Genomic DNA, 144,179 nt, shown 5'->3' on the forward strand with positions numbered 1-144,179 from the left:
TTCTACCCTTCATTACATATCACAGACATTGCACAGGTGTTAAGTGACTGCAGAATTTTACCCTGTATGGCTGGCAATGGATCCCAGAGCTAATTCTGCAGCTATACTAAAGTATTATGTTAAGTATCAGGAGGTAGCCGTGTTAGTCTGTATCCACAAAAACAACAAGGAGTCCGGTGACACCTTAAAGACTAACAGATTTATTTGGGCATAAGCTTTCGCGGGTAAAAAACCTCACTTCTTCAGATGCCCAAATAAATCTGTTAGTCTTTAAGGTGCCACCGGACTCCTTGTTGTTTTAAAGGATTCTGTTGTAGCTCCAACGTACCACAAGGTGACAGTGTTTGAGAATAATACTTCTGCCCTCAGAAGGCTGCATGTGTATGGTTATGCTGTCAGAGCTTTGGTCATAAGGGATTTATGGGGAGTTTAATGGTGCTACAACGGCGGTGCACAGAGAGTGAAGATGTGATGAAAGGTTAGTTGTTCAAATAAGTGTGGGTGGAATCAAGAATTTAACTCCTCTATAGCTTTTGGGATTGTCGCTAGCCTTGGAATGCATGTATCAGGACCTGAGAAGGCTACAATTTCATTTAGCCTCACTTCCCAACATGAAAGCACCTTGAACTCAGCAAAATTCCAGCACTGTCTGTCCCGTCCCTGTCTCCCCCTCCCCACACACACTATATAGCAGCTTCATATAAGCCTATAGGTAACACCGCTGAGTCCATAAAAGTTCACTTTTCTTGCTAAACTGCAGTCAACCTTTTCTGATTGTAAAATGAGGAGGGAAACTGGTCTGCTAGATGACAGTACTGTCAGTGTCACACGTGACTCCAGTTTTTAGCAAGGCTGAAAGGCTACCAGTGAAAAATGCTCAAGTCCTTTAAAACAGTATTTTAGTGTTTGTGCCAATTGACAGCCCAGGAAACTCAAGTCCTCTATCCACAGACCAGGTACTGCCTGGACAGAGACAATGAGAGCTTCCCCAGAAAGCCCTGGAGAGGTAAGGTAGTTCGTTTTCCATTGCTATTCAGGCCTTGGCCTCTGCTGAGAATGCCAACAAAGGGAACACTTATGATGGTGGTTTTCGTGTAAACGCTCTTCCACTTGCACAAGAATGAGACCCTTAATTCATTTCAGATAAGCTACCAAACAGCATTGCATGGTACACTTTTCAATCACTTCCAGCCAGATGCTTAAAGGTGAAGCTCTCCATAACCCATTACCCAACCCCCTGAGCCATCGGGTAACCCTGAAGGCACTAATTTTTCTGTACAGCTTTATTTTAAAATATAAATTGTGTTTAATAAATGTGAGGAAGCTTTAGTGTCATGTAAAAGTTTATGTAGATTCCTTAGAAAATAAGAGACAAACAGATAAACTACTTCAGCCAGGTTTCACTCCAACTTTTGCTGCTGCTACTGCTGCAGTTATGTATGAGCATATTTAGAACAGTCACCTTAACAATTATGGGAAAATCGTCACTATGCTGAAAAAATGCTTTTCTTTGCCTCTTGCTGGAATGGTCACTATTGAATTGATATATACATCACCTCTAACTGCTGTTTCTTACTCTATTTAAAATATTTCCAAGGCATTGTCTGTGTAATTGGAATACACCAATTTTAAAATGTGGAAGGAAAGGGATGCAGTTTTCTTCTGGATTTAACAGTTTGGGGGAGTGCAGAGTGGCTGTTGAAGATGCATCTGCTCTATTTTTCATGTAGTATATTTCATATTTGGGCTTGCATTCCTCCATTTTCTTTTATTTTTTGCTGAATCACGCACTTCTATTTTCTCTTTGTTTGTTTTAACCCTTGAAACTGCCTTTCATTTATCACCGGGTCATAAGTTTCTCACAAAGCAGACACCAGACTTCATTGGCTTTCCCGAGCTCTAACTCTCAAATGCTGTCACGTAGATGTGTTTTGTTTTCCCTAGCCAACCACTGCATTTGACCATGGGGCAGACTCAGGTCTGGTGCGTGTAGGAGCAACTATGCTGAATTCTCTATTGGCCAGGTTTTCAAAAAATGCTCAGCACCAGGTTTCTGAATGGGAGCTTCTGGGCCCTGTTTTGTTTTTTTTTTACTGAACTTGCCTAAATAGGAGAAGTGCTCCTCTGAAGATCTAGGTCCATAGCAGGGGTGGGCAAACTATGGCCCGTGGGCTGGATCCAGCCTGCAAGCTGTTTTAAGCCAGCCTGCGAGCCACACCACATGGCTTGGCCCCACTCCGTTGCTCCAGCTAGGGCTCTGGGGCGGGGACGCACCAGACGGCACGGCCCAGCTCCAGTGCTCTAGAAAGAGCCTTCTCAAACCTTCTTGAGGGAGAATCTCTTCTGCATTTTTATTGTTTAGACAGTATCTTCGTGTTTTCTAGGTTTGTGCCCCTCTTCTGTACACCTCTTAATGAACTCTCATGCTGGCCATTTCCATTTTCAGTCTCCTTTAGACTGTCACATTAATCTAACTGCTTTCTCTCAAATTCTCCATTTTCCCACCATTGACAGTAGGCTTTTTGGAGAGACTCTCTGTGAGCTTTTCTTGACTTTACGCTTCACAATTGTTCTTCTTCAATCCAACATATTCATTTTTGCTATGCAGCCAGTACTGCCTCACGCTGCATTTTCAAGGATTTCCCTCTCTCTGCTTTCTAACAGTCTCACATGTGTAGTGCTACCCAATTCCCATGGGGGCTGCTTAGAGCATTTCATTTTGTGGGGCTAAGAGAGTGCATGCAACACTGGGAGTATTTTTAATGTATTATTATTAACTATAATTCTCTGTGAGCTTGAAATAAGCCTTGAGATCATTGTCTGCTTCTATTTGAATTGCTGTAAAGCAGGATGTCCTTTTTTTCCAGCATCACAGTGGTCATCATTATTGATTCTCTGGTCTGTCTATGCTACTCTTCCTTAGCTCTGTTCTAAGCTGTGTGCCCCTGCCTATGGCCATTCCATCAGCCAGGGATCACTAAAGAAAGCAGTTTGAACGGCCCACTGGGGCTGTGTGAGCAGCCAGGCACAACTTAGAGCAGCCCCAAAGGGGTCCAGCTCGACCTGAAATAATATGGGTTGTCCAGTACCTCTGTGTGGAAACTGTTGAGAAACGATGGACTTTGTATTGGTGACTGCAGTTTACGTGGAATTCTCCTTTGGGACAGTTGAGAGCTTGAAAATGTTAATTTAGCAAGATATGATTTGGGACTCATGAAACATACTCTAGTACATTCCAATTTTTTCTTCTGCTGCATTTGCTTAGCCCCAACTAAATTGAATAGGTGGGAACAAAAATATAATATAAAAGAAACTGGGATAAAGAAGTGTGAGTGAATATGTGAAAATGCAATATGCAGAATTACAATGATGATTAGTCATTGGCCAGAACCATGTCTCTTGAAAAAAAGTTCTCCCCCCTCTCATCGAAGTTGCAGCTACATCAACCTTTCAAGCAATGTTCATGCTACTTTATATTGAAGTTTTCATAATAAAAAAATTATCACAATAGTAATGATACTGCATTTATTATCAATACAGTGACTGTACTGTGAATTGAGAATACATTCAACATTCTAGTAATACATGTACAGTGATGGCTAACATATATGGTACTACCTTTTTGGTCGTGTACTTAAGAGAAGCATTGATATAAACAAAAGGTAAATAACTATTTACATCTTATTTCTCTGGAAAAACCTTTCCAGTGATTCCACTCACATATGCCCCATTCTATGCATTAACTATTCTGATAAGTATATACATAATGATCTTTCTTACCCCAATTTTTTTTATTCTTCTTCTCAGTTGCCATATTTTATTTTTGTATTTTGAATATGTGAGTCAGCAGTATATATTTTTCAGGAATCTGGAGCATTTCCTGAAGTTTTTATTTTTTTTAAGGCTAAATATTATCCACCCTACTAATTGGGGTGGGGGGGGAAGGAGTGTCATATCAACAGTATTATTTCTACTTGTTTGACATTTTAAAATGATCATGGAATACAAATATTGCTCTATCTAAGATAAAGAAAATATATTTTTCATAAGAAAGCAACATCAAGACAGACATATATTTAATAAAATAAAATCTAAACAGTTATGTATATTTCTAGTCCTCATCGCACTAGCTTTATACTCCTTTCTGCAAATAATCTATAACCTAAACACAATTGGCATGTTTTAGAGAATTATATTTAATAAAATCTTTTCACTATCTTTGCTCCATTCAACACTTTATTTTGCATGGTTAGGAGAATTTTATCAGACTTTGTTAAAAGTATGAATGCCTCCTTTTCATCAGCAGTTGTGTGTTTCTTCGTGGGTACATCTCATGGAAACAAAAGTTACATTAGGACCTACAGTATGTTCATGTGCTTGCAAATGCCAGTGTAGTGAAGAATGATCCATAGACTGTTTTCATAAATGTCAGTTTTAAGTTCTGTTCCACTTTCATTTCTTCTGGAAAACTCTTTGGGAAGACAGCATTTTTCTGCATGTGTTTTTCTCTTAGTTTGTTCTACATTCAGATTTTCCATATACATTTAGATCAGAAAAAAAATACTCATTTGGTGGTCTTTTCAAGAATACTTTGCTGACTAGCTTTTTCCCTCTCCAACAAGATTAATTCAGTTCTTGCTGATGATGTAACTATAGCACCAGAAACTTGGACATTAGATGAGGTCCCTGTAGTTTCATTTTCTTCACCCTTAATTGTTTCTTCTTTAGGCGATAAGCTTTCTTCTGCATCAAAAAATGTTTCAGGTTTCTCTGATGGACTTTCATCATCTGAAGTTTTCATTTCTTTTAGATTTGTCTCTTCTTCTTTGTCAATGTTCTTAGCCTTTTTTGATGGGGATGAGAAGCCTAATTTGGGAAATCTAAACCATCCAGTTTTTTCAGTTTGTTTAGAAGAGTCAGTATCTGATGCAGAAGAATCAACAGGTTGGATTTCTTCTGGAATTGATTTTTGGACTTCAGGTTTGGAATCTGAGCCTGTGTCATCAACAGAGGAAGAAAATCCAATACTTGGAAGCCAAAATTTGAATCTGCCAGAAGATCTTTTACTGTCAGTTTTTTCTTTTTCATCCTTCATATCTTTTTCCTCATCTTCTGGTATTTTAGCTATTTTATCATCTTTAGAGAGAGGAGATACAGCTATTTCTTCTGGTTGCTTATCAGATTGAGTGTCTCCAAGTTTACCGGAAGGCTGTACTTCAACTGTAAATGTTTTCAATTTTGGCAAGCTAACACTGGAAGAAATGACATCATTAGATTCATCAGTTTCATTTTGTTGTTTGCCAGATAATTTAGACTCAGCAGAGTCAGTCTTCTGTATTGCTACCCCTAAAGTTGCATCAGAAAGTTTAGGTTGGTGAACTTCACTCTTGGACACCTTATGTTTATATTCTGTATAAGACTGCGGTTTGACTGGCATGTCTAGTTTAACATGTGACTCAGGTATCTTCACTTTGAGAAGTGAAAATCCAAAACTAGCAGTTTTAATTTCTGATGAAGGAATCTCAGATTCTTTCACTATCTGAGAGGAGTAAGTCTCACGCGTTTCGATATCACCATGTCCAGATTCAACTTCACTTTGTGTCTTTATATCTTTACCCTCTGCAAGTGGTCCCTGAATCTGTAGTGCTGCTTTTGAAACCGAAAAGTCTGTGGATGGGAGTTTAACGTATACCTGTGAGGTTTTAATGTCACATTCAGCCAATGTTGGAATTTTGACGGATGGCGTTTGGATATTACCACCCGCAAACTCTGGTCTTTCTTTAGGGATCCTAGTGCTTACTTCCAGTTTTGGTGTTTCAATGTCAGTACCAGCACCTTTCAAGTCTGTTGCCACTTTTGATGTTGAAATGTCAGTTTCAACTGTGGGTGCATTGTAAGTGAACGCTGGTATTTTTAACTTGGGAATTTTAATATTTATCTCTACACTTTCACTTTGCTTGTCTGGCTTGTCCTTTGAAATCCTGGTTGATGGTTCCATAAGGTCTGAACTTGGACTTTGCAGGTCAATGGAGCCATCTGCTTTTTTAAACTGGATTTCTACTATGCCTAGTTCAGTTTTAGGCAGTGAAACTTCAGCCTCTAACTTTGGGAGAAAGACATCAACTTCAGAACCCTTTGCTTTTGAATGTAACGCTCCAAACTTTGGCATCTTAAATTTAGATGTTTTCATTTTGCTTGCTTCATCTCCACCTTCCACTTTCACCCTGACTCCTGCAGATATATCTTTTTCAACACTTTCAGCTGGAAACTGTATTTCATGGTCTACAACACTTATTTCAGTATCCATTTTAATTCCTGGAGCACCAATCTTGGTCTCTTCAAGGTTCGTTTTAACATCAGCAACATCTCCTGTTCCCTTTGTGGCAGGCCATCCAAATGAGGGTACACTGAATTTTGGCATTTTTGATTTACTTTCTCTTCCTTGAACATCCTTTTCTGTAGATTTTATCACGCCCTCTAGCTTTTCAGTTTTAATTCCTGCACCTGCATGTAGAATATCCAGCTCTACTTTTGGGAGGACATCTAATTTCTTCTGGGTTCCATCCAAAGCAATTTCAACAGATGGTGCTTTGGCTCCTATTTCTGGACTCTTCAGTTCAATGGAATGTTCTGCTGCTGGAACCCCTGCACGCTCTGATTTGGCTTTTTGTTCTTGAAGGGTCAGATCACATTTAGGGAGTGTAATGTCAGCTTTTGGTAAGCTGATGTCCACCCTAGTTTTTGAAGCACTAATTTCTGATGTAGAGAGTTCTACCTTAGGTTTCATGACTTTTGGAGTATATGTTTTCAATTGTTGTCCTTCAGTACCACGTTTAACTACATCAGCATAAGTTTCTGTTTCAGGAATGCTCACTTTAATAACTACTTTTTCTGGAGGTAGTGAAACTTCTGCTTCAAACTTTGATGAGGTAACATCATAACTTTTACCTTTGTGGAGAGAAAATCCCACTTTTGGAATCTCTGCTTTAGCAGATTTGATTTTACCTTCCAAAACATCCTTTCCAGCAGCAGATTCAGTGTCCACATATGGCAATGATGTTGCATATTTAGGAGCTTCTATTTCAGTTTGCATTTCAGCAGAAGGAACACTTACTTGAGGCTTTTCCAGGCTCCCTTCACTATCAATGTCACCTCTTTTTTCCTTAGAAGATGACCGACCAAATGATAGCATTCTGAATTTTGGCATTTTAAACCAGCCCTGATGTTCTTCAGTCTGAATTTCTCCAGACTTCATTTCATGTTCGATTTGCACTTTCATATCCTCCACCTTAGGGCTTTGAATGGCCACCTCTGTGGTTGAAACAGAAACTGATGGGAGACTAACATCCATCTTTGGAGCTTTACTGTCAGTGATAGAAACTTGAGGCATTTTCATTTTCCCAGCTGAAACCTCTATTTCTGCATGAGAGACATCAGATTTAATTTCTAGTATTGGAGCTTCCACAGCAATGTCAGCAATATCTGTTGTCATTGTAAGCTGGGGAACTCCAGATTCCATTTTGGGTAAGCTGATCTCACTTTCTGGTCTTTTGCCTTTTGGAAGTGAAATTCCAAACTTTGGCTTTTGGAATTTAGGCATTTTCATCTTCCCTTCAAGACTTTCAGCTTTCACTTCTGCTCCATCCACTGCCAATGGTCCTTCAATTCCTGTTTCTGGACTTTTCAGCTCAATGGAAGCTTCTGCTGTGGGAAATTTAATACCTGAGGATAAGCTGACATCATCACCAGCAGACCTTAATTTGAGGTCAGCCTGTTGAAGACTCACATCATATGTAGAAAAGGTGGCATCAGCCTTAGGTAGGCTAATGTCCATGTCTGATTTGGGAACTTTGATTTCTGGTTTGGAAAAATCCAGAGTATGAATCTGAACTTTTGGCATTTTTATATTTATTTGTGCTCCCTCTTCTATGCTTTTGGTATGACTGCTTTCTATATCAGGTATCTGCACTAAGTCTTCTCCATCTCTTTCTGGTTTAGGAACAGTAACATCACCTTCCACTTTTGGCAGATTCACCTGAGATTTAGGAGCCTTAATTTTGGAGAATGAAATTTTAGGCATGATAAATTGAGGCTTTTTAATTTGGCTTTTTTGTTCTTCTTTTCCTGTAGATATTTCAATATCAAGATCCATGCTTGGACCCTGATCCTTAGTTACAATTTCTGCTAGTTTTGTGTCTGTTTTGCCTGATGATACAGTAATTTTAGGCTCTTCCAGAAGTGCTTCAGAATCAGCTTTAATGCTTGCTTCTTTTTTTGGTGACCAACTAAATGATGGCAATTTGAATTTTGGCAACTTGAAATGTCCTTCTTTCCCTTCCATATCTGTATCTCCAGGTTTTATTTCTTCCTCAACCATTGTTGCTTTAGATGCCATATTTGAATCTTGAATGCTAATCTCTGTCATTGGAACAGAAATGTTGGATTGGAGGTTAATGTCAACTTTGGGTGTCTTAATATCAGCTTGAGATATTTTCGGCATTTTGATTTTCCAGCCTAAAGATTCTGTTTCTGCATTAGGGATGGCAGATTCAACTTCTATTGTTGGTGCTTCCACAGCAATGTCAACAATATCTGTCATTGCTTTTAGCTGGGGAACATCAGCTTCCATTTTGGATAAGCTGATCTCACTCTCTGGCACTTTCCCTTTAGGATATGAAATTGCAAACTTTGGATTTTGGAATTTGGGCATTTTAATCTTCCCTTCAAGACCTTCAACTTTCATCTCTGCTCCATCCACAGCAATTCCAGCTGATATTCCTTCAACTCCTATTTCTGGACTTTGCAACTCTGTGGATCCTTCTGATGTTGGAATCTTAATATCTGGGGATGACAGGCCGACATCAGCACCAGCAGACCTCAATTTCAAGTCAGCTTGTTGAATAGTCGCATCATATGTAGGAAGCGTGAGATCAACCGTAGGTAAGCTAACATCCATATCCATTTTTGGAGCTTTGGTTTCTGATTTTGAAAATTCTGAAGTAGATATCTTAACCTTTGGCATTTTTATGGTTATTCCTTCTCTATCTCCACTGCTTCCTTTCTCTGATATCTGCACTGAAACATCTCCTTCATTTTCTGGCTTAGGACCACTAACATCACTTTCCAATTTTGGCAGAGAGACCTGTCCTTTGTGACCCTTCATTTTAGGAAGTGATATCTTTGGCATGCTGAACTGAGGCTTTTTAATTTTGCCCTTCTCACCATCTTTTCCTATAGGCATATCACTTTCGAGATCCACACTTGGGCACTGAACCTCAGCTACAGTTAATGTTAGTTCAGCTTCTGTTTCTTCTAATGAAGAGGCCAAAGTAGGCTCCTCAAGGGTTGTTTCAGTATCACATATAACAACTGCTTCTATCTTTGGTGACCAGCTAAATGATGGGACTTTGAATTTTGGCATTTTGAACTTGCTATGTTTTCCTTCAGCATCTCTATCTGTGACTTTTATTCCACCTTCCATCTCCACCGCTTTAGCTGTTGCTTCTGGGCCCTTAATGTCCACCTCGGCCTTTGGAAAAGAAACATCTACTGATGGGAGGGTGATGTCCACCTTTGGTGCTTCAATGTCTGCTTTCGGCATTTTGAGTGATGGCATTTGTATTTTCCAACCGGAAGCTTCACTCTCTATGTTGGGAACATCGGCTTCCACTGCTAGCGTCGGGGATTCCACGCTGATTGCACCCACTTGGCCTCTGACTTTTGACTTGGGAATGTCAGCTTCCTTTTTGGGTAAGTTGATCTCATCTTCTAGCACTTTGCTTTTTGGAAGAGAAACTTCAAACTTCGGCTTTTCAAATTTAGGCATTTGAATTTTCCCTTCTAAACTGGCAGCTTTCCCCTCTGGTCCCTCCACTGTAATTTCAGCTGATGGCTGTTTCCCTTCAGTCCCTGGACCCTTCAGCTGAACGGAACCTTCTATTTTGGGCATCTTCACTCCAGGTGCTGAGATTTTGACATCTGCGGGAACAGAGGCTACTTTCAGGTCAGCTTCTTGAAGATTGACATCACACGTTGAAAGTGTGACATCTATTTTGGGTAAAGTAACATCCATGTCTCCTTTGGGAGCTTTGACTCCTGGTTTAGAAAATCCTATAGAAGGCATCTTGACTTTTGGCATGTGTATTTTTATCCCTGTTGCCTCAGCTTTCCCTGTCTCAACTTCAATATGGCTTTCCATGTCAGGAATTTTCACTTCAAATCTCCCCTCTTTAATTTCTGCTTGTGATTTGGGAAGGGAAATATCTGCCTCCGCCTTTGGAAGACTGACCTGTACCTGAGGAGTCTTAATTTTGGGAAGCTTCACACTTGGCAGTTTAACATCAGACATTTTAATTTTTCCCTTCTCGCCATCTTTTCCTGCAGAAGTCCCAATTTCCAGTTCAATACTTGGAGCCTGAATTGCAGGTCCTGACACTATATTACATCCTGCTGCCCTGGCTGATGGCATTGTCACCTGGGGCTCTTTGAGGCTTGCTTCAACATCTGCTACTCCCCCACTGGTCTCTTTTGAGGTGGACCAGCCAAATGAAGGCATACTGAATTTTGGCATTTTGAATTTACTTTCTTTTCCTTTGGCATCTTTATCTGAGGCTTTTATTTCACCTTCTATCTCCACCGCTTTAGCTGTTGTTTCTGGGCCCTTAATTTCCACCTCGGCCTTTGGAAGAGAAACATCTACTGATGGGAGGGTGATGTCCACCTTTGGTGCTTGAATGTCTGCTTTCGGCATTTTGGGCATTTTGAGTGATGGCATTTTTATTTTCAAGCTGGGAGTGTCAGTCTCTACGTCAGGAACACTAGCTTCCACTGCTAGCGTCGGCGTTTCCACGCCAATTGCACCCACTTGGCCTCTGACTTTTGGCTTGGGAATGTCAGCTTCCTTTTTGGGTAAGCTGATCTCACCTTCCAGCACTTTGCCTTTTGGACGTGAAACGCCAAACTTTGGCATTTCAAATTTAGGCATTTGAATTTTCCCTTCCAAACTGGCAGCTTTTATCTCTGCTCCGTCCACCGCAATTTCAGCTGATGGCTGTTTCACTTCAATCCCTGGACCCTTCAGCTGAATGGAACCTTCTATTTTGGGCATCTTGACTCCAGGTGTTGAGATTTTGACATCTGCGGGAACAAAGGCTGCTTTCAGGTCAGCTTCTTGAAGACTGACATCACACGTTGGAAGTGTGACATCGACTTTGGATATAGTAACATCCACATCTCCTTTGGGAGCTTTGATTTCTGGTTTAGAAAATCCCAAAGAAGGCATCTTGACTTTTGGCATGTGTATTTTCATCCCTGTTGCCTCAGTTTTCCCTGTCTCAACTTCAATACGGCTTTCCATGTCGGGAACTTTCACTTCAAATCCCCCCTCTTTAATTTTGGCTTGTGATTTGAGAAGGGAAATATCTGCCTCCACCTTTGGCAGACTGACCTGTACCTGGGGAGCCTTGACCTCGGGAAGCTTCACACTCGGCAGCTTAACATCAGGCATTTTAATTTTTCCCTTCTCACCATCTGTTCCTGCAGAAGTCCCGATTTCCAGTTCAACACTTGGAGCCTGGATTGCCGGTCCTGACACTGTTATCTCTCCTTCTTCCCTGGCTGATGGCAATGTCACCTGGGGTTCTTTGAGGCTTGGTTCAACATCTGCTACTCCCCCACTGGTCTCTTTTGAGGTGGACCAGCCAAATGAAGGCATGTCAAATGTTGGCATTTTGAATATACTTTCTTTTCCTTTAGCATCTTTATCAGTGGCTTTCATTTCCCCTTCTATTTCCACTGCTTTAGCTGTTGCTTCTGGGCTCTTAATGTCCACCTTGGCTGTTAGAAGAGGAACATCTACTGATGGGAGGGTGATGTCTACCTTTGGTACTTCAATATCTGCTTTCGGCATTTTGGGCATTTTGAGTGATGGCATTTGCATTTTCCAGCTGGAAGCTTCAGTTTCTACATCGGGAATATCAGCTTCCACTGTTAGCGTCGGTCTTTCCATGCCAATTGCACCCACTTGGCCTATGACTTTTGGCTTGGGAATGTCAGCTTCCTTTTTGGGTAAGCTGATCTCGCCTTCTGGAACTTTGCCTTTTGGACGTGAAACGCCAAACTTTGGCTTTTCAAATTTAGGCATTTGAATTTTCCCTTCCAAACTGGCAGCTTTCCCCTCTGGTCCCTCCTCTGTAATTTCAGCTGATGGCTGTTTCTCTTCAATCCCTGGACCCTTCACCTGAACGGAACCTTCCATTTTGGGCATCTTGACTCCAGGTGCTGAGATTTTGACATCTGCGGGAACAGAGGCTGCTTTCAGGTCAGCTTCTTGAAGACTGACATCACACGTTGGAAGTGTGACATCGACTTTGGGTAAAGTAACATCCACATCTCCTTTGGGAGCTTTGATTTCTGGTTTAGAAAATCCCATGGAAGGCATCTTGACTTTTGGCATGTGTATTTTCATCCCTGTTGCCTCAGTTTTCCCTGTCTCAACTTCAATACGATTTTCCATGTCGGGAACTTTCACTTCAAATCCCCCCTCTTTAATTTTGGCTTGTGATTTGGGAAGGGAAATATCTGCCTCCACCTTTGGCAGACTGACCTGTACCTGGGGAGCCTTGACCTCGGGAAGCTTCACACTCGGCAGCTTAACATCAGGCATTTTAATTTTTCCCTTCTCACCATCTTTTCCTGCAGAAATCCCGATTTCCAGTTCAACACTTGGAGCCTGGATTGCCCTTCCTGACACTGTTATCTCTCCTTCTTCCCTGGCTGATGGCACTGTCACCTGGGGCTCTTTGAGGCTTGGTTCAACATCTGCTACTCCACCACTGGTCTTTTTTGAGGTGGACCAGCCAAATGAAGGCATGCCAAATGTTGGCATTTTGAATATACTTTCTTTTCCTTTAGCATCTTTATCAGTGGCTTTTATTTCCCCTTCTATTTCCACTGCTTTAGCTGTTGCTTCTGGGCCCTTAATGTCCACCGTGGCTGTTGGAAGAGGAACATCTACTGATGGGAGGGTAATGTCTACCTTTGGTACTTCAATATCTGCTTTCGGCATTTTGGGCATTTTGAGTGATGGCATTTGCATTTTCCAGCTGGAAGCCTCAGTTTCTACGTCGGGAACATCAGCTTCCACTGTTAGCGTCGGGATTTCCATGCCAATTGCACCTACTTGGCCTTTGACTTTTGGCTTGGGAATGTCAGCTTCCTTTTTGGGTAAGCTGATCTCGCCTTCTGGAACTTTGCCTTTTGGATGTGAAACTCCAAACTTTGGCTTTTCAAATTTAGGCATTTGAATTTTCCCTTCCAAAATGGCAGCTTTCCCCTCTGGTCCCTCCTCTGTAATTTCAGCTGATGGCTGTTTCTCTTCAATCCCTGGACCCTTCAGCTGAACGGAACCTTCTATTTTGGGCATCTTGACTCCAGGTGCTGAGATTTTGACATCTGCGGGAACAGAGGCTGCTTTCAGGTCAGCTTCTTGACGACTGACATCGCACGTTGGAAGTGTGACATCGACTTTGGGTAAAGTGACATCCACTTCTATTTTGGGAGCTTCAGTTTTTGGTTTAGAAAATCCCATGGAAGGCATCTTGACTTTTGGCATGTGAATTTTCATCCCTGCTGCCTCAGTTTTCCCTGTCTCAACTTCAATACGACTTTCCATGTCGGGAGCTATCACTTCAAATCCCCCCTCTTTAAGTTCAGTTTGTGATTTGGGAAGAGAAATATCTGCCTCCATCTTAGGTAGACTGACCTGTACCTGAGGAGCCTTAACTTTGGGAAGCTTCACACTCGGAAGCTTAACATCAGGCATTTTAATTTTTCCCTTCTCACCATCTGTTCCTGCAGAAGTCCCGATTTCCCGTTCAACACTTGGAGCCTGGACTGCAGGTTCTGACACTGTTATCTCTCCTTCTGCCCTGGCTGATGGCATTGTCACCTGGGGCTCTTTTAGGCTTACTTCAATATCTGCTACTCCACCACTGGTTTCTTTTGTGTTGGACCAGCCAAATGAAGGCATACCAAATGTTGGCATTTTGAATTTACTTTCTTTTCCTTTAGCATCTTTATCAGTGACTTTTATTTCACCTTCTGTCTCCACCTCTTTAGCTGTTGCTTCTGGGCCCTTAATCTCCACTTCTGCTTTTGGAATAGAAACATCTACTGATGGGAGGGTGATGTCCACCTTTGGTGCTTCAATGTCTGCTTTCGGAATTTTGGGCATTTTGAGTGATGGCATTTGCATTTTCCAGCCGGAAGCTTCAGTCTCTACGTCGGGAACATCAGCTTCCACTGTTAGCGTCGGGCTTTCCATGCTAATTGAACCCACTTGGTCTTTGAATTTTGGCTTGGGAATGTCAACTTCCATTTTGGGTAAGCTGATCTCGCCTTCTGGCACTTTGCCTTTTGGATGTGAAACTCCAAACTTTGGCTTTTCAAATTTAGGCATTTGAATTTTCCCTTCTAAACTGGTAGCTTTCCCTTCTGGTCCCTCCACTCTAATTTCAGCTGATGGCTGTTTCACTTCAATCCCTGGACCCTTCAGCTGAACGGAACCTTCTATTTTGGGCATCTTGACTCCAGGTGCTGAGATTTTGACATCTGCGGGAACAGAGGCTGCTTTCAGGTCCGCTTCTTGAAGACTGACATCACACGTTGGAAGTCTGACATCGGCTTTGGGTAAAGAAATATCCACGTCTCCTTTGGGAGCTTTGATTTCTGGTTTAGAAAATCCTATAGAAGGCATCTTGACTTTTGGCAAGTGTATTTTCATCCCTGTTGCCTCAGCTTTCCCTGTCTCAACTTCAATACGGCTTTCCGTGTCGGGAACTTTCACTTCAAATCCCCCCTCTTTAATTTCAGCTTGTGATTTGGGAAGGGAAATATCTGCCTCCACCTTTGGCAGACTGACCTGTACCTGGGGAGCCTTGACCTCGGGAAGCTTCACACACGGCAGCTTAACATCAGGCATTTTAATTTTTCCCTTCTCACCATCTGTTCCTGCAGAAGTCCCGACTTCCAGTTCAACACTTGGAGCCTGGATTGCAGGTCCTGACACTGTTATATCTCCTTCTACCCTGGCTGATGGCATTGTCACCTGGGGCTCTTTCAGGCTTGCTTCAATATCTGCTACTCCACCACTGGTCTCTTTTGTGGTGGACCAGCCAAATGAAGGCATACTGAATTTTGGCATTTTGAATTTACTTTCTTTTCCTTTAGCATCTTTATCAGTGGCTTTTATTTCACCTTCTATTTCCACCTCTTTAGCTGTTGCTTCTGGGCCCTTAATCTCCACTTTTGCCTTTGGAATAGAAACATCTACTGATGGGAGAGTGATGTCCACATTTGGTGCTTCAATGTCTGCTCTCGGTATTTTGGGCATTTTGAATGATGGCATTTGTATTTTCCAGCCGGAAGCTTCACTCTCTATGTCAGGAACGTCAGCTTCCACTGCTAGCGTCGAGGTTTCCTCACCAATTGCACCCACTTGGCCTTTGACTTTTGGCTTGGGAATGTCAGCTTCCTTTTTGGATAAGCTGATCTCGCATTCTGGCACTTTGCCTTCTGGACGTGAAATGCCAAACTTTGGCTTTTCAAATTTAGGCATTTGAATTTTCCCTTCCAAACTGGCAGCTTTTATCTCTGCTCCCTCCACCGCAATATCAGCTGATGGCTGTTTAACTTCAATCCCTGGATCCTTCAGCTGAACGGAACCTTCTATTTTGGGCATCTTGACTCCAGGTGTTGAGATTTTGACATCTGCGGGAACAGAGGCTGCTTTCAGGTCAGCTTCTTGAAGACTGACATCACACGTTGGAAGTGTGACATCGACTTTGGATATAGTAACATCCACATCTCCTTTGGGAGCTTTGATTTCTGGTTTAGAAAATCCCAAAGAAGGCATCTTGACTTTTGGCATGTGTATTTTCATCCCTGTTGCCTCAGTTTTCCCTGTCTCAACTTCAATAAGGCTTTCCATGTCGGGAACTTTCACTTCAAATCCCCCCTCTTTAATTTGGGCTTGTGATTTGGGAAGGGAAATATCTGCCTCCACCTTTGGCAGACTGACCTGTACCTGGGGAGCCTTGACCTCAGGAAGCTTCACACTCGGCAGCTTAACATCAGGCATTTTAATTTTTCCCTTCTCACCATCTTTTCCTGCAGAAATCCCGATTTCCAGTTCAACACTTGGAGCCTGGATTGCCGGTCCTGACACTGTTATCTCTCCTTCTTCCCTGGCTGATGGCAATGTCACCTGGGGCTCTTTGAGGCTTGGTTCAACATCTGCTACTCCACCACTGGTCTCTTTTGAGGTGGACCAGCCAAATGAAGGCATGGCAAATGTTGGCATTTTGAATATACTTTCTTTTCCTTTAGCATCTTTATCAGTGGCTTTTATTTCCCCTTCTATTTCCACTGCTTTAGCTGTTGCTTCTGGGCCCTTAATGTCCACCGTGGCTGTTGGAAGAGGAACATCTACTGATGGGAGGGTAATGTCTACCTTTGGTACTTCAATATCTGCTTTCGGCATTTTGGGCATTTTGAGTGATGGCATTTGCATTTTCCAGCTGGAAGCCTCAGTTTCTACGTCGGGAACATCAGCTTCCACTGTTAGCGTCGGGATTTCCATGCCAATTGCACCTACTTGGCCTTTGACTTTTGGCTTGGGAATGTCAGCTTCCTTTTTGGGTAAGCTGATCTCGCCTTCTGGAACTTTGCCTTTTGGACGTGAAACTCCAAACTTTGGCTTTTCAAATTTAGGCATTTGAATTTTCCCTTCCAAAATGGCAGCTTTCCCCTCTGGTCCCTCCTCTGTAATTTCAGCTGATGGCTGTTTCTCTTCAATCCCTGGACCCTTCAGCTGAACGGAACCTTCTATTTTGGGCATCTTGACTCCAGGTGCTGAGATTTTGACATCTGCGGGAACAGAGGCTGCTTTCAGGTCAGCTTCTTGAAGACTGACATCGCACGTTGGAAGTGTGACATCGACTTTGGGTAAAGTGACATCCACTTCTATTTTGGGAGCTTTAGTTTTTGGTTTAGAAAATCCCATGGAAGGCATCTTGACTTTTGGCATGTGAATTTTCATCCCTGCTGCCTCAGTTTTCCCTGTCTCAACTTCAATACGACTTTCCATGTCGGGAGCTATCACTTCAAATCCCCCCTCTTTAAGTTCAGTTTGTGATTTGGGAAGAGAAATATCTGCCTCCATCTTAGGTAGACTGACCTGTACCTGAGGAGCCTTAACTTTGGGAAGCTTCACACTCGGAAGCTTAACATCAGGCATTTTAATTTTTCCCTTCTCACCATCTGTTCCTGCAGAAGTCCCGATTTCCCGTTCAACACTTGGAGCCTGGACTGCAGGTTCTGACACTGTTATCTCTCCTTCTGCCCTGGCTGATGGCATTGTCACCTGGGGCTCTTTTAGGCTTACTTCAATATCTGCTACTCCACCACTGGTTTCTTTTGTGTTGGACCAGCCAAATGAAGGCATACCAAATGTTGGCATTTTGAATTTACTTTCTTTTCCTTTAGCATCTTTATCAGTGACTTTTATTTCACCTTCTGTCTCCACCTCTTTAGCTGTTGCTTCTGGGCCCTTAATCTCCACTTCTGCTTTTGGAATAGAAACATCTACTGATGGGAGGGTGATGTCCACCTTTGGTGCTTCAATGTCTGCTTTCGGAATTTTGGGCATTTTGAGTGATGGCATTTGCATTTTCCAGCCGGAAGCTTCAGTCTCTACGTCGGGAACATCAGCTTCCACTGTTAGCGTCGGGCTTTCCATGCCAATTGAACCCACTTGGTCTTTGAATTTTGGCTTGGGAATGTCAACTTCCATTTTGGGTAAGCTGATCTCGCCTTCTGGCACTTTGCCTTTTGGATGTGAAACTCCAAACTTTGGCTTTTCAAATTTAGGCATTTGAATTTTCCCTTCTAAACTGGCAGCTTTCCCCTCTGGTCCCTCCACTCTAATTTCAGCTGATGGCTGTTTCACTTCAATCCCTGGACCCTTCAGCTGAACGGAACCTTCTATTTTGGGCATCTTGACTCCAGGTGCTGAGATTTTGACATCTGCGGGAACAGAGGCTGCTTTCAGGTCCGCTTCTTGAAGACTGACATCACACGTTGGAAGTCTGACATCGGCTTTGGGTAAAGAAATATCCACGTCTCCTTTGGGAGCTTTGATTTCTGGTTTAGAAAATCCTATAGAAGGCATCTTGACTTTTGGCAAGTGTATTTTCATCCCTGTTGCCTCAGCTTTCCCTGTCTCAACTTCAATACGGCTTTCCGTGTCGGGATCTTTCACTTCAAATCCCCCCTCTTTAATTTCAGCTTGTGATTTGGGAAGGGAAATATCTGCCTCCACCTTTGGCAGACTGACCTGTACCTGGGGAGCCTTGACCTCGGGAAGTTTCACACACGGCAGCTTAACATCAGGCATTTTAATTTTTCCCTTCTCACCATCTGTTCCTGCAGAAGTCCCGACTTCCAGTTCAACACTTGGAGCCTGGATTGCAGGTCCTGACACTGTTATATCTCCTTCTACCCTGGCTGATGGCATTGTCACCTGGGGCTCTTTCAGGCTTGCTTCAATATCTGCTACTCCACCACTGGTCTCTTTTGTGGTGGACCAGCCAAATGAAGGCATACTGAATTTTGGCATTTTGAATTTACTTTCTTTTCTTTTAGCATCTTTATCAGTGGCTTTTATTTCACCTTCTATCTCCATCTTGTTAGCTGTTGCTTCTGGGCCTTTAATCTCCACTTCTGCCTTTGGAATAGGAACATCTACTGATGGGAGGGTGATGTCCACCTTTGGTGCTTGAATGTCTGCTCTCGGCATTTTGAGTATTTTGAGTGATGGCATTTGTATTTTCCAGCCGGAAGCTTCACTCTCTACATCAGGAACATCAGCTTCCACTGCTAGCGTCGAGGTCTCCACGCCGATTACACCCACTTGGCCTTTGACTTTTGGCTTGGGAATGTCAGCTTCCTTTTTGGGTAAGCTGATCTCGCCTTCTGGAACTTTGCCTTCTGGACGTGAAACGCCAAACTTTGGCTTTTCAAATTTAGGCATTTGAATTTTCCCTTCCAAACTGGCAGCTTTCCCCTCTGGGCCCTCTACTGTAATTTCAGCTGATGGTTGTTTCACTTCAATCCCTGGACCCTTCAGCTGAATGGAACCTTCTATTTTGGGAATCTTGACTCCAGGTGCTGAGATTTTGACATCTGCGGGAACAGAGGCTGCTTTCAGGTCAGCTTCTTGAAGACTTACATCACACGTTGGAAGTGTGACATCGACTTTGAGTAAAGTAACATCCATGTCTATTTTGGGAGCTTTAGTTTTTGGTTTAGAAAATCCCATGGAAGGCATCTTGACTTTTGGCATGTGTATTTTCATCCCTGCTGCCTCAGTTTTCTCTGTCTCAACTTCAATACGACTTTCCATGTCGGGAGCTTTCACTTCAAATCCCCCCTCTTTAATTTCAGCTTGTGATTTGGGAAGAGAAATATCTGCCTCCATCTTAGGTAGACTGACCTGTACCTGAGGAGCCTTAACTTTGGGAAGTTTCACACTCGGAAGCTTTACATCAGGCATTTTAATTTTTCCCTTCTCACCATCTGTTCCTGCAGAAGTCCCAATTTCCAGTTCAACACTTGGAGCCTGGATTGCAGGTTCTGACACTGTTATCTCTCCTTCTGCCCTGGCTGATGGCGTTGTCACCTGGGGCTCTTTGAGGCTTGCTTCAATATCTGCTACTCCACCACTGGTCTCTTTTGTGGTGGACCAGCCAAATGAAGGCATACTGAATTTTGGCATTTTGAATTTACTTTCTTTTCCTTTAGCATCTTTATCAGTGGCTTTTATTTCACCTTCTATTTCCACCTCTTTAGCTGTTGCTTCTGGGCCCTTAATCTCCACTTTTGCCTTTGGAATAGAAACATCTACTGATGGGAGAGTGATGTCCACATTTGGTGCTTCAATGTCTGCTCTCGGTATTTTGGGCATTTTGAATGATGGCATTTGTATTTTCCAGCCGGAAGCTTCACTCTCTATGTCAGGAACGTCAGCTTCCACTGCTAGCGTCGAGGTTTCCTCACCAATTGCACCCACTTGGCCTTTGACTTTTGGCTTGGGAATGTCAGCTTCCTTTTTGGATAAGCTGATCTCGCATTCTGGCACTTTGCCTTCTGGACGTGAAATGCCAAACTTTGGCTTTTCAAATTTAGGCATTTGAATTTTCCCTTCCAAACTGGCAGCTTTTATCTCTGCTCCCTCCACCGCAATATCAGCTGATGGCTGTTTAACTTCAATCCCTGGATCCTTCAGCTGAACGGAACCTTCTATTTTGGGCATCTTGACTCCAGGTGTTGAGATTTTGACATCTGCGGGAACAGAGGCTGCTTTCAGGTCAGCTTCTTGAAGACTGACATCACACGTTGGAAGTGTGACATCGACTTTGGATATAGTAACATCCACATCTCCTTTGGGAGCTTTGATTTCTGGTTTAGAAAATCCCAAAGAAGGCATCTTGACTTTTGGCATGTGTATTTTCATCCCTGTTGCCTCAGTTTTCCCTGTCTCAACTTCAATAAGGCTTTCCATGTCGGGAACTTTCACTTCAAATCCCCCCTCTTTAATTTGGGCTTGTGATTTGGGAAGGGAAATATCTGCCTCCACCTTTGGCAGACTGACCTGTACCTGGGGAGCCTTGACCTCAGGAAGCTTCACACTCGGCAGCTTAACATCAGGCATTTTAATTTTTCCCTTCTCACCATCTTTTCCTGCAGAAATCCCGATTTCCAGTTCAACACTTGGAGCCTGGATTGCCGGTCCTGACACTGTTATCTCTCCTTCTTCCCTGGCTGATGGCAATGTCACCTGGGGCTCTTTGAGGCTTGGTTCAACATCTGCTACTCCACCACTGGTCTCTTTTGAGGTGGACCAGCCAAATGAAGGCATGGCAAATGTTGGCATTTTGAATATACTTTCTTTTCCTTTAGCATCTTTATCAGTGGCTTTTATTTCCCCTTCTATTTCCACTGCTTTAGCTGTTGCTTCTGGGCCCTTAATGTCCACCGTGGCTGTTGGAAGAGGAACATCTACTGATGGGAGGGTAATGTCTACCTTTGGTACTTCAATATCTGCTTTCGGCATTTTGGGCATTTTGAGTGATGGCATTTGCATTTTCCAGCTGGAAGCCTCAGTTTCTACGTCGGGAACATCAGCTTCCACTGTTAGCGTCGGGATTTCCATGCCAATTGCACCTACTTGGCCTTTGACTTTTGGCTTGGGAATGTCAGCTTCCTTTTTGGGTAAGCTGATCTCGCCTTCTGGAACTTTGCCTTTTGGACGTGAAACTCCAAACTTTGGCTTTTCAAATTTAGGCATTTGAATTTTCCCTTCCAAAATGGCAGCTTTCCCCTCTGGTCCCTCCTCTGTAATTTCAGCTGATGGCTGTTTCTCTTCAATCCCTGGACCCTTCAGCTGAACGGAACCTTCTATTTTGGGCATCTTGACTCCAGGTGCTGAGATTTTGACATCTGCGGGAACAGAGGCTGCTTTCAGGTCAGCTTCTTGAAGACTGACATCGCACGTTGGAAGTGTGACATCGACTTTGGGTAAAGTGACATCCACTTCTATTTTGGGAGCTTTAGTTTTTGGTTTAGAAAATCCCATGGAAGGCATCTTGACTTTTGGCATGTGAATTTTCATCCCTGCTGCCTCAGTTTTCCCTGTCTCAACTTCAATACGACTTTCCATGTCGGGAGCTATCACTTCAAATCCCCCCTCTTTAAGTTCAGTTTGTGATTTGGGAAGAGAAATATCTGCCTCCATCTTAGGTAGACTGACCTGTACCTGAGGAGCCTTAACTTTGGGAAGCTTCACACTCGGAAGCTTAACATCAGGCATTTTAATTTTTCCCTTCTCACCATCTGTTCCTGCAGAAGTCCCGATTTCCCGTTCAACACTTGGAGCCTGGACTGCAGGTTCTGACACTGTTATCTCTCCTTCTGCCCTGGCTGATGGCATTGTCACCTGGGGCTCTTTTAGGCTTACTTCAATATCTGCTACTCCACCACTGGTTTCTTTTGTGTTGGACCAGCCAAATGAAGGCATACCAAATGTTGGCATTTTGAATTTACTTTCTTTTCCTTTAGCATCTTTATCAGTGACTTTTATTTCACCTTCTGTCTCCACCTCTTTAGCTGTTGCTTCTGGGCCCTTAATCTCCACTTCTGCTTTTGGAATAGAAACATCTACTGATGGGAGGGTGATGTCCACCTTTGGTGCTTCAATGTCTGCTTTCGGAATTTTGGGCATTTTGAGTGATGGCATTTGCATTTTCCAGCCGGAAGCTTCAGTCTCTACGTCGGGAACATCAGCTTCCACTGTTAGCGTCGGGCTTTCCATGCCAATTGAACCCACTTGGTCTTTGAATTTTGGCTTGGGAATGTCAACTTCCATTTTGGGTAAGCTGATCTCGCCTTCTGGCACTTTGCCTTTTGGATGTGAAACTCCAAACTTTGGCTTTTCAAATTTAGGCATTTGAATTTTCCCTTCTAAACTGGCAGCTTTCCCCTCTGGTCCCTCCACTCTAATTTCAGCTGATGGCTGTTTCACTTCAATCCCTGGACCCTTCAGCTGAACGGAACCTTCTATTTTGGGCATCTTGACTCCAGGTGCTGAGATTTTGACATCTGCGGGAACAGAGGCTGCTTTCAGGTCCGCTTCTTGAAGACTGACATCACACGTTGGAAGTCTGACATCGGCTTTGGGTAAAGAAATATCCACGTCTCCTTTGGGAGCTTTGATTTCTGGTTTAGAAAATCCTATAGAAGGCATCTTGACTTTTGGCAAGTGTATTTTCATCCCTGTTGCCTCAGCTTTCCCTGTCTCAACTTCAATACGGCTTTCCGTGTCGGGATCTTTCACTTCAAATCCCCCCTCTTTAATTTCAGCTTGTGATTTGGGAAGGGAAATATCTGCCTCCACCTTTGGCAGACTGACCTGTACCTGGGGAGCCTTGACCTCGGGAAGTTTCACACACGGCAGCTTAACATCAGGCATTTTAATTTTTCCCTTCTCACCATCTGTTCCTGCAGAAGTCCCGACTTCCAGTTCAACACTTGGAGCCTGGATTGCAGGTCCTGACACTGTTATATCTCCTTCTACCCTGGCTGATGGCATTGTCACCTGGGGCTCTTTCAGGCTTGCTTCAATATCTGCTACTCCACCACTGGTCTCTTTTGTGGTGGACCAGCCAAATGAAGGCATACTGAATTTTGGCATTTTGAATTTACTTTCTTTTCTTTTAGCATCTTTATCAGTGGCTTTTATTTCACCTTCTATCTCCATCTTGTTAGCTGTTGCTTCTGGGCCTTTAATCTCCACTTCTGCCTTTGGAATAGGAACATCTACTGATGGGAGGGTGATGTCCACCTTTGGTGCTTGAATGTCTGCTCTCGGCATTTTGAGTATTTTGAGTGATGGCATTTGTATTTTCCAGCCGGAAGCTTCACTCTCTACATCAGGAACATCAGCTTCCACTGCTAGCGTCGAGGTCTCCACGCCGATTACACCCACTTGGCCTTTGACTTTTGGCTTGGGAATGTCAGCTTCCTTTTTGGGTAAGCTGATCTCGCCTTCTGGAACTTTGCCTTCTGGACGTGAAACGCCAAACTTTGGCTTTTCAAATTTAGGCATTTGAATTTTCCCTTCCAAACTGGCAGCTTTCCCCTCTGGGCCCTCTACTGTAATTTCAGCTGATGGTTGTTTCACTTCAATCCCTGGACCCTTCAGCTGAATGGAACCTTCTATTTTGGGAATCTTGACTCCAGGTGCTGAGATTTTGACATCTGCGGGAACAGAGGCTGCTTTCAGGTCAGCTTCTTGAAGACTTACATCACACGTTGGAAGTGTGACATCGACTTTGAGTAAAGTAACATCCATGTCTATTTTGGGAGCTTTAGTTTTTGGTTTAGAAAATCCCATGGAAGGCATCTTGACTTTTGGCATGTGTATTTTCATCCCTGCTGCCTCAGTTTTCTCTGTCTCAACTTCAATACGACTTTCCATGTCGGGAGCTTTCACTTCAAATCCCCCCTCTTTAATTTCAGCTTGTGATTTGGGAAGAGAAATATCTGCCTCCATCTTAGGTAGACTGACCTGTACCTGAGGAGCCTTAACTTTGGGAAGTTTCACACTCGGAAGCTTTACATCAGGCATTTTAATTTTTCCCTTCTCACCATCTGTTCCTGCAGAAGTCCCAATTTCCAGTTCAACACTTGGAGCCTGGATTGCAGGTTCTGACACTGTTATCTCTCCTTCTGCCCTGGCTGATGGCGTTGTCACCTGGGGCTCTTTGAGGCTTGCTTCAATATCTGCTACTCCACCACTGGTCTCTTTTGTGGTGGACCAGCCAAATGAAGGCATACTGAATTTTGGCATTTTGAATTTACTTTCTTTTCCTTTAGCATCTTTATCAGTGGCTTTTATTTCACCTTCTATTTCCACCTCTTTAGCTGTTGCTTCTGGGCCCTTAATCTCCACTTTTGCCTTTGGAATAGAAACATCTACTGATGGGAGAGTGATGTCCACATTTGGTGCTTCAATGTCTGCTCTCGGTATTTTGGGCATTTTGAATGATGGCATTTGTATTTTCCAGCCGGAAGCTTCACTCTCTATGTCAGGAACGTCAGCTTCCACTGCTAGCGTCGAGGTTTCCTCACCAATTGCACCCACTTGGCCTTTGACTTTTGGCTTGGGAATGTCAGCTTCCTTTTTGGATAAGCTGATCTCGCATTCTGGCACTTTGCCTTCTGGACGTGAAATGCCAAACTTTGGCTTTTCAAATTTAGGCATTTGAATTTTCCCTTCCAAACTGGCAGCTTTTATCTCTGCTCCCTCCACCGCAATATCAGCTGATGGCTGTTTAACTTCAATCCCTGGATCCTTCAGCTGAACGGAACCTTCTATTTTGGGCATCTTGACTCCAGGTGTTGAGATTTTGACATCTGCGGGAACAGAGGCTGCTTTCAGGTCAGCTTCTTGAAGACTGACATCACACGTTGGAAGTGTGACATCGACTTTGGATATAGTAACATCCACATCTCCTTTGGGAGCTTTGATTTCTGGTTTAGAAAATCCCAAAGAAGGCATCTTGACTTTTGGCATGTGTATTTTCATCCCTGTTGCCTCAGTTTTCCCTGTCTCAACTTCAATAAGGCTTTCCATGTCGGGAACTTTCACTTCAAATCCCCCCTCTTTAATTTGGGCTTGTGATTTGGGAAGGGAAATATCTGCCTCCACCTTTGGCAGACTGACCTGTACCTGGGGAGCCTTGACCTCAGGAAGCTTCACACTCGGCAGCTTAACATCAGGCATTTTAATTTTTCCCTTCTCACCATCTTTTCCTGCAGAAATCCCGATTTCCAGTTCAACACTTGGAGCCTGGATTGCCGGTCCTGACACTGTTATCTCTCCTTCTTCCCTGGCTGATGGCAATGTCACCTGGGGCTCTTTGAGGCTTGGTTCAACATCTGCTACTCCACCACTGGTCTCTTTTGAGGTGGACCAGCCAAATGAAGGCATGGCAAATGTTGGCATTTTGAATATACTTTCTTTTCCTTTAGCATCTTTATCAGTGGCTTTTATTTCCCCTTCTATTTCCACTGCTTTAGCTGTTGCTTCTGGGCCCTTAATGTCCACCGTGGCTGTTGGAAGAGGAACATCTACTGATGGGAGGGTAATGTCTACCTTTGGTACTTCAATATCTGCTTTCGGCATTTTGGGCATTTTGAGTGATGGCATTTGCATTTTCCAGCTGGAAGCCTCAGTTTCTACGTCGGGAACATCAGCTTCCACTGTTAGCGTCGGGATTTCCATGCCAATTGCACCTACTTGGCCTTTGACTTTTGGCTTGGGAATGTCAGCTTCCTTTTTGGGTAAGCTGATCTCGCCTTCTGGAACTTTGCCTTTTGGACGTGAAACTCCAAACTTTGGCTTTTCAAATTTAGGCATTTGAATTTTCCCTTCCAAAATGGCAGCTTTCCCCTCTGGTCCCTCCTCTGTAATTTCAGCTGATGGCTGTTTCTCTTCAATCCCTGGACCCTTCAGCTGAACGGAACCTTCTATTTTGGGCATCTTGACTCCAGGTGCTGAGATTTTGACATCTGCGGGAACAGAGGCTGCTTTCAGGTCAGCTTCTTGAAGACTGACATCGCACGTTGGAAGTGTGACATCGACTTTGGGTAAAGTGACATCCACTTCTATTTTGGGAGCTTTAGTTTTTGGTTTAGAAAATCCCATGGAAGGCATCTTGACTTTTGGCATGTGAATTTTCATCCCTGCTGCCTCAGTTTTCCCTGTCTCAACTTCAATACGACTTTCCATGTCGGGAGCTATCACTTCAAATCCCCCCTCTTTAAGTTCAGTTTGTGATTTGGGAAGAGAAATATCTGCCTCCATCTTAGGTAGACTGACCTGTACCTGAGGAGCCTTAACTTTGGGAAGCTTCACACTCGGAAGCTTAACATCAGGCATTTTAATTTTTCCCTTCTCACCATCTGTTCCTGCAGAAGTCCCGATTTCCCGTTCAACACTTGGAGCCTGGACTGCAGGTTCTGACACTGTTATCTCTCCTTCTGCCCTGGCTGATGGCATTGTCACCTGGGGCTCTTTTAGGCTTACTTCAATATCTGCTACTCCACCACTGGTTTCTTTTGTGTTGGACCAGCCAAATGAAGGCATACCAAATGTTGGCATTTTGAATTTACTTTCTTTTCCTTTAGCATCTTTATCAGTGACTTTTATTTCACCTTCTGTCTCCACCTCTTTAGCTGTTGCTTCTGGGCCCTTAATCTCCACTTCTGCTTTTGGAATAGAAACATCTACTGATGGGAGGGTGATGTCCACCTTTGGTGCTTCAATGTCTGCTTTCGGAATTTTGGGCATTTTGAGTGATGGCATTTGCATTTTCCAGCCGGAAGCTTCAGTCTCTACGTCGGGAACATCAGCTTCCACTGTTAGCGTCGGGCTTTCCATGCCAATTGAACCCACTTGGTCTTTGAATTTTGGCTTGGGAATGTCAACTTCCATTTTGGGTAAGCTGATCTCGCCTTCTGGCACTTTGCCTTTTGGATGTGAAACTCCAAACTTTGGCTTTTCAAATTTAGGCATTTGAATTTTCCCTTCTAAACTGGCAGCTTTCCCCTCTGGTCCCTCCACTCTAATTTCAGCTGATGGCTGTTTCACTTCAATCCCTGGACCCTTCAGCTGAACGGAACCTTCTATTTTGGGCATCTTGACTCCAGGTGCTGAGATTTTGACATCTGCGGGAACAGAGGCTGCTTTCAGGTCCGCTTCTTGAAGACTGACATCACACGTTGGAAGTCTGACATCGGCTTTGGGTAAAGAAATATCCACGTCTCCTTTGGGAGCTTTGATTTCTGGTTTAGAAAATCCTATAGAAGGCATCTTGACTTTTGGCAAGTGTATTTTCATCCCTGTTGCCTCAGCTTTCCCTGTCTCAACTTCAATACGGCTTTCCGTGTCGGGATCTTTCACTTCAAATCCCCCCTCTTTAATTTCAGCTTGTGATTTGGGAAGGGAAATATCTGCCTCCACCTTTGGCAGACTGACCTGTACCTGGGGAGCCTTGACCTCGGGAAGTTTCACACACGGCAGCTTAACATCAGGCATTTTAATTTTTCCCTTCTCACCATCTGTTCCTGCAGAAGTCCCGACTTCCAGTTCAACACTTGGAGCCTGGATTGCAGGTCCTGACACTGTTATATCTCCTTCTACCCTGGCTGATGGCATTGTCACCTGGGGCTCTTTCAGGCTTGCTTCAATATCTGCTACTCCACCACTGGTCTCTTTTGTGGTGGACCAGCCAAATGAAGGCATACTGAATTTTGGCATTTTGAATTTACTTTCTTTTCTTTTAGCATCTTTATCAGTGGCTTTTATTTCACCTTCTATCTCCATCTTGTTAGCTGTTGCTTCTGGGCCTTTAATCTCCACTTCTGCCTTTGGAATAGGAACATCTACTGATGGGAGGGTGATGTCCACCTTTGGTGCTTGAATGTCTGCTCTCGGCATTTTGAGTATTTTGAGTGATGGCATTTGTATTTTCCAGCCGGAAGCTTCACTCTCTACATCAGGAACATCAGCTTCCACTGCTAGCGTCGAGGTCTCCACGCCGATTACACCCACTTGGCCTTTGACTTTTGGCTTGGGAATGTCAGCTTCCTTTTTGGGTAAGCTGATCTCGCCTTCTGGAACTTTGCCTTCTGGACGTGAAACGCCAAACTTTGGCTTTTCAAATTTAGGCATTTGAATTTTCCCTTCCAAACTGGCAGCTTTCCCCTCTGGGCCCTCTACTGTAATTTCAGCTGATGGTTGTTTCACTTCAATCCCTGGACCCTTCAGCTGAATGGAACCTTCTATTTTGGGAATCTTGACTCCAGGTGCTGAGATTTTGACATCTGCGGGAACAGAGGCTGCTTTCAGGTCAGCTTCTTGAAGACTTACATCACACGTTGGAAGTGTGACATCGACTTTGAGTAAAGTAACATCCATGTCTATTTTGGGAGCTTTAGTTTTTGGTTTAGAAAATCCCATGGAAGGCATCTTGACTTTTGGCATGTGTATTTTCATCCCTGCTGCCTCAGTTTTCTCTGTCTCAACTTCAATACGACTTTCCATGTCGGGAGCTTTCACTTCAAATCCCCCCTCTTTAATTTCAGCTTGTGATTTGGGAAGAGAAATATCTGCCTCCATCTTAGGTAGACTGACCTGTACCTGAGGAGCCTTAACTTTGGGAAGTTTCACACTCGGAAGCTTTACATCAGGCATTTTAATTTTTCCCTTCTCACCATCTGTTCCTGCAGAAGTCCCAATTTCCAGTTCAACACTTGGAGCCTGGATTGCAGGTTCTGACACTGTTATCTCTCCTTCTGCCCTGGCTGATGGCGTTGTCACCTGGGGCTCTTTGAGGCTTGCTTCAATATCTGCTACTCCACCACTGGTCTCTTTTGTGGTGGACCAGCCAAATGAAGGCATACTGAATTTTGGCATTTTGAATTTACTTTCTTTTCCTTTAGCATCTTTATCAGTGGCTTTTATTTCACCTTCTATTTCCACCTCTTTAGCTGTTGCTTCTGGGCCCTTAATCTCCACTTCTGCCTTTGGAATAGAAACATCTACTGATGGGAGGGTGATGTCCACCTGTGGTGCTTGAATGTCTGCTCTCGGCATTTTGGGCATTTTGAGTGATGGCATTTGTATTTTACAGCCGGAAGCTTCACTCCCTACGTCAGGAACATCAGCTTCCACTGCTAGTGTCGGGGTTTCCACGCCAATTGCACTCACTTGGCCTTTGACTTTTGGCTTGGGAATATCAGCTTCCTTTTTGGGTAAGCTGATCTCGCCTTCTGGTACTTTGCCTTTTGGATGTGAAACTCCAAACTTTGGCTTTTGAAATTTAGGCATTTGAATTTTCCCTTCCAAACTGGCAGCTTTCCCCTCTGCTCCCTCCTCTGTAATTTCAGCTGATGGCTGTTTCTCTTCAATCCCTGGACCCTTCAGCTGAACGGAACCTTCTATTTTGGGCATCTTGACTCCAGGTGCTGAGATTTTGACATTTGCGGGAACAGAGGCTGCTTTCAGGTCAGCTTCTTGAAGACTGACATCACACGTTGGAAGTGTGACATCGGCTTTGGGTAAAGAAATATCCACGTCTCCTTTGGGAGTTTTGATTTCTGGTTTTGAAAATCCTATAGAAGGCATCTTGACTTTTGGCATGTGTATTTTCTTCCCTGTTGCCTCAGCTTTCCCTGGCTCAACTTCAGTACGGCTTTCCGTGTCGGGAACTTTCACTTCAAATCCCGCCTCTTGAATTTCAGCTTGTGATTTGGGAAAGGAAATATCTGCCTCCACCTTTGGCAGACTGACCTGTACCTGGGGAGCCTTGACCTCGGGAAGCTTCACACTTGGAAGCTTAACATCAGGCATTTTAATTTTTCCCTTCTCACCATCTGTTCCTGCAGAAGTCCCGATTTCCAGTTCAACACCTGGAGCCTGGATTGCAGGTCCTGACACTGTTATCTCTCCTTCTTCCCTGGCTGATGGCAATGTCACTTGGGGTTCTTTGAGGCTTGCTTCAACATCTGCTACTCCCCCACTGGTCTCTTTTGAGGTGGACCAGCCAAATGAAGGCATGCCAAATGTTGGCATTTTGAATTTTCTTTCTTTTCCTTTAGCATCTTTATCAGTGAATTTTATTTCACCTTCTATCTCCACCGCTTTAGCTGTTGTTTCTGGGCCCTTAATGTCCACCTTGGCCTTTGGAAGAGAAACATCTACTGATGGGAGGGTGATGTCCACCTTTGGTGCTTCAATGACTGCCTTCGGCATTTTGGGCATTTTGAGCGATGGCATTTGTATTTTCCAGCCAGAAACTTCAGTCTCTACATCGGGAACATCAGCTTCCACTGCTAGTGTCGGGGTTTCCACACCGATTGCACCCACTTGGCCTTTGACTTTTGGCTTGGGAATGTCCGCTTCCATGTTGGGTAAGCTGATCTCGCCTTCTGGCACTTTGCCTTTTGGAAGTGAAACTCCATACTTGGGCTTTTCAAATTTAGGCATTTGAATTTTCCCTTCTAAACTGGCAGCTTTCTTGGGTGGTCCCTCCACCGCAAATTCAACCGATGGCTCTTTCGCTTCCATCCCAGGACCCGTCAATTGAACGGAACCTTCTATTTTGGGCATCTTGACTCCAGGTGCTGAGATTTTGACATCTGCGGGAATAGAGGCTGCTTTCAGTTCAGCTTCTTGAAGACTGACATCACACGTTGGAAGTGTGACATCGACTTTGGGTAAAGAAACATCCACGTCTATTTTGGGAGCTTTAGTTTTTGATTTAGAAAATCCCATGGAAGGCATCTTGACTTTTGGCATGTGTATTTTCATCCCTGCTGCCTCAGTTTTCCCTGTCTCAACTTCAATACGGCTTTCCATGTCTGGAACTTTCACTTCAAATCTCGCTTGTTTAATTTCGGCTTGTGATTTGGGAAGGGAAATATCTGCCTCCGCCTTTGGCAGACTGACCTGTACCTGAGGAACTTTGACCTCGGGAAGCTTCACAGACGGCAGCTTAACATCAGGCATTTTAATTTTTCCCTTCTCACCATCTGTTCCTGCAGAAGTCCCGATTTCCAGTTCAACACTTGGAGCCTGGATTGCAGGTCCTGACACTGTTATCTCTCTTTCTGCCCTGGCTGACAGCATTGTCACCTGGGGCTCTTTGAGGCTTGCTTCAAGATCTGCTACTCCACCACTGGTCTCTTTTGTGGTGGACCAGCCAAATGAAGGCATACTGAATTTTGGCATTTTGAACTTACTTTCTTTTCCTTTGGCATCTTTATCAGTGACTTTTATTTCACCTTCTATCTGCACCACTTTAGCTGTTGCTTCTGGGCCTTGAATGTCCACCTCGGCCTTTGGAAGAGAAACATCTACTGATGGGAGGGTGATGTCTACCTTTGGTGCTTCAATGTCTACTTTCGGCATTTTGAGTGATGGCATTTGTATTTTCCAGCCATAAACTTCAGTCTCTACGTCCGGAACATCAGCTTCCACTGCTAGTGTCGGGGTTTCCATGCCATTTGTACCCACTTGGCCTTTGACTTTTGGCTTGGGAATGTCAGCTTCCGTTTTGGGTAAGCTGATCTCACCTTCTAGCACTTTGCCTTTTGGAAGTGAAACTTCAAACTTTGGCTTTTCAAATTTAGGCATTTGAATTTTCCCTTCCAAACTGGCAGCTTTCCCCTCCGGTCCCTCCACCGCAATTTCAGTTGATGGCTGTTTCACTTCAATCCCTGGACCCTTCAGCTGAAGGGAACCTTCTATTTTGGGCATCTTGACTCCAGGTGCTGAGATTTTGACATCTGCGGGAACAAAGGCTGCTTTCAGGTCAGCTTCTTGAAGACTGACATCACACGTTGGAAGTGTGACATCGACTTTGGGTAAAGAAACATCCACGTCTATTTTGGGAGCTTTAGTTTTTGATTTAGAAAATCCCATGGAAGGCATCTTGACTTTTGGCATGTGTATTTTCATCCCTGCTGCCTCAGTTTTCCCTGTCTCAACTTCAATACGGCTTTCCATGTCTGGAACTTTCACTTCAAATCTCGCTTGTTTAATTTCGGCTTGTGATTTGGGAAGGGAAATATCTGCCTCCGCCTTTGGCAGACTGACCTGTACCTGAGGAACTTTGACCTCGGGAAGCTTCACAGACGGCAGCTTAACATCAGGCATTTTAATTTTTCCCTTCTCACCATCTGTTCCTGCAGAAGTCCCGATTTCCAGTTCAACACTTGGAGCCTGGATTGCAGGTCCTGACACTGTTATCTCTCTTTCTGCCCTGGCTGACAGCATTGTCACCTGGGGCTCTTTGAGGCTTGCTTCAAGATCTGCTACTCCACCACTGGTCTCTTTTGTGGTGGACCAGCCAAATGAAGGCATACTGAATTTTGGCATTTTGAACTTACTTTCTTTTCCTTTGGCATCTTTATCAGTGACTTTTATTTCACCTTCTATCTGCACCACTTTAGCTGTTGCTTCTGGGCCTTGAATGTCCACCTCGGCCTTTGGAAGAGAAACATCTACTGATGGGAGGGTGATGTCTACCTTTGGTGCTTCAATGTCTACTTTCGGCATTTTGAGTGATGGCATTTGTATTTTCCAGCCATAAACTTCAGTCTCTACGTCCGGAACATCAGCTTCCACTGCTAGTGTCGGGGTTTCCATGCCATTTGTACCCACTTGGCCTTTGACTTTTGGCTTGGGAATGTCAGCTTCCGTTTTGGGTAAGCTGATCTCACCTTCTAGCACTTTGCCTTTTGGAAGTGAAACTTCAAACTTTGGCTTTTCAAATTTAGGCATTTGAATTTTCCCTTCCAAACTGGCAGCTTTCCCCTCCGGTCCCTCCACCGCAATTTCAGTTGATGGCTGTTTCACTTCAATCCCTGGACCCTTCAGCTGAAGGGAACCTTCTATTTTGGGCATCTTGACTCCAGGTGCTGAGATTTTGACATCTGCGGGAACAAAGGCTGCTTTCAGGTCAGCTTCTTGAAGACTGACATCACACGTTGGAAGTGTGACATCGACTTTGGGTAAAGTAACATCCATGTCTACTTTGGGAGCTTTGATTTCTGGTTTAGAAAATCCCAAAGAAGGCATCTTGACTTTTGGCATGTGTATTTTCATCCCTGTTGCCTCAGCTTTCCCTGTCTCAACTTCAATATGGCTTTCCATGTCAGGAACTTTCACTTCAAATCTCCCCTCTTTAATTTCGGCTTGTGATTTGGGAAGGGAAATATCTGTCTCCACCTTTGGCAGACTGACCTGTACCCGGGGAGCCTTGACTTTGGGAAGCTTCACACTCGGCAGCTTAACATCAGGCATTTTAATTTTCCCCTTCTCACCATCTTTTCCTGCAGATGTCCCGATATCGAGTTCAACATTTGGAGCCTGGATTGCAGGTCCTGACACTGTTATTTCTCCTTCTTCCCTGGCTAATGGCATTGTCACCTGGGGCTCTTTCAGGCTTGCTTCAACATCTGCTACTCCACCACTGGTCTCTTTTGAGGTGGACCAGCCAAATGAAGGCATACTGAATTTTGGCATTTTGAACTTACTTTCTTTTCCTTTGGCATCTTTATCTGTGGCTTTTATTTCACCTTCTATCTGCACCGCTTTAGCTGTTTCTTCTTGGCCCTTAATCTCCACCTCCGCTTTTGGAGGAGAAACATCTTCTGATGGGAGGGTGATGTGCACCTTTGGTGCTTGAATGTCTGCTTTCAGCACTTTTGGCATTTTGAGTGATAGCAGTTGCATTTTCCAGCCTGAGCCCTCTGTCACAGGATCGATTTGCACTGGTGCTTTTGGGACGTTCATATCAATTTCAGTTGCTTCTATTTTTACTGTTTTCTTGTGTATGTCAGTTTCCAGTTTGTGTAATGTGATTTCACTTTCTGGCTTCTTTCCCTTATTGGTGTAAATGCCAAAGTTTTCTTTTTGTATATCTGATATTTGCATCTGATCGTGCTCACATTCTTCATTCATCTCGTTTTCTTGTTTTGTTTTTCCGGTTTCTTTTTTTGTTGTTTTTATTTCTAGGCCCTTTATTTGAACAGAAGTGTGTTCTAGGTGATCCCTCATTTCTTTATTTGTTATCCCTTCTTCAGGAGGTTGCAGAGAAATTTTGATGGATTTTTCTTCTGATGAACCTTTTTGTTTCTTTTTTCTCGTCCTTGGTAAAGCTTGTGGTATTTGTTTGCTTTGTATGTCTTTGAGACCAGGTGTTTGTATTTCTGATGTAGGTTTAGAAATTTCTGTTGTTATTGGTGGTATTTGTGATGTTGCAGTAGTAGGTTTAGATGTTGCTATCTGGTCTTTTTGTTTTGTAATGTTAATTTCAACTTCAGAGTACTTCTCTGTATAAATTGGTAAGCCATTTTCCATGTCTTTTAAGTCTTTTTTGACATTGTCTTGTATTTCACTTACTTTTGTTTCATATGCGGAAGATGCGCTATATTGTACAGTTAGTATTTCTGGAGTTTCCATGCTGACATCTTCTTTTCGTATTTTATCCTTTTTTGTTGGTGTCATGGTTTTTATTTCTAATCTCTGCTTCTCTTCTGTTTCTGCTTTTGTTCTATGCATTTTGAATCCAATATTAGGGAACTTCAGTTTCTTTTGGCTTCCTTTTTTCTCTTTAGAACAGAATTCTTCTTGTTGTAATTGTGACTCAGTGTCAGTGCTTGTTGGGGAAATATCTTGTGTCGCATGCTCATGTGCATCTGATGTACTATGAGATCTTCTGTGCCCCAAAATCTTTTTATTTTTCATTGACTGGAATTTGGGCCAGGACAATCTCTCTTTTCTGGGTCGTTTTGTTCTTCCCACCCTTTGTTTTACAATTCCCTTTTCCTTGTCTTCTTCTGAAATAATCTTTTCTGAAATTTCCAGTGTTGTTCCAGGAATTTTTTCATTAAGCTCTTTTTCCTGAAGAAGAGTTTGTTTTTTGTAAATATTAATATAAAATGTGTATAATGTTCATCTTGTTTTGTTTAAAATGAACTACTTTTTGGACATATAAACACACTAAAAATTGAAGGTGCAATACAATCAAAAGTTACATGAAATGAACTTATTGTACTAAGTTCATAGATGTATATAGCTACCGATGTCTAGATTGTATATAAAACATGCTGGCTTGTAGTCAACAGCAACTCCTCAATATATTTTATTCAGAGATTATTCAATTTGCAGTGTGAGAAATAAGATGCATTTTAATCAGATGGAGACCCATGATTAGATTCTGTTGCGACAGATGTCAGTGGCTAAACCAATATTGACTAGAAGTGCTCAAAAGAACAGCCATTTTTCATTGACATTTTGTATGTTGAAAAATTCTAACCATGGCTAATACTGACTTCATTTGGAGCAGGCTCAGATCCCTAGGATACCTAATTGAACTCTAAAACATTGTGACTAAAAGTATGTATTAAAAATTTGTCCTTGTTGTTTGATGATTTTATATTTTCTCTATCACTAGTTTATAGTCGAAGAACCATATCCCTTTTTCACTCTGGACCTGCTCCTGTTTCCATTCAATGTAATGGAAGCTGGGTCAGGCTCTGAGTCCTCCCTTCAAGAAAACTAAACTACTAACATATTCAATGCAAGTTTAGCTTGATTAAGGACTTACGTGAAATACTCCCTTGTACACAGGGCTTAATTTGGACTAAAGAGGTCCACAGTTTTTGTGCTGGCTTTCTGCATAGGAGCAGATTTCACCCTGAGTGAGAACTGCAGGTTTTGTCCAAAAGTATCATAAAGGTAGTAAAGTGAAGCACGTGGACTCATCAAGCCCTCAGATCACTACCCCTTCCTGCTTCTCCACGTGGGCACCAATGATACTGCCAAGAATGACCTTGAGCGGATCACTGTAGACTACGTGGCTCTGGGAAGAAGGATAAAGGAGTTTGAGGCACAAGTGGTGTTCTCGTCCATCCTCCCTGTGCAGGGAAAAGGTCTGGGTAGAGACCGTCGAATTGTGGAAGTGAACGAATGTGGTGTTGGAGAGAAGGCTTTGGATTCTTCGACCATGGGATGTTGTTCCAAGAAGGAGGAGTGCTAGGCAGAAACAGGCTCCACCTAACGAAGACAGGGAAGAACATCTTTGCAAGCAGGCTGGTTAACCTAGTGAGGAGGACTTTAAACTAGGTTCACCAGGGGAAGGGGACCAAAGCCCTGAGGTAAGTGGGGAAATGGGATACCGGGAGGAAGCACGAGCAGGAGAGTGCAAGAGGGGAGGACTCCTGTCTTAGACCGAGAAAGTGGGACAATCAGCGAGTTATCTTAAGTGCCTATACACAAATGCAAGAAGCATGGCAAACAAGCAGGGAGAACTGGAAGTCCTGGCACAGTCAAGGAACTATGATGTGATTGGAATAACAGAGACTTGGTGGGATAACTCACATGACTGGAGTACTATCATGGATGGATATAAACTGTTCAGGAAGGACAGGCAGGGCAGAAAAGGTGTGGGAGTTGCATTGTATGTAAGAGAGCAGTATGACTGCTCAGAGCTCCGGTATGAAAGTGCAGAAAAACCTGAGAGTCTCTGGATTAAGTTTAGAAGTGTGAGCAACAAGGGTGATGTTGTGGTGGGAGTCTGCTATAGACCACCAGACCAGGGGGATGAGGTGGACGAGGCTTTCTTCTGGCAACTAGCAGAAGTTACTAGATCGCAGGCCCTGGTTCTCATGGGAGACTTTAATCACCCTGATATCTGCTGGGAGAGCAATACAGCGGTGCACAGACAATCCAGGAAGTTTTTGGAAAGTGTAGGGGACAATTTCCTGGTGCAAGTGCTGGAGGAACCAACTAGGGGCGGAGCTCTTCTTGACCTGCTGCTCACAAACAGAGAAGAGTTAGTAGGGGAAGCAAAAGTCGATGGGAACCTGGGAGGCAGTGACCATGAGATGGTTGAGTTCAGGATCCTGACACAAGGAGAGCAGCAGAATACAGACCCTGGACTTCAGAAAAGCAGACTTTGACTCCCTCAGGGAGCTGATGGGCAGGATCCCCTGGGAAAATAACATGACGGGGAAAGGAGTCCAAGAGAGCTGGCTGTATTTTAAAGAATCCTTATTGAAGTTGCAGGAAAAAAACATCCCAATGTGTAGAAAGAATAGTAAATATAGCAGGCAACCAGCTTGGCTTAACAGTGAAATCCTTGCTGATCTTAAAAGCAAAAAAGAAGCTTACAAGAAGTGGAAGATTGGACAAATGACCAGGGAGGAGTATAAAAATATTGCTCAGGCATGCAGGAGTGAAATCAGGAAGGCCAAATCACACTTGGAGTTGCAGCTAGCAAGAGATGTTAAGAGTAACAAGAAGGGTTTCTTCAGGTATGTTAGCAACAAGAAGAAAGTCAAGGAAAGTGTGGGCCCCTTACTGAACGAGGGAGGCAACCTAGTGACAGAGAATGTGGAAAAAGCTAATGTAAATGATCTTTTTGCCTCTGTCTTCACAAACAAGGTCAGCTCCCAGACTGCTGCACTGGGCAGCACAGTATGGGGAGAAGGTGACTAGCCCTCTGTGGAGAAAGAAGTGGTTCAGGACTATTTAGAAAAACTGGATGAGCACAAGTCCATGGGGCAGGATGCACTGCATCCAAAGGTGCTAAAGGAGTTGGCGGATGTGATTGCAGAGCCATTGGCCATTATCTTTGAAAACTCATGGCGAATGGGGGAGGTCCCGGATGACTGGAAAAAGGCTACTGTACTGCCCATCTTTAAAAAAGGGAAGAAGGAGGATTCGGAGTACTGCAGGTCAGTCAGCCTCACCTCAGTCCCTGGAAAAATCACGGAGCAAGTCCTCAAGGAATCAATTCTGAAGCACTTATTGGAGAGGAAAGTGATCAGGAACAGTCAGCATGGATTCACCAAGAACAAGTCATGCCTGACTAACCTACTTGCCTTCTAAGAGGAGATAACTGGGTCTGTGGATGAGGGGAAAGCAGTGGATGTGTTATTCCTTGACTTTACCAAAGCTTTTGATATAGTCTCCCACAGTATTCTTGCCAGCAAGTTAAAGAAGTATGGGCTGTATGATTGGACTATAAGGTGGATAGAAAGCTGGCGAGATCGTCGGGCTCAACGGGTAGTGATCAATGGCTCCATGTCTAGTTGGCAGCCGGTTTCAAGTGGAGTGCCCAAGGGTCGATCCTGTGGCCAGTTTTGTTCAATATCTTCATTAATGATCTGGAGGATGGCGTGGACTGCACTCTCAGCAAGTTTGCAGATGACACTAAACTGGGAGGAGTGGTAGATACGCTGGAGGGTAAGGATAGGATACAGAGGGACCTAGATAAATTAGAGGACTGGTCCAAAAGAAACTTGATGAGGTTCAACAAGGACAAGTGCAGAGTCCTGCACTTAGGACAGAAGAATCCCATTCACTCTTACAGACTAGGGACCGAATGGCTAGGAAGCAGTTCTGCAGAAAAGGACCTGCGGTTACAGTGGACGAGAACCTGGATATGAGTCAACAGTGTGCCCTTGTTGCCAAGAAGGCTAACAGCATTTTGGGCTGTGTAAGTAGGGGCATTGCCAGCAGATCAAGGGATGTGATCATTCCCCTCTATTCGACACTGGTGAGGCCTCATCTGGAGTACTGTGCCCAGTTTTGGGCCCAACACTACAAGAAGGATGTGGAAAAATTGGAAAGAGTCCAGTGGAGGGCAACAAAAATGATTAGGGAGCTGGGCACGTGACTTATGAGGAGAGGCTGAGGGAACTGGGATTGTTTAGTCTGCAGAAGAGAAGAATGAGCGGGGATTTGATAGCTGCTTTCAACTACCTGAAAGGGGGTTCCAAAGAGGATGGATCTAGACTGTTCTCAGTGGTAGCAGATGACAGAACAAGGAGTAATGGTCTCAAGTTGCAGTGGGGGAGGTTTAGGTTGGATATTAGGAAAAACTTTTTCACTCAGAGAGTGGTGAAGCACTGGAATGGGTTACCTAGGGAGGTGGTGGAATCTCCTTCCTCAGTGGTTTTTAAGGTCAGGCTTGACAAAGCCCTGGCTGGGATGATTTAGCTGGGAAATGGTCCTGCTTTGAGCAGGGGGTTGGACTAGATGACCTCCTGAGGTCCCTTCCAACCGTGATATTTTATGATTCTATGTGTGTTTGCAGGACAAGGGCCTGTATTTTCCCATCTCCAATGTTACTATATAATGTACTTTTGTAGTATTTTCCTATTCTTTCTAACATGATACAGAAATAATTTTACCTGACTTATTTTTTCCTTCTTGTGTTGTGCTGTAGAATGAATTTTTTCTAGCTCTTCTTTCCCAGCAAGTTTTCTCTTGAGACTGAATTGTACTTTGTATGGCTCGGAATATTGTAGAATCTTGAGTGCATCTTCATATTTGATATTATCAAAAAATATTGTGGCACTTAATAGCTGATCACCTGCAAATGGTACCAGACATTTTATTTTAAGATATCAGTTTGCTATATCATGTGGTTTTTCAAATCACGTTGTTCTTGATGATTATATAAACACGAAGGGTCGTAAACATATGATGATTATATAAAGCATATCATGATTTGTTTTAATATGTATGCTTTGGAGTTTTATTTGTTTAAATAGTATTATTTATTATATTATTGTGTAGTCATACACATAATAGTTCATAAAAGGCTAACTGCATTTTGGGCCACATTCTTCATAGATGTAAGTTACTTTTATCTTTGAAATGTAATTAATTGTATTATATTTCTTTTTTTAAAAAAAATTACTGACTAGTTCTAGTGAAGAGTAGTGTATTCCATGATTTATAGGAAATCCATATTTCATTATTATTTCAGGTACTGATCCTGCAAACTGCTGATGGGAGTAAAGTTAAACATGTGCACTGGTGTTTGCAGGACGGAGACCTATTTTCTAGTATCTGAAAATATGAGTGTGTGTGTGTGTACGTATACACAAATTTTGTGATTTTATTTTTTTATCAAATTTCTAGATAATAGTGTTTTTAAAAAATTCAGAATATCAGACTGTACCTTCTCTCAAACTGAATATTTTCGAAGCAGGGGATCCCTTGAGCACCTGTTTTACAAATATTCCTTCATTTCCTCCACCAGTCACACTAAAACCGCTAGCACCAGATTCCACTTCTGTTTTCAGGGTCACCTCCATAGACTCCTAGATGCCCAGAAAGATGTCATGTTAAAATTCATTGTTAATTCATACTGACCACTTGAGACTATACTGAAATCTTCCTCTCACACACAAAATGAGCATCTTCAGAAATACTTACCATATCTCCTCAAGAAAGATTGCTTAAAAATGGGAACTTATATGTACAATATGGGAAAAGTGCTGAACACCTTGACTCCATTCCAATGGAACTGTGCAAATATTTAAAGTTAAGCACATACTTAAGTGTTGTGTTGGATAGGGGCCAGATTGCTCAGCTCAAGTCCTGCTGGGGGAGCAGAAAGACAGAGCCTCAGGGAGGAAGGGCTGGGTCTTCTCTTTAAAGTTCATTTCATTTGCCCCAGTCCCAAGCTGCACAGGTGCTGAATTTCCAATGTGCTGGGGGTGCTGGACCCCTGACTCTGCCAGGACTCTGCCTCTTGCCCCCACTCATCCCTTCCCCCAAGGTCCCACCTCTGCCCCTCCTCTTTCTGCCCTTGTTCCACCCCCACTCCGCCTCTTCCTGCCCCGTTCCACCCCATCTCACAAGTGTGCCATGCCCTCGCTCCTTCCCCGCCCCAAGCCTCCTGCACACCGTGAAACAGCTGATTGTGGCACGTGAGAGGCATGGGGAGTGGGGGAGGTGTTGATCAGCAGGGCCCGCCAATGGGCAGAAGGCGCTGGGTGGGTGGGGAGAGCTGATAGGGGGGCTCCCGGTGGGTGCTCAGAACCCACCATTTTTCCCCATGGGTGCTCCAGCCCCGGAGCACCCACGGAGTTGGTGCCTATGCCAAGCCTGGCCCAGCCCCTGAGGGTCTGTCTTCCTGCTCTCCCACCACCCCTTGACAGGAGTTTGGCCTTCTCCACAGGTCTTTGCTGTTGGTGTCTTTGGGGCAGGGAATTTTTTTTGTTCTGTATTTGTACATCATCTAGCATAGTGCATCCTGTTTCATGACTAGAACTCCTAGATACTACAATAAGACAAATAGTAAATAATAATGCACTTTCAGGAATGTGCCAGACATAAGATTGTGTTGGCTCCTCTATATGATTGGTCAGAAGTGAGCAATAGATAAAAATTATATTAATTCATAAACTAATCTTTCTTTTATTGTCATTCAGATCTTCCAGTGTCAGTTTTTGGCCCTGTATTTCTTTGAATGGGCCAGATCCTTGACTTACCCTACCTTTGCGGTAAGTCAGCATTTATATCAGCTGATGATCTACCCAAGCATGAGTTTTGAGTGTGTAAAAATGTAGACTCTTACCTTAAAAAGGCTGTATGTTAAACTTCCCCCAAATAGATAAAATAATGGTAGGATCTGACAACAACCATACCAAGAAAATTGGCTTTTATGTGTCTCTGTATGGCAGCAACCTATAAGAAATGTGGGAGACCACTCACTCTTCTTAGAATACTGCAATCCTAAGATCAGTGGAGCAAATAAAAGAGAGATGGGTATCGCGGAAGAGTGTGCACCTGTATTCCCAGCAAGGTATTATAGGGCACATCTGAAAGCAAGTGTGGTAGTCTTATTTTCTTTTCTTTATTCTCTGTGTTCATTCACCTCACAAACCCACAGTGACAGAATGTATCCTTGTATTCGCACCCTACACACTACAGGTACAAAGTATGCCTTGTAAGGTACCATTTGAAAACTCATAATTTTCTGGTCAGTATTGTCCTGATAAAATATTGTGTGGCAACATTGTACGTGAAGTTTATAAGATTTCCCTGTATGGTGCACGTGTTCCAATCCCCACAGCCTTGCCCAAGCAGACGTTAGCAAACAGGTCTGTCCTAAATAAAGGAATATGTGCTCTGCTTAATTTGCATGTAAGCTGTAAACAGAGTCTTCAAGCAGGAAGGGAAGACAAAGGAAGTTCAAACAGGTGGAAAAAACAGCAGGGAACATCCTTCCATGTAGACTCTTTGTCGCCTAGTGCCAGCTGAAAATGTTTTTCAGGAGAGGGACTGAAACTGTAAAGAGGAGGGACAAATACCCCAGTACACCCCTCTCTCTCGCTGCCCATCACATTCTCTGCACCTGCAGCGACAAGGCTGGACTCTGGGAGAGGGGTCCTGATCTACAGGTTTTGGTCAGTTAGACTGCTGAAAGCATGTGGTGAGAAATTTTGCTTGACTTTGATGTAGTTTAAGTTAGGCATTAGTAAACATCTTATCTTTATTTTTCTTGTAACCATTTCTGACTTTTATGCTTCATTAGGTGCACTTACTTTAAATCTATCCCTTTGTACTTAATACACTTGTTTTGCTGTTTTATGCAATCCAGTGTGTTTAAATTGAAGTGTCTGGAGATAACTCCAGTTGGTTCACGTTGTGTGCATATTAGTCTCATATAGGAATAATGGACTTAATAAAACTTGTATTGTCCAGGAGAGTGCTGGGCAGTACAGGATATACATTTCTGGGGAAAATCTAAAACAGGGGGTCGGGGGCGTGTTTGGGTTACCCTGAAGTATAGTCAAGGCTGGTGAGAACCAGAATGTAACCCACATGTAGCTGGCAGGCTGCAGTTATACATACTCAGGGTGTGGCTTGCAGGCTGGAAGACCGTGAGCAGCCAGGTGGCAGCTACTTTAGCAAGGCATTGTAAGGCACCCAAAGCTGCAGGGCAGGAGTGACACAGCTGTTCATTAGTCTGGATTGTACCCTGGTGTGTCACACACACCTGTGAAGCGTTTATACTGTAGAAAACAATGAGCCTAACTGTAAAAAATTGCTCTTGGGTTTTTACAGAGGTGTGGCATGCAAGACCATATTCTCTCTATACCCTATCCCATTAAGGCAGGAGCTTTACATTATGACAACGTTCTTTCCGTTGGGAAGGGGAAAATATCGGTGGTGCATATATTCCCATGATGCAGTAATTTCTTGTGATTAACACAGTATACAATATACAATATGAATCTTATTTATTAAGCAGGCTTCCAAAACTCATGTGAATCCATTGTTCTTTCTCCTCTATTCACTCTTGCCATATTTGCACTGTCTAATGAAATTTGCTTTCTGTGTAACCTTTTAAACTCACCTGTGAATGACTCATTTTTTGTTTGTCTGTGGAATATTTTTCATTCTCTGTATCTTCTTGTAGCTGAAAAAACAATTGTAATTAGTTAGTGTTCAGCTAAGATGGTATTGTAAAGTTCACATAGAGATTATATGGCCTCTGCCTTGCTCAAAACAGGGCTCCTAGCCTATATTTTGGTGAGAGCTAAAATTCATAATTCACACTGAAGTCTATTACTGTTTTAAAAACCAATAGCGGATGTTTCCATTAGAGTCTATAATGTTAATTTTCAGCTCAGTGTGTGTGGATTTAACCACATGATAAGAGTTGTGCAGATTGTTTGCTGGCACTTAAAAAAAATAGTTTGGTGACTTAAAAAGCCAAAAAAAAAAAGCCTAAAAAAAATCATTTCAGCTCAGTCAAAGCACACACTTCATTTTGAGCATTTTTAACATTTTTAAATATTGTAAATAAAATTAAAAGCCATTTCAAAATGAGAAATCATTTTACAGAATTTTTTTACAACCAAAACATTTAGGTGAAACTGACAATAGTTCCCAAATATTTTGGTTTCCCATTTTTTTGAAGGAACAAACTGTATGTCAGTCATGCTGTGGATTCATCATGCTTGTTTAAACATGCATGTCTGAGGTACAAAAAAATGGGATATCTGAACCATTTTGTCTGGGACAGCTACCTCAAAAAAGGGACAATCCTGGGAAACCCTAGGCATAACCCTACTGGTTGTGTGTATAACCCCACAATGAGCATGAAGGATTTAATGAGAGCCTGTGAGGTCAATCAGCTCCACCTCACTACACCAGTAGCAGCTGTCAAACTTAGGCTACGTCTACACTACAGCATAAAATCGAAATTACTAAAATCGGTTTTATAAAACCGATATTATAAAATTGATTTTATGCGTCCACATTAGGGCACATTAATTCGGTGGTGTGCGTCCATGGTCCTAGGCTACCATCGATTTCCAGAGCGGTGCACTCTGGGTAGCTACATTAAAGGAATGAGACCAATAACTTCGATTTCCGTCCACACTAACCCAAAATCGATATAGCATTATCGATTTTAGGGTTACTCCTCTCGTTGGGGAGGAGTACATAAATCGATTTTAAGAGCCCTTAAAATCGATTTAAAGTGCCTTGTAGTGTGGACGGGTACAGAGTTTAATCGATTTAACGCTGTTTAAATCGATTTAACTGTGTAGTGTGGACCAGGCCTTAGAGGGAGGAGCTAAAAGCTCAGTGGGGTACTGACCAGGAAGGAGAGCAGATATCTGGCTCTGATTCAGGGGCAGAAGACTGGCTGCATCCAGGTATCTGTGTTGGCCTGCTGGCAGATAGAGCCTCCCTGAAGGAAGGCAGGCCAGCCTGCAACTGGGAATACAAGGCAGTTGTGAAGGCAAGGTGGAGGAAGTGAGTTTCCCAGGATTCTGCATGCTGGTGGAAGGACAGGAAAACTCCCACAGGGTAAGGGACTGCTCTGCTAGGGGAGTAGAGAAACTCTTCTGTAGCAAAGCCACACGAGTGGCAGAAAGTGCTAAAGCTCTGCAGTGAGCTTGTGAAAGGGCTCTAGAGAGGGAGAGAGAGGCTGATAGACAATGAGGCATGGGAAAGGCTCAAGACAAGTGGAGGAAGGAAGTGGTCCAAGGAGGCAGCAGGAGGTCTGTGTAGACACACCTTGGCTGCTTATTAAAGGGTCCCTGGACTGGAACCCAGAGGTGAGGGAAGGTTGAGGAAGGTGTGTGGAAATCCCCCTTGTCCCAGGGTTCAGGCTAATGAGTCTAGAGTTAGGCTGAAAACCCAACATGAGCTGGTGAACTGTTGTTTGTTGGACTCTTGGGTTACTCCAAAGAGGGTTGGACTATCAATGCTCCAGCCAGAGGCCTGAGTCACAGGAAGAGATGGAGCACCTAAACAGCCATTTGTCAGAGCCCTCGTCCAGACTAACCCGCGGCATCGGCGGGTTAAAATCGATTGCTCGGGGATCGATATATCGCGTCTAGTCTGGACGCGGTGTATCGATCCCCGAGCGCGCTTACATCGATTCCGGAACTCCATCAATCCGAACGGAGTTCCGGAATCGACGCGGAGAGCCGCGGACATCGATGCCGCCCCGTCCAGACTGGTGAGTACCTCGATTTTAGAAATTCGACTTCAGCTACGTTATTCTCGTAGCTGAAGTTGCGTATCTAAAATCGATTTTATTTCCTAGTCTGGACGTGGCCAGAGGGAGGCTCCTGTAGTATCCCGAGTGGCCATGAGGGGTTGCTTCAGTGGTGAGTCACACTCTTACGCATCATACTAATTAAATCTTTATCCTTTAATTAACCAAGAAATACAGATAATTCCAAAGGCTCAATCTTAGACCTTTTTTTTTTTTACAGGTTATATTTTTCAGAAAGTTGTTTCCTGATACTCTCCACCCCACCTCCAATCAGGAAAGAATTAGGGGGGAAAAATCCTTTAATGCTTTACATTTTCATATAGAAAACCAAATATTTTCTTAATTGGGAGGGATAGCCCAGTGGTTTGAGCATTGGCCTACTAAGCCCAGGGTTATGAGTTCAATCTTTGAGGGGGCCATTTAGGGAACTGGGGTGAAAATCCATCTGGGGATTGGTCCTGCTTTGAGCAGGGGGTTGGACTAGGTGACCTCCTGAGGTCCCTATGATTCTATGTATATATTACTGATCATGCTTTTTCTTCACAATGAAAAGTCAGCTGAATCCTGAAACTCTCCTGCCCATAAATACAAGTAATTATGCACTGTTTGGTAAACTAAAAGGGCTATGAAAGGATTGAGAAGGTGAGGGTGTGGATTTCAAAGTACTTTTTATACATGTCCAAATTCTAATCCTACAGAAGTCAATGGGATTTTTGCTAATAAGCCCCAAAAGATGAGAATTTGGTCAAAAATGAATTGAGTGTAACATGAAAACCTTATGTATGTCTTGCCTTTTTGTTAAAATATTCTTCTTCTATGGAATACTCATAAACTGGAGAGGATCCTTGTGGCCTTGGCCGTATGTTTTCTATTGTCACTTCATTGACCTACAGGAAAGAAATGAGGGGAAATAACGGTCATCATTTAGCAACAGTAATCCCTATTGGTCAGGAGGCAATTAATATAATATAAAATTCCTCTCTGTGCAAGCCTGATACCAGTAACAGTGGCTGCAGAATGGCCATTCGTTATTTCCTTTTGGTGCAAACATAATTCCCATTTAAGAATCTGATATAAACAACAGAGGATATAGTCCTTGGAAACTGAAATGATGCTTTCACAATGTCTTTCTTAACTAAGGATACATTTGAAATACAGACAGATTAGATGGAAATAATGATCATAAGAGGTTATGACGACTTTCCCCCCTTGCTTTAGGGCTAAATTATGCCCCCCGTAACCTCAGATGTGCAGTGGAGCCTCATAGCAGTTGGAATTCCTAGGAGGAATTCTGACTGACTCAGCAAAATTCCTTCTGGGGTCTCTCAGGAAACTCATGCCAGTGGACAAGTTAGGCCATCCTTGAAACAAAAATTCAACCACTGTGAAAACAAGAATTTGCTATACCATGGAATATAACTTTTACTGGCACGTACAAATCTCTGAGGGGGAAAGCCCTCCCTTTAATGCAAAGAGCCCCAGTTTAATGCATGTTACGTTGCCCCAAATTCTGTCCTTTAGAATTCTGTATATCTGAACATCAGTTTATCAGAAGGCCGATCAAGCTGCCAGGATATCTCCTTAACAGAAATAATAATAGACACATCTTTGTGAAAAAAAATATAAATAAAATATTAATTATCAAGCTTTCAGAAGTAAACAGTAACATTACTCACAGAATCGTCTTCTTCTGCATCAGCATCAACCTCAGGCTCCCCTGGTCTCAGCTGTATGTCAGAACCTGGAAACAACATATGAGCCATCAGTTTAGGTGCTGCTCTGTCAACTCAGTGCACAAGGCAGTGAGTTTTACAAATACCAAGTTTAGAGAGCAGTATGGTTGTGGAAAGTCACAGGATGGGCTGATAGCCTTCAAATCCAATCTTTATGGCAGGATTTCTCAAATTTCATCCTGCTAGTCTTCCCAAAGGTACAAAAAATAGTCACACCTCCACTGATGCAAACTTTGTAAAGAGAAAAGAGGAAAGAAGTCCCGAACCTGGAAAAATACATTACAAACTGGCAGGAATCTTTTAAATTAATGGAAAGGATTGTGGCCTAATGGCTCAAAACAGGTACTAAGCATCTGAATTCTATTTCAAGCTCTTTAATTGACTTACACACTCAAAGAGACAGGAAAGCATACAGCAGCCAGGTAGCCTGAAATAATAGTTCCTGAAATGTGGGCATTGCCTCATATCGTGGCTGTTAATGCTGAAGCTTAATTATGGCATTTTAAATATCAACATTAACTATTTTACATCAATCATTTTAGCTGAAGCATCTAGCTGATGTGCTTATCCATAATTGTTTGGTGCATTGAAGGATATTGGGACTGGGAGATAGGAGGTGGGGTTGGTTGCTGGGGTAAGAAACTTGGAGTTCTACTTTCCAAGGTGTTCAAGTCACCTCTGCCCTTGTCCTCTCACGGTGAGTGAAAGAGGAAGTCCAGAACTTCCTTACTGCCAACAGATTCAGCTGCCTCGTGGATATGAAATCTGAAACTGCTGCCTACAGCTTCTCAAGGGTTAAAACTCTTTCCACCAAAGCCACCGCCATTCTAATGCAGTTATGCACTGGCAATGCAAAACTCTGCAGTGAATGAAAAATTTGGGGGCAGGATAAAATCAGGTGAATTAGCACATGGAATATTATGCTGGCTGCAAAATTTGTTTTTCAAATATGATTCAATAAAAGCATCAGAGTTTGAATTTACTTGAAGCTGCCAGAGAATTTCCAAAGGGCTGTAAATTCAGCACTGGGATAGATCGGAAGTACAGGGCCTTGCTGTGGAATGTAGGTCTATCTTTGTGCAGAGTGCTTAGGGCCACGATAACCAAAAAGACTCAGCTGATATTGGTCAGTATCAGATAGCCATGGCAGGGATAGCTGAACTTATTTAGACAAAATAAAAAGCAAACTAAACCTTTGTCTCACGCAATCAAATTTCCTAAAGTTTGAAGGCCTTCCATCTCTTATCCCAGGACACCAGATGGTCAGAAGTGACCAGGGATTTTGAATCCCTCAGTTTTGGGTGCCCAAACGGTAACATCTCTAAAAAGCTTAATTTTCAGAGGCTGGGTTGTCATCACTTCCTGAAAACCAGACCCCCTTTAGGTGCCTTGAGTTGGACACCCAAAAATTGAGATACCCAAAAGCACTAATCACTTTTGAAAATGTAGGCCTAATCAATGATAGTGTGATAGAATTGCACATTCTCTAATGTGCATATTGTTCCACTAATACTCCCTCATAAGCAAATATTCCTTTTCTTCTTGTCCTTTCTAGTCACTCCTCTTACCCCTCCCCCATCAAACTTCTTGCTCTATTTTCTTTTTACTTTATGTTTTTTATGCCACATTTAGGGCCCATCTTGCAATTGTCAGTCATGTGAGTAGTTCTCATTCACAGATGAGCCTATTAATGTCAAAGAAATTTATGAGCAGTTCAGACAGTGGCAAAGAGACCCACAAGCAGAATGGTCCAACTTACTGACCACTGTGAGTGAAGAATCTCCAGGTCAGATCTCCCATGTACAGTCTGATGAATGATAACTGGGATGTGTGAACAGACAGGTCCTACTTGTGTATGTTTAACCCGCTATATTGTTAATCTTTTCCTAAGATTTTTCCAAGTCACTTTTTCTAAGATGACTTTGTTGTTGTTTGTTGCTAGCTCATCTTCATAGGGCTCTGCACTCCGTTCTTTAGTTTTTTCTAATCTGGTTTTTCTTTGCATGTGAAATTATTTAGATAATTTTATTGGTATTAAATAATAATACTCAGAAACAGCAAAACAATCTGATCGAGGATTAAAAGCTTCACTTAAATGAAGAGAACAGAGTTGTTTAAATATATATCTCCAAAACAATACTGGGCTAAAGTTTTCAAAGAAGGCGGGTATGCAGGTTGGGCTCCTAAGACCCTACGTCATTTATATGGGCCTGATTTTTCAAAGGTGCTGAGGCAATATAAATCTCACTAAAGTTAATGGGCATTGCAAAGGTTCGGCGTCTTTGAAAATCAATACAGTTCTGTTTAGAAGTCTAAATGTGTGTTTAGGAGCCTAAATTTGGACACTGCCGTTTGAAAATTTTGGCCTGGGAGGGGTGTGGGGGTATGTGTGTGGGGGAGCTCTTACCCACATGTAATTCAATGAGAATTTTATGTGTGTCATGGCTGTAGGCCTGAGCCCAGAGTGTTTAGTTTTGTTGGTTTTTCTAAAGATGCAGCTGCAGATGCCTAGTTTTATGGCTGTTACCATAAGCCCAAGTCTTTACTATTTTCTTGGACATTTTGTATTATTGTGTTTTCACTGGAAAACAAAAACGCACCCACAAGCACAGGTGGCCAGCAAAGTGACTTAACAAAATATAATTTCAGTCTGTTAGCTCACTTGCTCCTCAGACACATCAAATGCAGCACTTGAAGTCCTGCCATTGCTAGGTTAATTTTAGTGTTCAGTGTGGGCAGTAGGCAATAATGTTGTCATTTGCTACTGGAAGACAGAAAGGAAAAAATTCTCCGTACAGTTTGTAGGGCTGGTTCACCCTGCTTTTCCTCCTGTTTTACCCCGGTATGACATCAGTGATTTCAGTGAAATTACCCCATTATCAAACAGGAGCAATGCAGCAGGGAATCAAGCCCTCCGTTTTCAAAACCAGAATGGCCCTATAAACTGTACCTTATTGGCTTGTTTAGCTGTGCAGAAGGCCACACCTTTTTTTGTCCTGTGCAGTGACTGCGTGCATTTACACTAGAAGTTCTGATTAAGGTACAATAAAACTATACAAAACGTGTTAAACCACATGCTTTAAACAAAGGAAACCTATAACTACTATATGTCTTTATCACCTGCTGGTCTAGCCTAATCCCTAAAATTGGGATGTTCAAAAGGCCCAGGGGAGTTAAGCACCTCATTCTTACTGAGTTTCAGTGACAGTTGGGCACTTACCTCCCAACCTTGACTGCTATTTTTAATTCTGATTTTAACTGTCTGTGACTGAATTCTCAGTTCATCTCTTCTACAAGGCAAGCACGGGCATGTAGGTGGATTGTAGCAGTGACAGAGCAAAGGGAATTTCCTGTATTTTGCCAGGGATGGGTCAGCAGGGTGGAGGAACCTGATACCCACAAGTATTTTTCAAATACCTGACCAACCTACAAATGGTAGATATCACTCATCATTCTGACTCATTCAGGGGTATTGTACAGCTGACAGGCAAAACCCTTACCTAGCTCTGAACATAGAGGTGTTTAGAGATTCACCAAAACATACACCAAAATGCATCCGTGTATTTTAAGGAGCAAATCCATCCCCAAGAATAAAAAGACCTCTTTCTTCAGTTTTCGTTAGTGAGGGAGGGAGTACCCTGTGCATCTTTTCCTGAAGTACTGCTAAAATTATTTACTCTTACTTCATGAAAAAATTAGGAAACCCAACCCCATCTCATCCATATAGAAATGACTCAGTTGATGGAAAAAGGAGGTCTCCTGCACAAATATCCTACCTCTCAAGAAACTTTGCACGTCCTGCCACTGAGTGAGTATGAATCTGTCCTTGCTGCCCTCTGCCTCCTCATAGGCCAGTTGCCCTCCAGATCAGTTACCCTTGTATTCAGCCTTATTATGCAGCCATCTGGGGCTCATACGCCCCTTCTTGCCACAGTAAAACTAGCCCCAAGTTTTGGCCCAAATTTTTCATATTTCACAAGACACTAAAAGCAAACTTATAAAAATTAGAACTACACTGATTAATTCTGTCTTTAGCAAAGCTTTTTTTTTCTGTATATAAATAACTGTGCTAAGAAACTGTGATTCATGTGTTTGTCATTTTCACGCTCTAAATAGCAGTTATGCCAATATTTCATAGGTTTTAATTCTTTTCATGAGTCCTTGACAATCAATGCTTTGTCCAAAATGTTTTCATAAACAAAATGGAATTCATGTCTGTAACCACTTCCAATAGTCACTGGACTGATTTCAGAACAGAGGAATTTTTTTGAAAGTAGGGAGTAGGAGTTATATCGAACAGAACAAGTTCATATCATATGACTCAAAACCACATTCACTTTTTAAAATAAGTTTTTCTGATAATTTCTCTCTAGTGTGGCCAACTCAATTTGCCTGTTTGGGAAAACAATGCAAAAATTTAAAACCAGGTAACTATTTCAATGTTCAAATCTACAGATGTAACAATTTCTAAAAAAGCAACATTTAAGTGTCAAAATAAAGTGTGACAGTATCAGCTAATCTAATAGTCATGCTTGAATTTGTCATTTCCATTTAATTAAAATCTAGATTTAATTTGGAGACTGGGAAATTAATTTACAATATGTATATATTTTTAAAGAAAATAAGAAAAAATAAGAAAATTCATATAAAATGTCATTAAAAGTATATTTTAAAAACTTGAATGAATTGTGTGTGTACCAGTCAGTATCCTCTCTGTTTTGCTTGCATGTTGTGTCTCTTCTTCCTACCTTGTTCTGTTGTCTTGTCTTTTGGGGGCCTGATCCTGAAACACTTTATGTATGTGAGTAATTTTGCTCATTTAAGCAGTTCCAATTTTGTCTACTCACAGGGTTCAAGTTACACATGTGCATAAATGTTTGTACAGTCAGCCTCTTGGGCTTTGTCTTCACTGACAAACGGGTGTTTTTACCACAAGATAATGAATCTGTGAGCGTTATCTCACTGTAAAATCCTAATGGAGACAAGGCATCTGTAATTTTTATGATGAGGTAGGTAGGTGACGTCAACACTATACTCCCTGTGTGTGGCTGACTTCACCTAGTTTAACAGTGCCTTGTCACCACTATGTTTTACAGCATTATAGTTAATGCATGGTAATTATCCCATGGTAAATACGTACTTTTGTTGAGCAGTGAAGACGTAGCCTGTGGCTACTCATGGTAAAAACACGCTGTAACAAGAGTTAAAACTTCAAAGCTTTTGTCTTCACTAGGATTTTAATATGGGTTGATTAACACGGGTTAGTTTAACACGGGGTAAAAATTCACCTTTTTCCTAGTGTAGCCTTAGCTCAAATCATGCTAACACTCAAGCCTTGTCTTCACCAGGAAAAAAAGTGTGTTCTTGCCATGTGTTCCGTAGCATGTGGCAACTAACCCAAGTAAAGACAAGCCTGTTGTAGTTTTAATGCATATTAGGAGAAAAATGCTACGCTCCCCCCTCGTGTTTACCTCAACCTGTTAACATGCGTGAAAATGAAAAACTGACGTCTTCACTGTGGTTTTTTTACATGTTAGGTAACACATGCTAAGAAAACTCATTTTTTCATGATGTGGATGCAGTCTTACACATGGGATTAACTTTGAGTTCAGCTGAAGTCCTCATGTGCATTGTGTTTGCAGAATGCAGTCATAAATTGCAATCCCTTTAGGGAAAGGACTGTGTTTTCCTACACTGCATGTTGTACAGGGCCCAACACATTTTGAGCATATAATAACGTAATAATGAAAATAATAGTAGTTAGCAGATTTTTGAGCCTGGGCTGGATTTTCAGAGCAATTTTGCAAATCATGTACAATATAAATAAATGTCAAGTGACGTTACTGGATCTATTCACATGCTTAAATGTATGCATGCAGTGTAGTTGTAGCCATGTTGGTTCCAGGATAGTAAAGAGAAAAGGTGGGTGAGGTAATAGCTTTTATTGGATCAACTTCTGTTACCTCCCCCACCTTTTCTCTCATGTTTAAATATAAGCACTTGTGTAAGCCTTTGCAGGATTGGAGCCATAAGATGTATTTATCCTCAGCTGGTGTAAATCAGCACACATAAATAAATTCACAGTATAAGGAGGATGTGATGGGGTGTCCTTTCCACACAGGACTGGAAGGGGTTAAGGTGGCTAGGTAGGCCCAATTAACTTCCCAGGTTGCACCAGGAGGAAGAGCCAGGGAGCAGGAATTGATTAATCAGATGCAAGGCTCCACTGAACAGGAACAGGAGGGGCCTGTATAAAGGTAGCTGGCAACAGAAAGGTGCTGCAGGGAAGAAGTCTGCAGTCACTCCCTGGGAGAAGGGAAGTGTGTCTGGGGCTAAGGCAAGTAGCCTGGGTTACTCCCTGGGTAGGGAGAGTTTGGACTGGCAAATCCAGAGAAGGGGGAACTCCAGAGAGGTAGGCAGGGCTTAGGGGAAAGAGCAGCAAGATATGAGGTGGGTCAAACCGTGGCTGCTAATGAGAGAGCCCCTGAGCCAGGCCCCTGAGTAGAGGGTGGGCCCAGGTCCCCTTATCAGCAGCTGATGAAGAGGAACCAACAGGGCAGTGAGCAGAAAGACTGCCTGAGCCCATTTGCCAAGAAGGACTCTGATGCCCAAGAAGTGGGGAACACATGCTGACCCAGCTGAAGAGCTGAACCATGAAGAGGAGGCTGCAGTTCCTGGAGTGAGAGAGGTCTGCAGGGAGAGAGGATGGTGGGAGAGACACCACTAGGGTGCACTGCCTGCCCAGAGCTAATCCCCAGATGGCCAGCAGGAGGCGCCACTAGCAGTGAATGGACCCTGTGACAGAGGACCTACGTAAATAGCATCTTGGAAGGTTTTAAACAAGCCCTTATACCAATAAGCCATTCCAAGATGTGCATTAGTAGTGAGCAAGCACCTCACATGCATTTAGCTCCATGCTATTAGTCACTCCAGATGTGTGCCTGTCCATCCGGGTGTGGGACGTTGCAGGCAGCGCCAGGCCGGGCCTGCATGCTGGCAGCCAGCCAGGCCCACGTCAGCGACGTCAACGTCATCAGCTGGAACCGCCACGAGCCCTTCCTCCTCAACGGGGGGGACGATGGGGCCCTGGCATCTGGGACTTGCGCCTCTTCGAGACAGACACGAGCATGGCGACCTACAAGCAGCATGTGGCGCCCGTCACCTCGGTGGAGTGGCACCCCATGGATGGGGGGGTGTTCGCAGCCGCTGGTGCAGATGACTAGGTGACCCAGTGGGACCTGGCAGTGGAGCGGGACCAGGAGGGAGAGGGGGAGAGTGAGGATGACCTGGCCCTGGCCTCCATTTCCCCCCCAGCTGCTGTTTGAGCACCAGGGGGAGACCGACATCAAGGAGCTGCACTCGCACCCGCAGTGCCCAGGGGTCCTGATCACCACCGCCCTGTCCGGCTTCACCATCTTCCGCACCATCAGCGTCTGATGGGGCAGAGCCTGGTGGGGGGAAGAGTCTGGCTTGGGGGGAGTCTCCCCCTTGCAGATGGATCATTCCAGCTGTCTGCTGCTTCCATGGCTCAGAATGGAGAGAAAGCTGGGGGGGGGAGTTGGTCTGCTCCATGTAGTGGCTGCTACCATTGCACAGGCAAGAAGGGGATCCCAAGGTGAGCAGCCTCAACACAAACGTTCCCCCTCCTTGCTCCATGCAGGTGGACCGTTCCAGTTAGTGGCTGCTACCATTGCATGAAATGGGGTGGGGAGACAATGTGCTTCCACATATGGTGTTATCCACACCCTCCTTACAGATGGACTATTCCAACTGCTACCATTGGTCAGAATTTGGGGGTTGGTGTTTGGACCTGGACCCTTTCATTCTGCATTGGGGGGGCATGCCTCCAGAAAATGCACTGTTCTGCAGCTTGTTTTGGGGAGCTACTATCTAATGTGGATATGGGCGGGCTCATTTCAAGCTAATTTCCCCCTCAGTTGTACATGGTTTGGTCTGAATTTGGTTGCTACTACTTGGTATGGGGGGTCACCACCCCCATTCTATTGTGAGAGGTGGATTGCCCTGGAGGCTACCAATTCTGCATGGGTGGGGTGGAAGAGTTGGTTCCCTCCAAATATATTTTGGGTGATGCCACCATGCACTGATGGGGGTGGAGAGCTAGCTCCCAGGGGGCGCACAAATCCCTGGGGTTGGGGGGATGGGAGACAGGCCCCCAAATGCAGAGAGAGGACAGGGAAAAACTTGCATCCATTGCCCTGGGAGGGGGTCACAACTAGGCCCCTCCCACTTTAACCCCAGATTGGGGGAGGGAGTCCACTATCTACCCCCTGCACCCCCCATGGATGCCTCTGGGCAGGGAGGGGGCCCTGCCTGCAAAGGGGGGGAGCGGGTTAGTACATACTATCTATTTTCTGGCAAGTTCAGTTTTAATTTTAAAAAGTTCATAACCTTAAAAAAAAATAAAAAAACTAACACACTTGAGTGGCTGATTGCTGTCAGAGAACAACTCTGTAATTCTATGACTTTTTATTTGAAAACCCTTTTTCAAAATACAGTATTGTGGCAATCAGTGCAATGTAGTCCTTCACTCTTAGGAGTAGTGTCTATTAAAAGCACAAGCAAGAACATTTAAATGTTTCTAACACCTTTTCTCCATTATTTTCAGTATGTGAGCTATTTGTTATTTTTTCTCAACCCGTTTTCTCTTTCTTTAAAGTGTCCTTCCTATGTGAACTCTTCCTTTTTCCTTCTAGCCCTCAGAAGCCCAGCTGTGCTTGCAGCTGCAGTTTGTGGCCCAACAACCACTTTCAATTCACTTTCTCTGACGAATGCTAAATTTAGGATATGAAACAATTCCTAGGTTAGCTCCTAATTCAGGAAAACACTTGAGCCCATGCTGAACTTTAAGCATGTGCTTGAGTTTCATTATTGTCAATGGGATTTAAACACATGCATAAGAGTCGTTCTTGGATAGGCAGGTTGTCTTGAATCTGGGCTTTTGGTTTGTACAATAGCAAGAGAGTTAACAGTAGCTGAAAGAGCCACACCTGGTGGCATTGCATTTTGTGGTGGTGGTGATGATAAGGGCAGTTCAAACTTGCTACTGTTCCTCTTTCGGCCCTTCACCAGCCCCTTAACTGCATCTTTTCACCCATTCCTTAAGCATTGCCATCCACTGCCCTTGTTACCTTTATTCCCCATTAACCTTCCCCGTTAACTTAATGGGCTTGGAGACTGTTTGTGTCTCAGTGGTGAGATCCTCACAGAATTGCCCTTTGGGAAGTTGGTGAATAACGGAGACATCCTCCAAAAGGTTCATGTGGCCAATCACAACAGAGCTTTGGACAGTCAGTCAACCACCAGCCTCTACTAAACTAGTGAATTCTTGGGTTTGGTCTCCCTAAAGTTCTCATAATTGGAAGTTTCCTACATTGGAACTTTTAATTTAATTAAAAAGCATCACAAACAAACCAAACCAATGTTAAAACAATGACGAAACAGACCAACCCCATCATCTCTCCTACTTGCCATTTTCTGAGCAAAAGAATGAATCTGCAGTATTTAAATTACTCTCTGCTCTTTGGCTTCCTTTTCTGCACTTTCCAAAATCTACTGTAATAAAGATGCATGAATCAATAAGCAAAACCACTTTCTTTTTCCTAACTGCATCATGTGGCTGGACTAGTTAGCATTTGCCAGTCCATCTGCTAAATGTGCTGTGCAAATGGTATATGCAGCATAAAAATAGTTATTGTACTCTTTGTAATCAGCTGCCTAAAATATTCCAATATTCCTCCTGATTTTCCCTAGAGCTGCCTTCTTCTTCTTTTTTTTTTGCTCAAGTTACAAATGGAAATGACGACCCATTGCTACACTAACGAGTAAAAAAGCCAACACTTTCATAAGCTTCAAGATCTATTGTTATAAAAGAAACCCCTTGTAGATTCGCTTAATGAAACTGCAGTCTTGAAGGGCTGTGACATGACTGATTAGTGCACCTGATTCAAGTGATGCTAAAACATCTTAGCTGCAATTCAGCTCAGAGGGATTTTTTATTTAAAGGACAATGTTGTTTGAACACAGGAACACGAACAATAAAATCCACAGGGTGACTCAGTTCCTGCTTGTTAGTTTTTCCTCTTCCCTGTGGGATATTTTGCTTGAAAGAGAAACTGGGAAAACTTCCTGCTTACCACGGGCGTCCTTCCCATTTTCATTAGTGGTGCTGGTGGCTATGCACTGCTTTGAGCCTATGACATTCCAGTATGAACTTCCCCAAAGTTCTAGGCTGTTTGGATACACATTGGGGTTGGGGGTGTCTTGGTTGGTCAGTTCCCCCTCCTGAGGCAGTCAGCAATCTCAGCTGTTAGGGAAACATCTTTCTAGTTTCACTTGCTGAAGGTAAAATGTATTTGTGGGGGGAAAAAACAATAAATGGCTTTTCCTGATAAAACTACAATGAGCTCTAAGGGCCATATGCTTGCCTGGCTTTCATGTGGTACATATATGCCTGAAACTGAATGCCCACAGGTTAATCGAATGCTGTAATATGCATCTCTAGGAAAGGTCGGGAAATGTCTGCCAAGAACTGTGAGACTCATTTTTGGCAGAGATTTCCTAAAACATGCCATGTAGTCTATGACTGGAGAATAGTATCTTTTTTTAAAAAGGCGGGGGTAGGAAAAGTGATTATTAACGACCTTCAGAGAAAAGTGGAGACCAGAAGCAGGGTCGGGGGCAGGGCTGGAGCAGAGCAGGGGGCACAGTGGGGCTAGATGGTGCTCCCTTCTCAGCCTCCGTGGGGGCTGGCCCAGGCCCTGCCACGCCCCCGGGCATTCCTCCATGCCGCAGTTTGGGGACTAGTGAATTGGACTGACCCCTGGAGCATCTTTTATTATTATTAATTATTTATTTATTACCAATTCACCTAGGACACCCAGTCAGGACCCCTTTGTGCTAGGTGCTTTTAACAGAGCAAAAAGACAGTTCCTATCCCAAAGAACGTAAAGCTTATAAAACATTTTCTTTGGGCTTAACCAACTATCAGTGAAAGATGAGGGATAGAAACATGGAAGTCAAAGCAGGATGGATATTCACACTGTGCTAAGTACAGGATCTAATGAACCACAGGTGGAAAGGGAGGAAGATGATTTTATTAATGATTGTGTTTTAATTGATATGCCCTCTTCACAGATAAAATCTCCAGAAAACGCATATTGCCATGAAAAGAACCATCATTTGCAATGGGAAGCAGGAATTTAACAAGCTCACTCAGGAACAAGCTGTTTCCTGGCACAGTGGCACATCTATCCTGTACTTTGGAAGATGAACTTAACAGACTTAGAGGACATTTTGGAGCTTGAGAAATAACATTCTCAGGCTGGGCTATACACAGGCTTTCTCAGTGTCATATTTTAAACAAGGACAGTATGCTAGTGGGTTTTTTTCCAACCCCTTTTTTTCTTTATTGTCAAAATGAAGTTTCCCAGGTCCTGGGTTAATGTGTTTCATCAAACTATCTCTAGAACATCCATTCCTCATCACTTGTCTGAGGAACGCTGCAGCATGATTACACTTTCTCTTCTGCTCTCTATAGGAAATGCAGTTTGGTGGGGCTCACAAAAATTCTTGTGTTTGCCAGGATGAAATCTCTGTTATTAATAGAACATTTTCAGGCTAACACCCAAAACTAAAATTGTTTTCCAGAGGTAATGTAGCTTTTGGCAACAAGTCCTTCAGCAAAAGTTTATTAAGGGAATATCTCCACATTTGCAAGACCCTCAGCAGGATATAACCAACGAGTGAGGAGTGATATCCCAAGAGACATAAAAACCACCCAGTAATAGTAAGTCTTTAAATATATCCCTTCTGGTTCTTCCCCTTCGCCATTGGTTTGAATACAGCTGGGAGTGGCAGGAGGGAGAAGTATACTCATAGACTCATAGACTCATAGGTCAGAAGGGACCAATCTGATCATCTAGTCTGACCTCCTGCACAAGGCAGGCCACAGAACCCCACCCATCCAATTTTATAACAACCCCTATCCCAGGACCGAGTTATTGAAATCCTCAAAAATGGTTTGAAGACCTCAAGCTGCAGAGACACCACCAGCAAGCGACCCGTGCCCCACGCTGCAGGGGAAGGCGAAAAACCTCCAGGGCACCTGCCAATCCGCCCTGGAGGAAAATTCCTTCCCGACCCCAAATATGGCGATTAGCTAAACCCTGAGCATGTGGGCAAGAGTCACCAGCTAGCACCCAAGAAGGAATTCTCCGCAGCAACTCAGTACCCATCGCATGCAACATCTCCCCGCAGACCATTGAGCAGACCTGTCTGGTGGTAATTCAAGATCAATTGCCCAAATTAACGATCCTATCATAACATCCCCTCCATATACTTATCAAGCTTTGTCTTAAAGCCAGGAAAGTCTTTTGCCCCTACTACTTCCCTCGGAAGGCTATTCCAGAACTTCACTCCCCTAATGGTCAGAAACCTTCGTCTAATTTCAAGTCTAAACTTCCTAATATCCAGTTTATACCCATTTGTCCTCGTGGCTACATTAGTACTAAACTTAAATAATTCCTCTCCCTCCCTAACGTTAACCCCCTTGATATATTTATATAGGGCGAGCATATCCCCCCTCAGCCTTCTTATGGCAAAGGCCCTGGCCTGAGATTCAAGAAACCTTATCCTGGGTCAATCTGCCCAATGTTTTTTGTGTTTTTAATGGCCATGTCTCATTAATGCTAGGCCTTGTTCTGATTTCTGCTTTGTCCTGAAGGGGTAGGAATAATTTCCCTGGATAAATGGGCTCCCGTGCTCTAGTGTTTTTTTGGTTTGGACATACAGGAATTTTCTATGACATTACTCAGTCTTGTTATGTGATAGGATTAGGGTGACCAGCTGTCCCAATTTTATAGGGACAGTCCTAATATTTGGGGCTTTTTCTTATATAGGTGCCTCTTACCCTCCACAGTCTGTCCTGATTTTGCGTACTTGCTATCTCGCCACCCTAGATAGGATGGGATGTTGATATGTGTCTTCCTTTCTGTATGAATTCACTTGGTGTTTTATAGTATGCCATAGTTATAGTGATGACCATAAAGATGTCAGGATGATCTTCTAATGAGTCAAGTTACCATCAGTTATGGTAATTCTTTTTAAAATTATGACGCTCCCATTCTCACGCCTTCACTGCCAGCATGAAAGCACTTTTATATTTGTTTCAAGTTTCAAATCATATGTCACATCTTATGACTGGTCCAAAATTCATTGCCAAAATTTGTAAGGCCAGAAATGGGTTACAGCCTTGCCTCCCAAACAAGGTATATGGTGAAAATGTTCAGAATCAGTCTCACTGCAGGTGATACTCAAGAGCCAGCTCTTGTGAGGGCAAACCTGGGAGATGGCTCATTTCTTACAGGAAATCAAGCCTGTGTCAACTAGAACAATATAAAATTAACATGTCACACATTAAATGGATTAAATATTGGCTAACTGATGGGTCTCAAAATGTAACTGTAAATGGAGAATTGTCATTGAGCAGGTCTGTTTCCAGTAGAGGTCCTGCAGGAATCGGTTCTTGGTGCTACGCTATTTAAGATCTTTATAAATGACTTAGAAGAAAATATAAAATCATCACTGATAAAGTTTGCAGATGACAAAAAAATTGGGGGAGTGGTAAATAATGAAAAGGACAGGTCTCTGATTAAAAGCAATCTAGACTGCTTAATAAACTAGGTGCAAGCAAACACTATGCATTTTAATACAGCTAAATATAAATGTATACATCTGGGAACAAAGAATGTAGCCCAGGCTTACAGGATGGGGGACTCTATTCTGGGAAACAGTAACTCTGCAAAAGATTTGGAAGTCATAGTGGATAATCAGTTGAACATGAGCTCCCAATGTGGCCAAAAGAGCTAATACAATTTTGGGATCCATAAACATGGGATCTCAAGTAGCACTGAAGAATGTGTTTTACTGCTGGAATTGGCACTGGTGTGCTCGCTGCTGGAATGCTGTGTCCAGTTCTGGTGCCCATAATTCAAGAAGAATGTTGTTAAATTGGAGAGGGTTTAGAGAAGAGCCATGCGAATTATTAAAGGATTAGAAAACCTGCCTTTAGTAAGACACTCAAGGAGCTCAATCTAGTTAGTTTAACAAAGAGACAGTTACGGGGTGACTTGATTACAGTCTGTAAGTACCTACGTGGGGAACAAATATTTGATAAAGGGCTCTTCAATCTTGCAGAGAAAAGGTATAACAAGATCCAGTGGCTGGAAGTTGAAGCTAGACAAATTCAGACTGGAAATAAGGCATAAATTTTAATGGTGAGAGCAATTAATCATTGGAACAATTTATGAAGGGTTGCGGTGGATTCTCCAACACTGACGATTCTTAAATCAAGATGTGGCAGTTTTTCTAAAAAATCTGCTCTAGGAATTATTTTGGGGAAGTTTTATGGCCTGTGCTATACAGGAGGCCAGACTAGATGATCACAACCGTCCTTCTGGCCTTGGAATCTACATCTCTGATGGGGTATCCACCCCCACACAAGGCAGAGTAGGTTAAGTAAGGTTAATTAACTTGATTGGCTGCAACAGAGAGAGAGCCAGGGATTGACAAACTGATAGAAGATGAAGCTCAGCTGAGCAGGTGAAGGCTGGGCTGGTATAAAGCCAGAAGTTGGCAGCAGAAAGGGGTGACAGAGAAGTAGTCTGCAGCCACTCCTTGGAAGAAGGAGATGTGTCCAGGGCTATGGTGTTAGGTAGTCTGCAGTTATTCCCAGACATAGGACTGGAACCCGGGGTGCAGGGCATGCCTGGGATCCCCTACCAGCTGCTGGAGAAGTGGCACCGACTGAGCAGTGGAGCCAAAGACTACCTGGGACAGTTGTCCGATAGGACTTTGATACCCTGGAAGGGAGGATTATAGTGACCTGGCTGGAGGGCTGCATCACAAAGAAGGAGTACACCAAGTCCTAGAGAGAGAGCGAGACCATGGCACGAAGAAAGGGCTATGGCATCCGAGTGGAGTTAATCACCAGGCATGGCCACAAGGAGATGCCCCAGCTGTGAGTGGAAGCCTGTGGCAATGCCCTATTGAGATTTTTGTATTTCAAGCAGGACCTCAGGGGCTTGTGTATGATCTTAGTGTCTCACCAGGCTTGGGAATTTTGGAATTACAAGGGAGTTACAAGTATCAGAGGGGTAGCCGTGTTAGTTTGGATCTGTAAAAGCAGCAAAGAATCCTGTGGCACCTTATAGACTAACAGACATTTTGGAGCATAGGCTTTCGTGGGTGAATGCCCACTTCGTCGGATGCATGGGAGGGAGTTACAACTTGTCACAACAACTGATTGTCTAGTTGTTTTGGTTAATTAAGTTGCAGCCATTTTTCCATAATAAACTGACTCTCATTAAGCTAATCTTTGATCTGTATCACAAACCAGTCTATCCAGGTAAAACTGAGTCTCTGGCTTTCCTTCACAATGTAAAAGCAGCAAAGAGCACCTTATAGACTAACAGACGTTTCGGAGCAGGAGCTTATGTGGGTGAATACCACGAATGCATCCGACGAAGTGGGTATTCACCCATGAAAGCTCATGCTCCAAAACGTCTGTTAGTCTATAAGGTGCCACAGGATTCTTTGCTGCTTTTACTGATCCAGACTAACACGGCTACCCCTCTGATACTTCACAATGTAGTGGAATAATTCCCTAATATACTGCCTTCCAGATCCCCGTGAATTCAGCATTACGCCTCTAGAAAGGCAGGCAGTGAGTATCTAATGTGAAATAAGATCCCTGAAGCTTAAGCATGTTATCTATAGTGCATTGTTTTGCATCTCCAACCCACTGAGCCAAAGAACCAAGCGTTTTCTACAGTAGATTTCCTGTTTCATTGTCAAAGCTCAGCCTGGTTCCAATTTAAATACTGATCAAATAAAAAATGAATGTATTCCTTGAGGCATACTAGACTGGCAGCCCTGGAGGCTTTAGTTCTCTGTCTAACCAGAGAACAGGTACAGCATGAGCATGGCTGTAAGCTTCCACTGTCGTCCTAATGTGATTCAGCACCGACCTGGAGAGGCAACAAGGTAATGCAACTCATTCTTGTCCTCCCTGTGGCCATAAAACCAAACCAAACAAACTCTCCTCCTCCCACTCCCCCAGTTAATACCAGTTCTAATGGTGTTTGCTGTGGTGTGGACATTTGTCCAGTAGGAATAATCCTGACAGCATCAATTCATATTGCATATAAAACCAAATGTAGCACATATGGACTTTACATCACCCCCACCCATAACTCTGGATTTGAACATATTAGTCAGGTGATGTTACTTTGCACATCATTGTGGTATCCAGGACCATTCCCTTTTAAAACAGGAATGCAATCAAAACATAGTAGCTTTTGCACAACCATTTATAAAAACTCAAATATCTGCCCTTGGAAACTGCTTTGCTATTTGAGGAAAGCAACTCGTTTTGATGTTAAACATTACAAAAGAAAAGACTTGTAACTTAAATTACTCCATTTAAGAGCAATAATGAAAGTCCGAGTGTGGGGGAGAATGCAACAGAAATTTTCTATGGGAAAATATTTTATATCACAGACAACGTTATTAGTTTCCTAAATTTAGTTAGATAAAAATCTTTTCTGCCAAGACACCGTGGCTGCAGCAACATAATATTTGGCACAGAACACTTTGCTTTATTTGTATGCACTTCAATAGGGAGGAAAGTCTTTTAAATTCAGAAAGTTTCTGGAAACTGTAAACTCTGGGTTCACAAAAGGGAATCCAGATTTACAGATTAATCTAGATACAGCCAGATTCATCCCTGGTGCTATTCCACTGACTTAAACAAAACTGAAGTTTGGTTGGGTTGACCTGTAGGGGGACAGATTTGCAAGTACTCAGAACCCCCAATTGACACCAGACCTTCAAAAAACCTCAGCTAGTAGTTAGGCACCTAAATAAGAACCAGATTGTCAAAAAAGCAGAGCACTCAAACCACTGAGCTCTTCTGAAAAATCTTGACCGTTTATTTTGGTTCCTAAATGGGAGCTGATCTCTTTTGAAAATCTGGCCTAGTTACACAGGGGTAAATTTGGCCCAGTATGTTTAACCATGCGAGGATGCAGTTTGAAAAACTACTCTTTATGTATTTGTTAAATAATCATAATCTGTTTTCTGAGCTTGCAGTTACATTGTTGGAAATTAGATAATTATCTTCAAGTGATTAGAAAGTACATTTAAGATCATAAGATCATAGCTGTTACAGAGGGACAGACAGTGCTGGAGCCTGAAGATCACAAATTTAAATGATCAGTTTATTTTAGTTTTTTCAAAGTCCATGTGAACCATTGTGCAAGTATTGTAAATAATTTAATGTTCTTCACCCTGCACCTCTCCCTCCTCGCTCCCTGGAAGCAGTGTCAGCGCCATCAATCCAGCACGACTGGGGCACCCAAAAATAACAAACCAATGTTCACACACAACAGAGAAAAATGTAGTTTAGTTAAGGAATCAGATTTCAGTTGTATGTTTCACAAGGGTTATTATAAACAATAGTGAAAATATTTTTATAGCTTTAAAAATTATCTCCTTGATAGTGTCTTGGGTTCCCTTTTGAGTCTCATATAGTAGAGAACATAAATTGCACTGTACTTTCTAGCTCCAGTATGAATGAACTGAGAGGGGTGGAGTTGTTTCAAAAATCTAAAAAACATTGTGTCTTGCCCTGCATTACTAATCCTAACCCTGATGCATAATAGTTCCAGACGTACAAAGCAGTTCTATTAAGTAGAAAATAATGGCTTCTTTATCTAAATGCATAGCTGTCTTTTTACCATGTAGCTTGGCATGGAGAACTATTCACATGTAAAGGTTAAACATATTTTGGGAATTAAAATAAATTCAGAGTGCATTTTTCCTGGAGCTCCATAGTTAACATTTTCTTCACAGAAAAAAGTAGTGCCATGTTTAGAGATAATATATACAAAAGCTGTGAGGATTTGGGGAATCTACATACAATTTATGAATTCTGGTTGATTTTACATTACTGAATGACACCCTCTGCTATTAGGACTGTAGCATGTCTCTCCCAGACCAGGCAGCGGCGGCTCCAGGCACCAGCACTCCAAGCGCGTGCCTGGGGCAGGAAGCCGCGGGGGGCGCCCTGCTAGTCCCTGCAAGGGCGGCAGTCAGGCAGCTTTCAGTGGCCGTCTGTGGGAGGTCCGCCGGTCCCGCGGATTCAGCGGCAATTAGGCGGTGGGTATGCTGAAGCTGCGGGACCGGCGGACCTCTTGCAGGCAAGCCGCCAAAGGCTGCCTGACTGCCGTGCTTGGGGCAGCAAAAAAGCTAGAGCCGCCCCTGAGACCAGGGACAATGGAGAGCCGTTAACTTGAATGGCTCCCATTCAGATGGAAGCACCTTAGGACAACAGGGTGGCTGAAACTAGGAGAACTAGTTTTCTGCAGCTTCTCTGAAGGAGGTTGGGGTTGGGAGCAGAAAAGAGGAAACAAAGAAACCAGGGTTAGTGGTAGGACGTTATAAATCGGACTCTATCAAATTCATGGTCCATTTTTGTAAATTTCATGGTCATAGCATTTTAAAAATCTTGAATTCCATGGTTTCAGATATTTAAATCTTAAATTTCACGGTGTTGTAACAAAACATGAATTTGTATTTAAAAATGGCATAATATAAACATGCAAAGCCCATAAGACTCAGCGTTTCTCAAACTGGGGTCCTGACCCAAAAGGGGGGTTTACAAGGCTATAGTGTGTGGGGGGGATGTCATGTTGCCACCCTTACTTCTGCGCTGCTTTCACAGCTGGGCAGCTGGAGAGCAGCAGCTGCAGGCTGGGTGCCTAGCTCTGAAAGCAGTGCTGCTGCCAGCAGCAGCACAGAAGTAAGGGTGGCAATATCGTGCCCCCCTCACTCCCACAATAACCTTGAGACCCCTCCTTTTGGGTCAGAACCCCCAGTTTAAGAAACGCTAGGTACTTGTGTATACTTTTATCCTATATTATCGGGTATTTTTATAGTATAGGATAAAAGTACATGAAAAACCAGATTTCATGGTCCGTGATGCATTTTTTATGGCCAGGAATTTGGTAGGGTCCTACTTATAAGCACAGAGAGACTCTCAGAATCAAAACATGAAGGTTGGGGCGAGTGGGAGGAACAAAGAGGCATTTTTTTTGTAGCAGAGGGACTTTTCTGACTGAGGGATCGATTCAGCCCAGGGTAAGGCCAAAGGAAGCTGAGCCAGAAAAGAAAGAGAGGGAGACTCCATGATTCAGAGAAGCCATGAGCTGAAGGAGTGGGTATCTGGACACTTTAGAGTAGTGGTTTGCAAACTAGGGCTGCTGCTTGTTCAGGAAAAGCCCCTGGCGGGCCAGGCCGGTTCGTTTACCTGCCGTGTCCACAGGTTTGGCCGACTGTGGCTCACCCTGGCTGTGATTAGCCACTCCAGGCTAATGGGGGCTGCAGAAAGTGGCACAGGCTGAGAGACATGCTGGCTGCCTTTCCTGCAGCCCCCATTGGCCTGGAGCAGCGAACAGTGGCCCGTGGTAGCTGCGTTCGGCCAAACCTGTGGACCTGGCAGGTAAACGAACCAATCCAGCCAGCCAGGGGCTTTTCCTGAACAAGTGGTGGCTCTAGTTTGAGAACCACTGCTGTAGAGAACTCTGCCTTAATCCCAACAAATACTCCAAAGTGGTAAGGAAACTGAGGCAGGGAAATATATGCGGACATTTCTCAGTTTGCCTGAATCTGCATCTTTTTTGTGCTGTCTAATGTAAAGAGTAATTGTTTTAGATTCCCTTTTTTGTAAACCCCTTGGGTTATGTGCTTCGATTATCGCATGTTCCTGATGAGTTAAATGGTAAACTAGCGCATCCACAAGGTTGGTGCTCTGGGAGAGGGTGTGCATGAGCCCCTGTGGTGTCTTCTGGGGCTCAGCACTCGTCCTGGGAGCCTAGGGCAGCTGGACAGCGAGGCCCTATTTCCTTGAAGGGGTAACAGACAGAGAGCCTGTGCCCAGAGAGTGTGCCAGAAAGCTCAAAGAAAGAGATAGTGCTGGAGCCTACCCAGCCTCATGCCTGGTCTACACTAAAAAGTTAGGTCAACCCAGCTATGTTGCTCAGGGTGTGCCCTGAACAATGTAAGTAAGCCGACCTAACCCGTGGTATAGAGAGGAAGAATTTTTCCATTGAGCTAGCTACCACCTCTCAGTGAACCCCTCCTGTTGGCGTTCATAGTGTCTATACTGAAGTGCTACAGCAGCGGAGCTGTGCCACTGTAGTGTTTTAAGTGTAGACAAGCCCTCAGGCAGCTTAAAGCACAAGAGCCCATGGGGTTGGGACCCAAACACAACCTTCTGGGGGGCAGGGGGAGCTCAACCAGGAGTGTAAATTAGACTCCTTGTCCTGACTCTGATCTCATTGTAAATCAGGATTGACTCCACTGAAGTCAATGGAGTCACATCAATGGAAAACCAATGTAAGTGAAAGGAGAATCTGACCCACTTAGACTCCCTTAGACCTATTTAACAGTGTGTGGGCTGGAGCCTCCACTACCTTGCACCAAATGTAGTCATTTACCCCTGTTCAAAACAGATTTACACCCACTGTGCACAGTTGTAATGACTACACTTCACTGCAAGGCAGTGGAAAATCAGGTCCTTTGAGCAGAAGAGTGGGTAACATACACACCAAGGAACTGTAAAGTGTAGGTTACAGCAGAGGGTGGCCTACTTTAACTTATGCCTTGTTCCACTCTGCCTTACTTCCTGGTTTCAAGGAGGCATGATCGGCAAGCATGCGAACATAGCCATGACCCCAGCTTCCTGTTCATTAACTGCAGTAAACGGTTCCTTTCTAGAGCGAGGCACATGCTAGTCCCTCACAAAGGAACAGCAACATGCACTAGAGGTCCTGACTGCCAGCCTGCAGTGATGGCAAGAGGTCTGACACTGCTCCCCAACCCTTGGGGAGCCATTGCAAGTCACAGAAAGATTGCTGCACATATTACCCTGCAGTATTGCACAACAGCACTGATGGAGGGGAACAACAGTCCATCCTGAAGTCAGCCTTGAGCTGCCCCCCTTAAGGAAGTAAAGGAACAGCAGTCTCCAAGTAGGGATGAGAAAGAGAATGGTAGTGAGGTATTTCCAGTGGAGATAGAGAGGTACTGATACCATTTTACAAGGCACTGGTTATAAAACCGCAGCTGGAATACTGGGTAGGATTCTAGTTACTCATTTTCAAGCAAGATGAATTCAGACTGGAACAGGTGCAGAGCCCAGCTACTAGGATGAGCAAAGGGATGGAGGGCCTATCTTCTAAGAGGGGACGAAGAGTTTGGCTTGTTCAGCCTTGCAAAACAATGGCTGAGAGAGGAGCTGATTGCTCTCTATAAACACATCAGGGAATTAAACACCAGAGAGGAAGAAGAGCTCCGGAAGCTAACAGACTATGCTGGCACAAGAACAAATCGATATAAACTGGCCATGAGTAAATTTAGGCTGGAAATTAGGTTTCTTATCAGAGGAGCATGATTCTGGAACAGCCTCCTAATAGGAGTAGTGGGGGCAAGAAACCTAACTGGTTTTAATATGGAGCCTGGTAAGTTTGTGAAAGGTGTTATATGGAAGGGTTGCCTGCCATAGCAGGGGATTGGACTTAGTGACTGAAGAGATCCCTTTCAGTCCTATGTTTCTATTTTCTTAAGTTCTTAGGACTGCAAAAGCAGACTGTACGTAATCCTATAGAAGCTGCTATCCTGCCTTTAGGATGACACAACTGGGGTTCAATCCTAGTGAGCCAAATGTTCCAGGCTTCCTGCCCAGGGTCAGCAGATAAGAATCAATGCGTCTCTTCTCGGTTCCATTTTTTAAAAAACATTGAGTATTAGATATTATGGAAATAATAAAAACAAACAAAGAAACAGGTTAAAAAATGCTTGGTAAAATAAGAAGGCCTGATCCCACAAGCATTTACTGCCAGGCATAGTGCTCCGTACAGTGAAAAGCCTCACTGATTTCCATGGGACTACTTCCAATATTAATCACTAGGTCCAATAACAAGTATTTGCAAGATTAGGCTCCCGGTCAATAAAACAACAACAAAAACCAAAAAAGGATGATTGCACCATGTAACTTGATATTGTCCAATCCGTTTTTCATAATGGGGAAAAATTGTCTGAAATCTGAACCCTTGTTGCATTTTTAGACACAGCAGTTTTAGGATTCCTACTTCAACTGTGATTTTAATAGCATTTTAACATCTGTACCAATAATTAAAATATTTTGTTGTGTATTGTATGCTTTGGGCCAGATTCAAGTGTCACTCCAGATTTATGCCAGTGTCACTGAGAATAAAATTTGGCCCTTCATCTTTAAAGCACATTTGAAACATTACCTAATCATCATCTGACTATGGTATATACCCATTTTACTTATGGGGAAACTGAGACCTGAACTCCCACTGCCTTCAGTGAAAGTGGCAAGTGCTCAGCATGCCTAATATCAAATCAAAAGGGGCAGGTTATGAAAAGGGATCAGGGACAGATTTTCAAGTGCTTTATACACACAATAATTGACTTGCACAAGGAATGAGAACAGAACTGGGACTAGCACTCAGGATTTCCTGATTCTCGTTCCTGAGCTCAGAACATACTGATCTATCAGAGCTGACTTGTGACGTATTCCAACGGAGTCAGTTTGAGAAAAGAGTTAATTACTTCTGAAACTTATTTTTGGCCACGATTATTTGGTAGATTCTCTATTCTGAATGGCTGATCTCTTAGAAGTAGAGTAACCAGATGTCCTGTTTTTAAAGGGACAGTCCCTTATTTAAGCCCTCCTGCAGGCGTCCCAACTTTTTCTTAAAAACAGGCAAATTGTCCCATATTTTCTGTCTCCCTCCATCAGTACTGGCAGGTCCCGCTGCTGACTGGATCCCTGCTTGCCAGCTGCCCTGCCACCCAGTGATTGGGGGGTGGGGGAGGTCCAATGGCCAACGATGGGAGTGGGTTTGCAAAGCTGGTGGCGGAGCAAAGATGCAGCACGCGGGGCTGGACACTCCTCTGCTGGTCATCAGCACAGCACCTTCTGCGTTCCAGCTCTCAGCCAGCAGGGCCTTGCCCCCTAGTCCTGTTTCTGGCTACGCAGTGTGAGCTGCGGTGACTGGTGAGTGCAGGCAGGTGCCAGGCAGCGGCCAGTTCCGTGTCGCCTCTGCTGCCCACCCATCCGCCCTTTACGTGCTCTGCCTCGCACTGTCCTCTCCCTGCTTGCCCCTTCACCTCCCAGCCCTGCTGCTCCTCCAAAGCAACACAGGTAGGGCACGTCCTGCTCCCAGCTCTGTGAGGAGAACCAGTCCCTGGTTGAAGCACTCAGCTCACTAACAGCCTGGCCGGCAGGCTCCTTCCTTCCCCCATTGCCTCTGGTTGGGTTGGCCAGGAGGAACCAAGCCCTGCATGTCTCAAAACCTTGCACAGAGCTGGCATGAGGAAGCCTCTCTAGCCCTCAGATGAGCTTGAGTGGTGGTGGTGGGGGGGAAGGGATTTCCAGGCTGTTCACACCCCGAACCTGCAGGCTACACAGCAGCCCCCTGAGCCCTCTTCACCCCTCTTACCACCCCTCCACCATGGCTCCTGCCCCCCCGGTGGGGTGGGGGCTGCTCTGTCCCCTTGGCACCCACCCTCCCCTGCTGAGCCACTCTCTGTCCGGGTTCGCTGAAGCCCCTGCAGTCAGGTTCCTTGGGCCCTGGTGCACAATGCAGCCTTGGGGCCTAACCCCTTCCTGCCCATGCTGTAGCTGGGAGACAGGAAGCAGTGGGTTATGTCGGTGGCCAGCAGCAGCCTGGAGGTGTTAGCTGCCTTTTGACATTGTGCAAGTGCGCAGGCAGGAAGGGATAAGCTGCTTCCAGCCATGGTGTGGGGGTGGGGGGTGTGTGTGTGTGAGGGTGTGCACACACAGAAGAGATAAGCTCTGCAAAGACATGGGCCAGGTCATCCCTTATCCCCTCATCTTCCCCTGGAGCTGGAAGTAGCTCCTGTCCTTTCCCTCCCGCACAGTGCTGAAAGGCTGCTGCTGGCCATATTCTGGTATGAACCCTGGCAGAAATCTAGGGAGGAGGAGCATGTGACCCTGTGTACTCCCCCACCCCACCCCCCGTCAGGAAGACGTGACCCTAGGTACTGGGAGAGGCGGGTCCATCCCGGAGGCCCAGCCAGGTATGGAGAGCAGAGATTGCTGGGTTGGATGGGCCAGTCACCTCTCCCCACCCCCCTGAGTGAGAGAGGTGTACGTGTGTGTGTCACCTCTCCCTGTGTGTGGGTGGGGGGGAGGTAGGGTGTGTGTGTCACTCCTCCCTGTGTGAACCCTAAATCCTTAAAGATAAGAAGGTAAATAAAAAGAATCCAGCTATGCAGTATTTCTTTTTAACAGAGGCACAGTCAACTTGATGTTGATTTGAATATTTATACTTCATAGTTCTGATTGTTTGCCATTGAACTCACTTTAATATGAGTAATTTTACCAGTTGTCCAGTATTCTGCATAGAGAAATATGGTCACCTTACTTAGAAGTGGGCCTTCCTACAGCCTTCATGTGTGTGTATATGCACACCATGCATTGCACATACACAACACCTACACATGTGCTTGAAAAATGTTGACACCTGTGCACACACTTTGAATAGTCTACTGCAGCTGCAAGTGGGCTCAATGAGTTTTATAAGTGCAAAGTCTAACACAAGGGAACCCATAGCTGTTAAGCTGTTGAAATTCCATGCAGAGATGTTTTCCCCATGTAGATGCATGCACACTTTTGCAAGCACGTGTACGAAGGGAGCAGTCTGAAAATGTGCCCTTCCGGCTTCTAGTTAACACGAGAATCTCCCTGCTGAACAGTTCCAGCCCAAGGATGCTGGAAGATACATTTGACATGCACGTGTTTCTTATTAAGTGAAGCTGTCAGAAAAAGGGAAAGGTTTAGATTCCAGAAGTGGTGGAGCTAAAGAGAAGACAAATGGTTGGGCTGCAGCATTACCAGAGAGACAGTCTCTAGCTAAGTCATGCTGCCCCTGCAGCTCATCGTTCTTCACTTCTCACTGTAAGGCTGCAGATACTCCTTTCCAAGCATGTCTGCAGTGAGATTAAACTACAGATTGCAAAACACTTTCTTTTATACCTAATCCCTGTGCTGCAGGCAAATTAGGGAGGAGAATACAGCAAAGAAGCAGGATTAATTTCACTCGGTATGCCTCTCTTGTTGTTCCATGAACATAGGGCCATATTCTGTTACAATGGTGTAAATTCAGACCAGTTCCACTGACTTTAGTATAACAGAGTTGAATTTACATGGGTATAACAGCAGAATTTGGCCTGTGATCTTTAAATTACAGCATCAATTAAAACCCCTTTAATTTCACTGTAGTATTTTTTTTGCAAATTTTCTTTAAGGTTTTTACTCAAAAAGCATAGACAGCCCCACGAGGGTGCTGTTGTGTGGCAACGGAGTACCACATAAATTAAGCAAACTCTGGGTATTATCTCTAAAAATATGTGTTTATAGCTCCCTGCCAGTTTCTGACTAATGCTTTTGTTTGTTGCTATAGTGAACCACACATGAATCTGATAGCCAAAAGCATTCTTATGACTAACCTTCGCTCTCTGGGGACTGAAAAATGGAATTACAAAACAATCTGAGGAGACTGTGGGAGGAAACACCTTTTTTGGCACAAGATCCACCAACATTAAAAAGAAGACTATCGAGAGTGGAAAACATTAGAAATGGGAACTGTGCGGCTGGGCTGGCTTTAACCTACAGTGATCCAAACAGAGCCTCTGTCTAAAATGAAACATAGAAAGTTGTCTTATTTGTGCAGGGAGCAGTACTGGGAGCTCTCACCAGGTGTTGTGGGATGGATCCAAAGCCTTTGGAAATCAATGGCCTCTTGGGATCAGAACCCAAGGCATTCACAGCCTGCTCACTCAAAATCCTTTTATCTGATTCAATGACACATAAGCCAATGGTTTGAATTTTCTCACTTTCTATTATTGTTTGTATTTTGGTAGCATCGCGAAACCTCTACCAAGATCAAAGTCCATTGTGCTAAGCACTGTACAAACACAAAGTGAAAGAGAGTCTCTGCCCCAAAGAGCTTACAGTCTAAATGGACGAGGCACATGACGGGAGAGGAAACGGAACTGATGTGACTTGCATAACACAGCAGATCAGTGGTAGAGTCAGGGACAGAAATCGCCTCCTCCCCCCACATGTTGCCTCAGGAAGACGCGGCCCCAGGAGAGGCAGGTCCGTCCTGTAGGCTCAGCCAGGTATGGAGGGCAGAGATTGCTGGGCTGGGTGTGTCAGTCACCACCACCATCCCTGGGTGAGGGAGGTGTACGTGCTACTGTCCAGGTCACTGGACCAGGCTACCCAGCTTTTTTTGTTTAAAGAAAGAATTTCCTACCTACAGGAAGAAGTTTTCTATCTAAAGAAAAGTTCAAACCATTTCTAAAATAGAATAACTTAATCTATATTCTGCCAGACCACATTTATGTTATTGTTGCTTCATTATTTATTTTAAACAACCCTTTTCTTCCAGGCTGTGCAAATATCAGGGTAAGGTATTATTGTCTATAGGAAAAATCAACATTTTCTATTGATATTAGATATCTGACCACAGCCTGCATGCTGCCTCTTTGTCCAGAATGTTTCCATTATCAAAACTATTTTCAAAGGGTTTCATCATTTGGTGGAGTCCTCAATGGAAAATTATCTGAGCTCTATGTATAGCTCTGTTGCGAGAGATTCCAACAGAGTCTGATGCCAAACAGCCATTGACTTCCCTGTAGACATTAGGAAGTATCTTTTTTTTGACTAGTGAACACAAGATAAATGACTGGGATACAGGATACTGCTATAATTTGAAATGCACATGTCATGGGACTTATACTGTAGCTGCTGATCATTTAATTACATAGCACCAAATCCCCAACTACCCAGATTTCGTTGTGTCGAGCAAATCTTCACTGGACTCTGTGAAACTGATATTATGACATGTTAAATACTAAGGGGAAGCTACATGATCATTTCCATCCTGTACCCAGTAATAACTATTGAATTTGTTTAAAGCTAGCTTTTGAATCAGTTTAACTTTAAATATTTTCACAAAAGATCAAGTATTTTGTCACTTAACTCTTAATTGAATTCATTTATAGGTAGGGCCCTACCAAATTCACGGTCCATTTTGGTAAATGTCATGGTCACAGCATTTTTAAAAATCTTGAATCTCATGGTTTCAGATATTTAAATCTTAAATTTCACAGTGTTGTAACTGTGGAGGGTCCCAACCCAAAAGAGACTAGGGGGTTGCAAGGCTACCCTTGGGTAGTGTAGGAGGCTTCGCGGTATTGCCACCCTTACTTCAGCACTGCTTTCAGAGCTGGGTGGCCAGAGAGTGGCAGCTGCTGGCCGGGCACTCAGCTCTGAAGGCAGCACTGCCACCAGCAGCAGCACAGAAGTAAGAGTGGCAATACCATACTTGTGCACTACTGCTGGTGGCGGCACTGCCTTCTGGGCTAGGGACCTGGCCAGCAGCCACCACTCTCCAGCTGCCCAGCTCTAAAGGTAGCACAGAGGTGAGGATGGTAATACTATGCCCCCCCCCCACAATAGCCAGATTTCACAGTCTGTGACACGTTTTTCATGGCCAAGAATTTGGTAGGGCCCTATTTATAGGGCAACTAACATGAGGCATCTGAGCCACGTACAAAATAAAGACCAAACACAAATAGCTATAAGGCAGTGGTTTGTCCAATTGTGGACTGTCGCTCACTATAGGACTCTGGAACACTTACTGGTGGTCTGGGGAGAGGTCACAGGAGGTCATAGAATGCTGGCTCCACCTCTCTGCTTTCAGCTGCTTCTACAGATGCCCAGGCTTTTCATTAAATGTCTGAAAAGGTGCCAGCCTAGCTGGCTCCGTGCTGTGGACAAGAATCTGAAAGCACCAGCAGGTACTGAAGACACCAGCGTAACAATTAAAAATAGCTCAATATCCTAACGTTATTTATTTATCCACATCAATAACTGCTATGGATGGTGGAGGGATGCCGTGTGATCTGGGCTAGGAGGGAAGATGGTCTGTGCAATCAAAAATGGGGGCAGAGGTGGTCCGCAAAACAAACTCTTGTTCCATCCTGAAGAGCAAAGCGCAAGCAACTAGCCTAACATCACTATTATGATTATTGTTCCTTAGATCTTATATGGCACTTCTCATCCATCGCTCTCAAAGGGCTTTACAAAGGAAGATAGTGATGTTAGGCTGGCTGCTTGCGCTTTGCTCTCCAGGACGGAACTAGAGTTTGTTTTGCGGACCAAATCTCTGTTTTGCAGTGATGGAAACTGAAGCAGCACAGTGAAGTGACTAGCACAAAGTTTCACAAGAAATCAGTGCAGAGCCAAGGCTAGAACCCAACTGTGTTGGAGCTCAGGGCTAGCTCTACAGGACTACACTACCTCCCTCAGCTAACGGGGGAAAGGAAATGCTTCATATTTACTTTCCCATGTCTTCCCTGCTCTCTCTTTGTCAACAGAAACTGAACCAACCAAGCCTGGAGAATGCAATTGTTTCCAACGCTGGCAAGGAAGTCAGTTTGCATTTTTATTGAATCCAGCCCTAAAAGAGAGCTAGGAAATGATTTCTTTGCCAGCTATAGCAGGAGTCCTTTAATTTTATGTATACATATATATTTACTCAAGGAAAGTGCTATGTAACAGATATTAATTATTGTTTGAATAAATGCTTTGTTTTCAATATAGAATTTCAATATTGAAAACAATGTATTTACTCAAATAATAATCAATATCCGTTACATAGCACTTTTCCTGAGTAGATCACAAAGCACTTTACATAGGAGGGCAGAATCATTATCCGCATTTTAGAGATGGGGAAACTGAGGCACAGGCAAGGGAGTGACTTGACCAAGGTCAGCCAGTAGTAGAGCCAGGCATAGAACCTGGGTAATCTGAGTCCCAATACATTGCTTGGTCCAGCTGACCACACTGCCTCCATTATTTTTAAAACATTCTTGTGGCGATTTGATGTGTTTGTGCAGCGCTTAGTATGCAGGAGACCTGGAATAGTAATAACAATGATAACTGATTGATCTAGCTCCCTTTCTTTCAAATCCTACTGGATCAAGATTTGGTAAGTATGCACTAGAATTTATTATATACAATAATAAAAAATCTTCAATGCATTTGTGTTGTACTGGCAGGGGAGGTGGGCCACAGCAGTGGGGCACTGGCGCTGACCTCAGTGAGGAGTTCTCCTTAAAAACTGGTGGTCCGATCAGTGTTAATTTTACATCCCTTTAAAATACAATATAAGACACAGTATCTGTCTAGGGCGTCACTCTCACAGCCTTCCCAGGAGCTACGGATGTTTATTTCTATTTCTATTGAGATGTGTTGGTATCTACTGCTTCTTCAGCTCCCCTATGTATTCCTGTCTGGGTAAGCCTGGATATCTGGGTGATCATCAGCTAGGATATTCCATTACTTGCCTCCCTTTTTTCATTTCAGGGCAAATACCACTCCATTTTTACTGCCAGTCACTATAAGAATCAAGAAATGCTGGACAGGCAGGTTTTGTGGTGCTGCTGCTGTAACTTCATTGCCTGTAGCTCTGGCAAAAGGATATTTCAGAGGAGCTGATCAGTAATTAAAAGGGCAGATGCAGGTAACAGGCATTTTATCACCCCCCACCTATATGCTGGTGTAAACAAAAACACTTTGACATTGAAAGCTGTAGATAACGTAAAATATTTCCTTTACAAAAATCCTGCACTCATGATTTCTCTTGAACACAGAAGTCAGTGTTGCAAAGGTAGCCCTCTGGTCTGACGTTCTGCGCTTCTCTATGACAGCAGACTGTGAGCCCCACGTGTAGCAGGAATAGGACACTGACACTAACTTCTGCTGTGTGGGTCTGAGAGGAGAAACTTGCACTAAGGGATTTACTGAATAAGGGCAGCTATCGCTTTGCCCCAAGCAGCCTGAGCCTAGGAGGACTAGAAATCACTGAGAGTTCTTGGAAGCCCCACAGACAGTAAAACAAACTCAACACCTCCAGAAAAGGTTTCTTTTTTTCTGCTAAAATGCTATTCTTGTTTTTTTTAATCTCACCCTCCCCTCCCCCACCTTCACCCATTTGTCTGTTTTATCCACCTTTTTGGTACTTGGACAGTAAGTTCTTTCGGGGCAGAAACTGTCTTGTTACATGTCTGTACGGCACCTAACAGCATGAAGGCCTTGATCCTTGTTTGTGGCTCTGAGAGGTGCCATCATAATACAAATAATCAGTAGAAAGATGTAATCGGAGTAAGACTACAAGCAGTCTGACTGTTGCTTTTCTGTAAACAATAACTAGCTTGAGAGACCCCAGATTTGACTCTGCCTTCCTCACAGGGACATTTTCAAACTTAGATTTTTATCCCTTGAAAGAGACTTTGTTAGTCCTTCCTTAAAAAATAGGGCTACAGTCATAGTTCAGTGGACGGAGCACTGGAGTGGGAGTTAGCAGACCTGAATTCTAGTCCTGGCTCTGCCCCTAGCCTGCACAGTAACCTTGGGTAGGTTATGTGCCTGCTCTGTGCCTCAGTTTCCCTATCTGTAAGATACGATACTTACCTAATTTGTAGAGCGCTTTGAGATCAGCTGATGAAAAGCGTTAGGTCAGAGGTAGATGGTAGTATTAGCACAAAGGCAGGCTCTCCTAGTACCAACTCATGATGCCCAGGTTCCCTTCTTTGTGAGCCTGGTGTGCTTGAAACTGACCAGACTCATAGGTGTCTCCAAGCAAGCCAGTGCATCAAAATCTGATCACTGTCAGTCTCCAGCTTCCTCAGAAGAACTGAGTCAGCACACCCTGCTTGTTGTTGGCATGTCAGCCATCCCAGATGCTGGGCTGTTATGGCCATATGTAGCCCAATTTTGGAAGGAATAGTGTTTTTTTCACTATTATACATTTTAAAAGAGAAAAATGTGGGAGAGTCAAGTTTTGATTGAGTTGGTGGCACTTAACACCTGTTTTGCACTCACTTTGCACTGGGTAAATTACCCTGCAAGGTGCAGGGCAGTGGAGAATCAGACTCATTGTGTATATCTCTGGGAGCATGCAGTGGGGCTTCGCAGTTCTGTATCCACCCTATTTCGAGGCTGCGCTTTAAAGCATCAATACAGCTGTCAGTTGGTGTTTTAAAGCACGTGAATTTACTTGCAGTTCCCCACCGCAGGCGTGCTGGTAAGAGATAGAGCTTTGATTCCTTGTCCCAGTTCTATGGCTCGGTCAGCATTACCAAGGGACCATGCACCCGTCATGTGGCAGGGGTCAGTATCTGCAGGCTCCAGTGATAACTGTTACAGCTTCCATTAAAAAAAAAAAATCAACTGTAAACCAACCAAAAAGTCCAAGCACAGCGAACGTGGCCAATTAATCAAACACAAATGGAGATGTCAGGGCAAATGACCTGAACCTCCTGCCCGATGAGAGAATTATGTCGCTTCTTATTGGTCATGTGTCAGTACATATGGTCTATAAACCTCAAAGGCTCTCTGATCACATGGCCACCTCTCAACACAGTTCCTTCTGCAATGGCTTCTGCAATGGCTTGGCTGACTGCTGAGGTGGCTTCATTGCCCATAGACTGCTGCTTGCAGGCTTTTCCAGTGTCACTGACTGGGATGCTGTCGGCATTCTCTCCATCCTCAAGAGAGAATAGAATTATCTTTGGCTGGGTTTAGATGTTTTCTGTTCCCGTAGGAGTGCTCCTCAAAGTAGTTATGACACGTGACCTTGGTGTGCATGAGATAGCTGCTACCTTGGCAGGGTGCCAGATGCTTCTCTGTTTGAAAGCGAACATGCTTGCCAACTTTCAATGGGCGTAACTATTTGGCATTCTGACTGCAAAGCTTCTTCTCTTCTGGTTTCCTGGCATGCTCTTCTGTATCCAGGCTTAGCTGTCTTTGACTCTGGAGTCCTGTGTGCAGAACTTGCTGGATTGGGCCCATAATAAGCTTCTTTTCAGATGTTGCATGAGTTTGAAATCTCCTTTCAAGAGCATTGTGAGAACTGAAAAAATTGAACGTCTTCCCCCCTGCCCCGAAAACACCTTGCCTCAAGTCCCCCCTTGTCTAATTTAATCTATTTCAGAGGCATCTAATCTTATCATCTAATCCTGCTATCTATGAGATTTCTGCATCACACATTTTGCATACATAGTGAATTCCTCCTGTTGGGAAACACAGCTGAAAGTACATCTGCCACCCAGCATCCCTCATTGCTGCTGCTTGATGCTTGGCTGTGAAATTATTTCCCACGCCGTTTGTGGCCCACCCTTTAGCAGGAAGGAGTGTTTTGATTTTTAATTGGTAGCAATGTACTTTGCGGCATTCACGTTTAAACTGCAGAAGTGCCCAGGAGATTTATCTAAGTTGGGGCATCGTTGTGCTAGACTCTGCAGACAAGAGTAAATGACAGTACCTACTTGCTACTGCATCTGTCATCAGCCACACTTGGTAGCAGCTGCTATGGTAAATGTTATAGATTGTAAGGCCAGCAGGAATCATTGTGATCATCATCTAGTGTGACCACCTGCATAACAACGGCAGTAGAACTTCCCCAGAATTAATTCCTGCTTCTAGTCTAACAGCTGTGCTTGAGCTGCAGTATAGCTTTTAGAAAAGCATCCAGTCTTGATTTAAAGATTACTAGTGTTGGAGAATCCACCACAACCCTTATTAAGTTGTTTCAGTGGTTAATTACCCAAAACCAATGTCAGTACTTCTCCTTAGAATTCAGTCTGAGGAACCTACAAATCACTGCTATTCTACAACCATCTGTGCCGCTGTCCTGCCTCCCGTTCCTAGATTTACATTTCACCTTTATTATTTCCATTATATGGTATTTTATATTCTAACATTCCCTGTATAACAGGACCTTCTAATCAGAATACCTTTTGAATGCCCACACTCCCATCCATACTGTGCTCCTCATTGGCGATGGTATGGAAATGTTTCTCTGGTCTTCTGCAGGAGGAGTCCTGTGGACTAAAATGGACTTGTGCAGCTGTGAAGTGGGCAATTCTGCTGACTTGGGATTAGTAGTCCTAGGTGGGGAGGAGAAGAGAAACGAGGCAGAGAGCTCCTTTGCAAACAAAAGGCTTGGCATGCCCAGTGGTACTTGTTGGAAATAACTGGCTACTACAGAGCCACTTTCGGCAGTAACCTCCTCTTACAAGAGTCGCATCGTTAGTAGCTGCATACAGTAGAGTCTCTATTTACTTTCCTAAAAACAAATCAGTATATGCAAGAGATTACACACACCCTGAAACTAATCTGCAAGCACTAGGCTTCCTTTTGTGGCTTTTTGGTTTTCTTTTGGATAAACAGGGTTTACATATTTGGCCAATAAAACATACAATTTACCAATTAATTTGTAACTGGTGTCACAACATTTGAGATGTCTGATTTCCTTGCATCAGCCAATACAATTATACCAATCAGCTTCTCTTAAAACGCTAAAGAGAAACAGTTTTTAAAAGCGAAGGTGGATCACTCCTGAGTTAACTTTACCCAATCCATTTCATTCATAAATTCCTGCCAGACTGACTGAAGCAGTTAAATCCACTATGGATATACAATCCAAATGCGGGTCTAGTTTAACACTGCTTTACTAAGAAATATCACTAAATTTATGCATTCCACGATTGTTTCATGCCATGTTTCCATCCAGTTCTCTGCAAATCACCAAAGTAACTGAAATCTCCCTCTATGAATATTTTGCGTGAAATATTTCTAAAAAACATCTTGTTTTCAACTGCTTACCATATTATAATAGTTAATTAATGGTCATATTATGCCCTGGTGCAATAGTTCGTTAAGAGTTTAATAGTGACATATCACCACTCTTATTTTTTCTAGCGATGAATAGCTGTAAATATGAAACCTGATTATAAAAAGTTAGGCTCACAATTGCACACTGCTACCACAACTGTGTAAATAGCCATGTAATTACTCAGTTTGCCAGTATAATGGGGATGGAGTAACTGCTTACTTTAGTTAGGCACAGAATTGTATGCAGATTTTGCTGCACAATTACATGCCTTATTTCCCTTCCCCCTCCATCAGTCCCATAATGTGCAAGAAGTCAACTTTAACTAGTGATAGGAGACGCAAGTCAGATCAAATAATAATCAGCTCAAACTTTCACCTAAAACATGAACCACACCAAAACCTGACCTTGTCTGAGCTTTGAAAATGTTGGGAAATGTTTAATGACATTTTTGCATGCTTCTCTAATCTGCCTCAGCTGATATTAGAAGCAGACATAGTACAGGAAAGGCTCAGCTAGAACCAGGAAATGTTTGCCATCTCATGAGAAAGCTGGTTCTTTTGAAATTTCTGGACTGATTTTTTTATTCTGACCTTGGACTTTCTAATAAACTCGGGTACATTTCACATAAAAAGATTTTTGGATGCTTATCTGAACTAAATGGACACGTCAAACCTTTTTGAGGTTCACTTTCAACTAGCTTTAACCACATTTGTTGGATAGAAGCAGTACTTAAAAATGATTAACTACTACTTATAATTCACTTTTCATCTTCAGAATGCTGTACAGCTGTTAATTAAATAGTCCTCACAATGCGGGTAAAGGAATATCACAGTCCCCACAGGATTTCAGTTCTTGCACATGTACTTTGAGTATTCGCTTTAGTCTAAGACTCAAATTCTTCACCACAGCCCTCCAAATAATTTTGGTGGGGCTGGATGGGTGGAGCAGCATGAGGTCAAGACATGGCAGGGGTAAGAAAAGACTGGGCTTCTGGGCACTGGTGGAATGGTAAGGAATTTTAGATCAGCATTGGCTTAGGGTAAAAGGTTTGGGAGCAGGGGATTTAGTTGGAGATTGGTCCTGCTTTGAGCAGGGGGTTGGCCTCGATGACCTCCTGAGGTCCCTTCCAACCCTGATATTCTATGATTCTGTGACAGCTGGAAAGCGAGCATGTGAGGGGTCCAAGGAGAGTCTTAAGGAGAAGCTTAGCAGGTAATGCTGATGGCCATGGGAACAGTCATTACTTCATTAAGTTAATTTAGGCAGGGGGAGGTGGCGGATTGCCTGGCTTCTGGTACTGAACAAGGAGAGAAAAATGTTTAGCAGATCCCAAACTTTGGAATCTCCATTAGAACCACAATCAGCAGGCACCTCAGAGGATTCATCTCTCAACAGGAGGGTCCTTAGCTCTCAGCATGTGGAGCAAGAACGAAGGCAGAAGCTAGGTAAAGCTGTACTTTAAAACCAGATAGCTGCAGTGATGACATGGCTGTTACAGTTACCTTGTTTGTATACTAAAGTTACAGCCTAATGCTGTTAAGTTAAGTGGAGGGCGTATTTATTCTGCTGTGTGGACAGCAGACTGGATATTTACTATCCTCTTGGACCATTTTCTAATGGCGAGTGTTTTTCAGCTGGCTTGGCAGTGATATTAATCTGATTACTTTTATTTGCACTTGGGCAAAAAAGTAACTTTCTACAGAGACCGAGGAGTCTTTACTTGGCAGATGAAGCTGATCCCTTTGATGCCCCTACTGTGTCATGCGTTTTTGTTTCTGCTCTCTTAAGTTTGGCTTGCGATCATGCGCTGTCACCGTGGGCCTGAACTTGTTCTGCTAGTTGTCAATAGGAGTTTCAACATTGGGAGCAAGATAAGGCCCTGCACATGTTACATCCTTTATTCAGGGCCGGGGCAAGGAAGTTTCACGCCGTAGGCGAATCTTCCACCTTGCGCCCCCCCCCCCCAGCTGCCCTGTGGCAGCTCCCTGCCCCACCTGCCCTGACGCACATCCCCTGTGGCAGCTCCCCCCACAGCCCTGAGGCATCCCCGCGGCAGCTCCCCACCCTCCTGGCCCGGGGAGTCGTGTGGCACCTCCCCCACACAGCTCACCTCTGCTCCGCATCCTCCCTGAGCATACTGCCCCCATTCTAATTCTCCTCCCAGGCTTGCAGTGCCAAACAACTGTTTGGCACTGCAAGCCTGGGAGATGGGAGAAATGGAGCAGCGACAGCATGCTCAGGGAGGAAGCGCTGTAAAAAAAATGGGGGTCAGTGCTTTTTGGAGCCCCCAAATCTTGGCATCCTAGGCAACCACCTATTTCGCCTTAATGGTAGCATCGGCCCTGCCTTTATTGCTTCTGCGTATTAACCAGTCTGGATTATTTTCAGCAACCATTAAAGCCATTGTTTTCCCTCTTTGCCCCACCGCTGTGGATCAGATTGTGAATGACCCCTCGGTCACTGCTTGTTCTCTGACAATCAAGTGTCGATTCCCTTGACTGCTACAGGAAGGCACTGTCCTTCAGTGACTTTATTTACCCACCTAGAGCCTTCGGGGGGTACAGCTACATTTGAGCTGGGAGGGGTGATCCCCAGCTCACGTAGACATACCCAAGCTAGCACAGAAAAATAGTGCGTCCATAGCAGCTGTGTGGACTAGCTGCTCCCAATCCAATCCCATTTCACCCACAGAGTATCTACTTCGCTGCTGGCCTGAGCAGCCACCTGAGCTGCCACAGACATGGTATTTTTAGGTGTTATCTTGAGCACAGCTAGTTCAGGTACGTCCAGGTGAGCTGGGCCCTGCCCCTCCCGGCTCCAAGGAGACGTACCCTTTTTTGAAATAGGAGGGTCATTAAGAAGGATGTAGCACATGAAGGGCCCCATCCTTTCCCTTGCTTCCACCATTCGAGGCAATAAAGCCCTGCCTTACAATATCTGGAGGATGAAGTGTGCCTGGCTACTGAGTGGTCTTAGGTACTCTCCTCTCTCACACCTTTATTCTTCCCATGCAGGGGCCAGGCGCTGCTGCCGTTCACAGGAAGGATCCTTCTCCTCACTTGTCCCAAAGATGGAGCTGAAGCATCTTCCTGACCTCTTCCAACCTGCTAGACCTCCAGGCTGAGTGCCCTAATCTCCATCTGACCCAGCCTCAGAGCAAGCAGAGGGAGCTAGATCCTAGCTAGTCCCTCAGGAGTAGGGCCTTTTCTGGAGGGAGAGGGAATGCTGCAGGCACTGGGAGCTACAGGGAGTGGGATGGGCCGCTGTTGTTGGACTGCCTGGGTATGGAAGGAGAGGTGGCACTAGGATCCAGAGAGGAAGCGAAGTGTGAGAGCTCCAGTTTTACTGCCTTTGGCAGAGGTTGGTCCTGCCTGAGCTATGGAGCTACCCCTGCTTGTACGGAATGTCAGGTCCCCCACCTTCAGGCAGAGCTATTCATGCTTGTGGCTAGGAGATTTCTTGGTGGAAGGTTGCAGCATTATGGAGCCATTCTTTAAATGACCCAGTAGTGTAAGGCTGAACCTGCAGCCGTAGACCCCACAGCAGCATGCTAGGTTGTTCTTCCTGAGGGTGATAGCCCTTACTTTTCCAAAGCGCGTTTTGCTGGCTATATATCATGGACTGAGTTTATAGCACACAGAAATGGCTATCTATATATGATACACTGTAGGTTACTTTCCCACCTTTAAAACGCCCCCATTTCTTCCCTGACTGGTTATTATTTCAACTCCCTAGTGTTTTTCTGGTTCTACAGTACAACAGAGACCCTTTTTTTCAAAGTCAGTATATTCAAGAACAAGAGCTTTGGTGATTCTTTAAAGACTCAACCAAGAAGCATAAATTCTTATTGCTTTGCGAAGAGCAGAATACTTCTTGGAATAAATCATTAAAGTCCAAGTTCTGCCACCCTTATTTACATTGAGTAATATTGTGCCTTTATAACCAACGGCACCTCTTACAGAGTGAAGCACTGGCAGTGTATTATAGACAGATGGTTGGATTTCATTGCAGTGTTGAGCTCCATGTCCAGCCAAAAGTGAATAAAGGCATGTTGACCTCATTTTGGGGAATTCAGATTCATCTCCCAAGATGATTAATAACCTAAAATATCCACTGTCTCCAAACCCCTGGAGAATTATCACTAACAAACCATACAGACACCCCTTCTGATTGAAAGACCTTGCCATCTTTCATACTAAACACAGCTGTACAGTAGATTGGAATTTAGCCATCTTCACTGAATTACTTTTAAGTGCAGAGTATACAGTCAAACTGACTTTACTTTAAGAAGATTTACACAAACTATGTAGCCTAATAGCTGAGTGTACTTTACGAGAGTGCCACACCAAAAATAGTAAAATGACAAGATCAAAGAAAGTTTGTTTATGCTATTTCAGCTAAAAATCTACATTATCCAACAGAGAAGCTAAAGCCAGCATAGAATTTATTAACACTGTAGCAGGACTAGTGCTGTTTTATAGTTTAACTTTTAAGGTTATTGCAAATAAATGTTTCAATCCCACTTGTTAGTTTAAAAAGAAAAAAGAATCAGCAGCCCAATAAAAAGTCCTCAGGCATGATGCATTTTATGCTCCTGATTAAACTCCTAAAACACTGTATATACGAGTACGCTAGCATAAAGTTTTGAGAGGAAACTCTCTTTAGGGCTGTGAATAGTTTATATACGGTTATTTTTTAGTATAACAACCTGTAGAAGAAAAACAATTACAGTTATCATGATAATTATATGGAGTAGAATTAAATCTTCAGAGTGTCATGTTTCACAAATCACAGAGAACAACTGTCACTTCTGTGGTACAGTCCCATCTGTTTGGTGTCTTCTAATTTGAAAAATGTTGTCTTTTTTCTATCAAAGACTTTAAAGCTGCCAGATCTTTCTCTGGGTAGCTACAAATGCAATGCTGCCCCACTTCAAATCCCCTGGCATTGAATGTACCATTATGTTAATCTGATCAAAGATCTTTAAGGTGCACAGTAACTGTGTTGATGGGATTATATAAGAACCTAGATAGGTAGACAGACAGATCATAGCCAGGTTTTATTAGCAGGTTTTGCTGGAGCAATCTCCCGTAGGAAAGATATCTGAGATCCCATTTGCACCAGCAAGGTTGTGCATCTCTGTCTTTAAAATCTTTGAGGGTGTTTCTAACCTCAGATACTACCAATATATAGGGTGCTTAGTGCCATGCACATATATTATGACTCTGTATATATTGTATATGGTATTTATTATATACAGTGCACATATATACAGTATCCCTCTTGTGGGAGCATTATCTACTGTAAAATACAACTGTATGCATACAGTGGAAACCACATGTAGAAGAATCATCTTCATGATAAGACAACTTCATTTGCAAGCAAATTGCACATTGTGGTGCATTGAAACAATTTGGGAGTAGGATTTTAACTTAGTACAAACAGCTTTACTATGTCCTAGTTCACTGTGAGGGGTTTCACTGTAAAGTATATAGAGTGGGGAGGAGGGAAAGATATGTGCCTGAAATGGACAAGTTGTTGAATCTTAAGATGTGTGCAGGACTCAAAGCTGATTGTACACTGAAAGCTTTTGATATCTATGTGTGTGACTGAGAATGAGATCAGAACATTCTCAATCCTGCTGTGAACTCGCTTGCTAATGTGTAACACTGCTTCTCCAAATGCAAGAACTAAGCAAATGAGATGTGGAAGCACTTAACTCTACGCCCAGCCACATGTGTTATATTTGGGTGCACCTTATTTTAAGTCTCAACTATTTTCCTCCCTCAGCATCACCAGATTTCCGATGGTCAGTATATGTGCATGTCTGTGTATGTTTCACTGATCTAGTGCATAGCTGGTAGCATGGCACCTTTATGACAGTCATTATATCAAAGCACACATGCAGCTACAATTCTAATTTAAGAGCCCCTTCATTTATTGCAAACGTGCGCACACTGCATCATAGAAAGAGAGAGGGATGTTTAAACAAACTTACCAAAAATAACTGAAGTTCTCAAAAGTTGCCCTGAAGTTGAAATTGCCCAGAACACCAATCCAGAGCCTGCCCCCCCAAGCTCTCGCTCTTTCTCACTCTCTCTCTATTGCATTTGGAATATGGGCAGTGCAGAAATCCAGCAAAACAATTTTCCTTCTATGTGGACTGGGGCGTTTCTCTACAGTCAGAAAGGGAGTGGCTGAGCCCCGGTGAGGCTTGTTGCCATACCCTAAGCCAAAGAGTGCAGTCGCAGATGACATAGCCTGTGAAATTCAATACCCACTGTCCTGAAGCAACAGCTGTAATGCTTCATTTAGGGCAGGACTGAACTCTGCGCTTGCTAGGAACTCACACTGGAGTGTAGAAGGAAAGTGTGGGTTTCAATACATGCTCTGTCTTTGTCCCACTGTGAGCCTGCGACTGCAAGCACTTGTATCTGTACAAGGTGGAGAGACAAGCACAACTTCCTTGTGACTGAAAACACATCGGGGATGAGAGAGAAAGCAAATGAAACATCTCTTTTCCTGAGATCCATTCCCAGGCATAACTACGTCATTAACAATCTATTTGTACTGGATATAGCTTCTCACACCAGCTCAGTTCTAACACACAATTCTTTTCATCTTCTTTTATTGTCAACAACTTATTACTGTTAAAAATTGGACACTGAAACTAACAGATCTGGCTGCACCGTTTGCTTATCTCACATACGTGGTACTGTGAGTTAAAGCTAGGGAGTGCCATTCTGTTCTTACTGCTGTCTTGGCAATGTGTCCTGATACTAAGACATGAGGAAAGTTGCTTAGCATTGGCAAAAACTGGTTTGCTCAAGTTCAGAGTTCCTCCCCTCTCCTGTTTTCTAATACCCACCTCCCCAAGAGAAGTCATGGCAGTGACTATTACGCTTCCAGAAATCAGGGCAGAGGAAATGCAATGCATCAGTGTTCCCTCCAAAGAGTTGTTCTAATTTTTTACATTCGCTAAAACATGTAGGGGCCCAGGGGATACTGCAAAACGCAAACTGGAAACAAAGAGAGAGTTGGGAGTGTCCCACAATGTGTCCAGCTACTTTGCCAACACACCAGAGCAGAACAGAATAGGTAAAAAATATGCTAGCGAGGGGGAAATGACTGTGTTTGCAGGGTTGCTTCATTTCACATCAGGGCAGATGTTGTATAGTTCGGCATTTTTAGAGCTTGAAAAATATTTAAACATGCAGAATTTGATACACTAAATGTTCTTTAGACCTGAGTTTATAAAACAGAGGTGTTCCTAATTTGCACACACATTTACTGCATCTCCATGTGGCAAACAGGTATTTGCTCATGAAAATCAGCTGTATAAGTTTGTTTTATTTTGTGCGTGCAGAGCCCCACACTTTATAAAAATCAGGTGCCAAACACTGAAATGTGTACAGGATAAAACCAATTTTGGTGTTTATCTAACACCGCAAGTAGCTTTACAAATCAAATAAAGGCAGAGCACCAGATTGTTAAAGGTATTCATGCACCCAGAGTCCCTGTCCTAACAAATTTGCCATGGAAACCAAGACAAATACAGAAGGTGCAGGTAGCAAATACAGGAAGAGTTTAAGGGAGGGGAGGGGAGTTTAAGGGTGAGGTTATGTGGATGCTTGGGCAAGCAGTGCACCTGTCAGTAAACCTGTCTATTACATGGGGTATATTACAATGGTTTATAAGTCTCCCCAAAGCAATGTGTTTTTATGTGAGGCCTATGGTACAGAGGCAGCATGAAGATGGTCTTGGGCATCAGGAAAAAGAGCATGGGCCCAAAATCCTTGAAGGTATTCATAGAATCCAGGGTCAGAAGGAACCATTGTGATCATCTAGCCTGACCTGTATAACACAGGCTATAGAACTTCCCCAGAATAATTCCTAGAGAAAAATATCCAATCTTGATTTTAAAATGGTCAGTGATGGAGAATCCCCCATGACCCATTGTAAATTGTTCCAATTATTAATTACTCTCACAGCAAAAAATGTACACCAGTCTGAATTTGTCTAGCTTCAATTCCAGCCACTGGATCCTGTTTCACCTTTTATCTTCTGGACTGAAGAGCCCATTATTAAATATTTGTTCCCCATGTAGGTACTTATAAACTATAATCAAGTCACCCTGACCTAGTCTTTCTTAAACTAAGTAGCTTGAGATTCTTGAGTCTATTACTAGAAGGCAGGTTTTCTAACCCTTTAATCGTTCTCATGGCTCTTCTCTGAACCTTCTGCAATTTATCAACATCCTTTTTGAACTGTGGGCACCAGAACTGGGCACAGGATTCCAGCAGCAGTTGAGCCAGTGCCAAATACAGAGGTAAAATAACCTTTTTACTCCTACCTGAGATTCCCCTGTTAATGCAGCCCAGAATTTTTTGGCCACAGTGTCACAGTGGGAGCTCATATTCCACTGGTTCTATCTGACCACCCCCTCATCTTTTTCAGAATATCTGCTTCCCAGGATAAAGTCCCCCATCCTGTAAGTGTGGCCCACAGTCTTTGTTCCCAGATGTACACATTTACATTTACAACAATTTTTTTGCTTGCACATAGTTTACCAAACAATCCTGATTTGAATCAGTATTTAGTTGCGTAACTCCTATTGAAATCAAAAAGAGTTAGGCACCCAATACCTTTGAAGATCTGGGCAACAGAGTTTTGGTGAAGTCAGCAGAAATAACAGGAGTGAATTCCAGAAGATGAGACATGGAGCAAGGGCTCTTTAATAGCTAGTTAAGGGATGGTCAGACTACGGCCTGCAGGCCAGATCCGGCCCCTCAGTGCTCAGATATGGCCGGCACCACGTCTCTGCGGCCCCTGGGTGAGCGGGCAGAGGGCTCCATGCATTGCCCTTGCCTCCAGGCACTGCCCCCTGCAGCTCCCCTTAGCCGGGAACAGGGAATCGCAGCCCATGGGAGGTTCCTGGAGCGGGGCGGCGTGGGGCCAGGGCAGCGATGCAGGGAACCTGCCGTGGCCCTGGTGCGCGCCGCTGCCTCCTCAGAACTGCTTGAGGTAAGCGGGGCCAGGCCGGAGCTCGAACCCCTCCTGCACCCTGCCCCACAACTTCCTGCTCTAAGCCCCCTGCCTGCACCTCACACCCCAACGCCCTGCCCTGAGCCCCGTCGTACCCCCCACTCCCCTTCTGCATCCCAACGCCCTGCCCTGAGCCCCGTCGTACACCCCACTCCCCTCCTGCATCCCAACCCCCTGCCCTGAGCCCTGTCGTACACCTCACTCCCCTCCTGCATCCCAACGCCCTGCCCTGAGCCCCGTCGTACACCCCACTCCCCTCCTGCATCCCAACCCCCTGCCCTGAGCCCTGTCGTACACCTCACTCCCCTCCTGCATCCCAACCCCCTGCCCTGAGCCCTGTCGTACACCCCACTCCCCTCCTGCATCCCAACCCCCTGCCCTGAGCACCGTCGTACACCCCACTCCCCTCCTGCATCCCAACCTCCTGCCCTGAGCCCCCTCATACACCCCACACCCCTCCTGCATCCCAACCCCTGCCCTGAGCCCCCTCATACACCCCACAGCCCTCCTGCATCCCAACCCCCTGCCCTGAACCCCCTCATACACCCCACACCCCTCCTGCACCCCAACCCCCTGCCCTGAGCCCCCTCATACACCTCACACCCCTCCTGCATCCCAACCCCCTGCCCTGAACCCCCTCATACACCCCACACCCCTCCTGCATCCCAACCCCCTGCCCTGAGCCCCCTCGTACACCCCACACCCCTCCTGCACCCCAACCCCCTGCCCTGAACCCCCTCATACACCCCACACCCCTCCTGCACCCCAACCCCCTGCCCTGAACCCCCTCGTACACCCACACCCCTCCTGCATCCCAACCCCCTGCCCTGAACCCCCTCGTACACCCCACACCCCTCCTGCATCCCAACCCCCTGCCCTGAGCCCCCTCATACACCTCACACCCCTCCTGCATCCCAACCCCCTGCCCTGAACCCCCTCGTACACCCCACACCCCTCCTGCATCCCAACCCCCTGCCCTGAACCCCCTCATACACCCCACACCCCTCCTGCATCCCAACCCCCTGCCCTGAACCCCCTCATACACCCCACACCCCTCCTGCATCCCAACCCCCTGCCCTGAGCCCCCTCATACACCTCACACCCCTCCCGCACCCCTACCCCCTGCCCCGGCCCTGAACGCTATTTCCCCACCCAGATGTGGCCCTCGGCCCAAAAAGTTTGCCCACCCCTGAGCTAGCTAGTTTCTTTCCTTTCCATGCCCAAACCCCAAGGAGGATCATTTGTACAGTGTCATGGGCCCAGCCCAATTCCCACGGAAATATCCCTTTGTCTGGATACCATGCACCCAGCCTTCTCTTATTGGTGGGTGAGTCAGATGACATGGTTACTTGTCGGTATCGCAGGCTGAGCTGGGCATTTCAATCCTTGGCACTCGCTGTTTGAAATATGAAAATGTAACATCTGGTGCAGCTTTTCTGCCTAGTCAGTCAGGAGGGTGTTAGCATGTGACAAAGATTTCTCACACCTGGTATGCAAAACTAAGAGCCACAAGCTGACAGAAGTCAAAGGTGGCTCAGCTGGATTCAGACATTTGACTCTTTGGAGCCAGCCATTATATATTGCCTCTCTTTGACCTGACTGGCTAGTCAAATTTCAAGGCCCTGGGGATGTTCAAAGTGGGAGTAAAAATTGATAGAGACTAGTATATTCTTTGATGCTGTCTTGTTTATTAACAAGGAATGTACAAAGTCCTGCTTCTCTGAGTGCAGGAGGAACCAAGAGCAAAAGAAGACATTTCTTAGCTTACAGCCTCAAGTCTCTTTAGCCAACGCCAGACCCAAAAGCTCTTTTTCTAGCTTTTTCCAGGGTTGCAATGTGCTTACAGGTTGCTGCCTCTCTCTCTCTCTCTCTCTCACATACACATACACTCACAGTCTGCTTCTTTCTTGCTCTCTCTCTCTCTCACACACACACACACACACACACACACACACACACACACAGAGTTGAACCCTCTGCCCACATGGCGCTGGTTTCTGAGGATTCTGTTAGGTCTTGTTTTAGGTATGGCCCCGTAACTCTTACAGCTATTTCAAATGAAGGGCATGTTCACACATCAGTTTCAATATGGTTTTAAGTCAACCCATAACAAGGATTAACCCAGCTAATAATACACACTCATATATTCACAGTATCCGAGCAGGGACCTGGCGGCATTTGTAAAAGCAGCAGTGTGTGTGTTTTCCCATTCCAACAACATTTACTAAATATTTTGTTGTGGGAGGAGATTTCCTACTGAACACAAGAAAAGAGATTGACGTCTCTGTTGACAGAAGCAGGCTGCTTCTCCAAAACACAAATGAACTTGGAGGGAATGAGCATGTTCTGTATTAAGGATATTTGAGAATATATATGTACATCAGTTAGTATCCTGTTTCTAACTTGATTTCAGAGTTGAACAGATGGCCATCAGTGCTACACCGATAACCCCACTACTTCAACAAGTTTATTGCACTGGTTTAATAGATATAGTAGAACCCCAGAGTTACGAATTGATCAGTCAACCGCACACCTTATTTGGAACTGGAAGTACACAATCAGGCAGTAGCAGAGACTAAAAAAAGCAAATACAGTACAGTGCTGTATTAAACGTAAACTATTAAAAAATAAAAGGAACGTTTAAAAAAAAGATTTGACAAGGTAGGGAAACTGTTTCTGTGCTTGTTTCCTTTAGGTTAAGATGGTTAAAAGCAGCATTTTGCTTCAGCATAGTAAAGTTTCAAAGCTGTATTAAGTCAATGTTCAGTTGTAAATTTTGAAATAACAGCCATAACATTTTGTTCAGAATTACGAACAACCTCCATTCCCAAGGTATTCATAACTCTGGCTACAGGCAGGACTATGCTACAGTAGAATCTCAATCTATATTGCTTTGTTCTATTGGTACTAAACCATTTTATACTGTCTCAAATACATATAAGGCATAGGAGTATTAAGAAAAGGAGACTTCAAGCACCTGTTTATGTAATCAATAACTTCCCTACTGAGTCATGATTACACCAAGCTGGTCATTCCCTTAATCATTCTGCTTCTATAGAAGTGGCCTATTCTTCTGAGTGTACTGTCCAGCTGCTCTAATTCAGGGTTGGATTCTAGATAAAGCCTTTAAAATGTCTCTTTAATTTTGAGACATCTGTCAAGAAAATGTAAAGAGAAACTCTTTGCAGCGTGCAAAGGCAATGACTAAAGTTCTTGGCTTCTGCATTTACATGCCAGTGAGATTTGTTACATGATCTGATCTTTCCTCTCACCTTCTCCACCTCACCTCCAACAGCACTTTCATGGCTCACTCTTACAGATTTGTTGTCTTCACTTAGATTCCATGGGAAGACTAAAATATGCAAAAGAATGATGAACATTCTGCATGTAAATTTCATTAAAATACCAAACCCCTCATGGGCTGATCAGGTGTCAGTTCACTGATGCCCCTGGATTTACACTAGACCCAATGGGAAGTTTCTCCAATTATCTTTTTTCTGTAACTAACTAACTAACTAGCAATTATAACAAAATAACCTGTTAGATATTTGCAAAAACAAACCCAAAAAATGGAAACAACATGTTCAGAGAGATAACAAAACATACCACATCCAATTTATAAATACACATAATGTCATGTGAAGTATGTGAATGTTTGATGAGTCATTCTTTTCAGAATTGTGGACATTTGGACATTTTGAGGAAAAAAATGAGAAAACTCTGAAAACCTAGATAGATAGATAGTGTCACACTCACAGGGCTAGCTACATTTCTGTCCCTTTCCTGGTCTCTCTGCACACCCTCAGTTGTCAGGCCTCGCGCCTTTACCTATCTGGAGTGGAACTGCACAATTCTCCCACATCTTAGACCAGCCCTGGACTGCAGTGCCCTATGCATCAACTGTGCTTACCCAGCAGGTCTGAGGTTCTTTCCTTGTGAGACCAGAGGTGTACAGTGATTAGACAACCAGTGTATTGTTCATTTTAACAGTAGGAACCAAAGAATTTAGAGAAAAAAGGATTTTAGAAAACAGTCTACACTCGTCTATCTTACCTAAAGACTTACCAACCTCTGATGGTAAACTAGGTAGGCCTAGCTTCTTCAGATGCCCCAGGGGATGACTCTATTTCAATCAGGTTCCCTTGAACAACTTCCCCCCCTCTTGAGAGAGAACCCCTTTTAAAAATGCTATAGTCGCTTTCTTCTTCTGTGTCCCCGGGCTTTGGTCGTTCTAATCTAGACAAAACTAATCTGGTAGACTCAGCAGAAGATTGATCATAGTCCTCAGAGCCACTGGTTCTGCCATTATCCCTTAAAAGCCCTCAATGTTTGCTGAGGAGTAGCTTATCTTGATCCATTCTTTTCCTGCTTGTTTTTCTTTGCAGCCCTCTATTAAACTAGGTCAATATAGCTACACACTAAAGATCCCAACAACTGGATCAACATACTGTCTTCATGAACTGTTAGAGAGCAACTCCACTTCTGTCACAGATCGATAGGAAGGAAAATTCTGCTGGCTGCTTTGAGGAAATAGAAATTAGTCTCTATATTTAATATATGTATAACTTTTAAGGCTACTGACTAACAAGAGTACAATTCTCAGGCTTCAGATAAACTTTTAAAAAGTGTGTAAGTGACACTTTTTAAGCGGTCCGATGTCTCATTTTCAAGAGAGACTTAGCCTAAGTCTAACTGAAAGTCAAGGGGATTTAGGACCCCAAATGCATGAGTTAGTTTTGAAAATTGGACTTAGGAAGTCACTTAGATGCTTTTGCCCTTGAACAAGAATGGTTCTAGTTTACTACGCATCTTACATTAAAAAACGTATTAATTTTAATACTAATAACCACTATACAACACATGTACTTGTTGATACAATGCTAATGTCTCCATATCAGCCTTTCTTGTACAAAATCAGCCAGATGGCATGTAGGCATATAATCTCACAAACTATGAGTGTTTGTGTATAGAAAGTTAGGTTTCAATGCTGTCTCCCATAAGCAGGGCCGGTGCAACCATTTAGGTGACCTAGGCGGTCGCCTAGGGCACTAGGATTTGGGGGGTGCCATTTTCTTCGGCAGCAACCGCTGCGGCCGGATCTTCGGCCGCCCCGGTTGCCACAGGCATTTAGGCAGAGGGAACTGGGACGGGAGCATGGAGAGGGCTGCCTGCAGCAAGTGTGTGTGTAGGGGGGCGCGACACGCAGGGGAACTCCCCGCCGCAGCTCACCCCTGCCCCGCCTCCTCCCTGAGCACACCGTGGCCGCTTCACTTCTCCCGCCTCCCAGGTTTACGGCACCAATCAGATTAGGTGCCGCAAGCCTGGGAGGCGGGAGAAGTGAAACAGCGATGGCGTGCTCGGGATGCTCGTGCATGGAGCAGGAGTGAGCTGGGGTGGAGGGGGCGCCTCGGGGTGGAGGGCGGGGGGTGGGGAGCTGCTGCGGGGGGGGCTCAGGGCAGAGGGGGGGAGCTGCCGCAGGAGGGCGCGGCTCAGGGCGGGGCATGGAGGGGAGGGCGCAAGGTGGAAGTTTTGCCTAGTGCGCGAAACATCCTTGCACCGACCCTGCCCATAAGAAGTCTTAGTGTTGGAGATTAAGGGCCTGACTCTGATGCTGGTAAATTCAGAGTAATTCCAGTGTAGTTAATGGGTATAATTCAATGACAGTGGTGTCACTGATATCAGAATCTGGTCTCAAATCGTCCTGCATGTCCTCTCTTTTACATATGTTTCTCAAATGAGACTAAAATCTCTATCATCGCACCTAATCACTCTCTGCTCAGCCAGTCAGATAAAGCCACAGATATTCAGATCTCTGGGAAAGATAAACTAACATCAATGTGTCCATAGTATACAACTGTGTAGCATTAAAAGCCTAATCAAAATAAATAAAAACAGACACCTGTATTATAAAGAGACAAGATGATATATTTTATTGGACAAACATCTTTTGGTGAGAGAAACAAGCTTTCAAACCACACAGAAGTTGGTCCAACAAAATATATTCCCTCACCCACCTTGTGTCTCATCTTCTGGGACCGACATGGCTCCAACTACACTGCATACCTGTATCATAAGACAGTCAAAAGCCCTATGCTGGCATAAACTAAACCCAAAATATATTTTCGGTGCTGGTGGTGTTATCCTTCTAATGAGTCAAAAACTGAAACCCAAATATTCAGATTATTAAGCAATGTAAACACAGAGTATTCAAAGCAGCCAGCTAGAAATGAAACAATGAAATATGAACATTTCTGGAGTGATCCAGAAATATCCTGAAAGAGAAGAGAGGAAAAAAATGATCTCACATAGGACAGTCTCTCTCTTTGTCCTGTCCTGATTCTCTCTTTTACTCTCAGTCCTGAATTCTACCCCATTGGACCTTAGAGCACAAGGATAGACCCACAGGAAACCAGAAAGACCAGATCAGAATGAACCAGAAAAAGGAGGACAACTGGATCAACTGACATTGCAACCACAGAAACAAACTATTCTGGTTTATGATTAAAGCTCTTGCTCAATTATGACCCCCTTCCTATGGCCCAGTTGTTCCAGGCTCTTATATAGATGCCCAGAGGCCAGAGAGGGTCAGCTCTGGATTTAAAGAAACTTCCCGATACCTTGCAAGCTCCTGACAGGGATCAGGGGAAAAAAATCAAAGTCCCGTTGCTCATGGAAGTGACAGGACTGCTTTCTCAGTGCACCCATAGGGTGCACTTTGCCCCAAAAGGGGTAGGGAAAGGAAAGGAGGAAGTGGGGCTATGGTGTGCTGACACTCCACACCTGCATGAAGAGCAGGCCATGAACACCACCAGATGGTACCAAATGTAATCTCCATACTCACCTGGGAGCATAGAGAGCTCCCCCAGTGGCAGGGACAGCTCTAGGTATTTTGCCGCTCCAAGCACGGCAGGCAGGCTGCCTTCGGCAGCTTGCCTGCGGGACTCCCCGGTCCTGTGGATTCGGCAGAAGCCTGCGGGAGGTCTGCCAAAGCTGCGGGACCAGCAGACCCTCTGCAGGCATGCCGCTGAAGGCAACCTGCCTGCCGCCCTTGCAGCGACCGGCAGAGCGCCCCCTGTGGTTTGCCACCCCAGGCACACGCTTGGCATGCTGGTGCCTGGAGCCGCTCCTGCCCGGTGGTGATGTGATCCTGCACTGCCCTCAGTAAAGGGCTGTGACTAAATGGCATTAGTTATTCCATAGTATATTTTTCCTGTTTCCCCTACTTTTTCCCCTACTTGTCCTATCTGTCTTAATTCTTCAGGCAACTTGGGTTAAGGATTCGCTGCCTAGAATCCCCACGTGAAAGCTATCCTGGCAAGCTGAAGATATAACCGGACTTGCACTTGAGAAGAGAAAATCAACGAGGAACTGAGAGCATCACAGGAAAAAGAACATCCTCTTGCGCAGGAAACAGAGACCAGAATGGGATGGATTCCTGCAAGTGTCCCTGCCCAGAGTGAGCTAAGCAGCAGTGTTCAAACCACTGAAATAAGAGTGGTGCAAGACAGAGGATTTCTCTGTTTTGCACAATGTCATTAATCAATATAGCATTTGACTGCCTCAGCTCTTTTCTTACTACAAGTTCCTGACTAGAGCTGGTGAACATTTTTGAAATTTTGATGAAATTTGAGGTGAAAAAACAAGAACATTTTAAAATATTTTTTCATATTTTTCATTTTTTTCTGTTTTTTGACCAACTACACAGGTACTTGAAATGTTTGGATTCTTCAAGAAAAGGGTAAAAATTATTTTAAAAATTCATTAAATGTTTTCCCACATTTTTCCTAACAAGCTCTATTTTTGACTAACCGTACCACTATCCTTCTCCTTACTGATACTTTGTGTGTTCTTCTTAACACTACCTGTCATTAGCCATCTGTCCATATTTCACTGTTACATACAGATATAGTTCTAGTGTGACTTATACAACCAAAACAAAAATCCTGACTATGTTCTGAGCCCAGCTGAACTGAACAGTTGCTGGGGGACTGAATCCATGCTGTATGGTGATTGGAGGGGTGGGCTCTGTACATCAGCATGTCTGGGTATTTGTGTTTTCACTGGTACATTTTGTCTGGTAAATTAACTACCGTACTTTATATAACAAATTCCCATGGAATTTTACAGCTTTGTCTGAGTAGCCTATTATGGAAATGCAACAAATAAAATAATTGATAAATAAAATCCACCCCTTTTCCTCCCCTTTTTTGTTTATATAAATCATTGAAGCTGTAGCTAGAGGAGCAGAAATAAGTTAAGCATCACATGTTGGGATTGAGGGCTCCTGTCCTTTGCAGGCTTTACAAAGAGTTAAACATTTTGCTTCTTGTGCAAGTAAAGATGTTGACAGTGATACGGCTGCAATCAGCTCATATGACAAAGACTATAACCAGAAGTGGAAGTGATTCAGAATTAATCCTTCTTCAGTCCTTTCTCTAAACCAAAAGATCTCAACAAAGAAGGGCTAAACAATGGGGTTTCCATGAAATCTATAGAGGACATGCTGACATGAGCAAGGCAAAGGAATAATTGGGAAAGAAAGAGAAAATGATTAGGTTACCCTGAAAGTGAGGGGTCTCATCTGGATATGGCATTAACAGTGGAATAGGGGTTATAAATGCAACAAGGGTGAATGTGATCCCCATGCGGAGGGTGAACAACAGGCTGTCACCGTTTATTTTATTTAAAGTAGATTTTGTAATGTGGTATTACACCACCGTGGGTTTAGCCTATGCACCACTAAGTCTCAGTCAAAATAGGAATTACATGGTTTTTAAGTGGTCCCTTGTGGTGGCTGTCTGTACAGGGGTGAATTTCATCCACAGTGACTACTTGCTGAGACAGCTGTACCACAGACCCTAGAGAGCTGGGACCCTTGCCTGTCACTTATTACTGGATTACTAATGGTCATAGTTGTGCTCTGGTGTTTGGTCACGATGTGTCAGACTTGGCAATTGGTGGCAAGGAAGGGACTAGCTCCTGAGTGAAGATGGGCTCCAGAGAGCAAGGAAAGTGAGAGAAATTAAAGGCAGCAAAGAATCCTGTGGCACCTTATAGACTAACAGACATTTTGGAGCATGAGCTTTCGTGGGTGAATACCCACCTCGTCGTATTCACCCACGAAAGCTCATGCTCCAAAACGTCTGTTAGTCTATAAGGTGCCACAGGATTCTTTGCTGCTTTTACAGATCCAGACTCACACCGCTACCCCTCTGATACTTGGCAGAAATTAAAGGAGCACCTTTTAACTGAGAATGGCTTAACACAGTTCCATTTTGCTTGTCCAGGGCGAGGGTCTCCTCTTAGCTCACCTAGTAGAAGGGCTTTGTGTCCCATGCTTTTTAGGTGTGTGTGAACATGGCCTAGGCGAGTGGAAAGATTCAGGATGTGACAATAGGACTTATTGTTCCCGTTCTGAAGTCAGCTGTTCAGGTAGGATTTACTTCTTAATAAAATGAGTCCCCTCATTGGTGTCAAGTATCCGCCTGTTATTCATGGAACTGGATAGATTCACGTGTCAGTGAAATTTGATGTTTTAGATATGGCATTCACTGCTCGTGTTAATTCTCTGTGTATGTGACATCCCTGGGACGTGGATATGATTTTAATTAATTAGATTTGAGGATTGTAGGTGTCTTGATTTCCTGAGAGCTGAAATTTATGATCAAGCTGTGTGAAATTTACCCCAAAGCCTCATGCCCCACTTAAGCCCTCGAAATAGGACTTGACTTGTCATGGGCCTTGGCAGAGACCACCAAGCCTGCAAATAGTGGAGGGGCAGAGGGCAACCGGCTTTTGCAGTGTTACTGAGCATGCTCAGTACAAACCAAGCAGCAAATCTGGGTGGAGCACCTGATACGCCCCAAGACTCCCTGGCGCACCGCCTCTGTGTCTTGGGCTGGTCCATCGCATGGGCTGAATATCACACACTGTAAATAAACCCTGTGGGACCTCTAGGACCTGTGATGGCGAGGAACTCACTTTTTGAGGAAGAAGTCAGAGTGATAGGATCCTGTGCAAGATAGTTCAGAACAACACATTTCCTTGCTTTCTGCTTGTTTGGTTTGTTGGTTTGATTGGACTGGCTAACACAGGGCCCTAGAGACCAGTTTGTGGGAAATGGCAGTTGCAGCAAAGTGTCCAGATAGGATTGCTGGCTCTGCAATAGATTTGCTGATGTTGGCTTGATCCTGTGAGATTCTAAGGCACCTTCAGGTCCCAGTGAAATTGACAGAAGTTAAGTCTCTCAGGATATGCTCAGCATCTTGTAGGACCAGGCCCTTAGGGTCCCATGTCTGCTCCCATTGAAGTCAATGGGAGTTTTGCCTTTAACTTCAATGGCAGCAGAGTGGAGCCCTCTGCTCTCTTTGCCTCAGCTTCTCCATCTGAACAATGGGGAGAACAATGCTTATCTACCTCATTCATGTTTTTAAAGCACTTTGAGATCCTCAGAAGGAAGGTGCCGTAGAAGAGTAAAATATTCTTATTGTGATTAGCAGTGAAGCACATCTGGTTGCTATGTATGCAGCCAGAAATTCTAATTATTTTAGATGCTACTTGCCATGAGAGTTATTTTGAACAGCATAAATAGAAGATTGAGGATCTGATTATGGCTAGAGTTAAAAGACATGATTATGTGTAATAAGTAAAATGCACTGGGTATCTGCCAAAGCCACAGAACAAACATAGTGTCTGGTAGATTGAACTGAATCTGTGTTGTTTGAAGTGGAATGCTTATGAGTGGTACAACTTGTCAGGTAGCATGCACCAAAGGGAGGGATTGCTCATAATTCTGACATATTGAGAAACCCTTTTCCTCATCGCTTCCCTCCTCCCCCAAGAAGTCCTCTGTTTTGTTTCAAAATTCTCTACATTTGGTGTATTTCAGTTTGTGTATTGGCCCCTGCTTGTAAGTGACTTTTGAATGGCCATTGTTATCCACCCTAGAACAAACTCTTGAGCTAATAACTAATGGAACATGATTTGATGATCTAGGAAAGTGGTGCACTGAGCTAATGTTCAGTGTATGCTGCTCTGTTTGATTGGCTGCAGTTGTTCATAAATAGAAATCAAAGAACCAAGACTTTATATTGTTTCGGGAAGAGAGATTAAACATTTCAGAAGTATTCCAGCATCAAAGTTTGAAGTCAGTCTCTTACATCAGCTCAGTGAACATGGAGTTAAATGGAAAGGCTATACAGACAGAAAGCGCCTGAAAGTCAAAAAAAAAAAAAAAAACCCACCAAAAACCGGGGAGCTCTTACTTTGAAAGGAGGAGAGCTCATATAATGGGAGACATACCCTTTCTGGTATATAGTCACCAGAGCCCATCATCCAGGATAGCTACTGATTTCTTTTTCATAATCTATTGCTTTTAGAGCTGGTTGAAGTTTTTCAAACTTTTGCTTTTGTCAAAAAACACCATTTTGAGAGGGAAATCATGTTTTTTTTCCCAAATATTTTACTCTTTTTGAAAAAAAAATTATTCAATAAACTTTGTGGTGTTTATCATTTTTTAAATCTTTCTGATGTTTTAATTATTTTCGAAACAGAAAATGTTCAGAAATGTTTATTTATTAAAAATTCAACCATGTATCTAAGCTAATCAATTAAAAATTATAAACTAGCAGAGAGAAAAGGAGAGAGGAATTCACTTTTCTCCCCTTCCACCCCCATCCCCCACATTTTTTGCTTTAGTACTGTGTAACGTTTTAATTAATCGGCTTAGGCACATGGTGGAAATATTTCATTTTTTAAAAAAATCATATTTAAAAAATGAAAAATTCACCCTTTTTAAAAATAAAAATATCAGTACAAATGTTGGGAAAAATGTCATCTCTGATCATAAACTAACACAACAGAAATCACTTCAGAATTTTGAGGGTTTTTCCCCTTTTCAGTGAGCTTTAATGGCTTATGCATTTAGAGCCAATGTGCACATATACTCCTTATGGCCTCCATCCTGCAATTAGCTGTACACAGACAAGCCTTGCCTGCTTACATAGAGCCCATTGACTTCTGTAAGGCTCTACATGGGTGTGATGAGGGGTCCATCTGTGCAGAGACATGTAGGATCAGAGCTTATGCTTTTGAGAACCAGAATGACTCAGGGTATAAACACACCTCAACATTCAAAAACTAATTCTTCCCATTTTGTTCCATCTATAAGTTTGATTGATGGCCGTATTAACAGGTGTTGAACACCTCTTGCAAGAGTTTGGAGGATCAGACCATATGTTTCTAAAAGCAAAATCCTTGATGCAGTATACGAAATAAAATCTCCTGCATTACATGAAATATTCTTATACTCACAGAAACATTTTTCCTTTTGCAAATACTCATTTTTCTGCAATAACCAGTATTTAGAAGAGGGAAAGTTTATGACTGAAAAGAAAACCCTATGTCTTGCTTGCTGAAAGTAGACACAACTATAATAAATCTGTATTGTGAGTTTAAGAATTAAAGATCTGATCCTACAATCTTTTAGCCCTTAAGACTACTCTCAAGCATCAGGAGAAGCATATTATAGATACAACAAAATATACATTAAGGGTATCTAAATCTACCAACATCTACCACTGAAGTCATCTCACTCAGTAGCAGTTAGCATTCAGTCCTGCATGTCTGCGTGTAGCCTCATGAGAGCCAACAGAACTACATGCAATTGTCAGTGGAAGCAGGATCAACCTAATGCAGGAGAACAATGCTACATTGCAGGTGCTTATTTATTCTAATGTCATAAAGATTATCCACACAATTATTTACAGTTGTTGAGTCTGCTCAGTTCTCCTTATGATAAACTGACGTCTGGTGTCTGAAGCCTTCTTGCTGCTATAATTGTTAACACAGCTGATTTCTGTGCATCAGTTACTGGATCTCTCATTACCCCGGGCTCCTCTTATTTAATCAGCTACTGCCAGCTGTTAAAATGGCAGATGATCGCTTTTAGAAATGATCTTGTGGGAAGAAGTTGCCAGGCTAATGTCCCCTTTGCAAAAATAGGATGTGGCTTTCGGCAGCAGGTTCACATTATAGGGGTATAATCTGGCAAACGAAGGACGTGTGCTCCTGCGGTACGAGCTGTCTGAACAGATTAAATGGAACGAAGCTGTCATCATGCAGCTGTACTATTTTGATGTACTGTAAATGGTCCATTACTCATCAACATAAGGAAAGCCAGGGGAATGGAAAATTAAAAGGTAAAATACTGAGTAAGAGAAATTGGTGGGCGATAATAATGTGGCTGACCCTCACCGGGTGTCAATCAATGTTGTGCCATTGGTCTCAGTGGACTTATATTGATTTACAACAGCTGACAATTGGCCCCATCAGTAGTAATACCTGTCTTTCCCTTTAAGGCTGAGCTCTAACCTGAACAATGATGCTGTAAATATGGTACAGGGCCACTGCTTGCAAATGAAATCAAGAGATCTGCTCTGTCAGTCCGATCTGATGAGTTTAGGGACAAGGATAGGTTTTACTAATTTTTACTCCTGTTAGCAGAGCAGAGCCAATCCAACTCTGGCAAGGAGGGTTATATTTCTGGTTGCACTTCTTCTGAGGTGAGTCTGTAGTTCCCCGGATTCTCCTCCTTCCCTTTTTTAAAGGTGGGCACTATATTTGCCTTTTTCCAGTCATCCTGGACCTCCCCTGATCACCACGAGTTTTCAAAGATAATGGCCAATGGCTCTGCAGTCACATCAGCCAACTCCCTCAGCACCCTCGGATGCATTAGATCTGAATCCATGGACTTGTGCGTGTCCAGCTTCTCTAAGTAGTCCTTAAACTGTTCTTTCACCACTGAGGGCTGCTCACCTCCTCCCCATAATGTGCAGCCCCTCCAAGGCTGATCCATTGGGATGGAGCAGAAAAATCTCTTGGGGCTGATTCAGAGGGACCATGACCCCAATTTATTCCTGTCCCACCCAAGCCCCTTTTGGCAACCTGCCCCACAGAGGAAAAACAGAAGCAAACAGCACCTGTGCTTCCCAGATCATGGTCCACTTACATGCACCCGACTGCAGTACGGGGGCTAGAATTTCCCCAAAGTGTCCACTAACTTTGGGTGTCTCCATTTTTGTTTGCCTAACAAAAATTACCTTTACAGGTAAGGAACCTCAAAAAATGAGGGCATCCAAATTTAGTGGGAACGTTTCAAAGTGTGCGCCATCATATGGGAAGTCTGTGGCAAAGCAATAGAACCTAGACCTCCTGTGTTCTAGTTATGTGGCTAATCACAAGATCATACGTCCTCTCTCAAAGTCTTTGCACATATTTTGTCTCTGTGAGTGTATTAATTCCCACTCCTTCTACAGTAGAAACGCTATAACAGTGCAGCTGCAGCACCCTAGTGTAGACACTGACTACAGCAATGGAAGGGGTTCTCCTGTTGCTGTTGTAAAGCCACCTCTCTGAGTGGTGCTACCTAGGTTAACAGAAGAATTCTTCAGTCAGCCTTACAGTGTCTACACCAGGGCTTAGGTTGGCTTCATTACATCACACAGGGTGTGAATTTTTTCATAGCCTGGAGCAATGCAGTTAAGCAGACCTAACTTTGTAGTGTAGACCAGCCCCAAGCTAGTATACTAGGATCCAACTCATGCATGCTGGCCCTGGGAGTCGAAGAAAGCCTAAATGAGTAATTAAGTCACAGGCTGCCTAAGCAAGTACAGAGGGAGTATAAATTGATACTCACTGTCGACAGCCAAAGAATGTGTGAGCTACTCCAAGATTGATGCCCCTTGACTTTCTTAGACTTACCTCTGAATTTGGCCCATACAAATAGAGAAGTAGTGGTAACTTGTACTTTATATTTTTAATGGAATGTACAAGTGTCTTTAAAAATAGCTACCTTTCCCCCCATTTTGGAGTAGGGCTAGATGCCAGTTAGGTCCAATGATTCATAATCAGTTAAAGAAGCTCTTCTCCATTTTCTCTTCTTTCAGAGAGCACATTTACATAGCACAGTCATGGGTAGATTCTATCTATCAGAACAGTGGGCTTATCCTTTCCACAGCTTGCAGCAATGTCTTTGAAAAGAAAAAGGAAAAAACCCATAATTTGGGCACATATCCAGCAAAATATGCCAACCTGACAGCAGATGAATTTAAGAATTACAAAAATCAAGAGCTCTTTAACACTCAGAATCACTACAACCAGTATGCTGTTCACTCAAAGAGGTATGAAATGGAGTTTCTCAAGAGCTACTGACTAGCCCTTTTATCTACAAGAGTGAATACAGCATAATAGACTGAACCAGTTCATCAGAGTTTGAGCATGTCCAGGTGAAAAGTGACCGTCTACCTGGGGAGATAATAGATACTTTTCTAGGCACAGTCTGCCAGATGTTCCCACTCCAATGGGTTAGATGTTTTAGCTATTCATCTGCAGTTTCCTGCAATGATAACATGGGATGGGGTGCTTTTAGTTTTGAAACCACATCCTGCATCATGTGAACTATCTGTGATTTAACACAGTTCTCAAAAGCCATTTCAGTTTGTCTAGGATTTTTTTAATATCATTTTGGCTTTGATGAGATTTTCTGCTTTTGTAAGAAGACTACAGAATACTAATGTGTCTGTATTCTCTCTGAACACAAGCCAGGGTTTTGTTTGCTTGTGCCTTGATTTCAAACATCCTTCGTCTCTTTCTGCCTGGCTTCCACTCAATGAAAATTAAGGCTCAGCACCTTACATTTTAAAGTCCTGCACAAATATTAACTAATTAATTCTTAACCTCCAGGTGGGACAGGTAAGTGCTATTGTCCACAGGCTAACGGTGGGGAAACTGAGTCATTGAAGGGTCAAGTGAGTTGCCTAGGTCAAACAGTTTGTCAATGATAGAGCAAGGTGTGGATTCAGGAGTTCTAGCTCTTTGCCCCATCCTCAGTGCCTAGCCTCCATTGGCTCCCACAGAGCCAATCCATAGCATTGTGAGAAGAAAGAGAAAAGAATAACAGTGCAGGTAGCACAGAGGGAAGGGAGAAGAGGGATAGACCAACAATTTAGAGAGATTCCAGATTTTCAAGCATATCCAGTATTTTAAGGGTTTACCTGAGTGGGACTGATTATGAACCTTTTGAGCATTGTCCATCTGTGCTTTCCACACCAAAACCCACTGTGAGGTGAAAATTGTAACCCCCTCACAAGCAGTCCTGATGCTTAATTATATAGCTAGCCTAGCAAATATTTCGCTACAACACTACTGGACTGGTAGGCATATGTTTTCCGTTTTTTTTCTATCTTTGCTGATTAACAAGCTATTTGTGTGCAAATGGCAGCTTCCTTCTGATTAGTGAATAAATTCATTAATCAAGCAAAAGCATTGTGAGACCTCTCCCATTAGTGGTCAATTCAGCTGGGGAAAGTTTGAAGGGTCTTCTTGTCCCTAGTATCTATTGTCACTCATAAAGTGTAGAAAAGAGCATCAGAGACAAACACCATACACGTAAAGAAGAGATGGAGGCATGAAAATAGAATGGGGAAGGTAAGTCACCTTGGGAATTGGCTAGGTGGTGCTAGAGCATCCTTGTGTTATTATATGAATGTGACTCAAAGCCGAGAGACAATACAGAGGGAATGGAAGAGAGACAAGAAGAGCGGCTGTTTTCTTAGTCTTTTGTCAGTGCAGCTGACATCTTTCCCTTTACCTGGAATCATTAAGATGGTTTGAGATATATTTGGATGATTGACCATAACAGAACTTTCCTAGGACTTGTTTATTCTTATTTCCTTTTGTGCTATTCCCTTATTTGCACTGCTCATCAGCTAAGATCTCTGAATCTCAATCTTTCTCTTGCTTCCCTCCTTCCTTTGCATTCGACTTGGAGACCAAGCCATTGCTCTCCCACCCCAGCAAGATTCTCTGCTCTTTTCCATAACTCAGAGAACAGCTGCTGAATGTACAGATACCACTGCAATTAACTGGACCAAATCCTCAGCTGAGGTGAATTGATTTAGCTCCAGTGACTTCAGCTTATTACAATTTTCACCTACAGCCAGGGCCGTCCTTAGGCATAGGCAACATAGGCAGCTGCATAGGGCACCTGAAAATTTGGGGCACCACTGGGTCTTAGTGTTCATCCTCTTGTTTTCTTATCCCTGTTTTGACCCTTCCTGCAGGCTCCCACAGATGGCTGCTCTAGCCTGGTGAGTCTTCCTTGGGAGGGAATCTAGTAGTTAAAAGTGAAAAAACCTCCAGCCTGCCAGGCCTATTAGCACAACATTGAAACTGTTAAAGAGACATTCAAGGAGTAATAAAGCCATTTAACAGGCATTTGCCAACCCCAAGGTATATACTGACAGGTTTCAGAGGGGTAGTCCTGTTAGTCTGTATCAGCAAAAACAAGGACGAGTCCTTGTGTCACCTCAAAGACTAACAAATTATTTGGGCATAAGCTTTTGTGGACTAGAACCCATTTCATCAGATGTCCACGAAAGCTTATGCCCAAATAAATTTTTATACTGTCAGTTTCTGACTTTACTGACAAAAACAGTTGTGCATTAATGTAATATTTACACAGAACATGTCAGTCTACAGGACCTTAGTTTAAAATTTGCTTTAAAAATATTTCATTAGTGAGCTGGTGAAGATTATAAAATCACATTTCTAAAAAATGCTTGCATAGAGTTTTAGATGCACAATCATCTTTAGCCTTAAATGCGTGGATCTTCAGACATACAGTTTTTTAAATAAATCCTTCAAAAGACCTCCCTTATCTAAAATACACATTTTAATTACTATAGTTAAAAAAAAAAGTGTTTCCAAGTCTTCCTGTCCTTTCTGTCCATCCCTTCACCACCTCTCCCTCCACTCCCCACTGAAGAGAGCCCTTAAAGGGACAACAGTCCTTCCCTTCCAGATAGCTGGACAAAGAGTTTCCCTTTCTTTACTTCTGACTATCCGACGAACTAGTTTTAAAAGAACCCTCCAGCAAAATCAGTACCTTAGTAAGACAAAATCCTTGTTATACCTAAAATCTTTGGAAACATATTTTTTTAAAGTTGGTGAAATTTCATAACCATGTCTCTTGTTATGGAGATCACACAAAGTAAATTACTGTTCTCTTTTTCTAAAAGCAATGAACATTGTTATGAACACACTAAACCTCTCTGATTAATTTAAAAGAATGTCTTTGTTTCAGTGAGTTAAATATGTAATAATCTGGAATGCTGGCTTAAGATTTGAGTACATTTAAAATATAAATTCAATTTAGAAATACTGAATAAGAAAATGTAAAACAGAGAAGAGCTGCATCATGTATTCCATTATATGTAATGTTGTATTCAGCAGGACAGCTGACTCACCCTTACTATGAAGTTTTTGCAAATAAATCTCTGACAAACTTCAGGGCATATCAAAAAACCTGTGACTGACATTTTTTATTCCCAAATTTTAGTGCTTTTAATTAGGTACTTTCTTCATGTCCATTCTGCATGAGGGAGAGTGCATGGAAGTCTCTGCGGGGAACTGTGACTCTCTGCCACCATGAGGCAGGCCGGGCAACTCATTATCCTTTGCTGTCAAGTCCCTCCTCCCCCTCCCTCACCAGGCTGTGAGCTTGGGCTGCCATCCGATATAGGAGCACCAGTTTAATAATACTGCGTAGGGCCCCATAAATCCTAAGGACAGCCCTGCCTACAGCTCTTGCTACCTTGACTGATAATCTTAGTCTTTTTTCCTAGTTGTTGACTTCATCTCCACCCACTAAAGCTCACTGTGTGACAAATTCTTCTCCCAAGGTATGTCTGCACTGCAATCGGAGGTGTGATTGTAGCTCAGTAGGCATGCCCACCCTAGCTTTAATGTAGCTAGTGCAACTAAAAATGGCAGTGACATTGTCTTATCTAGCCCCCTGAACTGCACAGTGGTAGCCATTTTGCTTGTGGGCATGACTTAAATCTCATTCAAAACAGTGGGAGTTGGCAGCCCACTTTTTAACTCCCACATGCAGATAGACGGTAGGGAAATGGCAGCCTTCTTGCTGGCTTCAGCCCCATTGACTGTCATGAGATGGTGAGACAGGAAATGGTGGCCATTTTGAATAAGGGAGTGAGCTGGCGCCTTTTATCATTTTTTTTTTAATGAGACAAGTGAAAAAAAGAACCAAAATTGTTAGAGTCATGATCACATCGCAAGAGTTGGCAATGCTGCCAAAGCCACATATCTAGGACCCAGCCCTGGTCTCATTGATGGCAATGGTAAAACTCCCATTGGTTTTACTGCAAGCAAGGTCAGGCTCATGGTTTATGGCAGATTAACCAATGGAATTTAGCAGTCGTTACTCCCAGCCCCCTGTTCCGACCAAATACAACACCGATTTGCACACGTCAACAGCCATTGTAACAATGGCTGCAGCAAAACTACTAGTGTCTCTTCTGAGACACAGTAAATGCTGTAGACCATAGGGATACATTTGGTCTGATTCCAGAATGGAATGCAAATATTTGTGAAATGAAAAAAGCCTGGACTGAGTGGAAGAATATTTTCATGCAGAAAGGTCTCCATGTGTCAGAGAACGCCTTTGTGTAATGGAAACTGTGATCTTGGCTGTGGCCACCTCAAACTGTCTTCTGCATTCATCCATATTCAGAGCACATCTCCAGTGCAACTCCTGGTGCTGCTCTGGACTCAAGCACTCAGTTTAGGGCTGCTTGTGTTGAGCTCTCTTTTAAAAAAATGAGTCTGGAAAACTTCCCAGACTATTCAGAGTACCTGCCACTGCTGATTTGTAACTCCAAGAATGATGAAGGTGACTGGGCTGTTTTCTCTTTTCCTTTTAGTGTGGTATGAGTGTAGACCAGATTAGCACATCTGCATATGTGAGCATTGCGGCTGAGGCACCAGGGCAGCGCCCAACACTCCAGCTACGTGATTTAAGAGAGAGAATCCATTTAGAGGTGAGACAGAAAGTCCCATCATAACACAGGACAACTGAGGAGATGTATTGTTTTCCCTTACGCTCCCATGTCTTATTGTTTGTCAACCCAGGGAAATATACCGACAGAACCATACCATTATAATTATTTATGCTGCTTTAGCAATACTGGTATAACACCAGAATAAGAGCATCCAGACAAGAATTTATACTGGTATTACTGTATCACTATAGTTCTACATGGAAACAAGCCCTCAGACACAGTAATTTGATCAGTTACTATCTGTCTCAGACATAGTTCAGTACCCATAAGCCAGTTTATTCAGTTACCTGGTATTGCATAGGTAAGTATATCAAATCAGGACATATCGGGCATTTCAAAACCTGCCTGTGTCTAGTAATCAAATCAGATGACATAAACATCCATGTTAAAGGGGAAAAAACAAGGGTGTGTTCTTAAGATGTCACTGTTTCTGTGGCATGAGTTAAAGCTGCAGCAGTCACTTTTTACGGCAGGAGTCCCCAAACTGTGAGGCATGCACTCTAAGGGGAGCGCAGAGGAACATTCGGAGGGAGGAGGTGTGTTGAGGCCTGGGCCAGCCCCTGCTGGGGGGGCAGAGAGCGAGTGCCACCAAGCCCTGCTCCACCCCCAGCCCAGCTCCGACCCCAGCCACAGCTCCACTCCACTCCCTGCTCCACCCCCAGTCCAGCTCTGCCCTCATTCCCTCTCTGCCCACAGGCCAGCTCCACCTCTAGCCCTGGGCTCCTTCCCCATCCCCAGTTTTTCCCCCAGCTCTACCTTCAGCCCAAGCTCCTCTGCTGAGGAAGTCTTGGCTCTGCAGCACTGGGGGAGGGGAGGACAGATTCTATTACTGGTAAAGGTGGGGAGAGGGTGCAACAGGAGAGGTTTGGGCACCACTGTTTTAAGGGCCTGATCCAGAACCCACTGAAGTCAACAGAAAGACATCTCGTCACTTCAGTGGGCTGCAGATCAGGCCCTAAGAACTTAAAACGTGATTGTTTCCATTGACAGCAGACAGTCACGGGAACCGAGGGCGCCAGTTATCTCACTCAGCAACAGCCTTCACCAGTACCAGTAGCAATCACAACAGCTCCAGCGCCTCTAGCCAGCAAACCCTAACCCTGGGCCTGCATTTGCAGACTTCTTGCTCAGTAATAATACTTAAAAGGGCAGAGTCTCATACTAAGCAGGTTGGACACACTCGGATGAGGCCTGAACATTTACCACCTCAAAGACAAATTTGTCCTGGGGGAAATTTGCTACCAAGACTGCTTGTGGATCCTCTAGAAATTGTCCCCCTTTCTAAACAACATGCTAAGGAGAATCCCCGTTTTCATTCATCTTGGAATGGTTCCTACATCAGGCTCATTTCCCTTATGAATCAGAAATCTTGGCAAAGGCAACCTATTATTCCACTAACTAGGACATACCATCCCTTGTTTGCCCAATTAAGTACAAAATAGTAATAGTGTTTACTGCACAGTAATGAGAGACCAACAAAATCTCGCTGAGTATGAGCCTCTATGGTTTTGAGGTTTCCATTCCACATGGTACTTAATACATTTACCAATGTACAAAAGAACCTGAGGGTGTCCAGTGGAAACACAGATATAAAATCATAAGCAAAAAATCCAAGCTGGTGAGATGACCCTGGAAGGGGTGGGAAAGAATCCACAGGGAGATAACTTAATAGGCTCCCCCACTGAACTGACAACCATCCCCATACCAGAAGCCAAAATGAATCAGATTCTTTTGCAGCCTTTACTGACACCACAATTGTTTTGGTGTCAGCATGAATACAAGTGTGCATGGATTTGTGGTGGCTTATTGGAGAGGCGGGGAGTTGAGATTTGATAATGTCTCTGCTGAAAATGTTACGGATCAGTGTTGTTTTCACACTTTGAATGAATTAAATAAGGAAAAGAGAAGTATGGCATAGAAGGCCAGACTTTCAGCTGGTTGAAGTCAATTGAATTATGCCAGTTTACAATCGCATAAAATGTTTTCCTTATCATTATCTCCTAACTATACTGGAATACATGTTGTTAAATCATTGCTTCTTATAGACAAACAGCAGCAGAGGGCATTTCAGAGAAAAGGGGCATTCAATCAATTGTATTTATTATTTTACTTTAGATCTACACTGTTGATGCCCATAGTCAGCAGCATCTTACTCATAGTGGACATCCAAAAATTCAGCGGGCCAATGGTATCATATAACAGAGAAGACAATCTGCCTAAAGGGGAAAGGAAATTCTGTTTTTATTTGTCATTCCTTCTTTTTTACTACTTGCATTAGAATTCTGTCTCTGGCCCCGTTCATAGTTGCTGCTGAGAGCAGCCACATGTGTACTGGCATACCCAGTTGTGTGTTCCTCCCATATAGGGCAAAGATGAAGCTGGCCCTTGGGAGGCAGCAACCCTGAGAACCAACGCCTCAGTTAAGCAAAGCACTGGAAGTTCAGAACATGCATAACAGTGAGCACTTTGTTAAATCCCATTGAAATGCATATGCTCAAAGTTAAGTCTGTGGCTAAATGCTTTGTTGAATCAGGGCCTAGCAAGACTCCCATTGACTTCAGTGGGCTTTGGTTCAGGCCCCAAAAGAAGTGCCAGTAGACGGTAAGTTAAAAGACCATTGTGCTGGGAAGCCCTTTAATGGTGGTTATTTGGGGATCTAGTGATTTCCCTGCTTTGCTGAGACAGCATTTCTCTTCTATTATTTTTTAAACTTAAAAAAATTAATCCGTTAAAAATGTTTCATCAACAATTCCAAAATGTGCAGCAAGCATGTGTCCCAAACCCTCCCCAGATATCTGATCTCTGGTCACAAACATGTCCTTGCCTTTCTCCTACAGGAAACATGCAAAATATTGTTTATCTTTTTGCCACATGAGTTGGGTATCATCATGAGACACAGCAAAGCTAAATGCAATGAACTAGACTAAGAACTATGAACCTTATCTATTTTCAACATTTTTTTTAAAGGAAGGAACATGTGTTATTTGCTCCACTTGAGAAGTTCCTTATTTGTACTGAGATTCTCCGCCCTCTGGTCAACATGTGCCTGACCCTAAACACACTTATCTCCCCCCCTCCCTTCCTTATCTGGCAAGGTTTCTCACATGCATGTCATATCCTAGACAGGAAAGATGACATTACATAGTTTGTCTAAGAAATCCATACAAATCTGATATACAAATTTGAGACTCCTCTACATGTATGCGTGATCATTCATTTTTAAGGAACATGAACAGCAATTTTATGGAAACCACACCTTTGGCATAACAGAATGATCGTTTTGTTAACACAAAATCTCTTAGGGTAATGGCTGTGGGAAGTATCAGTTATGGTTGAGGCCTGAATGGTGAAGTAAGAGTGGAGTGTTAGTATTTTTTTTTTCTATTTAGCTGTATTACATAGCACCTAGAGACCACAATCAATATTCTTTGGACAGTGGGAAATATCAATACCCGCAAAGGAGGTGACCTTGTTAAATAAGTAACCCTGTTTAAGGAGATAAATGTATTAGCAAATACCAACAGAATGTTATTGTTTGAAAAAGTCACATTTATAAAGGAAAATCTTCCCTTAAAGGCCATCAAACAATGTTCTGGAAGCATAAGTAAGGTATATTTTAAGTAAACCAAATGAGATGGCTACTTGTGCATAGTTCTAAAAGAGAATCTTACATTATTGACTCAACAGTCTAAACAAAACATCAATGAGTTAATAGAGGATTAGATTGTAATTCCCTTACTCATGCTGAGGGATAATTTACATCTTGAGCCATCCCAATGATTTCAATGGGACTACGCAAGGTGTAATGTATTATTTTATTCAACATATAAGGGTAAGACAAGCTACTCCTTAATATCTTGTGTGATGAAAAACAGAATACTCAAATGTTTACAAAACAGAAAGCAGAAATATTCAAGCATGTTAAAAAAGCCCACTCCCTTTTATATCTGTTCAAAACTGTTTACACACAATCTTTAAATTGCCTTCCCCTGAGAATGAATGAACATCAATTTAATGCAGCACCTAGATAAATGCAGTTTATTTATGCTTTAGGATAAAAGGAGGTACTACTGGACTCAGATCCTGAGAAGAAATGAAGGCATAACTTTAAGACTACTAGTTGCCTGTCATAGTACTGATCTAACTACATACTAGAGGACAAAATTCTAATATATCAACATGTTTCTGCCAGCTTAGAATTTGGTTTTTATTATTTTATATAGTTTTTTTTAATGTCTTTGGACTAAATCATCCAGTCACTGATGTTGTAATAAATATTGGAGATATACCAATCTCCTAGAACTGGAAGGGACCTTGAAAGGTCATTGAGTCCAGCCCCCTGCCTTCACCAGCAGAACCAATTTTTTGCCCCAGACCCTTAAGTGGCCCCCTCAAGAATTGAGCTCACAACCCTGGGTTTAGCAGGCCAGTGCTCAAACCACTGAGCTATCCCTCCCCCCCAATATTGTTTTGTTTCAACAATATTTTACACTAACGTTTGTACAATATTTTCTTTCAAAAGAAAGTTTAAATTTCTGATTTCTCTCCACTCTCCTCTGCAGTAGAGAAATAGAGAGAAAAACCTTCTGGAATGCTATACAGTTCACTCATCAGATCAAATACAAAGCACAGGACACTTTGAAATTTAAAAATTCATCATATACGACATGGATTTCAGCTACAGTAAAAGCCAGCTTGTTTGCATCATGCACTGCATGCTGCTGTTTACTTTCTAACAGCTATGAGAAATGAAGGGCAAATGTTTCATTTAAGGCATGCCGTCTGAAAACAACTAATTTAGAAAGCATTTCATTTAATCATACACAGTATTGGAGGATTCCTTAAACTTGGCTCCAGCATAATTGAGGAAAGTTTAGACTGAATAACTACAGGAGAGGAGTCTCTTAATTATATTCCTTCTTATCTGATTCATGCCGCATCAGAGAAAGCCACACCCTAGGAGCTGCAGGCTTTGCTTCAAAGGAGGAGGAATTGCAGCTAGCAGAGCACAGTAAAGCAGAAGCAGAATAGAGCAAAGTATAGAAAAAGTAAGCCCACCACTGGCTGGAGATCCTTGCCAGTTAGGAAGAACTAGATGAAAGCAGTCACACATCTTGGTAGATTGCGGTAGCACAACAATAATAAGAGAGGAAAACTCTGTCTTTTCAGAGGGTCCGAGTGTTGAATCAATCCCACTCCAGATGAGGAGACGGAGACTTTGTGATTGCAGGAAAAGTGCAGCTAGACTGAAACTTAATGCTGATACACTCCCTACTCATTCCTAAATGTATTTCCTTGGATGACCACCAAATTATTCCAGGCTGGCCTGCATTGCATTGTGCCTGAGTGATCACAGCTTGCCGCGCTGGAGCCTCAGGTCATTGCAGAGAAAAAAAAGAGAGTGATGTAGATACTCCTCTCAGGGACCAAAGAGGCTTAGGGAAATTGATTGAAGAGACCCAGTCTGCTTCGCTCACCTGATTGGTTACTGCTTTCCTGTAGCTGAAATTGAGAAAGCAAACTGATACAGGGAGTGCAGCAGCTCTTGTGAGGTAGTGCAAGCTCTGGAGGAGCCTGGGAGTGAGATGGTGGCATGCCGTGTATCTACAACGAGTGTCAAGGTCCCACTCGTCTCTGTGTAGGGAAGTAGGCGCTTGAAAAGAACACTATTGCAGGGGAATGGACATGCCAGTGTTCTGCCTTTGTGCTTCTTGATATTTAGGGCATGATCCAAAGCCCATTGAAGTCAGTGGAAAGACTCTCATTGATTTCAGTAGGCCTGTTGATTGAGCCATTCGACTGATTAAAACCTGTTTGATGTGTTTAAACATCTGTATCTTAGCAAAAGAAGGAGAAAAGCATTAGGAGAACTAATTTCACATGTGGCCCTTTTAACAGCCATCAAGGGTGAAATATACAGTGGCGTGTGAATTACATGATGGTTCTATGGAATAATATTAATAATACAGTGCGTTTCAGCCAGATTTATGTAGTGCATTTCAGCCAGGTGGATCCCAAAGCACTTTACAATCTTTACTAATTGTTTATAGAAGATACAGAGGAATGATATTGCTCACTACAAAGGCAGAACATGGCAGCTGTTTAACAGCAATGCAAAATGCCTGATCTGACACCCACTGAAATCAGTGGACGTCTTTCCACTGATCTCAGTGTGATCTGCATTGAGCCCAAGAACAATAAACAGTGTATCACAGCATGTGAACAATATATGAATGTGGGGAATTGAGGAAGGCAGATTGTAGTTATCCAAATCAGAGTGCAGCCAAGTCACCCCTGCTGCTTGCTTGGGAACATTGCTAAGAAGACAGGTCCTAGATTCAGAGTCTCATACTAAATAAAGCTGGATGACAACGGATAGACCAGTGACAGACAACAGTAGAGGACAAAAAGTGAAGAAGACTGTAGTCAACTTAAAGTACATGGAAGTACCCAGATGGGAGAGTGGATACTTGATACCCCACAAAGATTCCAGGAAGGGCTCACTGATGGCAATGGGATGTGTGGGATCAGGCCTTTGCCCTCTTTACAAAGTTTATGGGGCTCCAAGTGTCTAGGGTAAAGTGAGACTGGAGAGGCAAACTAGAGATCCAGGACTGGGGGGGCCTAAGGTTATGTGAAATACATCAGCCCAGGTTCACAAACATTCATGGTTCTGGACTGATGATCATGAGAGGACCAGAATCTGAACATACCTTAATATGGGAGTGGTTGTAAGGTTCTAGTCAAGCTGTTTGTGCAATGCCTCCCCTACATCCACATGGATCATCAGCAGGGCTTGAACACCATAGCATAGAACTCTACCACTGGAGCTAAAAGGATAGCTCCGTTAGCTGGGAGCAGTTGTAGGCAACTAGCTTTTAGAGATCCAGCCACTAGAAGAAGAGATAACAGACTCTTTGCCAGTGTATTACATTTGCACAACTTTATGTTGCACAAGAGTTTCAAGAACCCTAACCCAGTGATGCAGCTGACCCAATAGGAGGCAAGAAGATTCTCTCTCTGAAAAGCCTTACTGAACATAACCCTGTAATGACAGGCCATTCCAAGCTCTGAGCCTCACAGCCTGAATACTATAAATATGAATCAGAAAATACAGTGAAGTGACTCACACGGATTTTCCAGTTGCATCTGATGTGAATCCTCTATATCTGCAGAGCCAGCTGACCAGAGGGTATGAGCATCCAGCAACTGGTATCCAACAAATGGGTTATTGTTAGTGCAGAAGGGAATGAAAAATCCAAGTGCTATTTCCTATTATTATATATTATTTGCACTACTATAGAGACCACTACTAGACCAGGGCCTCCTTGTGGTAGGCACTACACAAACACAGAACCATGACAATCCATGTTGATAATCATTCAGAAAATTTGCTTTTGAGATTAACATGGTAAATATTGAGTTTAAGATGACAACTGTTGCAAAACAAACACAGGAAGGCAGCTCAGCTGGAACCCTCTGTTCATTTACTCACTTCAACCATATGTTTCAGTCACAACACTGAAATATTTGTTTGTTGAAAGTTCCTGTTGGTCCAGTTTATTTTTGCCTCCGAGTACATATGCAGGAAAAGTTTGAGATATAACAGCATAATATATACATACAAACACCAGAGTTACAGACTTACTGGTCAGCCGGACACCATATGGAACTAGAAATCCTCAATCAGGCAGCAGCAGCAGGGACAAAAAACCCACAACACAGAAAATACTGTACTGCCTTGGTGCTTTAGCCCTGGGACTCACAGCTTCAGCCATGAGGGCGGGGATTGGGGCTGCACTCGCGTGGAGGGGTCAGGGCTCCGGGCAGGGGTGGGGCTGGGGGCTTCTGACCCTCGGGAGCACAAGGACTCAGGGCTGGGGCTTGGGGTGTTAGCCCCGTGACTCCATTCCCAGATTCAGCCCGGGTGTGTGTGTGTGTGTGCCAGGGATTTAGCTACAAGGGTAGGATCAGTTTTAGCCCCGTTGTTCCCCTGTAGCTAAAGCCCTGAGCCCTGGTGCCCCCTGTGGGGCTGAAGTCAGAAATGGAGCCATGGGGCTGAAGCCCCAATGCTCCCCCTAGGTCTAAAGTCCTGAGCCCTGGTGATCCCAGGTGGCAGAAGCCCTGAGCCCCCTGCCAGGAGCCTTGGTGGCCCCTAGGGTCCCCCGCCTAGAGCCCTGACCTCTACCCCCACACTGTGGCTGCAGACCCAACTACCCTGTGGCTAGAGTCCCTAACATCTTGTTCAGAGTTATGGACCATTTCAGAGTTACGGACAACCTCCATTCCTGAGGTGTCCGTAACTCTGAGTTTCTACAGTATCATAAAAACATAAGAACAGCCATACTGGGTCAGCCCAGTTGTACATCTAGCCCAGTATCCTGTCTTCTGACAGTGGCCAGTGCCAGAGGCTTCAAAAGAATGAACAGAACAGGAAATCATCAAGCGATCCATCCCCCTGTCATCCACCCCCAGCATCTGGCAGTCAGAGGCTTAGGGACACCCAGTGCATAGGGTTGCATCTCTTACTAATAGCTTATAGCAATTGATTAGCCTATCCTCCAGGAACTTATCTAACCCTTTTCTGAACCCAGTTATAGTTTTGCCCTTCACAACATCCCCTGGCAATGAGTTCCACAGAGTGACTCTGTGTTATGTGAAGAAGTATTTCCTTTTGTTTGATTTAAACCTGCTGCCTATTAATTTCATTGGGTGATCCCTAGTTCTTGTGTTCTCTAAAGGGGTAAATAACACTTCCTTAGTCACTTTCTCCACGCGATTCATGATGTTGTAAATCTGTATCATAGTCTCTCTTAGTCATCTCGTTTCCAAGCTAAAGTCCCAATTCTTTTAATCTCTCCTCACAAGGAAGCTGTTCTGTACCCTTGATCATTTTTGTTGCCCTTCTCTGTACCTTTTCCATTTCTAATATATCTTTTTTCAGATGGGGTGATGAGAACAGCACACAGTGTTCAAGTTGTGGGAATACCATGGATTCATGTAGTGTGTGATAGACCCAGGCCAGCTGGGAACAGCAGAATAGCAGAAGGCAGATATACTGGCCACCGGATTAACAGTTTTCTGTTCCCTGACTGACCGGAGCAGGGGCTGCTCCAGGCTAATGAGAACACCTGACTCTAATTAACCTGGAAAGAGTCAGGTGAGGCCATTAAGCTAATGTGACCACCTGATGCTAATTAAGGCTCCGCTGATGCTATAAAAAGGGCTCACTCCAGTCAGGCAGGAGAGAGCCAGGAAGCCAGAGAAGAGAAAGTATGGCTGAAGGGCTGGTTGATGAAGACAACCCCAAACCATCGTTAAGGGAGCCCTCAGGTAAGGGAGAAGCAGGAGAGCTGTGGGGAAGTGGCCCAGGGAAATGTAGCAACTCTGGCAGTGAAAGGTTGGCTGCCAACAGCTGCTACCATTAGGGTCCCTGGGCTGGAACCTGGAGTAGAGGACGGGCCTGGTTCCTCCCAACCCACCACTACAGGAACATCTCCTGGGAGGAGAAGTCAGGCCCCTGTCAGGACAGGAGGCTAAACTGTTCTGAAATAAGCCCCCAGGGACAACAGAGACTGTGGGAATTCTCTCACCAACCTCCTTGCTGGCCTAAGATGAAAAGGGCTCAGTAGACTGTAACCCTGGCCCTAGAGAGAGAAGGGCTATGTGGAGGGTCACAGTGAGCCACTGAGGCTAGCATAAACTGCCTGGAAGTGCAGGACCCACAGGGGCAAGGTCAGAGCTCTGCCACAAGTGACATTATGATATTTTCTGGTTATTTTAAACCAATTTCATCAAAGGGTTCTTCTGATCCCAAAGAACCAGCCACATACCCAGGTCAATATGTAACTCAGATCTTGCCCAATAATCACGCTGCTGCCAATCCTTTAGTATCTAATATCTAAAGATTTATTTATAAGAGAAACTAAAGAGGAGAGTGTTAAAATGGTCAAAGGAATCAAATACATACACTCATTGCAAAGTTCTTATATTATGTTTGTAGCAGTGATGGAATAAACTGATGGTTTATAATGTCTCTGGTAACATCCAAAAGATTGGAATGTCCTCAGTCCTTTGGTTGTAATGCTCCTGTTAGTGTAAGTCCAGAGATAAGAGGCAAAATGGAGATGCTTTCAGGGCCTTTATACCTCCTTCCATGTGGTAGGCCTGCTACAGTCAGTGGAAAAGATGCAGTTTAGGGTCACATGATCTAGCCTCATGCTTTGATGAGTCATAGCAGCCATTATCCACATTCTGGCTGAAGTGGCCACAGAGTAGTCCATCAGGTGGGAATAAAAATGGGCCATCAACTTGACTAGTTAATTCACAATGTGCTGGCTAGACTGGATGCAAACTACCTTGTGCATGTTAGCACAGGAGCAAACACATTTGACATATGGATACGTAGTCAATATTCATAACTTCATATACAAAAATGATACATGCATACAAATAGGATAATCATTCAGCAAACCATAACTTTTCCATTGACAGCTTACATGATACGCTTTGTACACGCATTGTTGCAATTGTATAACAGTGATAGCAGCAATGATCTATATGGTCATATTTTAATCATATAACATCATAGTCAAACTCCAGGTGAGAGCCTTGACTACTTCCAGCAGACAACTCCCATCCCACACCACACACCTCTCCAGCCCTTTGTTCTTGGACTGGGGCATGCTCAGCTTCCCAGCTGTTAGGTGGGGAAATCTATCTGCCTTTGGGTCATTGATTGGTAGGTGTGAATGTCCTGATGATTGGATTTGCCATTGTCCTCTCAGATTCTCCATTGATGGAGTCAACCTTGGCCAGTCCTTTTAAATGACCCAATCTTCCTCAGACATTCATACCTCTGTCCTTAGCCTGCACTGAGAGAAAACAGTCCTCTTCCACCCATGGGGTAACAATTCAGCATAGAGGAGAAACTGAGGCACATATGGGCTTCATACAAATATTAAAGAAAATTCCCACTTCATCACACTGAGATCCCAATTCTGGACCTCCTGAGTCAAAGTGCAGAGCTGTATTTGGAGACAAACCTCTCTGAGTTCAGAGCTGTTGGGATCTAAGGATGTGGCTTAGGCCCAGCTCTAAGAGATAACTGGAAGGACTCAAAGCTGACAACTATGGCCAGATTTTCAAAAGACCCTGATTTCTCCATTTAGACATCTAAACAAGCGGCCAAAATCTTACAGACTCAGCACAGTGGATACTGAGCTCTTGAAAATCTGGCTATGAGCTGCTGGGTGCTGAGCACTTTGGACAATCTGGCCCTTTTTTAGGTGCCTAAAGTGGACCTGAGGTCTTGTGAAAATCTGGCGTCATTGGCCTGATTTTTCTGAAGTATCATGTACCAAAAATTCTTTCGGAAGTCAGCAGAAGCTGCATATGCTTAAGCTACAACTGTCCCACTTGGTAAATTGTGTAGGGAGGAACAGAAGCATAGTCATAACTTGGAGATTTCGATTCAGTTCTAGATATCTGCTGTGTAGCTAATTTGGTCCAATGTCCCTAAATCATTAGTTAAATGAGGTTACCCAAAACTATCTACAAAATCTGCACCAGCTGGGACACTGAGCTACATACCTGTTTCATCATTTGAAATGAATGACAACCTAAATCTAGTGCAATGGATACTGAACACATCCCTCCGCTAGCTGACTAAAGAACAATGCAGATGGGTTTTAGGAAACCAGCCATCTTAGGTGCTTCATTGGAAGTTGCAGCTGTTGGCAGGATGATGAGAGTTCCTGTTGCATTGCTGGTAATGCCCTTTCTGATGGGCCCAATCTTGCATATCTACAGGGGACCTGACTGACCCTTTCACAGATTCAAGGACTGGAAGAGACCATCCCAGATAGACATTTATCTAACCTACTCTTAAATATCTCCAGAGTGGAGATTCCAGAATCTCCCTAGACAATTTATTCCAGTGTTTAACCACCCTGACAGTTAGGGATTTTTTCCTAATGTCCAACCTAAACCTCCCTTGCTGCAGTTTAAGCCCATTGCTTCTTGTTCTATCCTTAGAGGCTAAGGTGAACAAGTTTTCTCCCTCCTCCTAATGACACCCTTTAAGGTACCTGAAAACTGTCAAATCTCCACAGGTTCAAAATCTGAGCTACTACTTTCTAGCCTATTCCCAGCTCCTCTATCTTTCTGTACAACCAGGAGATTGTTTTACCTGTAAATAAAGACACAATATTACTTTTCTAATAATACATGCGCCCTCTGTTTGTGTTGCCATACCCTCTGGCAACATCATGTTAGTGTCACACCTGTTAACCTCAGACAGATGTTCAGAACCAAAAGAACCCCCTGGCTTAACAGCTTGGTTCTTCAGGCTTTGGGACATATGCGTCATGGAAAAATTGACGGATAACAAAAGAACAGAGAAAGCAATTTCTGTGTGGTAAGGCTCCCTTCGAGACTGAAAACAAGAATAGACAAGGAAACAACCCTTCCTCCTGATACTGTAAGCCCCAAAGCTAAAAGGTTTAGAAGGATAGAGCTCTCTGCTCCTTCTATAGGGGAAAAGGGAAAAATCCATATTGGGCCAACCTTATTTACATAAATTATAACACTGCTTACCCATAGTTCCACCTTATGTGTGTTGTTGCTTTTGAAATTGGTTGAAATTGTCTAAGTTCTGATTGTGTAAATAAGAATAGATTGTTACTGTGACTCTGCTTTCAAAAGGGCATATGAACTGTGCAAAATATGCAAGTGGTTCATCCTGACCTTACAGGAATGGACTCTGGTTTGAGAACAAGATTCAAGCAGCAGCTAGAAGAGTCCATGCTAAAGACTGGGAGTTCTTTTCTAAGGACCTTGTTTTGAGTTTCTCATCAGGACATTCTTCTGAACCTGGTCTGGAGCAATTCTATAGGAGCAGACCAGGCTGAATTGGCAGTGGTAGCACAGAGCTGACTTTGCAGTGACGCCTGACTGAACCAGTAGCAGATGTCATAGAACTGAATGAAATAGTAGAGAGCCGCTCCCTAACTACCACTGCATCTAAATCAATAGTTCTCAACCTCTTTATCAATGTGTTACGTGTGCTGCAGGCTGAGAACCACAGTGTACCCCGCTGAACCCCTGCACAATCCCCTATGACTAGCACCCCCACCCAGAGCGGATCCAGGAGCAGAGCCCTAGGCAGTGGGCCAGGCAGCCGGGACCCAGACACCCTGGACCCTGCAGCGGGGCCAGACACTGGACTCTTCATGCCATACCGTGGGACCCTCCCCTGGCACAGGGCCTGGTGCCCAGACCACGGGACCTCTGCCCTGACCCAGCACAAGGCCAGGCAACTGGATCCGGGGACCCCACCACAAGGGGCCGGGCAGCCCGCAGCTGTTCCTGGAGCCCCTTGCCGACCCGGACCCGACCCCTGGAGCAGAGACCCACTTAAAACTAAAACTCTAGATCCCAGCACCCGCCACCCTCTCACTGCCTACATAAACCTACCCACAGACCCACTCTCCCACCCCGTGCCCTCCTGCAGCACTGACCAGCCCCCTGCTGGCAGGAGCACTCCTGCAGGCTGCCTTACTCTGTCTCCCCCTCAGCCAGCCCAGCTCTCTGCCAGCACTGCACATTTTGAATTTGGGGGTGGGGCAGGTTGAGACCCACTGGTCTAAATGGACCTGTGAGTGAGGTGTTAGTAGGGTGGGGACTGTTTGTGACTAAGAGCTCTGGCCCGCAATAAGCCAACCAGTTAATACTTTGGGGTTGGCCACACTCATGATGCACTGACTGGGTTTTGATCATTTGCTCATTTGTAACTGTATGTAGGGTAATAATGGTTCTTTTATTTGGTTTTTCCCTTTTCCCCCCCAAATAAAAGGTACTTGTGGTCCCATGTTCCCACCGACTCTGAGTGACTGAGCGTGGGGAAGACCTACCTGCAGAGATGACCAAGGAGGATATATTTTAATTTCCCAGAACCAGAAATAGGAATCTAGCTGTGGGTGGGGGCTTAAGCCATAGTTACCAGATAATGATTACCAAGCAATATGTTTAATAGCGAATGCTAAACTAGAACACAAGATCAACCTCTCCCCTTGGATTTGAGGACATTTGGATCCAGATCAAAGTCTCTCAGGGCTTGGCTACACTTGCAAGTTACAGCACATTAGGGCAGCCCCAGGCGCACTAGCTCACTCCCCATCTACACTGGCAAGGCACATAGAGCGCTCTGACTCCGCAGCTAGAGTGCTCCTGGTACTCCACCTCAGCGAGAGGAATAACGTTTGCTGTGCCTTCGCTACAATGCCTGGACAAGGTGTTGCATTATTGCACTCTGATCAGCCTCCAGAAACATCCCATAATCCCCTTAAGTCAAGTGACCACTCTTGTCATTGTTTTGAATTACTGTAGGAATGAGGAAGTGTCCTTTGAAAGCTCCGTTTCTGACAGCTGGCTGCTTAGCTGCTCCGAGACAACGCAACCATTTGTGTGTGTGTGTGTGAGAGAGAGAGGCCAGGGGGAGGGGGGATCTGCTGCTGTCTGAATTTACAAGACAGCATGCTGACATGTTCTCAGCCCCCCCCCAAAGCCCACTCTCTCTCCCCCACACAACACACTCCCTGTCACACTCCACCCCACTCACCCACCCCCATTTGAAAAGCACATTGCAGTCACTTGCATGCTGTGATAGCAGCCCATAATACACCTCTCCCAATGCCACTGCAAGTGCCGCTAATGTGGCCACAACAGTGCGCAAGCAGCTGTCAGTGTGGACAGACTGCAGCACTTTCCCTACTGCGCTCTCTGAAGGTGGGTTGAACTCACAGCGCTCTACATCTGCAAGAGTAGCCATGCCCTCAATGTCCATCCATATATACTGGGGATGTTTCACTTCCAGGTTGTCATGAAGTGTTTCCTCCCTATCTAATATACGGGTCAGGTTACTTACCCATTCATACTGATTGCCAGTATCAGGTGATCATAGGGTGACCGGATGTCCTGATTTTATAGAGGACAGTCCCAATTTTTGGCTCTTTTTCTTATATAGGCTCCTATTACCCCCCACCCTTGTCCCGATTTTTCCCTAGGAGTTGTCATTTCACATGTAAGGTAGGACGCCTCCAGTCTGATTTACAGTTTTGTCCCTGCACATTGTGTTCCCTCTGTATTGTGTTCACAGGGCACCATATGCAGTAGCACAATGGAAAGGTGAGATCACAGCAAAGAATGGCAGATTAGTTATGAGCAGGTGTAAAACCATTTCACAGTGAAGCCAGTGGACACAAAACTTAATGACAACACCAAACTCTCATTTAAAATAAAACTACTGGCACTTAGAAATCAGCTTTCTGGAATTGTTACAAGTGACCTCTCCACGGGTTATGATTTCAGCTGGCTTAGTCCTCACTGTGTCCCAACAGAATTTACATGGACTGATGGTTGTGTTTGAATGTTATCTTTCCCATGGCACAGCACTTTAACCATGTTATAGGGAGAAAGTATTCCAATACTCTTCTTACCCTTGTCACTTTCAAACTACTGAAAGACTCACAGGGCTAAATTCTTCCCTCATTGCAGTCACTGGAATTACATTGGGAATATTTTTAGCCCTTTGAATTTAAAGGTGGAGGAGAACCGACAGGCCATTCTACTCCATCTCCAAAGCAGCTGTGCAAAATTGGTCCTTACAATATATTTTCCAGTGCTTTAGCTGCTCTAGATTTTAATTTCTTAAGTAACAGGGCTTCCCTTTCTACAATCTCACTCTTAGCAAGTTGGTCCTCAGTCACGTTACATCTTCCTTTTCTTGTTTCCATCTCTTTCTCCCAGTTATACTTTTTACTACCCTAAACAATTCCTCTCCCCTCTTAGTGATGACACTCCTTTAGTCAACACACAGCCAAGCTGTATGCCCAGAACTAGAATATGCCAGTAAGGCCCACTAGGGGCACTGTGGAACTCATCCCATGCCCTTAGGAAGGTGTAATGTGCATTGCCGCCTCAACCTACCAACTCTGCTATGGTGGCCTCACCGTCTCTGCATTCTGTTTGGGGTGGCTTGAAAACTGGGCAAGAGAGAAGGAGCAATCCATGCAGTCCAGAGACAACTGTGCCTGGCCCCTGCTCAGTGGAGGTAAAGTAGCTGGGAACTCCTTGCACCTGATTTAGTTGGGGATTGGTCCTGCTTTGAGCAGGGGGTTGGACTAGATGACCTCCTGAGGTCCCTTCCAACCCTGATATTCTATGATTCACTCACCTTTTGCACCAACACATAAGGCCAGGCACAATATGGCCCACAGAGTTTAGTGCTTTCATTTTCCTTGAATCAGCCAAGCCCCTCCAGTCCCTTATAATATTTCTTGCCCTTCTCTTCATTTTGCTGATATTTTTCTGATAGTGACAGAAGCTTTGCCTTTATGGTTAATATCCTTAATTTTTGGTTAGACATGTTCTGGCTAATACTAAAAATCAAGCAACTCCAGGCCAGAAATATTAGGAGGCAATATGACTGATACAGTGGTGTCCAATGGGTTAGTGACTGAATTGGGGCATTAATCTGCTGCATCTCTAGGTTTTTTTGCTTTGGGTTGTTTCGGGGACACACATGAGATATTAGCTATTTTTTGTATCGTATTTTTCATGTGTTAGAGAGAGGTTCGTTTTCTTCTCTGATAGTGGCACTTGCTACCATGCACATTACCTGAGTAGGTACTATTAGACTATAACATTCACCAGGTAAAAAGCTGCTTAGAGAGCTGTTCTGAATTGCATACGCACCAACCGTTTCTGGCATAACTGCAATTTGAAAATAAAAGCAACTATGTCCATTGGAGCCAAATGGATGTGTCATTCATTTTAGTCATACTGTAGCTCTCACTGCTTTAAGCAATACTGCAAGAACGGGATGGAGAATGGAGAAGGAAGTTTTCAACAGCCCTCTGAAAATATTTACAGGCATGCACAACTGATAATGGTGCATGCAAATCTGGATGCAAAAATGGATGCACTAAGTCTTGTGGTTGCAATTAAGGAGCGCCACTCAAAATAGTTCCTACAATGGCCCCCTTTTTTTTTCTTTTTGAAAGTGCACTCTCCTATCCTTTGTCTTGTTTTCCGAGCACTTGAACACTTCAGTGTAGGTTGTGCCGTTTATTTTATTGGAAAACATCTGTACATTTAGAATTGACTACATTATGGCCTCTTAATGAGGAATCTCCCAGTGACTTTGCTGAATGGGTATACTGATGACAAACTTTAAAAAATGTTCAGACTAACCAGCGGGGAAAGGAGGAGCAAGGATTTCTGGATACGGTCCTTGAAGTACTGTGGGAGGTTTGTAAGGATTACATCATCCGTATACCACTATGGCCAGTAATCTAAATGATATGCTCAATAGGGCTGAGCATTGGTGAACAGTGAATAAGAATACTATAATGGTTGCAGATGCTAAATTATTCAAAATGGAAACAGGAAAAAATGAAAATAATTGGAGGGGTAAGGGGCACAGATTCAGGAGTAAGGGACAACATAAGGAACAAGAAGAAAGGTGTGTAAGAGTTGAGGAGGTATGAATCAAGGGGAAAACTGGATTGGTTTGGGAGAATTATGGGAATTACTGAGGAAAAACTGAAAAAAATGTAGAGGACAAAAATCATCTGATGGACTCTCCTGCAGGGATAGATCCCTGGTAAGTAGGTGTCGCTCCCACTAAAGTCAGTGATCCTGTCTAGACCAGCACTTAATTTAGTCCCACAAAGAAGGTGGAGGTGCAATTGTGTTATCCTGGGGTATGTCTACACTACGGGATTATTCCAATTTTACATAAACCGGTTTTGTAAAACAGATTGTATAAAGTCAAGTGCACGTGGCCACACTAAGCACATTAATTCGGCGGTGTGCGTCCATGTATCAAGGCTAGTGTCGATTTCCAGAGCATTGCATTATGGGTAGCTATCCCGTAGCTATCCCATAGTTCCCGCAGTCTCCCCCACCCCTTGGAATTCTAGGTTGAGATCCCAGTGCCTGACGGGGCAAAAAACATTGTCGCGGGTGGTTCTGGGTACAGCCTCACCTCTCCCTCCATGAAAGCAGCAGACAACCGTTTTGCGCCTTTTTTCCTGGGTGAACTGTGCAAACGATCTGAGCAGGGTCCATGCTTGTTGTGCTATGGCAAGACTGCAATTGTGGATGTTGTAAACACCTCGCGCATTCTCGTGCAGTCTATGCTGAACCAGGACCTGCAAAGCCAAGCGAGGAGGAGACAGCTACGGCAGCGCACGGACGAGAGGGATGAGGACACAGACACTGAATTCTCTCAAACCACGGGCCCCTGCGCTTTGGAGATCCTGCTGGTAATGGGACAGGTTCTAGCCATTGAACGCCGATTTTGGGCCCTGGAAACAAGCACAGACTGGTGGGACCGCATAGTTTTGCAGGTTTGGGACGATTCGCAGTGGCTGCGAAACTTTCGCATGCGTAAGGGGACTTTCGTGGAACTTTGTGACTTGCTTTCCCCTGCCCCGAAGCGCCAGAATTCCAAGATGAGAGTTGCCCTCACAGTTGAGAAGCAAGTGGCAATAGCCCTCTGGAAGCTTGCAATGCCAGACAGCTATCGGTCAGTCGGGAATCAATTTGGAGTGGGAAAATCTACTGTGGGGGCTGCTGTGATGCAAGTAGCCAAAGCAATCATTAAGCTGCTGCTACGAAAGGTTGTGACTCTAGGAAATGTGCAGGTCATAGTGGATGGCTTTGCTGCAATGGGATTCCCTAACTGTGGGGGGGGAGATGATAGATGGAACCCATATCCCTATCTTGGCACCGGAGCACCGGGGCGCCCAGTACGTAAACCGTAAGGGGTACTTTTCAATGGTGCTGCAAGCACTGGTGGATCACTAGGGACGTTTCACCAACATCCACGTGGGATGGCCGGGAAGGGTTCATGACACTTGCGTCTTCAGGAACACTACTCTGTTTAAATGGCTGCAGCAAGGGAATTACTTCGCAGACCAGAAAATAACAGCTGGGGATGTTGAAATGCCTGTAGTTATCCTGGGGGACCCAACCTACCCCTTGATATCATGGCTCATGAAGCCATACATAGGCAGCCTGGACAGTAGTCAGGAGCTGTTCAACTACAGGCTGAGCAAGTGCAGAATGGTGGTAGAAAGTGCATTTGGCAGTTTAAAGGCGCGCTGGCGCACATTACTGACTTGCTCAGACCTCAGCCAAACCAATGTCCCCATTGTTATTGCTGCTTGCTGTGTGCTCCATAATCTCTGTGAGAGTAAGGGGGAGACCTTCATGGCGGGGTTGGAGCCTGAGGCAAATCACCTGGCCGCTGATTAGGCGCAGCCAGACACCAGGGCGATTAGAAGAGCACACTAGGAAGTAGTGTGCATCAGAGAAGCTTTGAAAACGAGTTTCATCACGGGCCAGGGTATGGTCTGACTGCTGTGTTTGTTTCCCCTTGATGAACCCCCCTCCCTTGATTGACTCATTACCTGTAAGCACCCCACCCTTCCCCTTCGATTACAGCTTGCTTGAGGAAATAAAGTCACTATCGTTTAAAAATCGTGCATTCTTTATTTATTAATTATAAAAAGAGGGAGAGAACTGACAAGGTAGCCAGGGTGTGGTTTGGGAAGAGGATAGGAGGGAAGGAAAAGGCCACTAAAAAAATTTCAAAGTAATGAGAGCCTTTTGGTTGGGCTGTCCATGGGGGTGGAGTGGGCGGGTGCACGAAGCCTTTCCCCACACGTTCGTACATGTCTGGGTGAGGAAGATATGGAACATGGTGAGGGTGGTTACACAGGGGCTGCAGCAGCACTCTGTGACCCTGCAGCTGTTCCTGAAGCTCCACCAGATGTCGGAGGATGTCAGTTTGATCACGCAGCAGCCCCAGCGTTTCATTCCGCCACCGCTGATCTTCCTGCCTACGCCTCTGATCTTCCTGCTGTCACCTCTCATCTCGAGCATCCCTCCTGTCCTCACGTTCACTGGCATCATTCCTGTAATTTGATACCACATCCTTCCACTCATTCAGATGAGCTCTTTCATGACGGGTCACTTCCATGATTTCCGAGAACATTTCGTCTCACGTCTTTTTTTTCCACCGCCTTATCTGAGAAAGCCTTCGGGATGGAGAAGAGAGGCTTGAAAAATTTGCATCTGCATGAGGGAGGGGAAAAAAGGGAGAGAATTATTTAAAAAGATACATTTTACAGAACAATGCTTATACTCTTTCACGGTGAACAACACTATTCATCTTACATAGCACATGTAATTTCACTACAAGGTCACATTTTGCATCTTAAAATTGAGTGCCTGTGGCTCTGGTGTTAGAGATCTCACAGATGCAGGTCTGGGCAGCAGAATTCAACTTGCATGCGTCTGTGGTAAGTTATTGTCTTTCGGCTTCTGCAGCCTTTATATACACAGTGCCCTCCTTTCCCAAATACCAAGCAAATCCCATTCAGTGCTGCTTCTTTCCTGTTAACATGCAGCAGCAGAAACCACCACCCCCCATCCAATTCTCTGGGATGATCGCTTTACCCCTCCCCCCTCCACATGGTTGGTCTCATGGAAGATCACTGCTAAACACCCCCTTTCCCCCGCACCGCGTGGCTGGTAGCAGGGAAGATCCCTGCTAGCCAAACACGAAAAAGCTCAGCGCCATTCCCCCCCACTCCCCTCCCCCTGCTTGGCTACCTGCAAGGAAGGATTTCTTTTAAGCAACAGGCAAACAGCCCAGTAGGAATGGCCATCTCTGTCCCCTTAATTAAATTCCTGAATTTCAACCAGGTTGCCATGAATGATATCACTCTCCTGAGGGTAACACAGTGAGATAAAGAACGGATGTTGGTTGAATGCCAGCAATCACCGAGACCATACGCAGCTAGTCTTTGTCATGCGATGATACCAGATTACTTGCTACATGCATGGCGTGGTCAAGTGTCCTACCATGGTGGATGGAATAAGGCTGCCTTGCCCAGAAATCTTCTGCAAAGGCTTTTGGAGTACCTCCAGGAGAGCTTCATGGAGATGTCCCTGGAGGATTTCCGCTTCATCCCTAGACATGTTAACAGACTTTTCCAATAACTGTACTAGCCGCAAATGCATCCCAAGTCCTCAGGGCAAATTAATCATTAAACGCTTGCTTTTAAACCATGTTTCATATTTATAAAGGTACACTCAGCAGAGGTCGCTTCCACAGCTTCATTGTCTGGGCTACTGGCTTGGGAGGGCTGGGAGGGTAATTCCGTCTGGGTGAGAAAAAGCTCCTGGCTGTTGGGGAGAACAGAGTGCTGTGGGCTTTCTGCAAGCTCGGCCTCCTCTTCCTCCTCCTCATCTTCCCCGTCCGCAGACTCCTCAGCCATGGCTGAGATTACCACCCCAACCTCGGAATCCACGGACAGGGGTGGGGAACTGGTGGCGGACCCCCCCTAGAATTGCATGCAGCTCAGTGTAGAAGCGGCATGTTTTCGGCCCTGCCCCGGACCTTCCGTTTGCTTCTTTGGTTTTCTGGTAGGCTTGTCTGAGCTCCTTAACTTTCACTCTGCACTGCACCGAGTCCCTGGTGTGGCCCTTCTCCATCATGGCCTTGGAAATATTTTCCAAATGTTTTTTCATTTCTTCTTTTGGAACGGAGTTTTGTTAGCACAGAATCCTCTCCCCATATAGCGATCAGATCCAGTACCTCCCGTGCGGTCCATGCTTGAGCTCTTTTTCTATTCTCAGGAGACTGCATTGTTACCTGTGCTGATGAGCTCTGTGTGGTCACCTGTGCTGGTGAGCTCTCCACACTGGCCAAACAGGAAATGAAATTCAAAAGTTCTAGGGGCTTTTCCTGTCTACCTGGCCAGTGCATCCGAGTTCAGATTGCTTTTCAGAGCGGTCACAGTGGTGCACTGTGGGATACCGCCCGGAGGCCAATACCATCTATTTGCAGCCACACTAATCCGACATTGCAAATCCGATTTCAGCACTACTCCTCTCGGGGAGGAGTACAGAAACTGGTTTAAAGAGCCCTTTATATCGATATAAAGGGCCTCATTGTGTGGACGGGTGCAGGGTTAAATCGATTTAACTCTGCTAAAATTGGTTTAAATGCGTAGTGTAGACCCGGCTCTAGTCTCTTCTGAGTTGCTGCTACTACACCTCTGCTCTTTGATATGTAAGCCACAGAATTTCACATAACCACTGCATGCCCAGCAACTCCAGGCATGCGTCTGCACCATTATGATTTTCACACCTCTCCACATCACACAGTGACAATTCCCATATTGTTTGATCAGATTTTACAGCTACTCTGTTTGAAAAACAATCATTTGCTTGGTCCTTTTATAGATTCCTGAACAGGTAAGTTTATATCTGCCACATTCATGGCAGACTGCCAGTGCCTGAATCTGTGCAGGAAATCTGTCTTGAAAAACATGTTAATGATGCCAAGAAATGCATCTACGGTTTCCAAAGGCACAGGCAGACACTGTTTTAATTAGTTATCTTCAAGAGAGCAAGTTACACAAAGTGTTTATCTCTAGCCAAAGCCTGGGAGTGATTGCACTGTACAGTAGCTGCCTGGTCTTTATTACTCTTTGGGGCTAAGAGAAAGAGAAGCTGCTTATAAGTCTTATTATATGCAGTTACCTAAGGCTTAGTTGCTAGTTCATTTTATTAGTTATCATTTCCTTAGCACAGGACTGAACTGGGGACGGGGGGAGATCTGGGGGGGAGGCAGTGTGCCCGTTTTTGAGCCCATGAATGTGGTTTGCATCATAATGGGGAGAAATCTGACTCATTTGAGATCAGCTATTCAACTCACTGGGCCCCTTTTGCATTCCTAAATCCAGAATTCTATCTGGAAAAGAGTTTTGCTGTTGACTTCTATATATTTTCTATCTAGTGCTTTAATATATTGCCAGACTGGTCCCTTAGTTTATTGCCTTGGGGACTGAAATATTATTCCTAACCTATGAGCTCTTTGGGGGAAGAAGCTGCCACTTCTTGACTATTTGAGAAGCCCCTTGCATAATGGGGCCCCCGTGAATAAATGCGTAGTCTTCTTCTTAGCATTCATCATATAACAGAGGTTGGACCAGAAGCTGAAGTCCTGACATGGACTGTACTCAGCTCTTACTCTAATAATCCACTACTTGTTGTCAATGGGACTTTGGCCTGTGTGCAAGCTAAGGGAGGAAAATCAGTCCTGTACATCTGTTCACGGAGAGGACCTTCCATGCCTGAAAGCCATCACTACTTCGTAGAAGGTGCTGCTATGGGATTGTTGCCCTTCCTTTCCCCAAACACAGAACTGAGCTCTCTCTGCAGGTCCATGGAAGGGTCAGAAATAGAGAAGGGACCTGGGAGGATGCTGCATATTTCTCACCAGCAGCACCACCCAGTGGGAACTTAACCACTCAGGTGATACAGCAGACCTATGTGCAATGAAAACATCCTTTGGAGGGAGTGTGGTTCAACAGACATTCACTCATGAAAAAAGGCCTGGAAACCAGCCAGGGGTTTGGAGGAGCTGTAGGAAACCTGGGAACTAGTGCAGTGGTATAGAGTATGCACATGGATGACCCTGACCTTGGATAGACACTCTGACATCTGTTTGGACTTTGGTGGGGGGATCAGCGAGGCTCAGGAGCCAGCTATGCTGCTTCTTCCATGAAGAAAGCAAAACCCACCTTTTGAATGGGAGATCCTGGAGGAAACTCCATGAGAGCAACCTCAGAGTTTATTTTTCCCTACAAGGTAGGTTTCTCCCCTAGAGAGAATAATCCAGAACTTAGGAAGGACATGAGGATGTGGCCTTTGAAGGTACTATTATCACTTAGAAAAAATAGCATTATCACTTTATACTCAATGCCAGTGGTGTAGCATGTGCAGTGTATTATGTAAATCAGACACAGGTGGAAAAAAAACCCTTAATTTTGCCAGAACCCATGGATGGATAATCAGCTAAAGCTATCATTTATCATCTACCATGAATGTTTAGGTGGATTCTAGTCGTTCTCTCTGCTGAGACCTGCTCTGTGTGCCTTGCCTCAGGGGGGAGCTATGAAGAAAGAGGTGAGAGACATCCTCTTACCCTTTGGTCAGTCCAATATTTCCAAGCCACCAGTGCTGCTTTCCAGGCAATGTGGACAAAATCAAGCTCATTCCAATCACATCAGTCTCACAAGGGAAACACTATACATGGCAGTTCACCCTGGGTGACAGGATCTCCTGGAGATAAAAGCAGCCAGATGCTCAAAATACATATCTGTCTATAGGATGGCTCAGCAGGGCAGGAAGAGATGAACACAATTATAGTGCACTAGGGAGCTCCCGAGAACTTTATGCCTGCCTAAGACATAATCCTTTATGAAGCTTCCCATGAGACTGTGCATCTCTGGCCCATGTCCAGTGAAGGTCTGTGTCTTTAAGAGATTATCAGGCCCTAAAGTAGACGTTCCCAGACTGTGGTGCATGACCAGAACACTTGCTGGAGGTCTGTGAATAGCTGCCTGGTCATGTGGTCCTGGCTCACCTCCTGGTTTCCATCCACTAATTGCCAATAAAAGGCAGCTAAAAATACATTGCTTTCCCAATATTACTTTTCCATTGCTGTAGTTTCCACAGGGCTGTTATGTGAATTGGAGGAAAGGTGCTCTGAGCAATTATGAATGTGAAAGAAGATGGTCCATAGGCCCATCTCTCTATTTAGATGTGGTTCACCCTTTAATAAAGTGTATTAAGAGAATTAGTTATTTTCGAAGAGCTGTGGAACACTGAGCTGGTCCTGGGAGACTGGAGACAAGCAAATCTTCACAGAAGGAAAGAACATAAGGACATAAGAATGAGCATAAGAACAGCCATACTGGATCAGACCAATGGTCCATCTAGCCCAATATCCTGTCTTCCAACAGTGCTTAGTGCCAGATGCTTCAAAGGGAATGAACAGAACAGGGCAATTATCAGAGTCATCCCTCACCTGTCATCCAATCTCAGCATCTGGTTGTTAGAGGCTTAGGGACACCCAGAGCATGGGATTTGCATCTTTGATCATCTTGGCTAAAAGTCTTTGATAGACTTATCCTCCAGGAACTTACCTAATTTGTTTTTGAATCCTGTTATAGTTTTGGCCTTCACCATATCCCCTGGCAACAAGTTCCACAGGTTGACTCTGTGTTATGTGAAGAAGTACTTCCTTTTGTTTGTTTTAAACCTGCTGCCTATTAATTTCATTTGGTGACCTGTGCTCAGTGAAGGGGTAAATAACACTTCCCTAGACACTTTCTCCAAACCATTCATGATTTTATAGACCTCTCTCACCTCCCCTCTTTTCCAAGCTGAACAGTGTAAGTTTTTATAATCTCTCCTCATGTGGAAGTTGTTCCATACACTTAATCGTTTTTGTTGACTTTCTCAGTACCTTTTCCATTTCTAATATATTTTTCTGAGATGGGGCTACCAGAACTGCACACAGTATTTGAGCTGTGGGTGTACCATGGATTTAGATAGTGACATTATGATATTTACTGTTTTATAATCTCTCCCTTTCCTAAGGGTTCCTAACATTCTGTTGGGTTTTTGACTGCTACTGCACATGGAACAAATGTTTTCAGAGAACTATCCATAATTACTCCAAGATCTCTTGGTAACAGATACGTAGACCCCATCATTTTGTATTTATAGCTGGGATTATGTTTTCCAAAATGCATTACCTGCATTTATCAACATTGAATTTTATCTGCATTTTCTTGCCCAGTCACTCAGTTTTGGGAAAGCCCTTGAACTCTTTGCAGTCTGCTTTGGACTTAACTATCTTGACTAGTATTGTATCTGCAAACTTTTCCACCACACTGGTCACCCCTTTTTCCAGATCACTTATGAATATGTTGAACGGCACTGCTCCCAGTACAGATCCAGGGGGAACACCACTATTTACCATTCTGAAAACTGACCATTTATTTCTACCCTTTGTTTCCTATCTTTTAACTAGTTACTGATCCATGAGAGCACCTTCCCTCTTATTCCATGTCAGTTTACTTTGCTTAAGAGCCTTTTGTGAGGGACCTTGTCAAAGGCTCTCTGAAAATCTAAGTACACTATATCCACTGCATGCCCTGGGCCCACATGCTTGTCTCCCCGCCCACCCCATCCCCCACGAATTCTAACGGATTGGTGAGGCACAATTTCCCTTTTGACTCAACAAATCGTGTTCATCTATGTGTCTGATAATTCTGTTCTTTACTATAGTTTCAACCAATTTGCCTAGTACTGAAGTTAGGTTCACCAGCCTGAAATTGCCAGGATTGCTTCTGGAGCCTTTTTTTTAAAATTGGCATCACATTAGCTATCCTACAGTCATCTGCACAGAACCTGATTTAAGTGAGAGGTCACATGCCACAGTTAGTAGCTCTGCAATTTCATAACTGAGGTCCTTCAGAACTCTTGAGCAGAGGTGTTAGAAATTTTTTTATAGTGGGGGTGCTAAGAACCAAACGTAAACCATGTATATAATGAAAACCACTTCACGCCATGGGGTGCAGCTGCACCCCTGCATGTATAGTTCTGGCACCCAAGAGTCTTTGGGGGGATACATCTGGTCCTGGTGACATTACTGTTAAATATTTTTGTTCCAAAACCTCCTCTACTGACTCCTCAGTCTGGGGCAGTTCCTCAGATTTGTCACCTGAAAGGAATGACTCAGGTGTGGGAATCTCCCTCAGATCCTCAGCCGTGAAGACCGATGCAAAGAATTCATTTAGCTTCTCCACAATGGCCTTGTCTTCCCTGAGTGCTCCTTTAGCACTTCAATCGTCCAGTGGCCCCACTGATTGTTTGGCAGGCTTCCTGCTTCTGATGTACTTAAAAAACCTTGCTGTTATATTTTGACTTGTTAGCTAGTTGCTCTTCAAATTCTTTTTTAGCCTGTCTAATTACACTTGACTTGCCAGAGTTTGTTTCTTTTCTATTTTTGGTAGTAGGATTTGACTTCCAATTTTTAAAGGATGCCTTTTTGCTGCTGACCGCCTCTTTTATGCTATTATTTCACCATGGTGGCATTTTTTTGGTCTTTTTACTAATTTTTTTTTAATTTGGAGTATACATTTAATCTGTTATGTCAGTTTTAAAAGCGCTTCCATGCAGCTTGCAGGCATTTCACTCTTCTGACTGTTCCTTTTCATATGTTTAAATAGCGTCCTCATTCTTGTGTGGTTCCCCTTTCTGAAGTTAAATGTTATTGGGGTGGGCTGCTTTGAAATTTTCCTCCATTATATTATGGTCACTATTACCAAAAGGCTCAGCTTCAGAAAAGTGATCCTGGTAGTTACTGTCCTGTAAGTCTAACTTCTCACTCCAAGTGGTAGAAACACTATTGCCAGCTTCAAGAGATCAAAACTCATCAGTCAGCTCCTAAAAAGTCATAAGACTGGCCTCACAAGTTTTTAAAAACATCATCAAACCATGGGGTTTTTTGGATCTGGCTTTTGACTTTTTAACTTCCCTTTACTCCTCTGCCAGTGTGTGTGATCACTTTAGACCGAAAAGTCAAGCTTTAGAGCACACAAAATGCATGACACTCCCTGGCACTCAAACAGAGACTCCACTTACTCTCTCCCCACCCCTAAACAGGAGAAGGGCCATCCATTTCATATTACTGTCTTGACTCCTCCCTCTCTTGTCTTGCTGCCTGCCAGGGCTTCTCCCCTTCCCCAGATGCAGCAGCACCAGTTCCTATTCCTGCCCCCTGCAGCTTCTCTTCTGCTTGGATTCCAAATAGACAAGTCCCAAAGCAGAGGGAGGCAGAGAAGTGTTACTGCTGGGTCCGGGGCCTTGGACTATCTGTGTCCTTAACCCTGAGGCTCTTGCACACAGATTCTTGCCCAGCCCTGGAAATCAGAGGATTGGAGAAAAGAGAGCGTCTCCTCCAGGTGCCAAAATCCTGTGACTCGCCATCAGCTCATGAATGCTGGCAGCACTGCCTTCCCCAGCTGCCCAGTGGGGACTCCCATGACCCACTACTACCCCCAGGCTGGGGGAGCTGCCATCCGATCTCCTCCACTTCCTACCCATCACTACCTCTGCACCCCCCAGCCTCTCTCCTGCCCAACATCCTCCAGCACCCAATTCCTCTGCAACTTCTAAATCTGCCTCTTCTCCACCCCTATTCTCCTCACTGCTGGTGTCTGCTGTTCTTCACAGTCCCTGAGTCCTGGCCCTAAACCACAGAGTGGCAGCCATTTTGCCTCTAGGTTTGGCTTCAATGGCAATGAAAACAGTGGGAGGTGTCAGCCACCTTTATTAAGGACCTCCCCATTCCCATGTCCAGATAAATTGTAGGGAAATGGCAGCCATCTGTTAGTCTATAAGGGGCCACTGGACTCTTTGTTGCTTTCTGCATAAGTCAGAACAGCTAGATCTGCACCTTGGACCAGGCCTTCCCCCATGCTGCCCCAAGTCTCCTGGAACAGGTTCAGCAGCCTGTGTCTACCAGCCAAGAATGAGATGAGGACTCCTGTGTGCACTAGGTCCCTGATCGTAAAGTATGATAACACATAAAAGGACATGGCATTCCCCAAGCTGCCGATCTCCCCAAGAAATAACCACTTGAGAAGAACAGGTATTCCTGGTCTGCGGATGAAGTAACTGCTAGATTCCCAAATAGCTGCATAACAATCGGCCTTGGCATCTAACTTATGGGACATCATCACTCTGCCTCCCACACACACTCTCCTGCAGCACTCACCTTTCACCATTCCGCAGACAATAGCACGCTGAGTTATACAGTGTGCATGGAGAGCTTGTCCGGGTGCTGTGCAACGTGGCATTAACTTTGCACGGTTGTGTTGCCTAACTGCGCATCAGAAGTGGTGAGCAAACAGGCTGCTACCAGACAAGAAATACAGAGAAATCGTGTTTGTTTATCGTGCTGAATGATCAGGACCTAAATGAATAAAATCAGCCTTAAACTGTGAAGTTTGTCACCTTATCCTCCAAATGATACATTCAAAGTAGCAAATAAGCTGATAGGTTCCATTCTCCTGTAGCTGATTTGGCCTTGGCATTTGTTTTCTCCGCGCCCTCTCCCTCCCCCCTGCTGAAATAAGTGCACCGTCTATACACCAGACATACCATTGCACCCACCAAGAAATAAAAATCTAGATATGCATCTATCATAACCTAGTCCCAGATTTGGACCTTAGCTTCCAAAATATGGGGGTTAGCATGAAAACCTCCAAGCTTAATTACCAGCTTGGACCTGGTAAAGCTGCCACCACCCAAAAAATTAGAGTGTTTTGGGCCACTCTAGTCCCCCCAAAAACCTTCCCTGGGGGACCCCAAGACCCAAATCCCTTGAGTCTCACAACAAAGGAAAATAAACCTTTTCCCTTCCCCCCTCCAGGTGTTCCTGGAGAGAGACACAGAAGCAAGCTCCGTGAATCTAAACAGAGGGATTCCACCCTCCCCGTTCCCAGCCTTTGAAAACAGAAGTACCGAGAGTTAATCTCTCTTTCCCCCTCACCCAGAGGGAATGCAAAGTCAGGCTAGTAAATCTAACACACACAGATTTCCCCCTGACTTCTTCCTCCCACCAATTCCCTGGTGAGCACAGACTCAATTCCCTGGAGTTCCCCACTAAAGAAAAACTCCAACAGGTCTTAAAAAGAAAGCTTTATATAAAAAGAAAGAAAAATACATAAAAATGGTCTCTCTGTATTAAGGTGACAAATACAGGGTCAATTGCTTAAAAGAAATATGAATAAACAGCCTTATTCAAAAAGAATACAATTCAAAGCACTCCAGCAACTATATCCATGTAAATACAAAAGAAAACAATAGAAACCTTACTGCCTTACTATATGGTACTTACAACTTGGAAATAGAAGATTAGAAAGCAGGAAACAGAAATCACTTCTCATAGCCGAGAGAGTGCAGGCAGAAGACCCCAGAACAAAGGACTCAGACACAAACTTCCCTCCCCCTGGATCTGAAAAAGTCCTGTTTCCTGATTGGTCCTCTGGTCAGGTGTTTCAGATTACTTCTTTCCAGGTGAAAGAGACGTCAACCCTTAGCTATCTGTTTATGACAGCATCTGCCTGGGATTATGTGTGGCCTAATTTCAGTATGGCCAGACGGACTCTCCATCTTTTGACGTACATAGCAACTGTGTGAGCCTGCACTTGGCTAGCAAATACAAAACCAGCCTTAAATAGCTTCCCCATAACAGGTGCTATTGCACATGCTGCCACTATGACGGTAGACGCACTCCGATGCCAACACACAGAACCCCTGGGGCTAAATTCTGCCACTGGTTGGAACTGACAACTTATTGTAGGAGCCACAATGAAATATTTATGGACCAGTCAATTTGTGAATGAAGAGATGAGTAGTCAGACAGTATTTGATATGACAAATCTGCCCCTAGCTAACGTTACCTTTAATTAATATTTCTGTATTATACTTTTAATAGAAAAGGAGAGACCACTGATGATGCTCAAAGACTTACCATCATGCCTGTGAGATGTTCTAATGTTGGTCTTTTTTCTGTATCTGTCACAGAGTAACAGAATTTGATATTTCCTCTGTATGCATAGGGTCCATGCTAGGTTTCAATGACGGTCACTTCAGTTTTTCTACCCTGGCAGTTATGAAATGAAGATTGAAATGAGAGTAGCAATAGCTAGCCAGAAAATGGAATTTCTATTCCGCTGGCATGTCTCACATTTCAAAATTTCTTTTCCCCCAGAATTGCACTGAAAAGTCAACATTTAGAAATTTGCTGCAAAATAAATAGTCAGGAATATTTCATTTTAGAAACATCAAAACAACCTTCTTGAAAGATTTCATTTCAATAAGGTCAAAACTCATCATTTTAGCTTAACTGTTCTGATGTTATAAGACAAGTCAAAATGAAGCACTCAGTTTTCCGTCTGTAAAACAGGGAAAATATGTCCAGGTTGCCACCCTTTGTCCGCCTTGTCTATTTAGACTGTAAACTCTGTGGTGCCGGGACTGTCTGATACTAGAGGGCTCTTTAATCTAGCAGACAAAGAGTATGTCTACACTACAGGATTATTCCGAATTTACAGAAACTGTTTTTTTTTAAAACAGATTGTATAAAGTCGAGTGCACGCGACCACACTAAGCACATTAATTTGGCGGTGTGCATCCATGTACCGAGGTTAGTGTCGATTTCCGGAGCACTGCACTGTGGGTAGCTATCCCCATAGCTATCCCATAGTTCCCGCAGTCTCCCCCTCCCCTTGGAATTCTGGGTTGAGATCCCAATGCATGATGGGGCAAAAACAGTGTCGTGGGTGATTCTGGTTAAATGTCGTCACTCAATCCTTCCTCCGTGAAAGCAACGACAGACAATCATTTCGCACCCTTTTTCACCTGGATTGCCCTGGCAGACGCCATAGCAACCATGGAGCCTGTTTTGCCTTTTGTCACTGTCATCGTATGTGTACTGGATGCTGCTGACAGAGGTAGTACTGCAGTGCTACACAGCAGCATTTATTTGCCTTTGCAAGGTAGCAGAGACGATTACCATCCCTATTGCACCGTCCACCATTGTAAATTGGCGATGAGATGATGGTTATCAGTCATTTTGCACCGTTTGCATTTGGAAATTGGCAATGACGGTTATCAATCCTTTTGTACTGTCTGCTTCTGTCATGGGTGCTCCTGGCTGGCCTCGCTGAGGTCGACCGGGGATGCATGGACAAAAATGGGAATGACTCCCTGGGTCATTCCCTTCTTTATGTTTTGTCTAAAAATAGAGTCAGTCCTGCCTAGAATATGGGGCAAGTGTACTAGAGAACCAGAGAGCACAGCCGCTCCATGTCACAGCTCCAGAGATCCCGCAGAAATGATGAGCTGCAAGCCATTCTAGGGGGTGCTCCTGCAACAACCCCACCCGTTGCTTCCCTCCTCCCCCAACCCTCCTGGGCTACCGTGGCAATGTCCCCCCATTTCTGTGATGAAGTAATAAAGAATGCAGGAATAAGAAACACTGACTTTTAGTGAGATAAAATGAGGGGGAGGCAGCCTCTAGCTGCTATGATAGTCCAGGCAGGACATTAAAGGGGCGGGGGAGAGGAGCGCAGTCTCCCGCTGCTATGATAGTCTAGGCAGTACAGAATCTTTTTTTTAGACATGAAGTGGGGGCTGATGGAGCTCAGCCTCCAGCTGCTATGATGAGGACAGTTACCAAGCCTTTTGTACCATCTGCTGGGAATGAGCGGAAGTCATTCCCATTTTTACCCAGGTGCCCCTGGCCAACCTCACCGAGGCCAGCCAGGAGCACTCACAGGCTGATGATGATGATGGATACCAGTCATTTTGCACCGTCTGCCACCGGGAAGGGGATGCTGGTGTTCAGTGCTGCAGCACCCCGTCTACCAGCAACATGCAGTAGACATAGGGTAACACTGAAAAAAGGCGAGAAATAATTTTTCCCCTTTTTTTTCAGGGTGGGGGGAAAGGGTGTAAATTGACGACATACACCCTGAAACACCCGGGAAAATGTTTTTGACCCTTCAGGCATTTGGAGCTCAGCCAAGAATGCAAATGCTTTTCGGAGACTGTGGGGACTGTGGGATAGCTGGAGTCCTCAATACCCCCTCCCTCCCTCCATGAGCGTCCATTTGATTCTTTGGCTTTCCGTTATGCTTCTCACGCAGCACTGTGCTGAGTCCCTGCTCTGGCCTCTGTCTATCATAGCCTGGAGATTTTTTCAAATGCTTTGTCATTTCATCTTCTGTAATGGAGCTCTGATAGAACAGATTTGTCTCCCCATACAGAGATCAGATCCAGTATCTCCCTTACGGTCCATGCTGGAGCTCTTTTTGGATTTGGGACTGCACCGCCACCCGTGCTGATCAGAGCTCCACGCTGTGTAAACAGGAAATGAAATTCAAAAGTTCGCAGGGTTTTCCTGTCTACCTGGCCAGTGCATCCGAGTTCAGATCGCTTTCCAGAGCGGTCACAATGGTGCACTGTGGGATACTGCCCGGAGGCCAATACCATCGAATTGCGGCCACACTAACCCTAATCCGACATGGCAATACCGATTTCAGTGCTACTCCCCCTCATCGGGGAGGCATACAGAAATCCATTTAAAGAGCCCTTTATATCGATATAAAGGGCTTCATTGTGTGGACGGCTGCAGGGTTAATTCGGTTTAACGCTGCTAAATTCGGTTTAAATGCATAGTGTAGACCAGGCCAAAGACATAGCAAGATCTAATGGCTGAAACTAGACAAATACAAACTGGAAATATGGTGATTTTTTTTGTAAATAGAGTAACTAATTATTGGAAGAGCTTAGCAAGGGCTGTGGTAGATTCTCCATCACTCGAAGACTTGAAATCAAGATGAGATAACTTTTTAAGAGATCTGTTTTAGCCTTACAGGAATTACTGGGTGAAATGCTCCGACCTGTGTTATGCAAGAGGGCAGACTAGATAATAATGGTCCCTTTTGGCTTTAAAACTTCTGAACCTATGACCACTAGCCAAGTGGGGTCCCAAACTTGGCTGGGGCTTCAGTGTGTGACTAATACAAAGAATACAATAATAATTAATAAGTAGCATCCAGTAACAAGTAGCCAGAACGAACCATTACCAATATTAGTTATAACTCTTCATACTGATACATCCTGTATCACACTCAGCAACTCCATGAGCAATGGATTTTAAAAGAAAAAGACAAATTTCCTGTTTCAGAGCCTATGAACACTCCTCTCTCATCCATACCCTGATGTTAGAAGTTTCATCGGTAATTCATTTTGCATGGTTAAATTGACACTCTGTAACCTCTATTCTTGTGACTCTGCAGACTCAGGCTGTAAGCATCAAATGATCTGAGCATCATCTGATTTACAGAAGCCTCAATTCTAAGAGCTTTCTATGCTGCCAGAAAAATCTCTCTTGAGCTGGCCAGAGGAGAGCAGATCTGAGAGTCAGAAATATACTTATGAAAGCAGGTTTTAGTAAAGACACCTCCATTAAAATCTGTGAAAGGAACTGTTCATGTCTGATAAGTAAAACTTTTCCATTTTCTTTTGTATTTGAATACCCAACTCTGAGCCAGGCTATTCAGGAAACTG

General features: G+C 43.9%; 1 protein-coding gene across 50 annotated transcripts; it reads right to left on the minus strand.

The window, feature by feature from the left end:
• Positions 1–3,511: 3,511 nt before the first annotated feature.
• Positions 3,512–87,216, minus strand: AHNAK2 (AHNAK nucleoprotein 2). Of its 50 annotated transcripts, none has more exons than XM_050952472.1 (18): positions 87,131–87,216; positions 47,192–47,256; positions 46,307–46,402; positions 43,356–43,418; positions 40,167–40,308; positions 39,391–39,572; positions 33,863–35,092; positions 30,310–30,406; positions 29,003–29,151; positions 26,146–26,686; positions 22,478–22,671; positions 20,356–21,322; positions 17,846–18,039; positions 16,265–16,690; positions 14,566–15,106; positions 11,879–12,249; positions 10,624–10,720; positions 3,512–9,474 (listed from the first exon to the last, which is right to left on the minus strand). In XM_050952472.1, exons 4-18 carry the CDS (start codon positions 43,368–43,370, stop codon positions 4,565–4,567), a joined length of 10,056 nt encoding a protein of 3,351 aa, XP_050808429.1. In that variant the 5' UTR covers positions 43,371–43,418; positions 46,307–46,402; positions 47,192–47,256; positions 87,131–87,216; the 3' UTR covers positions 3,512–4,564. The 50 variants fall into 50 exon arrangements, with proteins under 50 accessions (XP_050808429.1, XP_050808426.1, XP_050808410.1 ...); XM_050952469.1 differs by having other exon boundaries at positions 10,624–10,672; positions 11,831–12,249; XM_050952453.1 differs by lacking the exon at positions 29,003–29,151 and adding an exon at positions 27,845–27,993 and having other exon boundaries at positions 10,624–12,249.
• Between the last annotated feature and the right edge of the window lie 56,963 nt (positions 87,217–144,179).

The sequence above is a fragment of the Gopherus flavomarginatus genome, chromosome 5, assembly GCF_025201925.1.
Source record: "Gopherus flavomarginatus isolate rGopFla2 chromosome 5, rGopFla2.mat.asm, whole genome shotgun sequence".
Classification (NCBI taxonomy): domain Eukaryota; kingdom Metazoa; phylum Chordata; order Testudines; family Testudinidae; genus Gopherus; species Gopherus flavomarginatus.

What these genes read in the sequence shown, in the direction of transcription:
- AHNAK2 (XM_050952450.1), bottom strand. An exon ending in TCAGCTTACCCAAAATGGAA is followed by an intron (nt 16,691 to 17,845) that starts GTTGACATTCCC and finishes TTACCCAAAAAG; the next exon opens with GAAGCTGACATTCCCAAGCC. An exon ending in TAAAGCGGTGGAGATAGAAG is followed by an intron (nt 9,475 to 10,623) that starts GTGAAATAAAAG and finishes TGGAGATGGAAG; the next exon opens with GTGGAATAAAAGTCACAGAT.